At 35.4% G+C, this 119,279-nt stretch overlaps 7 protein-coding genes and 1 non-coding gene across 8 annotated transcripts; all 8 read right to left on the bottom strand.

Annotated features, from left to right (window-relative positions):
* Positions 1–20,111: 20,111 nt before the first annotated feature.
* LOC127802968 (small nucleolar RNA R71) lies at positions 20,112–20,218 on the bottom strand. The gene has a single exon (XR_008023413.1). It is a non-coding gene; the product is annotated as a small nucleolar RNA R71 (small nucleolar RNA).
* A 16,885-nt stretch (positions 20,219–37,103) lies between these two features.
* Positions 37,104–38,107, bottom strand: LOC127802547 (auxin-responsive protein SAUR68-like). Its single transcript, XM_052338399.1, has one exon. It carries the CDS (start codon positions 38,010–38,012, stop codon positions 37,560–37,562), a length of 453 nt encoding a protein of 150 aa, XP_052194359.1. The 5' UTR covers positions 38,013–38,107; the 3' UTR covers positions 37,104–37,559.
* A 1,784-nt stretch (positions 38,108–39,891) lies between these two features.
* Positions 39,892–40,481, bottom strand: LOC127802662 (auxin-responsive protein SAUR68-like). The gene has a single exon (XM_052338601.1). It carries the CDS (start codon positions 40,410–40,412, stop codon positions 39,969–39,971), a length of 444 nt encoding a protein of 147 aa, XP_052194561.1. The 5' UTR covers positions 40,413–40,481; the 3' UTR covers positions 39,892–39,968.
* A 15,824-nt stretch (positions 40,482–56,305) lies between these two features.
* Positions 56,306–56,749, bottom strand: LOC127802208 (auxin-responsive protein SAUR64-like). Its single transcript, XM_052337918.1, has one exon. The coding sequence runs from the start codon at positions 56,747–56,749 to the stop codon at positions 56,306–56,308; it is 444 nt and encodes a 147-aa protein (XP_052193878.1).
* A 2,019-nt stretch (positions 56,750–58,768) lies between these two features.
* On the bottom strand, positions 58,769–59,182 carry LOC127802209 (auxin-responsive protein SAUR64-like). The gene has a single exon (XM_052337919.1). The coding sequence runs from the start codon at positions 59,180–59,182 to the stop codon at positions 58,769–58,771; it is 414 nt and encodes a 137-aa protein (XP_052193879.1).
* Positions 59,183–79,912: 20,730 nt separating this feature from the next.
* LOC127802507 (auxin-responsive protein SAUR68-like) lies at positions 79,913–80,967 on the bottom strand. The gene has a single exon (XM_052338338.1). It carries the CDS (start codon positions 80,885–80,887, stop codon positions 80,432–80,434), a length of 456 nt encoding a protein of 151 aa, XP_052194298.1. The 5' UTR covers positions 80,888–80,967; the 3' UTR covers positions 79,913–80,431.
* Positions 80,968–83,750: 2,783 nt separating this feature from the next.
* Positions 83,751–84,331, bottom strand: LOC127802676 (auxin-responsive protein SAUR68-like). The gene has a single exon (XM_052338633.1). It carries the CDS (start codon positions 84,264–84,266, stop codon positions 83,823–83,825), a length of 444 nt encoding a protein of 147 aa, XP_052194593.1. The 5' UTR covers positions 84,267–84,331; the 3' UTR covers positions 83,751–83,822.
* A 19,918-nt stretch (positions 84,332–104,249) lies between these two features.
* LOC127802210 (auxin-responsive protein SAUR64-like) lies at positions 104,250–104,663 on the bottom strand. The gene has a single exon (XM_052337920.1). It carries the CDS (start codon positions 104,661–104,663, stop codon positions 104,250–104,252), a length of 414 nt encoding a protein of 137 aa, XP_052193880.1.
* Between the last annotated feature and the right edge of the window lie 14,616 nt (positions 104,664–119,279).

The raw sequence follows: 119,279 nt of genomic DNA on the forward strand, positions 1-119,279 counted from the left end.
CATAATTTTATTTTTTTACAATGATGATGTAAATAAAACTAAGTATTGAAGAAAATTGTGAAGTAAAGAAAAAGTATGAAAAAAAATATATTGAAAAAAATAAACAAATTAACAAAGAAAGTATTGAGCAAATTGATGTTGCACAACTTCTTATAGATTTCGGGTTAAGAATTACAATAATGGATTACAATGTTAATTTTAAGGATCAAATTAGAAGAGTCTACTTGCAAATAGGTTTGTGTCAGCCTCGAAATCAAGACGATTCATTCCACCTTAGTTCAATAAATTTAGTAATTTGTTGGAATATAGTATAAATAAAGATGTCGCATTTGGCTTATATTGTTATCTTTTTAAAACAAATAATGGAAAATAAGGAGATAGTGATTCTTTCATGACAGAAGGGTTCAGTAATTTTTTTTTTAAAAAAGATAGACTTTAAGTTCATATTGGAGATGCTAATAGTACACACAATTAAGCTCGAAACAATTATGAAATCTTAACGAATCAAAAACAAAATATTAATATAGTTTTCTTCAGACTGTTAGAACAAATACTGTGTGATTATCAAATTCGTCTAAATGCATCAATTAATTGTGTTCGACTTCTTCTACAGCAATAACTAGCCTTTCATAGTCATGACAAGTCTAAAGATTCAAATAATCAATATAACTTTCTTGAATAATTGCAATTTCTAGTATGAAAAGCTGTAAGAAACAATTGTAAAAAAAAAATTATTTTAATATTATCATTATTATCTTATTTTTAAAATTATATTTTTTGTATTTAAATTCTCCTCCACTCAACCAAAATCCTAGCTCCGCCCCTCGTGGTGGCTACACTCAAGGTTTGGAAACTCTCCAGGCTCCTTTTTAAACCAATTACAAGCAGATAATGGGCTGTCCAGAACCTAGGAAGAAACCAAGGATGACTCTTTTTTTGATTCATTTCTAAGCTAAAAAGAATTGCTCACTTGATATACAATTACCTAGGTATTTAGCTATATAAATGTTACAAACTGATAAAAAAGAGGAGTTAGTGCCATTTGTTTATTTGTTTTCAAGTTCTTTAATCATAGAACAATAGGCCTCATTACCTATTCTCTATATCAGACCAGTTGACAAATGTAGAAGGAGAGATGGAGTCAAGAGTTGAATTTTGAGAGCTAAGTTCTTTCTCTTTCTGTGTGAACCTCAGGGAAGATTTAAATAAATAAATCACCGTCTCTTGGTGTTTTAGCCTAACGAGTTCATATTGCACAAGGAATAGGAATTGAGAAGTTGATGATATAAACACACATTTACTTGTACAGAAAACAAAGATACCATAGACAGCAACAAGTTTGCAGTAATCTATGCATGGTTGAGAATTTTTCTATGCTAGGATCGAATCACACATATCGAATACAAAAATCAAAACAAAAGAGAAAACATAAGTTCAACATGGATTGTTGATTGTTGTTCTCAACAGACCCATGTCCACAATAACACAACAATGGGAAAAATCCACTTAACCAATAAGTGATACAAATTTTATACAAACAAAAGCTATAAACCCCCACTATTCATTACAACACAAATAGGTTTTAGGGGATCTTCCTCAATGAGATATCATAAGCTTTTGGTTTTAGGACTGTCTTCTCTTGTCATTTAAGTTATGACACTCACTATCTTCAAAAATTTCCTTATTATCAACGAAAATTTCGGCATTATCTTCAAATGATTCTGCAAGCATAATATAATTTCCTGGATAAAAACAAGATATAATCAAATGAGAATACAATGTTAACTATATAATTTGCATTATCCACATAAAATTTGTTTTTCTTGTTTTATATCAATAATTTTCTAATAAATTAAGCAAACCACATTTGAATAAGACATTACCAATACAATACATTCTGTATACTTTCTTTGTGACCTACAACAATAGCAATGTCATATTTCATATGCTGTGATATTATGCTTACATATATGTAAGGCATTACCTCTTAAAAGAATTACCCTTCACAAAATACATCACTTGGAAATACATTAAGAACAATAGTAACTTATTGTCAACATAAAACATCTTAGACTTAATTTAACACATCACATTTCAATTATAGTTTGGTCTTATGCTATTTATATATATACTTCTTTCCATAAATCTGTTTCTGCGAGTAAGCTCATCAAAATCAAATAGTAAGCTATTTTTTGAGATATTTCTATTCCTTATTGTCCATCCAAATATGTGACAAGCTCTATAGAATATGATAACTTTCTGTTGCCAACATATTGATGACCTTGTTTCATTAAAAAAACGTCCAAATGATTTACCCAATTTGCTGTGCAAAACCCGACATTAACACAAACTGAAACTTTGGTTTAGTTTTTTTTTTTTTTTTTTTCTTTTAATACAAACTAAAACTTAAATGTAAATGTCTGAGGAAGCTATAACAGATTTGGGGAAAAAATTCATACCTAATTCACTCATTATTAAGGGTTTATGTTACGTTTACAAGTGTTCTTTGAGTGAACATGTACTTCTTAAGACAGGGAAGGGTGAAGAAATTCAAGAGATAATTCCATTGCCCACCAACTAAAGTCCTATATCTTTTAAATACAAGAACAAAGTTGAAACAGAAATGAAACAAACAGGACTATGAAAATAGAAATAAAATACATGGTTTAATCCTCCTAATTATCCGCAGCTCCATTACGCTCCTCAATCACACCACGAACCCATCCAGCCAAGTGGGTGCTCGACAGGTTCTTCGGGATTGCTCCTGGTATTTCGGTAGCTCAGCTTCAAGGCCGTTATCCTTAACGGATTGATCATGGGTTGACCTATCCTGCATGGCTATTCAGAATAATGTCCCTGGCCCTGCGTGCATCCTGGCTAGGAAACCATGTCTGATAATGGCACGTACGTAACAGTTTCCTTCGTCTTCGAGCTCATCGGTGATATAGGTGGTTTTTTCGTCTTCAACCTCATCGCCGACGTAGACGATGATCGGAGGAGGTACCGGAGAGAGAAAGAGGACCAAGGGACCCTACAGGTGTAGGAGATGCACTGTCAGTAGGTCACGCACTGCTCAACGAAGGACCGGACAGCCGCAAGCAAGAACGAGAGAGAGAGAGTACATCGGAGACGTTAGATCCAAACCAAATGCCACCGGAATCTGGCCAGAAAGACGATGTCGCACTCGCCCGGATCTGGCTAGAGATGTCGTAGTGAGAGAGAAAGCAAGAAAGACGCGCATGCACGTGGAGTAGACCAGATACATACGTAGAAGACGCATGTAGCTTATAAAAGCCGATTCTAGATTCCAATAGCTCCTGGGTCAATGAGAATAAGGAAGAAAGTAGTAATGATGGGGAGAGAGAGAGATAAAAAGAAGAAGTGGATGGGATTTCAAAATATTGACAAGGGTAGATCTGCAATTATGGTAGGGATAGTTGTGTAATAACCTGAGTTGTCAACCAAATTGTCACCCAAATTGTTTGTGTAGCATTATCCTTAAACAAACTTGTGTGTAATAAAATATAAATTGCAAGGTGTTAGTGAAATATATAAAAAAAAAATTAGAGGACATATGCATAGTAAATAGAAAATAATAGGTCTCTGTGCAATAACTTAAACTTTTGAGGGTAAAATGTCACCATAGAAACTTGAAAAGTTTTCAAAAATTGCTTCTGCCTCCCCTTTTTTTCTCCGTCAACCTTGTTGCTACTGGTGATGTTCTACCCAACCTTCACCACTACTATCGTTACCAGAAGCCATCATTAGTCACGCTTGGACTGTTGTCGACCACTGCTGTCGTTCCTCGCCATTAGGAAGGACCAGAAAACCACCAAAACTGCATGCCTTTTTTCTTTTCTCTATTGACCCAATTCATCAGGATGGCTTTTAGGTTGACCAAAGATCTCAATCTTCTCCCATTTGTTCCTTTTTTTTCACACTCTTTCTCACTTCTACTTTAAAATCGAAGGCAACCATCAGTATTTATAGGCAAGAATCTCTTATTTCGTCCCCATCAATGTCGTTTCCACCATTGTGCCCACAGGAAAACAACTTGATCGTCATCGTCGATCACCTCTACTAGCTGTCGGGCCGTTGCATCATCTACCTCCATTAGTGATGCAAATCCAGCCTTCGTCATCTTCTTGTTGAAATGGTTTATTCATTTTTTGTTTAATTTCTTTGGGTTTTTTTCAAGATTTCTTCCTCATTTCGAATCTCCACGCCATTGCGATTAAATCTAAGAAAATTTTCAAATGGAATTTGGTTGATCCTTGAATTTGCTTAATGGATTGGTCAATGGTTTCCTTTGGATTTCTTTGCTTTATTCTGTCAATTTCTAACTTCAATATCTTGCTTGCCTTGGGTTTTGGATAAATATGATGTCTATGGGTATAGTAATCAATCAATTCACCTCACAAAATAAATAATATTCAAGGTAAAATTTCCTTTCATTTCTTTTCTGATATGCCCAGTGCTCTTGTATAGTTTCTTTGTTCTTAATACATTTACTTTTCTACCAAGAAAAAAAAATATTCAAGGTAAAATTAATCTTGTTAGATACTTTAAAATATTGTTAGAATTTTTTATTTTATTTTATGGATCTATTATAAATTCTTTGTCATCTTTATATACTTGCTCATTACCTATTTAAGTTAGTCATAGAAATTTCATATACCCGTTGTACAAATATCAATCACAAGATAGAATATAATACAATGCATTTTGATATATGTCAAATTTAGTGTTTTTTATTTTTATTTTTTTATAAGTGAGAAATTCATAGAACAAAAATCAATGCCGAAATGGCTACAAACTAAGGCCAAGGCATACCCCAGACTGACCAAAAAACCAAGGGCATGAACACAACAACGATCACCCTCTGGACCAAAATATGAAAATAATAAACTAAAAATAAGAAAAACATAGGAAGAAACAAAATAAAAGACATTATATACAAAAAATAAACAAAAGCCTGGGTGTGATCGAAAGCAACAATCCATCTCAGAAGAACAAACCTGTTGTACTAATCACGAGTAGGAAAACTGAAAACGAAACAAGCCCCAACTAGAGAGGTTGCATCGAACACAAGGCATCGGAGGGACTAGTGTTGAACAAGAGACTTCAGGATCACAGAAGCCAGCCTCCAATAGCAAGCAAGCAACAACTCAATGGGGAGGGAAAATCTAGTCCCTCGGAAGCTGCCAAACATGACGAAAAGCATAACTTTGAATAGACAGTATGAATCAGAGAGTCGTCAAACGGGCTCACACAGCGCACTAAATCTAATGAGCCAACTAAGAGGCAAATCTCTCCTGATCACGGAAGCACCTGTTATTGCGCTCCCTCCAGATGAAATACACCAAAGCATGAAGCACCAATTTGTTCGCACCAATTTGAAGCACCACTCCATCTCACAGCAACCCAAAGCACACCAGTATCCTATTGACGCTAAGGCCAGTTGAATTTCTTTGATCTGTGAAAGAATGTTAGCACATCTCTAAAATAAGGACACTCGAAGAAAATGTGACTATGCCTCTCTGCATTCATCCTGCAAAGGAAACATTTATTCAAAAAAGACAAAAAAATGTTAATACGGTCAAGTGTAGAAAGACGCTCCCAAATTGCTAACCAAAAAATAAAAGAATGAGTTGGAATACACTCCGACGATCACACAAGCCTATGCCAAGGAACCCGGGGACGCTGTTCTTGGAAGCCCTAAAAAGCAGCCCTAACCGAAAAAACACCGTTCGCAATTGGGAGCCAAAAATTCTCATCCCGGCACTGAAAGGGGGGAAGGCTAGGAAGATGATTCCTAATAAGATTGTAAGTCGGATAGGGGAAAAGGTCAGACCAATTCCAAGAGCCATTCTCAAGGAAATCAGAGACCTTGGCCAAGGTATGGATACCTAATTGTTGAGGCAATTGGAGAAAGAAACGATCAATAAGCACACCCAAAGGGTGCCATTGATCATGCCAAAGAAACACGCTACGACCGTCTCTAATTTTCCACCTCACTCTAGCTTGCACAACTCCCCTGAGGCAGAGCAGCTTTCTCCAGTACCATGGACAAGCATATGACACTTTAAGGAGCCAGAAGCACTCCCTTTTAACTTGATAAGCATGCAACTAGAACAACTCCCTAGTGCTTAAGAGTAAGCGCCAAACTAGCTTAACGACAAGGGCTTGATTCCAAACATAGAAAGGCTTGAGATGCAAACCCCCTTACACCTTGGGGCAACAAATCTCCCACCAGACCACTTTTGCTTTATGGGGGTCAGCGTCATCACTACTCCATAAGAAATTACAAATTGATTTCTCAATCTCATGGACCACCGGTTTCGGCAAAATAAACACAAAGGCCCAGTACACATAGATAGTGGAAAGAACAAACTAAGCTAACTAGATACAGCCCCCAAAGGAGAGCAACCTACACCGCCAAGAGCAAATCTTATTCTTAACCTTATCAATAATAGGCCAATAATCTCCATATGATAACTTGGTGGAAAGAAGAGGCATTCCCAAGTACCACATAGGCAACACGCCTCTTTGGAAACCCGCAACAGTTAAAATATTCTCTTTCAGGGACTCATTTCTACAAGAGACGAAGCAATCACATTTTAAGGCATTGGGCCTAAGGCCAGACAAACCAGAGAATCTCTCCAAGCAAGATTTCAAGATATCCACTGAAGCAAGATCACCATGGGATAACAAAAGGGAATCATCTATAAACATGAACATTACTAGCCGAGTCTGCTCACATTTTCAATGAAACTAAAAATTTGGAGACCTCATCTAATAGCTAACAATGTCTTGCAAGATCTGCATCATAAAGACGAAGAGATAAGGAAAGAGAGGGTCCCATTTCCTAAGGCCCCGACCACCAAGGAAGAATCCATCTAATTTCCCGTTAATTTTAATGGAATAACGAGAAGTAGTGGCACAATCGCAAATCTAGCTACAAAACTGCGCAGGGAAATTCATAAGATGAAAGACAGTCAAGAGAAAGTCCCACTCCATAGTGTCATAAGCTTTCACTAGGTCCAATTTCATCGCACATCGAGGAGGCTCTTTGTTAAGGTGATATTGGAACACGAGCTCCTGGGCGAGCAAGACGTTATCCCCAATCGAGCGCCCAGGCATGAATGTTGCTAGAGCCTCATTCGCAAGACCATAAAGCATGGGTTTGATTCTATTAGCCAAAATCTTGGTGATGACTTTATACAAGACGTTACAACAAGAAATAGGCCTAAACTGGGATGATGACTCGGGGTAAGAGACCTTAGGAACCAAACTAATGAGAGTTGCATTCATCTGCCCTAAAAGACGACCTGAGGAGAAGAAACTCTTGACAACCTCCACCACATCAGGCCTCACAATCCCCCAAGCCCTCTTGAAGAATTTAATAGTAAATTCATCCGGCCCAGGGGCTTTATCATCCCCCATGCTAAACAAAGCTTCCTAAATTTCCTTCGCTGAGACCTCAGTAATAACCCTTCCCACTGATCCCACGACAAGCATTTGTCGATAAAAAGGGCAATCTCTTCAGGGGTCATAGGGGCTAAACAGGCACTATGACCAAAGAGGTTCTAGAAGTAGGAAACCATACAGCTTACCATTTCCTCTTTAGAATCCAAAACAAATCCTTTTTCTTTCTGGAGAATATGGATATGGTGATTATTCTACCAAGCTAACATAGACCGGAAGAAAAGGTGGGAACACCGATCCCCCTCCGCAAATCACCTTTTCCGTGGTCTGAGGAGAAAATAATCAGACTCTTGCACCAGAGCCACCATATAATCCCTATTAAGATCAAGCTCTCACTGGTGAAGATTAGGATCATGAGGGTTATCCTACATCTCTGGCTGAATTCTATGCAGACTATCTCGAAGAGACAAAACAGGATCAGAGACATGGACACTCGACTTATTAAGAGTCTTCATAGCTCCTTCAACCACCCTGAGTTTCTAGACAACCCGAAACATAGGGACCCCGGGAACCCACCTGCTCCATCTGCCAGCCACTTTATCAAGAAAAAGATGATGGTCAACAGGGTGGTTGAGGAACCTAAAAAAGCTACCATTATTATGAGAAGTACCATATAAGAAAACCACGGTGGGGTTGTGATCAAAGATTCCTGGTTGAAGGAAAAGAACCTCACTCTCTGGGTAACTAGCAAGCCACCCATCATTCACTAGGACTTTGTCTAGTTTTCAAAAAATGCACTCCGCACCAAACCTCTTATTGTTCCACATCATCTTTGGACCACTAAAGGCCAGATCCTGAAGAGAAACCAAGGAAAGAAACCCATTAAATCTATGCATACAGATAGAAAGGTGTTTCCACCTCTCGTCTTAGAACTATTATGACAGACATTAAAATCACCGAGGATGATCCAAGGGTCGTTAACCATCAACAACCCCACATCTCTTAGAGAGTTCCATAAGTGAGCTTGGTTGTAATACCCGGGAATAATTTGAGGATAAAAATAATATTTGATAAAGGGCATAAATGAAATTTTGAGAAAAATAAGGCTATAGGGTATACTAACGCAGCTTTGGATGACCGAATTAGTTAGAGGGAGTACCCCGGGAGTTAGATGTCTAAATAAAATGGTACATCAGTATCAAGTGTCCCGAGAAAAGAATTATGGCATCAAAAGAAATGAGATCGGGAACAGTTTTCGGTACAGCGAAAATACACACTACAAAAAAAATCAGTTTTAGTGACGGAAAAATCCGTCACTAAAAACATAAAATCCGTCACTAAATTTTTCTGTGACGGGTTTAGTGACGGGATAAAATCTGTCACTAAAGGGGGCGTGACAGAATTTTAGTGACGGGGTGAGTGCTACCCGTCGCAGATCTGTGACGGGATAGCAATTCCGTCACAGATCTATGACAGGGCAGTAGTACCTGTCACAGATCTGTGACGGGACAGTTCCACCTGTCACAGATCTGTGACGGGGGAAGTGCTGCCCGTCACAAATCTGTGACGGGGAAATAGTGCCCGTCACAGATTTGTGACGGGGATTCCCGTCACAAATCTGTGACGGGGAACTGTCCGTCACAAATCTGTGACGGATATGACAAGCCGTCACAGATCTGTGACGGGAAGTACTGCCCCATCACAGATTTGTGACGGGAAGTACTACCCCGTCACAGATTTGTGACGGGCGCTACCCGTCACAAACACTCTTAAAATAAAAAAAATAATTAAAACAAACAATCTGTGACGGGTAGTACCCCCGTCACAGATCTGCGACGGGGGTACCCGTCACAAATATTCTTAAATATAAAAAAAATAATATTAAATAAATAACTTTATTTAAAAATAATAAAATTAATATGATCAATCTGCAACGGGACAACCATCGCAGATATTTTTTAAATAAAAAATAATAATTTTGAAAAAAATATTAAATTAATATTAATATTTTAAATCAATAATATATTTTTATGAAATTAATATATTTTTAATTTCAAAAAATATATTTTTAATTTTTAAATTTATAAAATTAAAATTTATATTTATTAAAATTAATATTTTCTTTTATAAGAATAAAAAAATTTAAAATAACAAGAATTTTTTAAAAATTTTAAATAAAATATTAAAAATAACATTAAATAAAATTAATATTACCCACATTCACATTAAAAATAAAAAAATTTAACATTAATTTTTTAAATAGAATTATCTAATTTATTTCATATGTTAGTTTTAAAATTTTTAATTAAAATTTTATTTATTATTTATTATTTTTTATATTTTAAATATAATTCTTTTATATTTTTAATAGAATTTTTTTAATTTTTTAATGTATACACATAAATATTTTCTTATGACAATAAGAAAATATTAAGTTTATTTTTAGAATATAAACTTAAAATATTTTATTAAGTTTATTTTTAGTATATATTTTTAGTATATAAACTTAAAATATTAAGAAAATATTTTTAGTATATAAACTTAATATTTTTAGAAAATATTAAGTTTCTTAAAATATATGCTTTCTTAAATAGTAAGTTTATTTTTAGTATATAATTTTTTACGTATTTTATTTAAAATTACAATATTTTCATTAAAAATATATCTAAACTTAAAAATAAAAAAATAAACATTATTTACACATGCACGAGTTTCCTAGTCCAATTATTACATATCAAAATAACTAAATAATTAATTAGTTGTAGTTTAATTATTTAATTAAGCATTACAAATAATATAAATAATTAAACTAAAACTAAACTAATTAATATAAAAATAAACTGCTAAACTAACACAAAAATAATAACTACAAATAAACTAACACAAAAATAAAATAACTACAACTAAACTAACACAAATAAATTATAATTAAACTAACATAATATAATTAAAACTAAAACAAAATAAAAAACATAAAATACTTAGCTTGAGAGCACCGAAGATAACTGAAGAAGAAGAAGAACCAAGAAGACTGTGAAGAACCAAGGAGACGAAGAGACTGTGAAGAAGAAGAAGAACCAAGGAAACTGTGAAGAAGAAGAAAAATTGAGACAGTGAGAGAAAGGGAGGGGGGCCGTTCAAAGGTGTGGAGGAAGAGTGGGAGAGAAAGGGGGGCGGGGGTTATTTTAAAGGAACGATTGTGACGGGACGTCAGTCCCCGTCACAGAACTGTGACGGGGTGTCAGTCCCGTCGCAAAACTGTGACGGGACTGACAAGTCCCGTCGCAGTTCTGCGACAGGGCGTCAGTCCCCGTCACAAAATTGTGACGGGGCGTCAGTCCTGTCGCAGAACTGTGACGGGGCGTCAGTCCCCGTCGCAGAACTGCGACGGGATTGACATGTCCCGTTGCAATTCTGTGACGGGGCGTCAGTCCCGTTGCAGAACTGCGACAGAACATCAGTCCCGTCGCAGTTCTGCGACGGGAAACCTCGCTCCCGTCGCTGATTTGCGACGGGAGATTATTTTTCGTCACTATTTTGTGACGGGATACACTATCCCGTCACTGATTTGTGACGGAAATAGATATCCCGTCACAATTTTGTGACGGTAATTTCAGACTGTCACTAAACCACTTTAGTGACGGCTTTCCATCACTAAACCCGTCACAAATTAGTGACGGGAGCATCCCCGTCACAAAACCCGTCACTAAAACTGATTTTTCTTGTAGTGACAGTTGCCAATTAGGTCGTATTACCGAATTGTTATAGACGATGTCCGAAAAATCAACAGAGTGTGTATAGGACTAATATTTGATGTATAGAACAACCCTTAAGTGGTTTCAGGTTGAATCGAGTGGATTTGAGGTCAAATCGATCAATCGGGCCTAAGTATAATTTTCTAAAATTACCCGAGGGAGGTCAAAACGGTAATTTTTTGAAAGTTTCAAGGGAGAAATGAGAAGTACTAATCCTGAGGGTCTTAGTGATGGTGCTAGAAAGATCTGGGGCTTGAGGATAAGGGCCAAAATGTAAAAGAAAATTTCAAGAGGGCCAAACTGTAATTTTCGAAAAAGCTTCACGCGTATGGCAGATCTGGCCGAGATTTTGGCCTGAAAATCCGGAGATTTGTGCAGAAAATCTCGTCAAGGCATGGCCAAAGACAGTCCTGGTGGCGTGTAGAAGAAGATTTGGCCAGAAATCGGCCATGTGTGGGTTAGATTTAGCCTATAAATACCAAGGGTTTTTAGCTGAATTTGGAGCATCAAATTGCTCGGTTTTGAGGGCGAATCGAGGGAAACCAATAAGGGGCTTTTGATCCTTGAGGCAAGATGAGCATTTCTGGAGAATTTCGTGAGTAAGAAGGAGGTTAGATCGTCAGTGGACCACCACTAAGGTGGGAGGAATTTAGCAGCAAGTTTAGGGGATGGTTCATCCCTAAGGATGTGAGGAAGGGAAAGGCTCGAGAGTTCAAAGAATTGAAGCAGACACCCGAGCACTTGCCTTTCTTGCCTTTCTCATAGCTTCAGGGAACTTCTTGTTAAATTCCTCCCACCTTAGTAGTGGCGCACCAGGCGGTCTAGTTGTCTTCATATGCTCTTACCATGTATAAGCTAGGCCTTCCAATCAAAAGGCAGTACACTTTACAATCCTCTGTTGGCTACACCCTAGTGCCTCGCAATTCTTTTTACAGTTTCTTAAGAACTGCTCCAGCTCTACTTTGTCATTAATCTCGTCAAACCAAGGTGGATTATATCACATGAATTCTGTCAAGTGAACGTCCACCCTATGATCCAGCTTGAATACATATCATAGTCGAGTAAGGATCATACTTAGTTAAGTAATACTAGTTTATACTCGAGTAATACTTCACAAATTTTGAATTTTATAATTGTTACTCAAAGATGACAATTTTGACTATTTGAGCTTTATTTCATTATTTTAAGAAGTTTAATTATGTTCTCTTATAACAAAATGATAAATATGCTTATGTATAGTGTGCAAAATATTTTTATTGACTAATTTGACTGTTATTAGTTAAATCAGAAGAAACTGTGAGTATGTGTAGATAACATGTGCTAAATTGAAGTCTTAAAGATTCTATAAAAGGTCTAAGTACTACACGAGATCAAGTGTTGTTGTCCAGTGCGCATAAGACAATGTCGAGCTAACCTAAACTCAAACACAGCCAAGATGAATTTGTTTTCAGGCCAAACCTTGTTGCTTGAGTGACAACCCTTCATGCTCATATTCCTTCACTTCAAGCTATTATTTGGTTAAGTCTCATGTAGATTTTCTTGAACTAGAAATGTGTTTTATTATTCATATTCTTCTCACTTCTCTTATCCATTCCCTCTTGTGTTGTATTTCTTATTCTTTGAAGGTCATTTTTGTTGTGAGCTTAACTTTTATCTCATCTTTCAACAAGTGTTTGTAAGGATTCTAACTTAACTCATACAAGGTATGTATTCGAGTTTCTTTGTTCTTATAAGCAAAGGTTACTGCTTAGCCTACAAAAGCGATGGTTAAAACTGCTCCTATAAAAGTTGGGGTTCCTATTTGGGCCATAAAAATTGAAGGTTTCAGTTAAACTTAAAAAAAATTGTGTATGGGTTGTAGTTGATCTCTTTTTAGCAAAATCCCTTAGTGGATGCTTTAAAATCTTTAGTGAGAAGATAAGGTGGCGGACTAGGCTTGTTGGTTGAACCACTCTAAATTGTTATGTCTTGTGGTTTGCTTCTTATGTTTTGATAATATTACTTTTCACATGCTAATGCAATGTTTACATATTTATTTTTAACTCATAAGTTTCGAGCATAACAATTTTCGTATATCTCTTTTCAAATGCACCTACTCTTACATATATATATATATTATATCTCTAAAATATGTTTGTGATAATTTTATGAAAAAGATTTTAATGCGTATAAATTTATATTGAAAACTGAAAAATATCTTTTCAATTAGTCTTAAGGTTATATTTTTTTTAATATTACAAAAATTTTAAAAACACCAAATTCACCCATCTCTTAGGTGATCTTTTAAACCTTTCTTTTTTTCCAACTATACACGATTTTTCTTCCCATATATTCCTGCACAAGTTAGATGCATCGAAGCTGTGCACCAGACATCAAATATATACCCAATCCACTTCATTTAATTCACATGAAGCATAGATATGGCATTTCAGTCTTCTAGGAGCCAATCTCCTTTCATCTCTTACCCAATAAAAATCTGTCCTCTTTCTAGTCTATAAATGAAAAATATATATATATATATATCAGGATCAGTTTTAATATTTGAAAGTCCATCTTGCTCTTTTTTGGTCAGGAAACTTAATTATTGAAATTGTAGATCATGTATTCATGTTCAATAGAAACCAAGTTCTTCTCTAGGAATGATTATTTTTTCTTAGAAACCCATACTTATGCCTTGAATTTCCATAAACTGGATGGCACAAGTAATTGTAGGGAAAGCCAAGTCAAGTAGACAGAGAAATGTCACATAATGTATTGTTATGAAATTAAATCGAATACAAATTATGATTAAATCATCAATCACACACACAAATATAGAGTTTTATGTGAAAAACTCAAATCGGGAAAAAAATTACTGACAAAAATAACAAAATATTATTAAATAAATGTTAATAGTACAAAAGTGATATTGTCATACCAAATTCAATGATATTGGGTACCTATTTATAGAGCTAAAATCATTTATAAATGTACACAAGAAATTATATTCTGATCAGAAAATAATTCATGAAGATATTCTTTTAAATGAGATAAATCTTAACCAAAATTAAATTTGACAACATCCTAATCACAATCAAATTTAAAATCATAATCATGCTCAAATTAGAAAATCCAATAACATATAAGTTAAGATTTTGAGTAATAATTATCATCCCTCTTGTGATGGCAACCTTGATATTGTTCATTTTCTTGTTTGACAAAAACCATTTAAAGGACTTAAGAGATTATCAGCAACAGAATCGACTGCTTTGGCGTCTTCAGTGACAAAGGGCATAGATTAAAGGATTGACAAACTGAATTTTTGTATCCCATCTCAACATATTGAAAGTAAGCATGAAATCGAATTAGAAGAATAAGAAACTGGCAAATTTATGGCAGAAGATCAGTGATTTATGAAATTTGTGGTGACAAATTGATCAAAAAAGAAAGGCTAATGTTGCCCAACCCTCTGAAGTTCCTCTTAGAGGTCAATATCTCTGCTTATGAGTTGTCCTGATATCATAGTGGTGACAGTTTCCAAGTAAATTAAAAAAATTTGACATTTAATATCAAAATTTAGAGGTTTAGCTGGTAGCTTTGCTGACTCGGCCAAATTTGTCTCCAAGCTACTCAGCAGAAGAGGAGATGAGATGTCAGCTATTACTTTTACTTCACATCCTGCTGATTGACCGCAACAAAGAAAGCATTGGAATGGAAAAGGGATAAAACAGGAATCATTTACAGGCATATGGGTATTGAAAAATTCTTTCACCTCTGAAATTATCAGCAATTTCTGACAGTATAACACTAGGTTGATCTCTCCCTAAAGTCTTTAACAGAAGTACAGACGAGTGGCTGCCATTAACATACAAAAGTTCAAAGGAATCTTCAGTGTCCATAGCAATTATCACCTTGGGACTTCTAACTTATGAGCTGCTGCCAGGATTATAATTCTTCAGTATCAAGGATTGGATTTAATATATTCATCATTTTCCATTATCAGGGATCTAATATAAGGATATGGTACATCAAGATTAACTTCAGTCAGAGTCAGACGTAGGAGTAGCATTCTTTATTCATCTGAAATCAGTCTCCTTTTTTCCTTTGTGATGCCTCCCATCCCAATTACACAGTGTAAAGCAGCATGGTCAGCTCATAGATGAAGCTCTTTAAAATGGCAATCAAGTGGCAGAAGGTTGCTTCTACTAGTAGATGGAGAACTGAAAAAGATATGTGAGGCATACAGTTGTATGATCAGGAAACAATTGATAGTCTATGGCTACTGAACCAAATAGGATTGTGGAGTATAGTTATAATCTACATCGACAATGTGATGTAGGACAGAAAACTGGATTTTAAGAATTAGTATTGTTTATTTTTATTTCTTTTGTTTCTTTCCCATTTTCTTTTGCTTCCTAATTTAGTTTGTTTAGTTTTCTTCTGTTAGCTATTAAGTTCCATTAGAATCCTAATTAGATTGGAATTAAGGAATCCTACGTAGGGTAGGTTTTGTTTAGTACTTGCCCATAAATAGTTGTTTAGGTTATAATTGAAGGTAGCTTTTGATTGTTGAAATTGATCATTGAATTGATTTGAATTTTTGAGCCTGTTCTTGCTTTTGGGTTCTGCATTGCAATGCATCCTATATCAATAGAATTGCAAATTTATCTTTTATTTATGAGTTACTTATGTCCATATCCCTATTCATTTTCCTAGAAAAAACATGTGGAATTATTGAAACCTAATCTATTTTCACAGGCTAGAGATGACTATATTTTTCCATTTCATATTGCAATGAGGAAATTTATTTTAGGGTAGTTCATTTGTAGAGACTGTTTTAGAGAGCAGATAACTTTCATTTGTATTGTCTGGTCTGTTTAGGAACTATGAGCCCAAAACAAGAGTGCCAGCTCATGTTTGTTTGGCTGTAGGATAATCAATTCCCCTAATGGATTGGCATATCCTTCCACCAGTTGAGGAATTCCAGGCCTTGATTACTGGGTAAACAAAGAGAACATGGAGGCCGGAAGATTAGATGGCAAAAGTATGATCTGTTTCAAGCAAAACCTCATCTGATACGATTTGTTGTTGCTTTCTGAGATTTTCAAATTAGTACGAAGCACATTGTCTCATGTAAAATCTTCTATTATGTATTTTAGAATGTAGGATTCACGGTAAAGAATGTCCTCGGAGGATGGTAGGTCTGTCAAAAGTGGTGCAAGTTGTAACATTTTGGTATTTTGAAGAAGAATAAAAATTTATTTTTATACTTGAAATGGTTCCTTGATGATTAATTGGCAACCCCCAATCCCCATAAAACCCTTTCTCTTTCTCCCATCTCTTTCTTTATCTTCTCGTTATTGCCCACATGTGCTACCTTCCTTTTGGTCACTGTTCATCGCCATCGCACCCGAGACCGTTCACTTCCGACACAATCGCCTCCACCGCCTCCTCCATCATCATTAGCCACCGTTGAAGCTGCCTCCATCAACGCTTGGTCGTCGTTCACCTCTGTTGCAGCCTCCATCACCGTTCACCTTCGTCGTTCCAACAACTATTGACGCCTCCATCTCCTTTCTCTCTCTCTACTTGGGTCTTCTCGTTCTCGCCCATAGCTTCTCCTTTCCTATCGTCGTTCGCCGCTGCTAACACCTCAATCGTTGTTCCAATTGCCACTCTCAAATAATATATATATATATATGAAGCCAAATATTAAAATTGATTAGTAACTATCCAATAGTAAGTCAGAAATATTTATATTTATTTTTTAGTGTATTACACTTAATATTTTTAAAGTTTTAATGAAAAAGTATGCATTTTTAGCCTATCATAAATGATGAAAACACCGTACTATTAACAGATTGTATGGATTGACCATTTTGTTTCTAATTTTAAAAAACTTAAACTAACACATATATAAATATATAATATATTTACCAAAAATGTATTTGTATATAATTTCGAGTTAAATATACATATTTTCTAAACAAAAGTAAAAACTAAACATATTCTTTCTAAATATAAATATATACAAACTAAGTATATATATATTAAACAAAAAATTTACATATATATAAAAATACCCAAACATGTTTTTTAAATACAACTATAAACTAAAAACATATTATACAAAATCATCTAAACCAAATTAAACCCATTTTGTAACTTTAAAAAATTTTGAGTTGGAACATGTTCATAATTTAGTTTAAATTGTTAAGCTAGACTAAACTAAAATTCAACGTGTTAAAATTTTTAAGAGCATGGTTGGGCTTGCTATTTTTAAAAAATCATTTTTGTAGTTTTATTCCATTTTTTCAGTTGTAAAATGAAAATAAAACTGTAAATCATAATATTATAATATTTATTTTAATAAAAAGATATATTCATATATCCATCACAATATAATTATAATATTTATTTTTATATATTTTGTAATTATCTTATGTATAAATAATTAAATTTATTTTTATGTTATTATTTATTTGTATTGCTTGAATTAAAAGGTCAAAAATTATATATGAAGTTGTACAAAATCATAGTTCAAGACAACTAAATCATAATTTTATTGATAAAATATTTAATTTAATTTAAATAAAGAAAATGGTATTTTATAATTTATTTTTAAATTATAAAATCAAACAGTGGATTTGAATGGCAAGGGAGGCATCGGAGGTGACTGCAACGGTGGAGGCGAACAACAATGGAGGTGTCGGTGGCAACTAGAATGATGGAGGTGAACGACAACTGAGGCATTGACAACGACTGCAACGCGCGAGGAACAATGATAGGAGAGGAGAAGGCTGCAGACGAGAATTAATAAAAGACCCACAATGTAATGCCTAGTTCCCATCTAGGTCGTTTCCCTTTGAAACGTAGCCGTCTCTTTATATTTGCCCTAGCGTGTGAATAGTAAGTTGGTTATTCATGAGTAACACCCGTAGGTGGGAGCCCGCGCGCTGGGCGCGGCTGGCTGCCGCTGGCCGCCCCCCTTGCTGCTGTGATGTTTTTTTTTCTTTTCTTTTTTTATTCTATTTCTTTTTCTGTTTAATTAATTATTTCTGATATTTTGTAAATTTTTGAAATAAAAAATATGTTTAAATAAATAAATAAAGGAGTATTTAAGCCTCTAAATTAATTATTAAATTAATATAAATTTGAGGCAATTGTGGAAAAAATTTCTATATTTTGGGAAATTAAATAATGGAGTATTTTCCTTAAATTTTGAAATTGGATAAGAATGCCTTGAGGTTTGTATTTCAAAAATTAATTTCCTAAGGGTTGGAAAATTATGGTATTTTGAAATAATTAAAGGGAAAAAATCAATGGAGATTTAATGAGGAAAATTTATTTAAATTTTTCTAAAGAAATATTAACCCCAAATATTTTCTAAAGGAAATGAATGTGAGATAAATGGGTTAATGGTAGGGGAAAAGAAAAATTATTTTCTTATAATTGAGGCCTTATGCCATAATTTATATGAAACAAGGGAGTTAGTTTATTTATTTTGATCTTGAGAAGTCATTCTTAGCTCTTCATTAAAGAGCTTGAGAAGGGGTGACACTTTGCAAGGTTTGGGTTTTATCTTCGCGGGGTCGTTTCGATATTTCCCGAATTCTTGAGTAGAGCGAAGGGAGGGCAAAGCCTAGTTTCCATCTAAGTCGTTTCCCATTGAAACGTAGCCGTCTCTTCATCTTTGTCCTAACGTGTGAATAGTAAGATGGATATTCGTGAGTAACACCCGTAAGTGGGAGCGGGGCGTTACACACAGAGAAAGAGAGAATGAGATGGAGGCATCGATTGGAACAACAGAAGCGAAGGGCAATGGAAGCTGCAACAAAGGTGTAATGCCCCTAAATTTTTTATACTCAATGAAGCTAGAACTCACTTCTTTTTTTTCCACATACAGGCATTAAGGAAAGCCTTTGCCAACGAAAGCAAATGATCGAACCTGTAACAAATTAAGTAGGGTTTCCACTAGTATTACTTTCACACAAGTACAAATAAAACCCACAACCATCAATATTCAATAAAATCAGTCTCACCCTTATCAATAGCTTTGATTACAAAAGTTTAGATTACAAGTTAATAAACAGTACAAAGGTTGAGATTCATAATACAGTCTAAGGAAACTAAGCTTCAACCACCTCCTTGCCTTTTTTGTTACTTGTGTTTGGGTGTACCTGGCACGTTTGAATATGTCATTGTAAGATATGAACATTTTAGTGAGTGATTCATGAAAGGAACTTTGTGCATGCAAATGTAGAATGCAAAAATGTCATGAAATCACCCGTCCCATGGTAGTCTGGCACCGTTGCCGGGGATTTGTTTGTTAATAATATTGAGATTTGCAATTTTTACTTTAATCTGGAATCATTTTCTGTTATTTAATTTTATAGTTTTTTTATTTATTTTATTCATTCATTCATTTTTTTTATTTTTTATTTTTTTAGGTGGATCTCATGGATGACCAGTGCTAGAAAATCTGAGTTGATTGATTTTGATCCAGAAATTGAAAGAACGTTTCATAGATTGAATAACCAACAAAGAGAGATATGGAAGCAGAAGATCAAAATATAGAAGCCCGAAGGTCATTGAGGGATTATGCATCACCTTCCGTTAATGGCATTGCCTCGAGTATTCGTAGGCCGGCAGTACAAGCTAACAATTTGAGATCAAGCCGAAAATCATCCAAATGATGCAAGCCACGGTTCAATTTGGTGGCTCCATTAATGATGACCCAAACGCACACATCTCCAACTTCTTGGAGTTTGTGATACTTTCAAGCATAACGGAGTCTTTGATGATGCTATACGCCTAAAATTGTTCCCATTCTCGTTAAGAGACAAGACGAAAGCGTGGTTGAGTTCACTTCCACCAGGTTCTATCACCACATGGAATGCCATGGCCCAGAAGTTTCTAGCCAAGTACTTCCCACCATAAAAAACTGCAAAGATGCGAAATGATATCACTACTTTTGTGCAGTATGAGATGGAGACATTGTATGAAGCCTGGGAGCATTTCAAGGAGTTGTTAAGGAAGTGTCCACACCACCAATTACCAGTTTGGCTTTAGGTACAAACTTTCTATAATGGGTTATCTTCTACTAATCGTTCTATGATTGATGCAGCTGCAGGAGGTACCATTATGAAAAAGACACCTGATGAAGCTTATGAGTTGTTGGATGAAATGGCGTCCAACAGTTATCAATGGCAAGTTGACAGGTTACCAATGAGGAGATTGACTGTGGGACATGAAGTGATCAACATCAGTGCTTTATCCGCTCAGGTGGCTACCCTTAATGCAAAGTTGGACAATTTATGCAACCCATCCATGCCTACCAGGAGCATCACTTGTGACTTATTTGGAGCGGTAGGACATGGTTTAGTAGAGTTCCAAATGGGGAATACTTTTGCAAGTGTGCCAAAATCTACCAACTTTGTAGGGAATTTCCATCGTCAAAAACAGAATCCATACAGCAACACTTACAATCCAAGATGGCGCAACCACCCCAATCTCTCATGGAGCAATCATAATGCCATAAACCATCAACCACCTTCTGGATTCCAGCCACAACAAGAGAAGAAACCAAGCTTGGAGGAGTTGATGACCAAGTTCGTAAATACTGCTGGGACAAGATTCCAAGGTATGGAAACCAAATTTTAGAACCAGGAGGCATCTATTCGAAACTTGGAGGTACAAGTTAAGCAAATTGCCAAGATGCTTTCTTCTAGACCCCAAGGCTCTCTACCAAGCAACACAAAGACCAATCCAAGAGAGAAAGCCAATGCCATCATGCTAAGAAGTGGAAAGGAGTTGTAGGATCCACCCAAAGCAATTGAACCCATGAGTAAGCAAGAGGGTATGATCCAAGGAGAAGTGCTTCCACCAAGGGAATCTTATGAGACTAAACTAAAAGAAGCTGAGACAACATAAACAAGGCCAAACTAGATGGAAGCCAAACGTGAGTATGAGTGGTCACCAAAAATCAAGTTTTCATATCCTAATGTCAAGCTATACATACCACCATTACCTTTCCCTCAAAGACACAAGCAGCACCAAAATGAGCAATCCGCCAAGTTCCTTGAGATGTTAAAGAAGCTGCACATCAATATTCCATTTGTGGATGCAATCACACAAGCCCCTAGCTACGCCAAGTTCTTAAAAGAGATTTTAGCCAACAAGAGGAAGCCAGCAGAATTTGAGACAATCAAGCTAAGTGAAGAGTGCTCTGCCATTGTGCAAAAGCTTAAGGATCCAGGGAGTTTTACTATCTCTTGTATTATTGGTGACATTTATTTGATAAAGTTTTGTGTGATTTAGGAGCTAGTATTAATCTCATGCCTTTAACTATTTTGAGGAAACTAGGTTTGGGAGAACCAAGGCCAACCACAATCACTTTGCAGCTTGCAGATAGATCGATCAAGCATCCAAGAGGTATTGTGGAAGATGTTTTGGTAAAGGTAGACAAATTTATATTCCCAGTTGATTTCATTGTCTTGGATATGATTGAGGACCTTGAGGTTCCCCTTATTTTATGGAGGCCATTTCTAGCTACAGGTAAAGCTTTGATAGATGTCCAACAAGGACAACTTGTGTTGAGGGTCCAAGATGACCAAGTAACATTTAATGTGTTTCAAGCTCTCAAGCATCTAGTAGAAGACCAAACTTGTTATAGACTTGATGTTATTGACTGTGTTGTGCATGATTACTTCCAAGTTAATAGGTTTGAAGACCCTTTGGAGGGTTGTTTAGTAAAGTCGATTACTACGGGTGGAGAGAATGATGCATATGAGGAGATTGTCAAGATGTTGGAGGCAAATTCACCCTCCTACCAAACCTGTACTAAGCAACATGGACCAAGATATGAGAAGCTAGAGAGACCACTGATGAAACTGCCCAAACCATTCATTGAAAAGCCACCTTCACTTGAGCTTAAAACCCTTCCATCATATTTGAAATATGCATTTTTAGAAGGTTTTTCATCCTTACCTGTGATTATTTCATTCCCTTTGACAGGTGACATGGAGACAAGGTTGTTACAAGTGCTCAAGAAGCATAAAAGAGCTTTTGGTTGGACCATATCAAATATTCAAGGAATAAGCCCTTCCATTTACACACACAAGATACTTATGGAAGATAACTACAAACCAACTATGCAGCCACAAAGAAGGCTCAACCCGATGATGCAAGACGTGGTTAAGAAAGAGGTGATCAAGCTTCTTGATGTAGGTACTCACAAGAAATTGCAACTTCATGAGATGGAGGAATGTCGTGAAGCAACATATGAGAATGCACGGATCTACAAGAATAGGACCAAGAGATGGCATGATATGCGTATTAACAAGAAAGAATTCAAGATTGGAGAGAAAGTTCTTCTCTACAATTCTAGGCTCAAGCTCTTCCCGGGCAAATTGAAATCAAGATGGTATGGTCCTTTCACTATCAAGCGGGTACATCCTTATAATGTTGTGGAGATTTTCAAGGACACTGAAGAATCTTTCAAGGTTAATGGACATCGCCTGAAGCACTATGAAGATGGCGGATTCGAGAAGGGCAACTCAGTCCTTCAGCTGCATGAGCCGAATTAAAGTCTCAAAGATAGTCAAGCTAATGACTATAAACAAGCGTTCTTTGGGAGGCAACCCAAGCTCTTTTTCCGTTTTATTTTTATTATTTCATTTTATTTTTTTTAAAAATAAATATGACCAATAATCTATACTTGTGATGTTGTGCAGGTTCAAAAGAAAGAAAAATAAAGCTGATTTAGTTTGGACTGGCGTGGGTATTCGTAATGTTCAATTATGTAGCCAGGGGAGTATTCATTTTTCATTCTCCTTCTTCTTTGTCTTTCACATTGAAGACAATGTGTTAAATAAGTTTGGGGGGTGAAATTATTAATTGTTGATATATGCTATTTGTTTTACTTGGGTGTTTTTTATGTGAAAATCTTTTGCAAAACTTAAATCAGGTGCATATTTGGCCAACCCCTAGACTATAAAATTTTGTGAAAGTTAAAATAAACAGAACCTGTTATTTGGAATCATGATTTGCATTTGGATTCTTTATTTTGTTTAACATTGAGTCTTTGATTTGGAATGGGCAAAATCTTATAAAGCAAGATTAAGTATACTTGGGTTCTAAGATTAAGTATACTTCACATATTCTTTGTGAAGTTGTGTGACTATGCATGAAAGATAAATGTAATGTTTTTCTTGTAATTGTTCCTTCTAAGTTAGGCCTAAACAAGGTTTAAGTAAATAAGGTGAATAATGTTGAGTGAGATGAAGCATAAAATGCACTCGTTCGGTTAAAAAAAAAAATGAGATAGAGCATAAAATGCACTCGTTTAGTTAAAAAAAAAAAGAAGAAGAAAGAAATAAAGAAAAAAAATGAAGAGAAAAAAAGGAACCCTATTTTACTACCTTTGTTTACAGTCGTGAGAATGAATGGTTGCAAGAATAGTTGTTGCATTATTTGATCTTGCGAGGAACATGACAAAGTATGATTGAGTTTAGAATTTTGTATGAATTCTTAACTTCGGAATGTAAGTACGCTTAGTTTTCTTTATTTTTTATTGTTGCATTTTAGATTGAGAATTTAAATGCAGACATAACAAATGATTTAAATGTGATGAATGATTCCGAATATAAGTTGTGTATTTTGAGAATATGATTTTTTTTCTTTGCTTGAAGACAAGCAATAATTCAAGTTTGGGAGTATTTGATGTGAAAATTTATTCACATTTATTGGTCATAATTGAGTAGTGTTTTTAGTATTTTATATGTGTTTTACTTAAAATTATTTAGTATTTCGAGTTACCTTTACAAATATTTAGGATGCGTTCTCTTTACTTTTCAATTTTTAGTTTTGAGTTTTGAATTCATTTTCAGTTTTCTGTTTTAATAATCTGTTTTTAGAAAATTGAAAACACATTCTCTTTGTCATTTTGAAAAACTATTTCTCAAAACAAAAAATTAGAAAACGCGTTCTCTTTGAAATTTTGAAAATAAATTTTTAATGATATTTTATTCAATAAATTTGATTATTTAGTAAATTAAAAATATTTAATGTTTATAAGTTATTAAAAAAAATCTACATTTTAAAGTTAATGAATTTTGTAACATTTTTTTTATTATAATAATAAAATATGAATAAATAAATAAATAAATGTGTTTTGAGTTTTGAGTTTGTTTTGGATGAAAACACTCAAAATAACTTTTTATTGTTTTGAGTTTTCTTTACAATTTTTTTTCTGTTTTCAAAAATTCATTTTTAAAAACAGTAAAGAGAACGTGTTTTCATTATTTTAGAAAATTGAAAATTAAAAATTACTTGAAAACAGTAAAGAGAACGCAACCTTAATTTTTAGTATTTTTTATTATTTTACTGGAATACTGTTTAGTGTTTGGTTTAAAAAAAATAAAATAAAAAAATAAAAATAAAAAGAAAGAAAAAAAATTATAAAGTTAATTTTAAAATTAATACTATAAATTAATATTATAATTTAAATAAAAATAAATATTATAAATAATAAGTATTATAATATAATTAAAGTTAATATAATTAGTAGTATATTAAATATTATATATTATATTATTTATATATATGATATATTATATATTATACTATTTATATTTATATATATATATTATATAAAGTCAGGTGAATGTGGAGTAAGTGAGTGCATTTTAAACTATAATATTATAATAATAAAAATTGAAATTAAGATGTGGATTAGGGCTCTGTGGTTGTGCGTGGAACTTCTAGATATATATATATATATATATATATAATAAATTGAGATGTGAAGCAGGGATTAGAGAGCGACACACGGACTAAAGGAAGCAATTAACAGAGGCTTGCGGCGCAGGAATTCGTGAGAAAGGAGACTTGGATGCGGTGGAACTTCAAGGCTGGCCGACCAAGAGAATTGGAAGCGGCACAAAGCAACCATGGAAATCATTAATTTTGGAGAAAAATTCTGAATTAATTTTTTTGATTGTTAATTCTTTAGTTTTTGAATTAATTCTTGATTTTTAATTATGTTTTTTCTAAGTTTAATTATGATGATTTCTGTTATCATGGTTGGTTGAATTTTTTGTTAACTAAGGTAATGAGATAGCCGCAAGACAATGTTGTGATTGATACTATTTTTGGTTAATTTGATGGATTTATTTTATGTGATATGGTTATTATTGTTTTGACAGTCTGATCACCTGTTAAATGATTTTATGAATATAGATTATACAAATCAAGTAATTCTATGTTAAGCTTTGCATATCACATAACTTAGATTGGATATTGAAACGAACCAAATATGAGTATTCATCTTTGCAGTAAATTGAATTTGCTTGAATTCGTAATTTGAGTTAGTGAATTTCACAAAACTTAATGCATCGTTAATTAATTAATTTTATATGGACTAAGTGTAGAATTAGTGATTAGCGATAGTTTTGTTATACCTGGACCAAAAGATAATAAATAAATTATAAAATTCCGTCGTCATATGTAAGTAAAATCCATTTAATTAATTTATTTGGTAAGAATTACAATATTCTTATAGGTGAATCGAATGCCTTAGCTAATCTTATCTTATCTCTCTGTTTTAACTTGTCCGATTGCTTTTTCTTTTGCTATTTTCGATACGTCATATTCTTCTTGTTTTATTTTATCTTTAGTTGGTGTTATCTCTAATTCAATTTTTCTAGATAAAGAATAGAATTGCTCCGTTTTGATACTTGTTTCAACAGTCCTCGTGGGAACGATACTTTACTCATTCACTTTATCACTTGATCGACTTGTGCACTTAACATTGCATTTTAGGCACGTTATAGTCATGCCAGGATGTTGCAATCATCCCCGCCCATTCATCATGTCCAAACTCCATAGCCCCATCACAAAATGGGCACGTGACCTCAGTCACACATGATGACCCATCAACTAACCACAAAAATGTTGTAATGCATGCCAATATAGAAGATATATGCCTGACCAAGGGAAAAATATATTATGCAAGCCATAAACTTACACACAAATTAAACAAAAATGATCAGGATGAAGCCAAACATGCAAGAACTACTCATCTTTGTTGTTTACCTTTTGGTAGTACTGTTCACAGAGAGCAAGATCAGGTTTTCTATAGAAAACATAAGTTTTTATAAATCAAAACTCAAATATTTTTACTTAGGATTGCTCTAAATGATTTTAATTAATTTTTTGAAAACTTGCAAGGAAAAATGATGTTGCATGCACCCTCATGCGCTAGGAGAAGAGGCTTCATGCGCTGCCACACGCAACCTGTTTCAACGCGTGTTCTGCACGCCCCATCGCCTTCTCTAGCAATGACAAACTTGTAGCTCATTTTTTTTTTTTCTCACACATCTTAACTCCGATTTAATCTCCATTTTTTTCCTATAACTCCCTCACTCTCTCTCCTCTACAAGAATATAAATTTAAACAGGACTTACCTCATAGTTTTTTAATTGTTTTGACATGAATTTCAGTGCAACTCCAAAGTTCCCGGCTAAGTTGTTTCTCCTTCGTTTTCACTAGAACTTTTCCTTTTTTGTTTTTCAAAATATTTCCCTCCTCAATCCTCACCTCCTATTTTCTCAAGTGGCTCAAGAATACATGACAACACCTCCTCAAAGGTTTATTTATAGACTTTCTCGGCAAATTATCTTTCGCCCATATTGCCTCAAAATTTGGACCCAATCATGACCATGCCATTTGTGCGCTTTGTTATGTGTGCCTCATCATGACTCCTAACTTCTTGTTCACCCAGTTCGTTACTCCACCAATTCAATTACGAGTTTTAAAAAATTATGCTTTTGGCCCATAGCTTCCTTCATTTACACTTCAACCCCTTATTATTTAGTTCTTTGATTATTCTTAAATCTCCTTAACACCCTTAGATAAGACTTATATTACGTCTACTTCCAAGATTTTCTGGTTAATTACACATTCTCCCATAATTTTTTTCAAAAACTACACTTTCACCCCAATACAGTTCATAGTTTCAGAAATAATCCAAGTACACATATATTTTTATAAAATCTCGGGTATTACATCGCAAATAACGACTAGAAACATTGATGGTGACGGCTTCAACTGCAGCAAATTGCAATGAAGGCGGCTGTGTCGGAGGCCAATGGAGGCGAACGGTGACAAGAAAAAGAGTAGCACACGCCGACGATAATAAGAAGAGAGAAAGTGGGGGAATGAGAAAGGGTTTTATGCGGATTTACTACAAAAAAATCCAGCATTTAGTGATGAAAAAGTCTGTTGCCAAAGCTTCAAATTTTTTCGCTAAATAATTTAGCAACAGACTTAGCGACAAACTAAAATTGATCTCTAAAGTTAGCGTCGCTAAATTTTAGCGACGGAGCAATTTTGTGACAAAATCAACAACGAAGAAAATTTCGTCGCTGTTTACCGACGAAAATGTTTCCGTCACTAAACAGCAATAGAATTACATTCTATCGTTGAATTAGCAACGAGAAAACAATAAAAAGCAAGCCCGCGCGCCCACCGAGTGGCCTAGCCTCTTCTCACCACTTGGCGAGCCCACCCTACCAACAGCCCAACTTCATTCTTGCCATTTCCAAGGATTAATCCTTGGACCTCTCAGATTCCCTCTGCATGCGCGACCAACTGATCTAAATGCCTCCTTGTTCTATTATGCACATAAAATATATTTATAGTATTTTTGTTTAAACTTTTCACAATTACATTTGTAGCCCAAAATTTTTTAAATTTATTTTCAAAATATTCCATTACAATTTAATTTGTAATTCAATTTGAATTTAATTTTTTTTAATTATTTAGCAACGAAATATTTCGTTGCTAAATAATTTTAATTTTAGTTTAATTTTTTTAATTATTTAGCAACAGAATCATTTCGTCACTAAATAATTTTAATTTTATTTTAATTTTTTTAAAATTATTTAGTGATGGAATGATTCCGTTGCTAAATAATTTTAATTTTAGTTTAATGTTTTTAATTATTTAGCTACGAAATGATTCCGTTGCTAAATAAATTTAATTTTATTCATTATTTAATTTTGTCACTAACTAATTATAATTTTATTTTATTTCTTTTAATTATTTAGCGACGGAATCATTTCGTTGCTAAATATGAATAATTTTAATTTTATTTTATTCATTATTTAGCGACAAAATATTCCGTCGCTAAATTTAAAATTTAATAAAAAATATTAAAAATTATTTAGTTATGGAATATTTAGTTACTAAATTTAAAAAAAATTAAAAAAATTTGGCAACATATTATCCGTTGCTGAGCCATCTCTAATTAGTGACAGAAAAATTCTGTCGCTAAAGCCGTCACTAAATTACAAATTTTTTGTAGTAATTGGGGGTAGTAACATTTGGAAACTTCTCATTGGCAATTATGTACAATCAACATGTGACTTTTACTATTGGCCACATCAATGCCACGTCACCAACTCAATAAGTTACATGCTAGAAAATCTTAAATGTGATCACATTGCAAAATATTTTAAATTTTTGTGATCACATTACAAGAAATTGAAGTTTAGTGACCACATTGCAATAGACACCAAAGTTTTGTGACATTTGGTGTGATTTACCTTACCTTACTTATTATATTGTTATGCATCTTTTGTGCATAAATAAATAAAGCATATAAAATATATACATAAACTCATAGAAATCCTAAGCTTATAATAAGTCTAGGCAGCGAGTGGGAGGAAGCACCTTGACTTTTCGATAGTCACTACTGAAATTTCGAGTTGTTTCTCAACTTAGTCCACCACTACAATGCCTTTAGCATCCTTGGACGCCCCAATCCACTCAGCATCTGTGGATGCCTAAATCCACCTTGTATCTGCTACTTAGTCCACCAATAGAATGCCTTTAGCATCCTTGGACGCCTCAATCTACTCTGCATCTGTGGATGCTTAAATCCACCTCGTATCTGACATTCTAGATCTAATGTTATGTATGGCTCCAACATATTCGAGGTCCTATAACCCTCTAGATTGGACCAGATCATCCTCTTTGCCAACCTATAACTAAAGCTTTATCACATAATCTCTACTTGGGGAACTGTAACGGCCCGTCTCCCGGAGCCCCTACTAGTATAGAGGATCCGTGAGAGGGTCATTACTTGAGTGATATAGAACAATAACACAAATTAAAAGCTCAGACACCACCCTTATTGAAACCATAATCTCTTTATCATATAACAACTCGTAATCATTTTTACATAACCATTCACCACTTGGGCCCACCTGGGCTTACATAACATACATTTGACTAGAAATATAAAGGCATTCCTCTGACTTAGACACACGACACCCAGGATCTAGTTTCAGGAGAGCTCTACACTTGCTATCATGACTCGACTATCTGGACCCAACTCCGCCGTACGCACATGCAGTCTCGGGATACTCTTACCTGGAATGATGGAAAACAAAGATGAGTCACGAGACTCAGCAAGCTCATGAAAGAAAGACAACTGGTTATGGATAGGACTCTTCCCAACATCCCATGCAATTCATGCCAGTGCAACTACACTATGTCATGATCCATACGTGCCTTACTTCTAAATGCATAACATAAAATCAACTGCACATAAAGGGTCCTTGGGGCCCACATAAGCCATACAATGGCACCCAAGTCCCGCATACAAACCTATTGGCAGCCTTTTATAGGCTACCATATCACCTCTATTCCAAACATGCTCTCTTATGTCATCATATCGTCTTATCATGTCGTTGCCGTGGGACTTTAACCCCCGGTCTTGTTGTTGCCGTGAGACTCTAACCCCCGGTCTTTCCATGGTCCACGCCGCTGTGGGTCTTACTCCCAAGGTCTTACCATGGCCATGCCCACTGCACATACTCATAACTTAAAACCGCACATTCTCACTATGTAATACAACAATTAGGAGATGAAACGGCTTATGTAGCATAAATGTGATGATAAGGCCCCCATAAACCAAGCATCAGGCCATGCTATGCCCACATAGGGATACACACATACGAAATGCTCTAAATGCACTAGCTCACCTAAAGAACCCAAGTTAACTCTTAGACCAATTGGGTCATGCAGATGTTCACGCATCCAACACACATAAAGGATGTCCCCAAGTGAATGCAACTTAAGCCCTATGCAACACACACATCATGATATGCACAAGCTAATGCGGGACTCTGGCAGTACTAGCTCTTCTAGCCCATCTAGCGCTTATCGTAACAGCCGATGACTAGCACTCATACATCCAGCCATCAATTGCCACGACCTACGGTCGACAGTCAGTGGCTTTGTACCCCATACCCTTAGACACACATAGATAACATTAAATTCAGTCACTTAAGCTCATCATTTCGCACACTTTAACCATAAGAACATAGCCACCATTATGTCATTTACATTCTCATCTCTTCTCATACACAAAAAACCATCTCCACATTCATAATAATTTATTAACATAACCCCATAACCCTGACCATAGCCACTTTCTAAGAACTTAGCCCCAACGGGTTCGGCATCATTTCCAAGGAAAGCGAAGCGATACGAAGCTCCGTGATGGTCGAAATGAAAGACACCATGACATCCTTACTTAGCTCATTTCATTAACAATAAACTCATTAATAAAATATAAATCATAGGGTGGTTGCCACGCGGATTATAATTATTAATGCGTGGAATTGAGTCACAGTGAAGAAGAGAATAAAATACAAAAAATGACGGAGACTTTCACGGGAAATAAAGAACATGAGAAGAGGGTTAGGAGATTGTCTGAAAACGGTTGATTCTTGACTTTTACGCACTCCCGCTGTGAAGAAATACAATTAGAATAGATAATGAATTCTCGGGCCCCAATTAATTAATTTCGACCGTATAAGATTAATATCTTTATGTGTGTAATATTCTAATAATTTATTTAACTTACCTGGATACTTAAAACGCGAATTAAACCAAATTTTTTCCACTTTTTCTTCAATTTTTTTCACCCCCGCGAGCTACTAGCCGATCCCTTCTTTCTCCTTCTCAATCCCTTAATTTCACTTTGCTGGCTTGCTTCACTCCAATTTGTATGTTTTAAACACACTGCTTGCTACCCAAGATTTGTCCTTTTTATACACAATTCAAGTGGCTTTTAAGCCACAAAAAGAAATGGCCAAGGATGTGGCCACACACACATACAAATATATATATATATATTAATTAATTAATTAATTAAATTCAATTTGATTAACTCTTTTATTATTATTATTATTATTATTATTATTATTATTATTATTATTTCTATTATTATTGTTATTATTTTTACTATATTTTATTATATTATTTTCATAAATACTTCCAATTAATTTAATTAATCACCTTAATTTCCTATTTCTTCAAAATATCATAGATAAGTATTTTCTCAAAAATCTCCAAATTTTTTGGATGGTACAAGAACAATCCCCCGAACTGCTTTCTTTCCAAAAAGCTACGAACCAAGCAAAATCCATGCTTGAGACAACCCATAATATATTCTTGCTCTTGCTCAAAACAATCTCAAGCGACTTTGTACTCCTCAACAACCCTCTTGTACATCGCATTTACATCTCCAACTTTGGCTTGGCATTCTCTACTTTCGCTTATAACTACTAGAGCCCGTCGTTGGCTTACTCCAGTTAATCATTCCTTGGATGATTCTTTTGAACCTCCAGAATCGATTTAACACTTGAAATTAGGCTTGTCTTCATTATTCGTTGCGCCTTCTTCTCCCTTTTTGTGCAACTCATCAAGCTAGCGCTTTATTCACTCGCATCTACTGTTGAAGCATGACTTTTTATTCTTATCTAGTTTAGAATTAAAACCTTGCTGCAAAATATCAACTCGGAGAGCGATTCCCTAAGGCACATTTCCCTAAGACTTGCAGATCAGGTGTTATCCACACCTAGCATGACCCGTCTCGACTCTCGTTTCCATTCAAAGCAATTCCTTAAGGGGACCACATTTCTTAATGTCCCCCCAGTGCATCTTATTCACATTCATCAACTCTGACTTGACACTCTTTGCCTTTACTTGCAAGTACTAAAGCTATCTGCGAGTCTGCCCTAACTCATCTATTAGTATTTAAGTTCCTTTTGTTCCATCACTGTAATACTCAAAAAATTCTTAAGGTTATAAATGGGATTTTACAAAGGGTATAAGTGAAATTTTTAAAAGAATGAGGCTATAGAGTACACTATCACAAGTTTTAAGTGACTGAATCAACTGCGAGGAGTGTCTTGGACCTTAGATGTCAAAGGAAAATGGAATACTATAGATAAGTGATTCAGGGCATGATTTTAAGCGTCAAAAGAAATTGGATCGGGAATGATTTTCATTATAGCCATGAATCAGGTTGAAAAATCGAATCATTGTAGGAGACTTTCAGAAAGTCAACGGAACCCTGAGAGAGTTTCGATTTTGCATAAGAATAAACCCTGAAATGGTTTCGGGATGAAACAAGGGTCCCGTGAGGGCCCGGAGGGCGAAATTGTCCTTATCAAATAAGTTTTAAGTTATTAATTTTGAAATTTCAGTATTTTAATCCAAATGAAATTGATATCCAATGATATAATTGCAATAATGTAATGCCTAAAGTGGGATTAAGAATTTAACTAAGATATATATATATAATTGTTATAATATATAATATAATAAATTATATATGCCAAGTGATAGTTATAATATATATATATATATACATATGCTTGAGGATAGAAGTGAGCAGCATGAGATACATATTATATGTATTTGTGAAAACTTGATATTTGTGTGTGCGTGAAGGCCAAGTTCCTTTATAATATATATATATATATATATATATTATATTATGCATGTATGTCTGAGGGGCAAGAAACTAGAATCTGAGGAAGCAATCTGTGGGCTCAAATTGGAAGCACATTGAATTTGGGAGCAGTAGCTTGCACGCAAGCTTTGATATATTATAATATATATATATATATATAATATTATAAATAGGTGCTTGGTGTCTAAGCATCCAACTAGTATATAATATAGGCTTGGGCGCAATGAGCAAAGGTGGGGAAAGAAAAAGGAGAAGAGAAGAAGGAAGTGGATGAGAAGGAGATAAAAGAAGAAGAAGAGAAAGAAAAGAAAGGAAAAATATGAAAAAATTTTAGAAAATTTTAAGAATTAATTTGGGGCTAGATGAGCATACTTGGAGCGAGGAAAATTGATCAGGCACGCATTTAGAGGTCAGAGCACGCATATCGAGAAAGTTTGAGAGGCTAAGTTAAGGTGAGTAAAATTTTTAGAAAATTTCAGAAAAATTAGGAAAGTTATTTTATGAATTATTATAGAGAAATATTTTAGGAATATTTAGTTTTGAATTTTTAAGGAGAAAATTATGAAAAATTGAGAAAAATAGATATTGATATTCTTTTGAATAAATACATTCTCTAGGGATCTTTGAGGCTCAAGTTTGAGCATTAGTTTGATTACTTGAAGTTTGGCACAAAAATTGAGGTTGTGCACGCTAATCAAGGCATTCTGAAATTTGTCAAAGATGAATGTTTGCCCCAAAACTTGTTTATTGAGAATTGTTCTTACCCAACAAACTTGGTATTTATTCTATCTAAATGAGTCGTGATGTCATGCAAAATGGTTTTATTGCATGCAAACACTAACCGGTAATGGTTCGCTTCATGTGGAAGGTTTGTCCTCAAAACGTTTTATACACGTGCTTTGTGTTCTATGCAATAAACGATGTTCATAAAATGTTGTTTATATGATGCTTTGAATTGTGATATGTGGCATTGTCATGCATTTGTATTGTTCATATAGGATATCAGTTTGGAATGTTGTCTAGATAGTGTAATCGTAATTCCCCAAGGGTGTTGCCGGAATAATGTATAGGGGTATCTTATGTTGGTGTGCATGCCGAGATACCCGCCTAGGTTTTTGTGCCGAGCCATATAGCCAAGGAAGTTGCACTATGACGACTGGTGGTTCATGTGGGATATGAGTTGGGATTGGGTAATGGTTCTTGAATGTTTTTGAATGGGAACGCAATTCCTGACGTAATTGTGGTGAGCTGGGTTCCTGCGTTGATGTGACTCTCCTGGGCCGGGAATGGTAATGATTGTTCCCAAGATGTTGGGAAGATGCGTTGACCTTGCCCCTCTTAAGGTAGGACCGTGTTGTGTCAGTGTGTCGGTGTGGTGACGTGGCCTTTAGAGAGATTGCTCTTTTCCCGTGGTTGGGTTAAGCCTTGTGTGGGATTCTCTTGGGCTAGGGCTTGTCAAGATTGTGTTGGTTTATTCCATGTCTTGCATTCATTCATGGAAACGTGTTTTGAACTCTCATTTAGATAATTCATCATCTAATATGGACTTTGTCCCTGGAATATTCAAACATTCCAGGTGAAGGCAGCGGTGCGAAAGAAAAAGGGATTGTTGAGGAGTGATGGCAGTCAATGGATAGTTTATAGTATGTCATTTCAATTATGTTGTTTATTTTGATGACGTCGTGTAAAACATTGGTTCGGCTTTATGTTATGAATAAAGTGGTTTAGGTTATGTTCTATTGAGGTTTCGATCTAGTTTCGGCATTTGAGGTGATTTACCTATCTCAGTTTATTAATGATTCTAAGTTGATATACTGAGAAGATGTAACGGGATCTTCGGTGATTGATTTATGTGTTGGGTTTCTGTTGAAAAAAATATATATATATCCCTAAAATCTTACGTTATCTAACGCCGTAACAATAATGACACTTGTTGCAATAATGACACTCGTTACACAACCATATGCAACTTTATTGTGTCTTATCTAGTGCTCTTCTTTAACCCTTGTTAGCCTTGCGTGGAGGTAGGCATTACTAATTGTCTATCACTAAATGCCTTGCAATCATAAACAATAAGATGTTAAGATCAGACAAATCTTAACCTCTCATCTTAGCAACCAAGAACCTGTGAACATACCTTGACTGAGCATTGTTCACCAATATGAATACTTTAAAAAATCCTTCCCATGGATCCTTGCTCACCTCGTGGTGACATAGTTAAATACGTTGGCCTCGCCCCAACCTACGACTTGGCCACACTATTAGCATCAAATAAGTGCGAACAATCCCAAATTATCCTCACGCCTTGATCATCCATGCCATCCCCTTGGCTCAATCCTCTTCGCCATGTACATGAACCTTCATCTTCATGCAAGCGTTCTTCTGCTCACCCAACTTGGTTCGAAATTCCTCAACGTATCTAATAGAGTTGCGCAACCGGAGCAAGTTCCAACTTCTCCCTTGTATTTTTATATACTCTACCCTTTGACTTTTAGTCAAAGACAAGAATGAGAGGCCGTTATTGTAGCTTAACCCCCGGGACAGTTTCCCCTGAAGAATTCCTTAGGAAGATATCCTCGAGAAATGTGTAAAAAGCCAAATCGAAAGCCAAAATTAATAATAGTAATCAAAAGGAACCTTGCCTTATAAGTAAAGTAGGGGTAAACTACCTTGCTACAACCTTTTTTTAGTCGTGCAAGCACCCATGCAGGCACTCAAAGTCTTCCACGGGCCTTTGGACCCTGAATACCAGTTCACCAGCTCTAGCCCTAATGCCCCAAAGACCCAGCCGTGCCTACTGCCTTGGCCATGCTTGTCCAACCATGCCCATCCACCATGATATGCACCCTGCACACTTAGCTGAGTCCTATGCGTGCCCAAGCGCGCCTCACACATACCTCTTTACCTATGCAACCACTTGCGACCTGGCCTTCCGCACCCACTCATGCCCTCTTACCACACACCGTTTGATTAAAGCACCCGAGTGCCTTCTCACGTTGTGCCGAGTTTCTCCTTCACAAGCACCCATGGATGACCCTCTCAGGCATCTGCGCAAGCACTCATTCAAGTCTTTGGTGACCTACCGGGTCACCCAGAGACCCCAAGATCTCACCACTTGTCACCTTGTCGTGATAAGGCTTATCTCTTAAGCCTCAATTTCCCTTTGGGACCCTTTCCCCAAGGGAGGGGGGGAAGGGGGTGTTTCTTACTTAGGACCCTCCATGCATGCCTAACCCCAGGACCACTAGATGTAGCAGGAGAGCCATGCAGTCCCTACACTTGCGTATCACATGCTGATCACACGTCCCAGTTATGACTCTGTAAATGCCTGTCGCTTCCATGGCTTCAGTCAATCCACTCCAATCATATAATCTCTCTCTCTCTCTCTCTCTCTCTCTCTCTCTCTCTCCTTATGTGTTACTCACCCGAAGGGTCCACATGCATAATTCGCTCATATTGCTTACCCATGCAACTCCTCATAGGGTGCCCACAAACTCAATTCGTGCATTGCACTCGAGCATATTGCATCATGCTAGATCTCTATTTCTTCATAACTTGTACTTACTTAAGTATCAGAGGGCCTGCGTAGGAGAAATCCCTGCGTGCCTTCTAACTGCCTTTTGTCTTGCAGATGATCCAGAATACTTTCTTATAGATTGTACAAGCATCCTCTAAAAAGACCAATCCGAGGCACCCTTACCTCTTTGGTGCTCGTTCCTCCTGCTCTTTTGGTGCTCTACCCTTTTGCTCCTCGGGATAGCGAGTCGAACCTTTAGTTGTCGATTTCCTTTAACCCCTTGCTCTTCCATCTGGTTAGGCCCTGTTGATGGTTTGTTGAGATTTCTAGGCAAATAAATTCAATTGTTGTATTTTTTACAACAACACTAAGTGCATAGCACATAAAACTTGCTGATTTCAATGGTCAAGACAACCTAGGTATTGGAGTTGACATCACTCGAAAAATAAAATCCAACATAGTTTGCATTCATTTTTTCCAAATGAAAAGGAAATTTGAAAATGACGATAATATTTAGACACACACAAAATAACTCTATAATTGTCCACATTATTTTAAACGTGTTAGGCTTCTTTGGGATGACCGTCTTTGCGCGGTCCCTGAAGCTTATACCCTCGATTACGTCAAGGGAGGTAAATCGTAGGTTGGGCTTTTGGCTCTTGCGCAAGACGATAATCGAACTCGTAATCCATCAAATTAATACTGATATATTGCTCTTCTGATCGCTCGACCTATACTCTTAAGGTAACGTGTTATGCTTTTTTTAACTCTATACTATCCGCCAACCCATTGAACACTTTTACCTCCTTCTAACCCTATGAACAAACCTCCAATCAAGGGTTATTCTTGAAGGACAAGATCTGGCCCAACAATGATGAACAATTTCTTTTCGTTTGGATTGAACGGAAGAAAATTTCAGTTCTGTCTCATGGCAGAGGGAAAGCAAAATTCAAAATGTTGTCTGCATATATTGGGAATCAATCAAACAATACTTTCGACGGGAGTATCTACAAAATTTGAGCGACGGGGTACGATCTTCTTCCGCCTAGCAGCTGCAGAGTAGTGATTGCTGGGAGGGTTTTTGTTGATGATGAAGAAGAGAGCTATACATTGAACATCTTCCATTATTTGCAATGGACACCAGCAGAGCTTTCTGCATTTCTTTGGATGTGCGGCGTGGGATTAAAGAAACCACATACTCCATGAATGCCGAATCGCATGGCAGCGTAATGGGTCCATCGCTTGGTAGTCCGAACTCTTCCTCGGACAACTCAAGGAGCCCTCTGATAATCTCATGGTTAAGATACGCGATTGGAAAAGCGTAGCGTCTTTGATCCGCCGTGTAGACAACAAAATGACCCCTATCGGCCACTGATGATGAGCTGCAACCACTACTGACATCTCCTTCGGCTCTTGGTATTGGAATTCTTCTTCTTCTGATGGCGGCCACCCGTTGCCATTTCCTTGACATCTTGATGAGTTTCTTGGTGCTGATCATATTGTCTTGGTTTATTATATTATGATCGAGGAGAAGAGAAGAGAAGAGGTTGGTATCTCCGAATGATGAATTGGTTTGCGGTGCTAATCTGAAGGAGGTAGATAGCTGTATATAGCCAGAGGCACTGCCATTGAACGTGGCTTTCTATGGGTAGGGTCCATGGCTGCAAGATCATGTGCTATTTAATGCAGAAGAGGACTGGGCAGTGGCCAATGGCCATGTTTTGTTCTTTCTCAACATGAAAAACCGTGGTCCTTCTGTGTGTGAAGTGGTTAGATGACACATCGGGCCCGAAGCCAGTGGTTTTTGTGATTCCATGCCTTAAGAACCACAAGAAAAGGGCCCGATTGGTCTGGTAGCTGGGCTATATTTCTATCCCATGTTAACGTGCCAACTACTTCCATGAATATGCATATCAATGAAAGAATAGGTTGCGCTTGCCATTGAGCGAGAGTTTAAATTTTTGAGGCAGCGAGTATTTTCAGAACAATAGAGAACGTCAAACCTAACATGTGGGAATAAACCATGAGACAAGAACGAACTATGTTATGCTGTCCGTATGAAGGGATATCAAGACCTTCACGTTATCTTAATTTGCAATTTGGAGGCCCCAGCGACATTTAGGTGCTTCCCACTAAATGTGTGGGATATAATGCTTCTTAAAGAATTATTTTGCTCCCATTTTCTAACTTTACTGCATTAACCAGATTTAGTTGAATTAGTTTATCGAATTTAAGCATGTTATTAGTATTTGGGGGCACATTTTCTTGAGATGGAGAAGAGATTGTTGCCCCATTTACCGTTTTGGACCAAAAGCAGAGGCTATTTGATTCATTTGAAATTTCCCTTCGTAATTCCCTATCTTCTTATTCTCTTTTCTTACACTTTTCTGGGGGGTTTTAACTTCTAAAATGCTCCTCGACAACAGCAATGGTTTATATGCTGCTGTGTTTACTTTGACATGGCTTGCTGACATTAGTTTCACCAGCTTCTTGGTGTCACCAATTCCCTTTACATGTATTTCTAACAAATCAATCATCAATTAATGATTTTGTAACAATGAATTATATAGATGCTTACTGTATTTTATGAAATCAATCATCAATTAACTGCTTTTTACATTCCTTGACAGCTGCTTGTTCCAGATTCAACAGAAATTCTGGTACTCAAGATTTCCTAGAGGAATAACTTGCTTCTTTCTGGGAAAGATAGGATATGCCAGATCATTCTGCTCTCATATGTACTTGTATCATCAAATCAGCGTGTTAGTTTCCTAAAAATATGGACTTGCACTGCCACCACCAATTACTTTTTTCTATCCTTTTTCTTCTTGAAAGGAAGATTACTAAGAAGAGTGAACTGCTAAGCGTTGCCAATTTCCACTGGGTTTCATGTGCTTCTCCAATCCGAGTGGATACAATCTCAATGCTTGTGAGTTGGAGGGTAAGTGTCTAGCCCCCGACACCTAGTACTACAAGAATTTCTTTTGAGTTGGTTGTAAGCGCTTAGACAATGACACCAGCACCATATTAAGAATGCATTAGAACTTTTTGTGGGATTTTTGAGGTGTAACTTGGTTTGGGATTCACATGATTGCCTATGAAAACCAACTTGTAGTGTAGAGCTTCAGGACATAAGTTAATAGACTTAGTCTCACAATAGAAGTCTATTTATTTATACAGGTGAAACCCAAGCTTTTGCTGACCATATTGACAGTGAGAACTACTACTGTCAGAAAAGAGACTATCATTCACAGGAATATACTATAGTAGTTTTTAATCATTAATTTAATTTTCCAAAGGCATAAACTCAAATTCACCTGCACCCCCCCCCCCCCCCCCCAAAAAAAAAAAAAAAAAAAAGAAATCGAATGTGGAACTGAACCTTTGAATTTTTGATAATATGCAATAAGCAAAAGCCTCACTGATCATTTACAAGGCTGAAGTAAGGTTAATTTCAGTATACAAGTATTTGCTGATTTGTCTTTCCTTGGTGGAAAGACGATAATGAAGATGAGCAGAGACTAGTAGAAACTGACAGGTGCAAAACTTTCTCTAGATCTTTAGCTACACCATGCTGAATCAATGACAATATGTACTCCATGAAAATAGAATCACACGGCAACGTGATTGGCCCACTGCTTGGAAGCCCGAACTCCTCTTCAGACAACTTGAAGAGCTCTCTGAGGATCTCATGGTTGAGATAAACTAGGGGAATCATGAAGCGCTTCTGATCAGCTGTGTAGATAACAAAATGTCCTTTATTAGCCACTGATGAAGTACTGCAGCTACCTGCATCCACATCTCTGTTCTTGCTTGAAAATGAAAGTCTCTTTGTCTTCATGGCAGCATATTTCTGCCATTTCCTTGCCATTTTGATGAGTTTTCTTGGGCTGACCATGCTGCTGTATTTAGAAACTGAAGATCTAGAATACAACTAATTGTAAATAGGATTGTCAAGAGACTGAAGTGCTAAAGCTGCACTGATCCAAATGAAACTGGAAATGGCTTATATAAGACCATGCCTGAGACCATAATGAAGTTCTTTTTTTTGTTTTGTTAGGATAAATGGGATGCAAGGCCATGCTTTGGTGGGTCATGAGGGACCATTGGGGGTGGATGTGGTTGGTTTTGTCCGAAATGAAAATGTACATGTGGGCTATCCATTCAAATATATACATGGTTTTGTCTTCCAAGAATGCAGAGTTGTTAGGAAACCTCATTGGCCAATCTGTCTTCTGTCAGTTCAAATAAATCACAGAACTAGAATGGTGGATATTAATTTCTCCATCTGAATGATCTTACCAAAAGAATATGTGGTTTCGGTGAGGCACATAATAAAATCAAACAAGAGTGCTAATTTTAGTGTAGTATAGACTAGCCAGAAACACCACTTGATGCAGCCTGTGGTGTGTAGGGACATGATGAGCAAACCATGAGAATTAGTTATGGTGTAGAGTGAATATGTTCCTGGGCGTGTTTGTTCCTTGCCTGCAATCTATGTGTCACTGGGAAGGAAAATAGGGCATTGTTTGAGTGCCACAAATATGTTAGTTTTATGGACAGTGTGGCTCCAATAGATTCTGGAGGTAATATTCGAATAAAAAAAAAAACTATATATACTGTGGTAGATCAGGTATTATCCCAAAAGGTTACCTAAGCTTCTGAGGAAATATTTCAAGCTTGTTTATCAAGTTACTGGTACTGCTGATAATGTGATTGACAAAGAATCGCCTGGCAGAGGTAGTACTAGTTTGCAGTATCATTGAAGTCCCACTGGGTCATATTCTAAGATCTTTTGAAGGTTGAAGATGTTTCTCTTATGTTGAAGTACCTTGTAACTATTTGCCCAGTGTTCACTGAAATTGCTTCCTCTACCAAAAACTTGAAGGTCTCTCGGAGGATTAATTGGGTCTAAGAAGCAAATTTATAGGGAAAGAATCATTTCAAGTAGAAACTCCTAGAAGAGTGTACCAGTTGGGTTTCATATTGGGCCTTCAGTCATCCTTTGACAGTTCAGTACCAATGTACCATTGCCGGGCGTTTTAGAAGCACTTATCTTGGTTTGGATGTATCTGATCGGAATACCTTGAATAATGATCAGATCTAAACCTGATTTTCTCCTAATTTTCCTTGAGCCTTTTTTCTTTACTTTATAAGCTTCCTTTACTAGTTTTGAATAATGTTCAGATGTTTTAACAATTTGTAATTAAGATATTCTCCCTCCCCAGCATCTTCACCCAATCTGAGACACTAAACTGGATTTCATGGTTGGTCTACAAACTTTTGTGTTTTTTTGTCATCCCACAGAAGTTTGTGTGCTTGAAAAGTCTTCATGCTGTTGTAGCTGTCTCTGTAGGAGAAAGGAATAAGCAAATGAAGGATAATGTCAATAGAAGTCCTCTGGTCTCCCAAACAATTTCTTCAAATAAACTATGGTGAAGTTATAGCCATCATCACCAGCTATGAATTGCCTTTTTCTTCAATACTCAACTGTTTGTTTCTTAAGAGAAGGAAGGGAGAGGTATGATGTAGTTGACACACACACACACATATAAAATAAAATTTACTGTTAAATATTTACTTGCGATATACTTTCAACTTATGCATTACCAGGATCCAAGAACCACCACATAGAGTTTCAGTGGCCATAGACTAACAATTGTTGCTTCCTTTCTTCTTGGTGGGGAGAAACTAATGAGTACCCACTTTTATAGATTGAGACAAGCAAAGCTTTCTCTAAATCTTTTGTCAAACCTTATTATTTCCAGTACTTAAATGCCTGCATGTCTCATACTTGACTGACACTTTGTTTTTGTTACCAAACCTTTCTTTGTTATAGGTACTTGCTTTGAACCATTTATCTCCTTTGTCCCTAGAATTGCACCAACATCTTTGGCACACATTCAAATGATGTGAATTTGTTGGGATTCCCTATAATCAGCCAATACACAACACACACAAGAACCTCGATTGTACCAAGGATTGCCAAGATATTGAAGCGGAAAACGAAATAGAACACAACCAACGCGCACACGCAAAGAGATAATGTTTACGTGTTCGGATCAAAATGATCCTACTCACGATAGGGGTTTCGCCCCTAGTCAATCTACTAAGAAATCAAGGGATTACAATACAAAAATTATAAGGTACACGAAAGACAGCAAGATAAACAAGATTAACTTACAATATGAAGAACATAGATTATACCAGAATATAGGCTATATACAAGTTGTTACAACACTCATAACAATCCCGATTACCTTTCTCTCTTATCAGATTTCATCATTGACAAAGAAAGAACAACGATTAGGGATTAGGGTTCTTGTAACTTTCTGAGAGAGTTTGCGAGATGCGTCGAGTGAGAGAATGACGATTTCAATTCCATCACAACCCTTTATATAAGGGGGAGAATAGTTGGCAGGGTTTCTCAGAGATCAACGGCCCACAAGCATCCAGCCTGTTAACACATATATAAAGCCAAATGCAATGAAAATGAACATGAAATGCAAATCCAAATTAGACATATAAGAACTTGGGCTTGGGTTGCATACACCAATGGCCGGCCCAACCCAATTTATTTATTTATTTGACATATATATTTGACCCAATCAATTTTGAGTCACAAATATAACAGAATTCTACATTATAAAATAGAAAATAGAAGATGTAACCTGAGACACTGTGCTGCACACTAATTTGAAATATTTGAGAAAGCAACAGACTATGAGATGAGCCTTTTCCTGAAACATGTAGTTTTTCCATCTAATGTTTCAGCCTCTAGGTGCTTTTTGTTTACCCAATAATCAAGGTCTGGAATGCCTCAACTAATGTAAGATTGTTCCAATCCATGAGGGGAAATTATTATATTACAGCCGAAAAAACAGGAGCTGGCTCTGTGGTTTTGGGCACATAGTTTCTAACACCAAAAAAATGCCAATACAAATGGAAGTTCCTTGCTCTCTAAAACATTCTGTTCAAATTGACTGTCCTCATTGCAATATGAACTACATAAATGTAGTAACCTGTACAATAGTAAGTTTCAATACTTCAACATATTTGTTTTTTAGGAAAACGAATAGGAAAAGGGAGATCGGATGTAAATAACATGCATATAAAATCCTAGCATAAAAACAAAAAAAATATTCATATAAAAGAATTTACAACTCAATATTTATATTTTCCATATGGATTCTAACCAGAATAAAAAATCCTATATAGTTAATTCAGTGTCCATAACCTATCAATTGTTCTCTCATATCTTCTTGAAGGATGGAAAATAATGAGCAGCAGAGTTGTACTAAATGATACAAGCAACGCATCCTTGAGATCTTAACATACATCCTGCTGGATGGGTGTGGTAACATAGCTCGTGAAGACTGCATCACATGGCAATGTGATTGGACCATCTCGTGGCAGTCCAAATGCATCTTCAGACATCTTGAGGTGCTCTCTGAAGAGACTATTTCAAGATATGTAGTGGCTTTCTAGGCAATTTTTTATCAGTGGTGTAGAAACAAACTGGCTTTTATTTTCCACTAAGAGTTCCTACAACTGTCTGCATTCACATTCACATCCACAACTACAACAATTCTTGGCAAAGAAATTCTTCTCCATCCAGTGGAGGTGACATTCTGCCACTTCATTATCAAAAGAGCTTCTTTGAGCTGATTGTGCTTCTTTACACTTTGTCCAATTGGAATGTAAAAGGTTCAAAAAGGAAGAGGATTTCAGATGAACAGAATGCTACTTCTGTGTCCAACTGAAGTTAATCGAAGTGTGTTATATCCTTATATATGTACACACACCATAGAAGCTTGTACCTCTCCAGTAAATGGACTTCCCTTGTATGTGAGCCATGTAAAGACAAGCATATGCCAAAAAGCTAATGTAGCTTTCCTGGTTATGCAGCCATTAGCAGTTGTACTGTTAGAATTGCAGTTACATTGGGATAAGTTCCCTAATGATAAGATAAGTATTTAGAATTTGAATTTAGTTCAAAAAGGAGGATGATTTCAGATGGAAGACCGCCTTGCACTTTTGGAAAGGGACAAAATTCATCCTAGTGGTGTAACATTTGGAGTTACTGCTATTTTCCATGTGCAATACATGTTTCCTGATGCCGTTAGGACTCATATTGGTAATGGAGAAATTGTAGTTTGATTATTTATAGAGTTGAGCTCAAATGTGCGGACTAAAATGGAATAATGTTTTCAAATATTTGAACTATGCATGTCCTCTATCATGGAAACTTGTGTTGGTCTCATTAAATATAACTATATGTAGAAAAACGTATTACAAGAAATATAGACAGTTAGGCAAAATATAGAGACTGTTTTCCTTCATTATATAGTTATTTATTTCCTAAGTGGCAGTTTTCTCTGTGTATAATTGCCTTCATATGAGCAATTATCATTTGTGTATAAATGTGTCTAATCCGAATAATAAAGTGAGAAGTTTAAAAGTTCAAACTTCTTCATGGTATCAGAGCAGTGAGATAGAGAGGGAGAGAGAGAGCGCGAAGAAGATGGTCACAGAATGGAGCCACGAACACAGATTGACCATTGCCCATCTCCTTTATCTTCATCCAATATCATCGTAGCCACAACCACAACCGTCTCTCTAGTCTCGCAAAAAAGAAGAGACACATCAAATCAAATCCTAATCAGCCTTTGAGGGGTTGTTGGTCATATCTCCAGAGGAATTGAAGGATGATGCTAGTAAAATAAATGTACTGTCAATGAAGACACAAGAAGTCGGAGTAAATGCATTCTCCACGAGACGGCACAAGAAATCTGGCATGCCGCAGAGGAGAAGTATTGTGACACTAAAGACGCAGCATAGGCGTTGTCAAGGAGACCTCTCACACATCTAATATTTTAGTCGTCTAACTAAAATATTGGCGACAACTCAACATGTTCAAAGTGATCTAAATAGACAGACACTTCATAAAAAGAAAAATTAAGGTGGATTTCCTACATACCAAGGATCTATCGAGACTACCCACTGAAGACTCAATTTGAAAATGTGAAGATCCAACATAGGCTTCCTTAATATTTACAGCCTAGTTTGAGGGAGTGTGAAGAAAAACATGTACTAGAAATATAGACAGTTAGGTGGTTAGGCAAAATGTAGAGGTAATTTTCTATTCATTATACAGTTATTTATTTCCTACATGGTAGTTTTTTTTGTGTAATTGCTTCCATATGAGTAGTTATCATTTGTGTATAATGTGTCCAAATCAACTAAAAAAGTGAGAAGTTTAAAAGTTCATACTTCTTCACTATCATATGTTAAGTTAAACATTACTAAAGGAACAAAAACCAAGATGCAGAATTGATTTTTGAAATTTTATTAATTCTATCAAACAATGAGTTTCTGCTTCAGAAGGATAAAAAGTGATAATGATTCTTAGAAGGCTAAAATTATATTCTTGAGTCGGATGAAAGCAATGCAATTGTATCATATATGTACACACACACACACACTTGTAACTTCCAAGTTCATGAACTTTTCTTCTAATTGGCGTCATGTAAAAGGCAAGCATGCTTAGTTTGAAATGCAGCTTTTGTTGTATATGCTGCTATGTGAAAAAGCCATGTACATGATTATACCAGATATTGTAGTTAATATTTTATTAAAAACAAGGAAATCAAAGAGTATATTAGGTCTCATCCTTGTTACTGAATGGTTATAATTCTGGTAGCAGCTGAAATATAAACTTAGAAATTAGACCCAGAAATGTCTTAATTTCATACTAAAGAATGTGTACAACATCCTCTTTTAAGGAGAGGATTATTAGCAAAGAAGGAAGTAAATAAATGACAGCATCCTACTATTATTAACTTTCTATATTGACATATTATTTACATAAAATACTGATCCTAGAATATTCTAGGATCAAGATTAAATCAGCATAATTCCAGCACTCCCCCTCAAGCTGGTTTGTAGATGTCTTCCATAGCCAGCTTGCCAATAAGTTTATCAAACTGCTTCTTGTGTAGACCTTAGTTAGAATATTAGCAATTTGTTCGGTGGTTGGAAGGTATGGCATGCATATTATTCCAGCATCGATCTTTTCCTTGATGAAATGTTTGTCCACCTCTGTATGTTTTGTATGGTCATGCAATACTAGATTATGAGCTATAGAGATGGCAGCCTTGTTGTCACAATAGACTTTTATAGGTACTAAATGAGAAAACTTCAGCTCTTCAAGTATTCGTTTGATCCACATTACCTCACAAATTCCATGGGCGACAGCTCTAAACTCTGCTTTTGCACTACTTCTAGCCACCACATTTTGTTTTTTGCTTCGCCAAGTGACTAGGTTTCCCCCAACAAAAGAACAGTAGCCCGAAGTAGATCTCCTATCGTCAATACTTCCTGCCCAATCTGCATCAATGTAGATCTCAACTTGCAGGTGACTGTTTCTTGAACATTAATCTTTTGCCAGATATCCCTTTAAGATATCTTAGGATTCTGTAGACCACCTCAAAATGCTCTGGCCCTGGTGAGTGCATAAATTGGCTTGTCATACTAACTGCAAAAGCAATATCAGGCTACGTATGAGACAAGTAGATTAACCTGCCCACAAGTCTCTAATATTGTTCCCTGTTCTTCACTTCTTCAGCTTTGGCAGCCTGTAATTTCACATTAGGCTCAATGGGAGTCTTCGACACCCTGCAACCGAGTAAACCTGTTTCTCCAAGAAGATCAAGTACATATTTTCTCTGATTGACGAAAATACCTTCTTTGGATCTTGCAAACTCCATTCCAAGAAAGTATTTTAGAATTCCCAAGTCCTTAATTTGGAACTCCTTTGCAAGTTTCTTCTTGAGGGCTGCTAACTCTGTCTCATCATCACCAGTTAAAATAATATCATCAACATAAACAATCAAAATTGCAACTTTACCATCTTTTGAGTGTTTATAAAATATAGTGTGATCTACCTGACTTTGAAGGAAGCCATAACTGGTAACTGCCTTTCCAACGCGTTCAAACCATGCTCTCAGTGATTGTTTGAGACCGTACAGGGATTTCTTGAGTTTACATACTTTGTCGCTCCCAAATTTCTTTCTGAATCCCGAGGCAAACTCATGAAAACCTCTTCTTCAAGATCACCATTAAGAAATGCATTTTTGACATCAAGCTAGTATAGAGGCCAATGTGAATTTACTGCAAGAGACAACAGAACTCTAATAGAATTTATTTTAGCAAATAGGAGCAAAGGTCTCCTGATAATCAATCCCATAAGTCTTGATGAAACCTTTAGCCACCAATATGGCTTTGTACCTATCAACATTCCCATCAGCCTTACACTTTATTATAAACACCCATTTACACCCTACTATTTTCTTGTCGTTGGGCAGGCAAACTATCTCCCAAGTGCCACTTCACCTTAGAGCATTCATCTCCTCTATGATTGCTAATTTCCAATTCGGATCATTCAAAGCTTCCTGTATATTCCTTGGAACAAACAAATGTGAAATCCTAGATGTGAAAGCTTTATGAGTTTTTGATAGTCTGTGGTAAGAGATATATTTAGCAATAGGATGTTTAGTACAACTTTTGACACCTTTCCTAATTGCTATAGGAACATCAAGATCAGGAATAGTAGGAGAATAATTGATAATAGTTGAAGAATCAACTGGGGAACTATTAGGTACAATTGAAGGAAGTAAATTAGACGTTGAAATGAGATTTCTTGAACTTACAGTGCCATTGCTCGAGTTTTTAGACTCGTTTTGTGCAGAGTTGACATTCAGGTGTTTGTTCCTTTGATGAGATCTCTGCCTAGTATAAATCTGAAGCTCAGAATTTAGATCGTGATAATTGATTTGTAGTACTTCTCCCCCTGCACGAGAAACTCCTTTACTTGGCACCAAAGAACCAGAATCTCCCAAGTGACCATTATCAGAAACATGTGGTTCTTGAGTAGGACATATTGCATTTGGAAGTGGGACAAAAACATCCCAAAAATTTTCTTCAACTTCATGTGTCTCCCTTTGAAGAGAATTTTGGGTAAAATAGGGTTGTTTTTCAAAAAACGAAACATCCATACTGATATGGATTTTGTTTGTGAGAGGATCATAACACTTATAACCTTTTTTTATGTGAGGCATAACCCAAAAAAACACATTTGTAGCCCTAGGATCAAGTTTGGAACGAAATTGAATAAGGATATGAACATACACAATACACCCAAACACTTTGATAGGAAGATCCGAATGTAACCGTGTGTTGGGAAAAACTTCTTTCAGGCACTCAAGAGGTGTTTTGTACTTTAACACTTTAGTGGGCATCTTGTTTATCAAATAGGATGCCGTCAAAACAGCTTCGCCCCATAAATATTTTGGAATATGCATAGAAAACATTATGGCACATGCGACTTCGAGTAAATGCTTGTTTTTACTTTCAGCAATACTATTCTGTTGAGGAGTATTCCGACAAGTAGATGTATGGTGAATACCTTTTTCTTTCAAAAAAACCCCCCAAGTGCCCATTAAAATACTCGGTGTCATTATCAGAGTGTAAAATATCAATTTTGGTTTGAAATTGATTTTCAACCATAGTGTAAAATTTTTGAATAAGTATTCTACTTTAGATTTTTTGTGCATTAAATAAATCCAACACAAATGTGTATGATCATCAATAAAGGTAACATACCACCGTTTGCCAGAGAAAGTAGAAATTTTAGATGGTCCCCAAACATCACCATGAATGATATAAAAAGGTTTAGATGCTTGGTAGGGTTTTGGTATATATGTAGAACGATGATTTTTTGCCAAGATGCAACTATCACATTGAAAAAGTGAATAATCCATTCCTTTAAACAATTCAAGAAATAAACGTTTCAAATAGGCAAAAGTAGGATGGCCTAGTCTAAGATGCCATAGCATAATTGTGTTTGGAACAAGAATTGAACTAGTACTACTAAAGCCCTGAGTTTTTTTTATTATCGATAGAGATATCATCAAAATAGTAAAGACCTTCAATCATCCTAGCACACCCAATTGTCGTCCCCAAACTCTGGTCCTGAAATTCACAATGAGAGTCAAAGAAAGTAGCACGACAGTTAGAATCTTTGTATAGTTTACTAACTGACAAAAAATTGCAGGCTAAGTTAGGAACATGAAGGATAGAAGTGAGTTTAATATTCTCAGTTAATTTAATAAGTCATTTGCCTGCAATAGGTGAAAGACTACCATCGGCGATTCTGATTTTTTCATTTCCGAAGCAAGGAGTATAGGTATTAAAGAAATGAGAAGAACTAGTCATATGATCGGAGTCTCTGGAAACTATAACCCATGGAGAGAAATGAAGACAAGAAAGGGCGTTAGGTTTTCTACTTGTGTGTGCCAAGGAAACACTAGGAATACTAGTTGAGGAATTGGATTTTAACATGTGCAAAAGTTGATCAATTTGTGCTTGGTTGAAGGGACCGGTATCAACCCCATTGGTAGTAGGGACCCCACGGTGGCTCTTTTTCTCCTTGCTTACTACTTTTCCAATTGGCAAGTTTGCCATGAATTTTCCAACAAGTCTCGCGAGTATGGTGTGGCTTGTTGCAATGGTCACACCAGACTCGAGGTCACTCATCGCTTTTACGCTGGTAATTTGCAGCCTTGTAGGCAATAGCATTAGCAATTAAAACAGAATTTTCAAGTGACTTACCAGTGGTCTTTTTTCCTAGCATGACACTCATTCAGCTTTTTTCTCTTCTAACTTTGGCAAATACATCACCAATAGGAGGAAAGGGAGACCGGCCAATGATCCGTCCTCGCACTTCATCGAACTCTATATTAAGACCAGTAAGGAACTTGTAAATACAGCTATCTTCAACAAGTTTCTTGTGGTGTTTGCAATCATCTGTAGATTTTCACTCATATGTGTTGAAGAGATCAAGATCTTGCCACAATCGCTTCAAAGAATGGAAGTACTTAGTTACTGAATCATCTCCTTGTCGGACCTCTCCCAATTTCAGAGTCAATTCAAAGACTTGTGATTAGTTTCCCAGGTCAGAGTACATCTGATTTACATTATCTCACAATTCCTTTGCAGTAGGATAGCACATATAATTGGAGTTGATATCTTCATCCATGGAGTTGACCAGACATGCTATTACCGTGGAGTTTTCAGCATCCCAAATGGAATGGGATGGGTCATCCGCTACAAGTTCCTTCTTGTCCCCGGTAAGGTAGCTAATTTTCCCTTGCCCACGAATATACATCCGGACTGATTGAGACCAGCGAATAAAATTATCACCATTTAAGCAGATAGTGGTGATTTGGACAGAATGGGTTGGCTAGGTCGCTAGCAATTTGGTTGGGACAGCAGTGGCAGAGGGTACAGTGGTTCCCAAGGTGACTTTGGACATGGATCAGGAAGAAGAAACTGGTTGACGCTGGGAGGTGGTGAATCAGAGAAGTGGCTGCAGTGACGCTGGGAGATGGCAGCCAGCGGCTGATGGCGAATGGCAATCACGGCACAAAGACCGCGAGCTATTGGTGGCGTTTGGGAATGCGGTTGGCAGTGTTTGGGGATGGCGCCAGTAGATCTGAGATCGAAAATACAGTCCGATACAGCAGCAAGCAGGTCTGTGGCATCTTCGTTGACGACGACAGTTGTTCCAACAGCTGTCTCCGATGGCTGTTCGTCTTCCTTAGTCGACGACAATATCTGGTCTCCAACTTCTGCAGAGGGACGACAGCTGATTGAGAGGCAGAGATGGCCAACAGATCTTGGGTCAATGACTGGGATTGATGGGCAGTCTAGGGTTTTACAGTGAACGGCTATGATTCAATTCCTAAATTACTGCTCTAATACCAACTTATAAATTAGACTCAGAAATGTCTTAATTTCATACTAAATAATGTGTACAACATCCTCTTTTAAGGAGAGGATTATTAGCAAAGAATGAAAGAAATAAATGACAGCGTCCTACTATTATTAATTTTATATATTTATATATTATTTACATAAAACACTGATTCTATAATATTCTAGAATCAAGATTATATCAGCATAATTCCATCATATAACAAGTTTCACAACGATAATTGCTATGGATGCTGAAAATCCCTGTGATTTTTGTATGGTTATTCTTAACACCAGACATCCAATCCTAGTATTGTACGACCTGAATTTGCTGACAATTTCCATGTGACAGATTTTGTGTTTCCTGATGCATTTAGGAATCATGTTACGAGTTCTAAGTTTTTCAATACCGACAGGCTTAGGCTTCGAAATGATTCCTCTATTTGTTACGACCAAAATTTTCATAAAATATTAGAATTTTTAATTTACTTGGAAATTGTCACCACAATTATACTGACCATCCATAAGGAACAGAGATATTGACCTCTAAGAGAACTTCAGATGGTTTGTGCACTGTTATCCCTTTTCCTTCTTTTTTTTTTTTTTATTTATCTTTTTTCTGTTCAGCCATCTACATAGTGGGATTGAGTCTTGACGTATTGTTATTCTATTTCGTGCTCATTTCCACAAATTTCATAATTCACTGATCTTTTACCCCATAAATATTTCTGGTTTCATTATGTTGGTTTCCTATTCTTCTAGATAGTCTTAATTTTACTTCAACTAAATTATCTACCATTGATTTCCTGCTTCCTTCTGATAGGTTGTTAAGATGGGATGTGACAGATCAGTTTGTGATCCAATGTAGGTATACGAACAAATTAATCTTTTGTTTTTCGTTCAAAGGAAGATGACTGACTAGAGTAGGTTTTTTAATCTATGCCTGTTGTCACTGAAGAAGCCAAAGCAGTCAATTCTGTTGTGGATAATCTCTTAGTCCTCTAAATGGTTTTTGTCAGCAAAAAATGGAAAAAAGTTTCCATCTAAAATGCGATTCACCCATCTCGTGGCAGTGAAACTCGTCGTTAGATATCTTGAAGAGCGCTCTGAAAACAGTATTTTCATGATACAGCAGTGGTATTTCTGGACCTTTTTTTTTTTTTTTTTTTATCACTATTGTAGATAACAAAATGGCTTTTAGTAGCCAGAAAAATATTTTATGCACGTGTCCGCAGTCTCACTGCTGTTGAATACTACTGGCAGAGCACTTATTTTCTTCCCCACAGAAGCAACCTTCCCCTCCTTCCACCTTCTAGCCATTCTAGTGAGCTCCTTTTGGCTGATCATGTTTTCCTACTGTGTGGTAGGCATTTCTAGACACTTTTGATCTCTAGCGTAGACAAGAAAAAAATGGCCAATATTAGCCATTACAAATTTTCTACAATTTTTTGAATTCACTTTGTTGTTAAATCTTTGCCAAGAAGTTCTTTTCCTCTCAACAGAAGTCACCTTCTCACTTCTTGACACTGCCATGCGCTTGTGGGCTGATAGCTATTCAACTCTGTCTCTAGGAGTTTATGCTTCAGAAGGAGAAAAGGTGCTGATGCTTCTTGGAAGACGATAATGGTAATCTAGAGTGCATAGAAGGCAATGCAAGTGTGTCACACACACACACACACACATGTACATAATATAAACACAACATTTTACACACACGCTTGTAACTTTCACATTAATGAACCTTTCTTTACTTGGAGTCATGTAAAGTCGAGCATGCATAGTAGTACAAGCAGCTTTTGTTGTATATGAGAATATATAAAGAGAAGCCATGTACTTAGCTATACCACATTTTACAGTTAGTTAACATTTCAAATACATGAAAAACAAGGAATATAATAATTTCTGGTAGCAACTGAAATGTCAGAAGTCTCACAGTAATAATTCCTTTGTATGCTGAAGATCCCTTTGAATTTTTGTATCCTCATGCTAAAGCCCCTTTTTGTTCTGTTGAGACTTTAGAGAAAAAAAAAAAAAAAAAAAATCTTAGTGTTGTATGGTCGCTGATAATTTCTGCATGAATGAATATGTGTTTACTGATGCCATTAGGAATATGGTCAGAATTAACTGATATCTAAGTTTGTAAATACCCAAATGTGCCAATGCTTTGTTTGTTGTGGTCAACCTCTAAAGCTGCGTTCTTCTTCTTGTTTTCAAGTCATTTTTAATTTTTAATTTTCTAAAATAATGAAAACATGTTCTCTTTACTATTTTTAAAAATGTATTTTTAAAACAAAAAAAAAAATTGTAAAGAAAACTCAAAACAACAAAAAATTGTTTTGAGTGTTTTCATTTAAAACAAAGTCAAAACTCAAAATACATTTATTTATTTATTTATTCATATTTTATTATTATAATAAAAAAATATTACAAATTTATGGAATAATCAAATTTATAAACATTAAATATTTTTAATTTACTGAATAATCAAATTTATTGAATAAAATATCATTAAAAAATTATTTTAAAAATTTCAAAGAGAACGCGTTTTCTAATTTTCTGTTTTGAGAAATAATTTTTCAAAATGACAAAGAGAATACGTTTTTAATTTTTTAAAAATAGACTATCAAAACAGAAAAATAAAAATAAATTCAAAACTCAAAATTGAAAATTGAAAAGCAAAGAGAATACGGCTTAAGATTTTGATATTAAATATCATAATTTTTAATTTACTTGGAAATTATCACTTCTATTATATCATGACAACTGATGTGAAATAGTGATACCTCTAAGAGCACTTCAGAGGGTTAGACACCATCTGTCCAGCAATCATTTGGCCACAACAAATTTCACAGTTCACTAATTAAGTTTTCTTGTTTTTTTTTTTTTTTTCCTTCTAGAATTAATTCTGCAATTATTTTCACTGCCAAGTAAATTATCTTGGTATTCAATTTTAGTTTGCCTCTTCCCAGTTAAGATGAGAGTAAGACATTAGGCTGTGATCGAATATACATATATCAAGAAGTTAATAGTTTAGTATCATAGGAAAAACCTAACTTTTGCAGACCCTTTTGTACTTTGTTAAGACATTAGGGACAAATCGTCCTAATGTTGTACTGTCAGATATTGCTGATAATTTCCATGTGAAAGAATTTCTCAATTCCATGCTATGAAATGATTCTTTTTTATCCCTCTTCCATTCCAATGCATTCTTTGTTGCGGTCAATTGCTAGGATTTGAAGTAATAGCTGACATCTCTTGTCCTCTTCTGCTGAATGGCTTGGAGACAAATTTGGCAGAGTCAGCAAAGCTACCAGCTAAACCTATGAATTTTGATATTAAATGTCAGAATTTTTAATTTACTTGGAAACTGTCTCCACTATGATATCAGGACAACTCATAAGAATTAGAGATATTGACATCTAAGGGAATTTTAGAGGGTTGGGCAACATTAGCCTTTTTTTTTCCTCTACAATCATTTTGTCACCACAAATTTAGTAGATCAGTGATCTACTCCATAAATTTGCTGGGTTTGTATTGTTCTATGTAGCCTTAAATTTACTTCAGCTAAATTATCTGTGCTTGCTTTCAATAAGTTGAGAAAGTGAATCTGTGATCAAATGGTTGTATGCCAACAAATTAATCTTTTATTTTCATTTAGAATGAAGATGATTGACGACAGTCAATCCTTTACTCTATGCCCATTGTCAATGAAGATGCCAAGACAGTTGGTTCTGTTGCTGATAATCTTTTAGTCCTTTAAATGGCTTTTGTGGACAATATCAAGGTTGCCATCATAAGAGCTTGCATGACATTTCTTGTGCTACTTGATGTCAGTTTTTCTACGGTTGAATTGCTAACCACCATCTGATCTAAAAGTTTAAGTTGTTAGATAAAGAGTTAATTTTATCTTTTATACTATTATTTTACTCTCAACACCACCCTCTTATATGTGGTCAGGCTTCATTGATAACTAATCCAACCATGTGCAATAATCTAAATATTGGGTTGGCAGTAAGATTTAAACTTAGGATCTTTGTTTGCTTAAATACAATGTTGAATTGTTAACCACCATCTGATCTGAAAGGTTAAGTTGTTAGCTAAAGGGTTAACTTTATCTTTTATACTATTATTTTACTCTCAACACCTACAATTATTTGTGACCATCCAGTTGATGAAAATTCAGGGCATAAGTATGAGTTTCTAAGTGAAAATCATCATTCACAGAGAAGAACTTGGTTTGCATTGAACATGAATACATGATCTGCAATGCTAATATTTCAGTTTCTTCACCTAAAAAAGAGCAAAATGGATATGTACTGGTTGTACGCATTTAAAAGATATTATTAAATGTACTATTTTTTCCTATTTTTTAAAACTGAATCCTATTTTTTTTTTTTTCCATTCATAAACAAGAAAGAGGGCAGATTTTTATTGGATAAGAGATGAAAGGAGATTTGGCTCTTGGAAGACTGAAATGCCATATCTATGCTTGATATGAATTAATTGAAGTGGACTAGTTGTACGTTCGATGTCCAGTGCACAGCTTCAATGCATTTAATTTCCATGAAATTAGATATTTGCTTTCCTGTCCTTATCTAAGGGTGTTTTCCACTTCCAGAATTAATTCTGCAATTGTTTTCACTATTTAGTAAATTATCTAGGTATCCAGTTCTTGTTTGACTCTTCCCAGTTAAGATTGGGATTAGTTATCAGCCTGTGATCAAATGTACATATACCACGGGGATTGTTGGGAGTCTGCAAAGTTGAAACTGAATTTCAACATGACAATAAATTGGACAGGAATGCAATCATGTGTAGAGTAGCATGAGCATCTATAAATTCCTTACTCTGCTGGATTATCTTAATTACTATTTTTAACAGACAGTTTATCCACAAGTTAATTACACAGGAGGTATCTTGTGTATGTGGACTGTTGCTAGAATCAAGAATATACTTGCTAGAATCAAGAATATAATTTCAGTAGCCACGAACTAGCAGCTGTTGGCTGCTTGCTTCTTGCTGGGAAGAAAGTGATAAACAGAAACTTGTATTGATGGAAAGGAGCAAAGCTTCCTCTAGATCTTTACTTATACCCCGTTGTATGAGTGAGGCAACATACTTCATGAAGACTGCATCGCATGGCAATGTGATTGGCCCACCTCTTGGCAATCCAAACTTATCTTCAGATAGCTTGAGGAGAGCTCTGAAAATTTTATTTTCAAGATACAGTAGTGGCATTTGTAGACGCTTTTGATCACTAGTGTAGATAACAAAATGGCCTTTATTGGCCACTAAACGTTTTCTGCTAGTGTCAGCAGTCACGCTGTTGTTGAATACTGGCAGAGCACTTCTTTTTGTCCCCAAGGAAGCAACTTTCTCCCACTTTCTAGGCATTGTGGTGAGCTTCTTTGGTCTGATCATTTTTTTCCTACCTTGTATATTTGGAAAGTAAGGTTTCTGAAAGCGAACAGGTGATGATGATTCTCAAAATGTAAGAAGGTATTGTTTGAAAGAAATGCAAGTTTGTCATATATTTATAGGCCAAAGCATTCACTCACAAGGCTTGTAACTTTCCAGTTAATGACTTTTCAGTTACCTGGAATCATGTAAAACAAGACATAGCTTTGTAGTTAATGTTAACTTTTGTTGTATATGAAATTTACTTAAAGACAAAACTGTGTGCTTAGTGATATTTAATTCAGTGGTTAGTCAATTGAAGACGGCAGAGACAGGATATATAGTATCCTAGCAGCATTTACACTTTCCAATAATTTTAGTAGTTGCTGACAAACCAGTCGGTGTCTCATTGTCTCAAGATGATACTTGCATAATTGCATTTGATGCTGAAGATCCATTTGATTTTTTGGAAGGTTATATATGAGGAAGACCTATGTATTTGCTAGGAGAAAATGTTCCTAGTGTTGTTCAGGTTGGGTTGTCGATATATCCCACATGAAAGACTAGTGGATGCTGATTCCAGGAGGACTTACAGTAATGAAACAAAGTTCTTTGATTCCTGCAGTCTCATTGCTTGAGACTGATACTAGATCTTCAATACCCATGCCTTTTGTTTTTAAGCCATATAACAGTATCGCACTGAAAGTGGCACTTCTAGACACTTCTGGTCACTGGTATAGATTTTTTTTTTTTTTTTTAAAAAAAAGATTTTATTAGTCATTACAAATTTTCTACAATTTTCTGAATTCGCTTTGTTGTCAAATCTTTGCCGAGAAATTCTAATCCTCTCAACATAAGCCACCTTCTCCCACTTCCTTGACATTGTCACGACCTTCATTTGGGCTGATCGCGCTTTTCTACTTTCTTTGTAGGAGTTTACGCTTCAGAAGGAGAAACGATGGTGATGCTTCTTAGAAGACTAAAATGGTAATCTTGAGTGTATAGAAGGCAATGCAAGCGTTGATAATATATATGTAAACACACAAATATATTTTCACACACTTGTAACCTTCACATTAATGAACCTTTCTTCTACTTGGAGTCAAATAAATACAAGTATGCTTAGTAGTAAAAGAAGCTTTTGTTGTATATGAGACCATATAAAGACAAGTCATGTGCTTAGCTATACTAAATTTTGTAATTAACGTTTTAAAGAAAGGATAAGAAGGACGATATAGATCTCATCCTTGTTGAATATAATAATTAGCTAGCATAATTCTGACAGCAACTGAAATGTCAGGAGTCTCATGATGATAATTTCTTTGGACAATGAAGATTCCTTTGAATTTTGGAATGTTTATGCTAAAGGCCCTATTTTTACTTCTGTTAAGACTTTAGAAATAAATCATTCTGGTGTTGTACGGTCAAAATTTACTAATAATTTCCATGCAAAAGAATGTTTTTCAGGCTGAAGCTTCGAAATGATTCCTATTTTTTTTCTCCTTTTTTGCTAATGCTTTGTTTAGTTGGGGTCAAGCCCTAAAATTTTCATATTAAATGTCAGAATTTTTAATTTACTTGGAAATTGTCACCTCTATGATGTTAGGACAACTTGTAAGAAAAAGTGATATTGACACTTCACTTCAGAGGGTTAGGCTTCTTTTTTCCTTCGCCGTGAGTGATCATTTTGTCACCACAAATTTCACAGCTCTGTGATTAAGGCACCCCCACCCCACCCCTTGTACAGTTAATTCTCCAGTATCTTGGTTTCCAAATCTAGTTTGCCCATACCAGCCTGTGATGAAATGTACATATAGCAAGAAATTAGCGGTTTAGCATCCAAGGGAAAGACTCAATTTTGCTGAAAACCTGGAAAGTAAAAACTCAATTTCGCCAAGACAATAAATTGGATGCGAAGGAAAGCCTGAGTAGCATATACTATTCTTAATGTACAGTTCATGCACAACTTGATTACATGGGATGTATATATTTTCTGTGTGCGGATTGTTGCTGGAATCCATAATACGCGTGCATATGATTTCATTAGCCATAAACTAACAGTTGTTGGCTGCTTGCTTCTTGATGGAAACACACTGACGAGCAGAAACTTGCATTGATGGAAAGAAGCAATGCTTCCTCTAGTTCTCTACTTAGACCCCTTTGGATGAGCGATGCAATATACTTTATGAAGACCGCATCGCATGGCAATATGATTGGTCCATCTCTTGGCAGTCCAAACTCATCTTCTGATATCTTGAGGAGCTCTAGAAAAATTTTATTTTCGAGATACAATACTGGAATTTCTAGACGCTTTTGATCACTAGTGTAGATAACAAAATGGCCTTTATTAGGCATCAAAAATCTTTTGCAAGTGTCAGCAGTCTCATTGTTGTCCAATACTGTCAGAGCACTTCTTTTCTTCCCCATGGAAGCAACCTTCTCCCACTTTCTAGCCATCGTAGTGAGCTTCTTTGGGCTGATCATGTTTCCAACTGTGTGTCTTTAGGAATTTAAGGTTTCTGAAATCGAATAGGTAGTGGTGATTCTCAAAGACTAACAGGGTATCGTTTGAAAGAAGTGCAAGTGGAGCATGTATTTATAGACAAACACACGCTCACAAGGCTTCCACTTAGTGAGCTTTCTAGTTACCAGAATCATGTAAAACAAGGCACATGCTTTGTACTTGATGTAACTTTTGTTGTATATATGAAGCTTATATATTGAGACAAACTGTGTTTAGTTATACTAGATTCAGTAGTTACTTTTTAACATGTTAAAGATGACAGATGCAGATAATTTACTATATTCCATCCTTGCCTAGTTGCATAGTTGGTATTGATGATGCTGAAGTCCATTTGAATTTTTGTACTTTTGTTAAGACAAAATCATCCTAGTTGTCGATATTTCCCACATGAAGGGCTGGTTGTTGCTGATCCTATTATGATGAAACAAAGGTTTTTGATACGTGCAGGCTCATGCTGGAAAGAGATACTAGATCTTCAGTGCCTATACCTCTCATGGCTTTGTTAGGCATATGTTTTCTTAAGCAAGAGACATGATGTTGGGAACGAAATTCTCTTTTGTGCCACTTGCTTTCCATTTTGAAGAGTTTTGTGCGGCTGATCATGATGTTGGTGATTAGAATTTGAGGATTTAGATGTTGATTCAAATGTGATGTAAATAAATGGTTTATGTAACATACCCGGTTGCAAGGCAAAATGTTGATATATCTCTGGGGACATTGATGGTAGATGCAAGTTTTTTGAAATCGAATTTAATTATATTTGTGTGTGTGTATGTTTTTTTTAATAACAAAAGGTTAACTTGGGCCTAGATTGACCCAAACATGGTCAAGAACACCCCAAAAAAACCCTAATAGGTTTTCGTGGCTGCATCATAAGTCCCTTTATCTCTTAGACTTGACTATACGTAGGGTGAGGAACCACATTAACACAATAATGTAACTTCCTACCATCTAAGTTAGCACACGATGGTTGTGTTCTTTTTTGTTTGATTCATATATATTGATTATATGAGTAATTTGTTCTTAATAAGTAAAGATAAAGTAATAGTTGCAATAGTTGGGTTGGGTGTCCAAACCCAATAAGAATTAATTAAGAAGTATTATGGATTTAGATGTTGATTCCAATTTAATTATATTTGAGTTTTTTTTTTTTTTAATAGCAAAGGGTTAACTTAGTCTTAAGTGATCCTAACAAGGTCAAGAACACCCAAAGAAAAACCCTAATAGGAATTTAAAATTGGATTAAGTAATATAGTTTCATAATTGGAAAATAATTATATAACAATATTAGCACAAATTTATGATAAAAATAAAATAAAACTCGACATCAAATATTTAAATTATAGAACAAAAATTAAAAAAAATATCAATATATTAACAAAATGATAGATAATATTCAAATTATAGACCCCAATTCATTTCAAATATCTCAAATTATTATATTTACTTTTGAATATAAAATAAAAAAGGCAAAAACAAGAAAAAAAAACCTTAAAATTAATATTAAGGTGACCATGGTTCTTGCAAAATAAAATGTTTTTCTAACTCATTTTTTTTTTTTTGCCTTGAATTGGATTAGAGTGTTATGAATTTCTCAAAGTTATGGAAAATTATTGTAATTTCCAAAAATATAGAAATACCACACATAATTTCACAAAACCTCAAAGAGGTCGTGTAATTATCCTTTTTATCTAATATTTGCTTGCTGAATGTGTTGCAGTATCACTGTCTTTAAAACTAATATATTTGTGACACTCAAATGGCCCCTTATTTTGCCTACCCATACTGACGCATAGATTGTTAAAAGTAAATAAACCGTAACGTGAGTTAATATACTTAATAAATTATAAATAATTCTTTATAAAATTATAAACACTTTTTTTTAAATAAAATGTTTATAATTCTTAAAAATTAGTTGATAATTTTGTAAAAAACAATATCACTAATTTTTTTTAAATATGTATAAAGTAATGTACAAATTGCATGTATAAATAGCAGTAGCAGTGAATAAACACGCCCAATAACATATTTACCCCGCACCGTAACTAATTCATATGGTTTGCTATTCATGCCCTACACACCAAAAGTTGCATCAATTAAGTGCACTATCCGGTCATTTCATTAAATAAGTGCTTCATCGAAACCACATATTCTTTTGGTAAAGATTCTTTCAGATATATGAGTTGACAGAAGACTAGAGATTGGGGAAATGAGGTTTCCTAACAACTTTGCATCCTTATCCTTAATATCCTTGAATGAATAGATAACCCACATTGTACATTTTTATTTCAGAACAAAAGCAACCACATCCACCACCCTCACTGGTCTCTCATGACCCACCAACACCTGCTTTTGCAACCCATTTTATCCCAATAGAACAAAAGCAAGAGCTAAATAATAACATGCATGATCAGTGCCACAAAACTCATCAAGATGGCAAGGAAATGCCAGAAGTTCACTGCCATGAGGACAATGAGAGATTCATTTCCAAGAAACAAAAGAAACAACAGAGATTCGGATGTAGGTAGCTGCAGTCCAACTTCATCAGTGGCTGATAAAGGACACATTTTGTTATCTACACAGCCAATCAAAAGCGTTTCATGGGGTTATCTTAACAATGAGATCCTGAGGCAGCTCTTGAAGTTGTCTGAATAGGAGTTTGGGCTTCCCAGCAGTGGGGCACTCACATTACCGTGTGATTCAATTTTCATTGATTCAGCATGGTGTAGCTAATGATCTAGAGAAAGTTTTGCTTTTGTCAGCTGCTACCACTCTCTTCTCATCTTCGTTATCATCTTTCCCCAGTGGAAGGACAAATCAGCAATTACTTATATACTGAAATTATCCTCACTACATCCTAGTAAATGATCAATACAGTCTTTCCTAATTACATATTTACAAAAATTCTAAGGTTCAATTTCTGTTGGAGAATTGTAGGAAGAATCCCAAATTAGTGGAATTGATATAACAGTATTTTAGGAAATTATATTCTATTATTATCTTGCCTATTGTATTCTCTTATAGTTTATGAATTATTTTCAGTTTATTGCATCCTAGATTAGGAAATTAATCATGTATATCTTATAATATCCTAAATTAGGAAATTAATTATGTATATATATTTTAGAGAATAATGAGATTTATGCGAGTGTTATTCACCCTAAATTCTTGTCTCATTTCATGATATCAGACCTTGGTTCAACCTAGTTAGCATAACTAGAAAAACCAATCATTATGGCTGACATTAACCTTGACAATGCAATCTAGACAATGGTAGATTCCTCAACCACCTCCAACCCACCATTTGCGATTATCCTATCAAAGGCAAAGGAAGTTTCGATCTATTATCCTTGTAATCAAAGGCAAAGGAAAGTTTGACTATCTCTCTGAAGCAATTTTGACTCCATCCTTGGATACAACAGATTATCAAATGTGCGAGGCTAAAAATTCAATTATCATGCCATGGTTTATTAACTCGATGGAGTACTCAAAAATTGGACTAACCTACATGTTTTACAAGACTGCTAAATAAGTATGGGAGGTAGTACAAGAGATATATTTCGATCTTGAAAATACATCCCAATATTTTGAGATTTGGTCTGTTATTCGCACCACTTGAGAGGGAAAAATCTTAGTGTCGCCAAGTACTACAATGTCTTGATGGAGTTATGGTAAGAGATGGATATTTTTTATGATCCTAGTTGGGAGTTTCCTAGTAATAGTTTGAAATATAGTAAAATGTTAGAGAAGAAAAGGATCTTTGATTTTCTTTAAGGACTCAATGCTGATTTAGATAAAGCATGTGGCTGACTACTAGGCACCAAACCGCTTCCATCCCTCTAGGAAGTGTTTGCTAAAGGTAGAAGAAAAGAGAGCAAAAAACATGTAATGCTCACCTTTTTTGTGGATTCAAGTTCAAGCTCTATGCTTGCTATACATTTAAGGATGAAGAAAATTCTTTCCTTTCCTAAGACAAACAGTTGTGTGACTACTGTAATAAACCCTATCACACAAAGGAAACTTATTGGAAAATACATGGTAAGCCATCAAATTGGAAGCCAAAAAATAAAAGGGAGAAAAAGCGTTTAACATATGCTATTGCTATTGCTCCTAAAACCTAGAAGAGCACTAGTTTGAACCTAACCACCAAACAACTAAAGCTCATTCACAAACTATTGAGCCACACACAATTGACTAAGGGACCAGACACCTTAATCACTAATCCAACAGTCTCCATGGCATAAAAAGATAATCTAAGATATTTCTCATCATCTAGAAAAATGAATGGAAATTGCTAGATAGTAGATACTAGAGCTTCCGATCACAAGATAGGTTTTATGGCTGCAATAAATAAGTTTTATCCCTATGGCAGATGGTGTTATGTCTTCGATTATGGGACAAGGGACAACTTATGTGTCTGGTTTACAACTGAAATCTATATTACATGTCCCAAACTTAAAATGCAATCTTCTCTCTATTAGCAAGATAACTTAAGACATAAACTGTATTGTGACCTTCATCCCTTCTCATTGCATATTTTAGGACTAGTTTTCTAGTAGGATGATTGGCAATGGTGAGGAAAAAGATGGGCCCTATTATGTTTTAGGAGATTATGCTTTCCTGAGACATCAGTCACCAAATAAGATTTCTCTTATAGTTATTTCCAATTTTGATATTATTTTGTGGCACAAACTAGGCCTACAATCGAGCCGAGCCGCTCTGAGCTTCACTAAGCTCAACTCGGCTTTGCAAATCTGACCTCAGGCCCAAGCTCAAGCTCAAGTTCATGCTAAAGTTTAACCTAGAAGTTAGGCTCGAGCTCGAGCTAAGTTAACATAGTTCGAGCTTGAGTTCAGCTTGGGATCGACTTGTGTCAAGCTTACCACCATGCTCGAGCTCAGTTAGTGGCGAGAGTGGAGGATGCGGCAGTTAGTGGCAACTAGAGCAAAGACAGAAGCGAAAGAGGCAAGGCGATAGTGAGATATGTGAGGCGATAGGCTTCAACAATGGGCTCTTCGTCTTTGAAGTTGGCAGCGAGAGGCTTTAGTGGTGACGGGCTTCAGTTGTGAGGGATGACGATGACCGGCAACAATCGAGCTTCACAATTTGACTAAGAATGGATTCTATCGTCGTTCGTTGTTCGCCGCCACTGACGCCTCAATCGTTATTCCAGTCACCACCATCAAATAATATATATATATATATATTGATGTTTTGGTTTTGATGATTCACAAAACTTCACATGTTATGAAAACAAAATCAATTTCAACCCATCTTATCAAAACAAAACAACCATTGAAAACAAAATCAAATTAAAATAAAAAATAAACTTTCATTTAAAACAACTTACTTCTAAACACATTTTTTTAATGGAGATTAGTTGATATTGAAAAATCATCATAACTTGTCTTAAACACATTGGCCAAAATTATTGGAGAAACCAAAGCATATTTTTGAAAATCATGAGACAACCTATCGACCGTTTTGCCTCATGCTGTCGATCGTCCAAAATAGGCTGTCAACCGATTGCAAATCATGCTCTCTGTAGTTTGCTGTCGATCGCCTTTGCATCAGGACCTGCGATAGGTCTTGAGAAGCTATCGACAGCCCTAATCCTTCTATTAATTGGTGTTCAAATGTTTGAATTAACTTGTTAACCAGTTTGTTGCAGACAACCTGTAACGGCTAGTTCCTTCACTCTCTCAAAGTGATCTCTCCACTATCAACGACAAGATTCTCAATCAAGCTTTCAAGACTCTATAAATAGAAGTCAAATAGGTGATCCAAGACTTATATATGATTAATCTACAAGCTCCAAGTGCTCATCATTTATTGTGTTTCATTGGTATTCAAAATTTCTTATTTTCAAGGCTTGTGTTTTAATTATGTAGAAGTATATTTCTAGCCTTGTATTTTTCATTGATTACATTGTAACTAAGAGGCCATACTCTTAGAGAACCATTTCTTGTATCACTAATTGTGTTCCTAGCTCATATAGTTAGAGGACCAACTTGTACCTAAGTAGGAGGTTGTATTTTATCTAGCCTTGCTAGAGGGTTTGCTTGTTTAAACAAAAAGATTGTAATTTCCTAGCTTGATGCTAGAGAGCCTATCTGGTGTGATAGGAGGGTTATAGCGATTTGCTTAAAAATCCTTAGTGAGAAGCTAAAATAGTGGATTAGGCTTGTTTAAGCCGAACCACTACATATCAGTTATGTCACTCAATTGCGTTCATTTTTCATTTAATTTATTGTGATTTGCAATCTTTAAGTCATCTTTAACTAGCATCAAAGTTCTCATTCCTCTTCATAAAGAAAATTTTCTAGTTTCACATCAAAATTTTAAAATAACCCAATTCACCCCCTCTTAGGTATTATTGCCATAGCTATTCAATTATATCATATATATGAACTCAAATATTAACTACATTAAAAGTTAGCCATTGGTGCACCATGTATACATTAAGGTGAGAGTAGGTCCACCCTAATTTGGCGAGAGTGGTTCCATCATCATATTTATATCCACTGAGTGTGGTTCCATCGAAGTGGATCTTATGGGTGAGAGTCGTTCCACCCTAAAAGAATGAAATATGTGAATTTTGGTTCTAAATTGTTTGCTCCTAAAAGTGCATGTTTATTCGTCATCTCCTATAATGTTTTAATTACTACTAGGCATGACATGGAATGATGATTTATCTTTGATGCATTGATTCTATATTTCCCCCATTATAATGCTCTTTACCTCTCACTAAGCTAGTGGTAGGCTTACTCCTTAACATTTTCAGATTTGTAGATTAGCATCAACTCTGACGGTAAGGATCGTGGCAAGCGATCATCCCACATATACCCTAGTCACACTCTAAGCTAAAGCAAGAATGCCTCACTTCACGGGAATTGTGCATAGGGAGGTTTAAGTTTCTTTCTTTTGTAAATTAGTAAATTTTGGATATTGTAACTAGATGATAAATTCAGCCAATAGGCACTTAAATTCTGAAATGAAAGTCATGGTAAATTTTTGTGATAGACTTGAAATGTTGTAATAATAGATGGTATGTGGTTCGTGGGGGTGGCCGTGGTAGAAGACATGCGATTTTTGGGGAACTTGACCGTGGCTTGCCCATACTTACCTAGGATGCCCATGGCATGCGACCACATAGAGACAGTAACGACCAATACCAAGGGAATGGGTGTAGTGACTCTCTCCTAGATAATCCTACTAGCATAGGAAAATCCGAAAGGAGGTCGTCACATAAAAGGATAGAGAAACAATAACCCAAATTTAACACCAAATATATATATATATATATTTTACTTGCTCACTGATCTTTAGGAGCCAAAATAAAGCATTTCCAATGACATTTTAACTTACAAAATTCTATAGGCTCAAAGGCCATACAATCAAAATATAAGGGCAATTATCATGTACAAAATGAATCTCACTCTACATGCCCTCAAAACAAATCACTCCCATAGATCTCTTCGGCTGGGATATCTTTGTACACAACTAGACCCGGGCTCTAGCCTCACTGGACTCGCCCTCAGCAATTGCTTTTCCCTTACTTGGAATGACAAGAATAGACAAGGTGAGCCACAAGGCTCAGCAAATATATATTACAACAAATGGAGCAAAGGAGTTAAGACATAGATAAATCAAAGTGGAATAAACCCAACTTCCCAAGTACGAGTAGCATTTCTTATTAGATCCCATCATTATTATCATTCCCATGCCATTGACATTATGCATTTTATGTCTCATTTCCTTTCTCATGAATACATAAATTTCCATGCATCACATTGGCCCTCAAAGCCTTACATTCACATGCATGCATACATATACATAGAAAAATCATTTAGCCATTCATTTGGCTTGAGCATCGCCTACCGGGTTTTATGGCCACCTCATTCGCGCGAAGCACTCTTTAGGATATCATTTTCTCACCCCGCGGTACATAGCCGCCGCGCAAAATAATAAGTGCGCAAATAATAATACCATGCAATGCTCATGAAGGTTTCAAGTAAACATGTCGAACATGCTTCATTATTAGCAATGTTCTCACCATAATCATTATGCACACTTAGACATTTCAAGATTATATCCTCACATGAGCCAATGATATTTTCATCACATGATTTAACATCATTCATTGAGATCCATTTCCATACCATTTCTCAAGGTCAAACAAGTTGATTACATGAATTCACCATTTAAAAATTCATGATTTTCATTTTCAATTCTCACCATTAATTAACTTCCCCATTTTTTTGGACACCTACATATCCGCGAGATGATTGTGAATCCAACTAAAACATCACAAGAGCTTTGGGGAAGAATTACAAACATTAGAAAAGAACAGGATCAAAAAGAGAGAATTAATGCATTCTGTTAGTTGACGAAATGAAAGAGTTGGTCAACCAACTAGGGACTTAGTCGACCGACGAAGAAGACTTAGTTGACTAAATAGGGATTTGGTCAACCAAGAAAAACACTTAGTCGACTAAAAGAAGCCAAATTACCCACTTGGTCGACTTATTGAAACACTTGGTCAACTAATAGAAACCAAAATACCACTTGGTCAACCGATTGAAACACTTGGTCGATTGATTGAAACACTTGGTCAACTAACAGAAAACAAAACACATACTTGGTCGACTGACAGAAATACATGGTCGACTAACAGAAGGAAAAACACATACTTGGTCGACTAACAGAAGGCAAAACACATACTTGGTCGACCGACAGAAATACTTGGTCGACTAACAGAGATCTAAAACTTAAAAATAGCAACAAAAACCCACAAAACTCAACATTCCAAGCAAGATACACAAAAACCTTGCTTCTCTAAAACTCCTAATCAATCAAGTGTCATTCCTTTGACAATTTAGGATGAGCTAGACCCTAAGGACAACTCTCAAAAAGACCCATCGGTGATAAAAACACAACATTTAAAGAAATGAGAAAGTAATCCACCAATCAATATAGGGTCACGATTAGATCTTCTAAGAAAATAGAAGATTCGAAAACCAAGGAACCGAGAAGGAAACCAACTTGACCCAAGAGAAAAGGAACCAAAGTTTACATTAACAAGGAAAGATCAACATAAACTTGCATTGAAACCACATAGGAGGAACAAGAAATTGCATTTAGGACAAGAACTTGTCTCTAAAAAGAAATAAAGAGGTAAGGGAACTTGCCTTAACGATGCTTAGTCCAAAGAGAAGAACAACCAGCTGCAACTCCCCATTTGAAGCTTCAATGGAGATTATCAACGAAGAAAGAAGATGAAACAAGATGAAGAAGAAATGGTTGCTCGGGAGAATAAGGAAGGAAAAAGAAAATGAGACAAGGAAAAGAAAGAAGCATGGGGGAGAGATGGCCGCCAATCAGCTTTCCAACCACCCCCTTAGCCAAATTACCACTTTGCCCCTCTCCTTTTCACACACACCATAACTCATTAAACTCATTTTGGTCTTTTACCTCTTTTTCTTTTCTTTTTTATTTTCCTTTTTACTCCATAATACACACAAGTTATCTATAATAAATTCCCATTTATGAAATTCTCATTTCACCCTTACTTTTCACACATGCAATGAACCACATCAAGCCCTCATTAGACTTTTCATAATTCATTCATTTTAATTAATTAAAATACACAAGTTTTTTTGTTCATGGGCCCAATACCCATTTCATTAGCCCAACACAATGGCCCCATTATTTCTTCACAACTTCATCTTAAATAAAACACAACCCAATACACTAGGCCTCACCTCAAGTTTTCTTTAAAAACTCAATCCCTTAAATTAGGCAAATCACAATTTTATAGCACTTAATTCTTTAGGTTAATTTATCACATATAATAAATCATAATTCAAGTAAAAGTCTAGGCCCACTAATGGGTCGTTACAATGGGAATCCACTTGTCAACCAAGACACTGGAGGAGCAGGTAGATCCTCTAGCTTACCACAGTCCATTGAGAAAAATTCAAATGGGGGTAAAGGCTACGGTAAGCAAGATACTAAAGAGTTTAGAGATCCCCATGGATGGATCAGGGTCGTAAGGCGGAGGATAGACTATACCAGAGAAGCCAAATCATGGGGTGGACGTTTACTTGACAGAATTCATGTGATATGACCCCCTTTGGTTTGATGAGATTAGCGACAAAGTGGAGCTGGAGCAGTTCTTAAGTAAGTGCAAAAAGATCTGTGAAGCACTAGGGTGCATCCAACAGATGATGGTGGAGTGTATTGTCTTTCGATTGGAAGGCCCAACTTATACATGGTACTGTTGGTTCTAATACTGGCAAATATATCCCAAGAGGGGGTGAATTGGGATTCGTATAAATTTTTGAATAATTAAAACAACGGTTGATGGCAGAATACTATGTTTCGAAATATAGGGTATATGTTTCGAAATAAACTTTTTTGTTTTTCAAGTTTTGAAATCTACTATATATGTTTCGAAATATATCTTACTGCTATAACTTGTTTCAAAATATAGAATGTGTGTTTCGAAATATACTTTTTTGTTTTGCTTAATTCAAAATCTTTTATCCTGTATTTCAAAATAATGATCTTTGCCAAAGATAATTTACATAAGTAAGAGTATACCAAGGGTGTTTGAGATCAAAGATATGCTTATATGAATATGTAAGCTTATGCTCAAGGAAAATATGTTTTAGTCTTTGAAAACAATTCTTTTGAAAGTTTAAGCAATAAAGGATAAGCAAAAACGAAAAAATAACTGCACACGAGATATATAGTGGCTCAGCACCCCGCCTAGTCCACTACTTTCAAGCTTACCCACTTGAAGGATTTTTCAATCCCAATCACTTTTACTAGTGATCAACCACAACAAGGGTTTTACCACGGTTCACCCTAAAACCTTGTACAATGAATTTTTCATCAAGTGACTTTTAAGTTCAACTCAAACCTTCGACACAATGAGTTTTAGGATCAACTCAAACCTTACACCACAATCAACAAGATAAATAAAACTTACACTACAAGAAATATGCTATTTAGTGACGAGACAACATCCGTTACTAATTAGCGACGAACTAGCGACGGATTTTCGTCACTAATTTTTTAAAATATTTTTTTAATTTAGTGACATAATTAGCGAAGTAAATACCCGTCGCTATATTTGGCAACAGAATTAGCGAAGAAAATACCCGTCACTAAATAATTTTTTATATTTTTAATAAATTTAAAAATTTACCCACTGAAAAATTCATCACTAAAAAAAGAAAAAAATAAATAAAAAATTAAAAACTTTAGCAACAGGGATGCATCCGTCGCAAAAAAAAGAAAAAAAAAATTAAATACAAAATTCAGCGACAGGGATTCACACGTCACTAAAACATGGAAAAAAAATAATTTAGAAATTAAAAATTTAGCGACAAGTTGACCCATAGAAAAAAAAAGAAAAAAAAATGTAAAATACAAATTTTAGCGACAAGTGCATTCCCGTCACTAAAAAAGAAAAATATATATATATTTAAAATACAAATTTTAGCGACGAGTGCTCACCTGTTGCTAAAACAAGAAAAAAAATAAATTTAAAATACAAAAGTAGCTAAGAAAAAGGAAATAAAATAAATAAAAAATAACAAGTTTTAGCGACAAAGGTTCACCTGTCGCTAAATCACGAAAAAAAATAATTTAAGAATTAAAAATTTAGCGATGGGGTTACTCGTCGCTAAAAAAATGGAAAAGAAATAATTTTAAAATTAAAAATTTAGCAACGAGTTGAACTCGTCGCAAAAAAAAAAAAATTATAATTATAATTTTAGCGAGGGTACATACCCGTGGCTAAAAAAAAAATAAATTTAAAATTTAGCGATGGGATATGCCCTGAAGACAAAAAAATTAAATTAAAATTTTAATATAAAATTAAAATTGATATTCATCATTCACAAAAATTAATAAAATATGACATTACAAATTAAAATCAAAATAAGAACAAAAGTTTTCACTACTAATATAATAATTTATAAATTTCTATTTAAATTAGTAATGAAATAAAATTAATAAATATTAAAATTAAAATTAATATTTATTTCCCTCTATTAACATTAATATTAAAATTAATATTCATTAAATAAGTTTTGTAAATTTTGAAGTGTAAATATAATTCTTGAAAGTTTGAAAGAAAATGTTATAAATATAATTTATGCACTTTAATAATTAAAGAGTGATTTGGATCGGCTGATTCGCGTGCCCGTATAAAGGTTCTTGGTGCTTGAAGGTTGGCCGTTTGATTCCAAGGTACAACACTTGGAATTATTGCTAAGATTAATATCCAGCGCTTCCAGCGACGCGCGCATGTGAGGGGAGGGCAGAGGCTGGCACGCGTTTAATTTTGGGGCATGCACTGAATTTAGCAATAAAATTCGTCTCTAAAAAATAAAAATAAAAAAGAAAAAAAATTAGCGACGGAATAAATCCGTGTCTAAAAAATATAAAAATTAAGAACTTTGGCAGTGGAATAAATTGTCGCAACAAAAAAGGAAAAATAAGTTAAAAAATTTGTAATTTCAAATCTTAATTTTTACACTTTAAAAAATGTGTAAAACTTTGGAAAAAATTTATAAAATGTGAAATTCAAACTTTAATTTCACATTTTAGTAATTAAATTTATATTTTTGACTCAATTTAATCAAATATATTTTTTTTAATTCTGATAACTGAAACTTTTCGTTATTTTGATTACATCTATGTACTTGTATTTATCTTCTTTTTTTTTTTACACATTAAAGTAAAGTGGTTAAATTAAATTAAAAATACAGATATAAAAATAAATCTTAAACATATAAATAAATAAGTGTAATTAAAAAACAAAAAATTCAAATGATTGTATAAAAAAAAACGTAATAGTACATAAATAAAAATCTAGATGTACCCCATATACTCATATATTTTTTAAAAATATTGATCTTCATTATTAAGTAATATGTTATCCTTTAGAAAATACCTATCTTTTTAAATGAATAATATGCTGATAGAATAAAAATAATATCCACGATGTTCAGATAATACATTTCACTTGTTTTAAATTTCATCATTAACTATATGATGTCACGCTTTATAATTCAGAAACTTAGTAATGTTGTTGAAATTAACCTTTAACAAAATATTAATAAAAATTTAATGTGAAATTCATAAAATATTTAAATTAAATTTAAAAATTGATTTGAAAATGAAAATTTTCATAATTAAATATATAATTTATAAAAATTTCAATTAAATTCAAAATTAGTGAGAGAATATTACGTTCTTAAGTTGTAAATTAATAAAACATGAAATTACAAATTAAATTCAAAATGAGTTTTCAAACATATTTTGAAAATAAGTTTGAAAAATATTGGGGTGCAAATGTAATTCTGAAAATTTTAAACAAAAATACAACAAAAATATTTTATGCGCATAATAAATAAAGGAGACATTCAAATCAGTTGGTCACGCATGCAAGTGTAAATTTTTGGAGGTTGGGAGGTACAGGATTCAATCCTTGGAAAATGCAAAAATGACTTGCTCACTAGGAAAATAATAATTCTCGAGAGTATGTACATATTTTTATTAATTGTGGAGTAAGAAGTGCGCATTAACGGATACATAATTTTAATTATAATATCATATGAACTAAAATTATATATTTAATTAGGTAACTATATTTTTGACTATGCTACACTCCATTTAATTGTATAATTGAGATGAATAATAATTTTTGATAATATTTTCAGTATTTTTAGTGAAAATTATAAAAGCAAGACTACAAAGTCTTTAAATAATATTTTTAGTTTAAATAATATATATAATTTAAAACTAAAATTTAATTAGTCAAATAATTTATATAATTATTATTATTTATAACATAAAACTATTGAACATTTAAGAAATAAAAAATTAATCTTGACTTCCCATTTTAAAATTAAGAATAAACTTACATACTATTAAAAAATATTTTAATTAAAAAATAATTTATTTCATTCTTCAGTCATTGTTCTTCAAGTACTCTTTAGTGTTTTATGTCTATTACTTTTTTTTTCCTTATTCCTTATCTCTTATACTTATTTTTTTAATTAATATAAAGTCGTAAAATCAAATATCTATAAAAGAACTATATTAATTTTATTAGTTAAAAAATATATTAATCTTAAAAAAATTATTATTCAGCGACGAACAATCACCCAACACTAATTCTCCATCTGCGTTGGGCTATCGTTGATGATTGTTGATTTTAATTTCTTCTTCAAAGACTTATCATTTTTAGTTTACAAAATATATGTAATTTAAAATTATAAATTAATTAGTAAAGTATTTTATAAAATTATTATTATTTATAACATAAACATAATTAATTATTTAAAAGTAAAAAATAAATTTTTATCTCTTCTTCTAGAATTAATAATAAATTTATAAATTATTAAAAAATATTTTATTTATTTTTCAGTCATTTTTCTTTAAATACTTTTAATAATTTATTTTTATTAATTTTTTTAATTTTTCTTCTCTCTTGATTGTAAAATTAAATATATATAAATCAATTATATTTTAAAGTAGTTAAAAAATATATATTTATTTTAAAATATTATTATTCAGCGACGAGCACCTGTTCGTCGCTAAATAGTGGGCACTGTCGCCCCTCTGCCCAATGCGTGCATTGGGCAAAAGGCCGACAGGTAGGTGCCCGTCGCTAATGGTGGCGGGTATTAGCCCTCCCGCTTTCCCTCCTCATGACACTTGGCCCCTCCCTCTTCCACAATGCCCCCTCCCCCCACCCAACACTTGGCGCCCCCTTTCTTTAATGTAACGGCTCACCTGCCGGAGCCCTTGCTAGCATAGAGGTTCCGTGAGATGGTCATTATTTGAGTGATATAGAACAATAACATAAACTAAAAACTCAGACACCGCCCTTGTTAAAATCATATTTTTTTTTAATAACATAGCATTCCATAGATGTTCTTGCATAAACATTCAAACCGTGAGCCCACTTGGCTTACATAACATTTATCTAACTCAAAATTATAAAACATTACACAATGACACCCAAGACCTAGGCTCATGAGAGCTCTGCACTTGCTATCATGACTCGACGATCTGGACCCAACTTCGTCGAACGAACCTAGTATGCTGGACAACTCTCTTACCTAGAATGATGGAAAACAAACGTGAGTCACAAGACTCAGCAAGCTCTAAAAAGAAAGGCTGTTGGATATCGACAAAACTCTACCCATAACACCCCATGCAATTCATGCCAATGCAACATCATGTCATGATCCATACGTGCCTTACTTCTAAATGCATAAGATAAAATCAACTGCACATAAAGGGTTCTTGGGGCCCACATAAGCCACACATTGGCACCCAAGTCCCGCATACAAACATGTTGCAGCCTAACATTAGGCTACCATATCATTATCCATAAAGGCTCGCATTTTCCTGACATTAGTCGATTTTTCCTGATACTCGTTACATGCTCTTCCTGATACCTATCATACCCTCATATGCTCTTCTTGTTACCCATCACATTGTTATATCTTTCCGCGATCATGGTCTTCCCTCGGGCCTTCCCCAAGCTAATCTCTAAGCCGAGCTGAAGCTCCCCCGAGTCGGTACTCCCGACACCCAGACTGGCACGGTACTCCTGCCTAGAATAACAGTAACAATAGAACCATGCAATACAATACATAAGAAATGCAATGGCTTCTGTAGCATAAACGTGATGGCAAGGTCCCCATAAACCAAGCATCAGGTCATGCTACGCCCATATAGGAATACACACATGCGGCATGCTCTAAATGCACATGTTCGCCTAGGGTACCCAAATTAGCTCTTAGACCAACCGGGTCATGCAAATGCTCACACATCCCATCGCACACAAAGCATGTTTCCCCAAATAAATGCAACCCAGCCCCCTATAGCACACACATCATGATATGCACAAACCAAGGCGGGAATCTGGCAGTACTAGCTCTTCTGGCCCGTCTAGCGCTTATCGTAACAGTCGATGACTGGCGCCTATACATCCAGCCATCAACTGCCGTGACCTACGGTTGATAGTTAGTGGCTTTGTATCCCATACTCTTAGACACACTTACTAACACTATTAACTTTATATCTTCCCAGCTTAACTTAATATTACACAACATTTCTCCATAACTTTTCATGTACATAACCATATAACATCATGATACCATTCTCATTCCTTCTCATTCACAGAAAACCATCTCAACATACATAATAGACTCTTAACATATTCTCATAATCCTGACCATAACCAATTTTCTAAAAACCTAACCCCAACGGGTTTGGCATCATTCCCAAGGAAAGCAAAGCGATACGAAGCTCCATGATGGTCGAAATGAAAGACACCATGACATCCTTACTTAGCTTATTCCATTAACAATAAATTCATTAATAAAATATAAGTCATAGGGTGGTTATCACGCAGATTATTATTATTATTAATGCATAAAACCAAGTCACGATGAGGGAGAGAATAAAATACGAAAAACCATAGAGACTTTCATGGGAAATAAAGAACACGAGGAGAGGGTTGGAAGCTTGCATGTAGATAGCCGATCTTAGTTTCTCTCATACTCTTGCTGCGAAGTAAAACGTTTAACATAAATAATAAGTTTACAGTGTATATTAATCAAATCTAACCGTATAAAATTCGTGATTTAAACATATAATACTTCTGATAATTTTACCCACTTACCTGACTAATTTAATCGCGAAATAATCTCAAGATTCATGAATTTCTCCCCCAAAATTTCCCACTAGTGCGCCTTCTTCTTCTTTGATTTTCCCTCACTCGTTGCTGCTTCAAAAATGGCCGATTTCACCCTCAAATTGCATCTTAAAATGAGAGAGAAGTAGGCGGCTCAGCGTGTGTCGCGTGGTAGCTACTGGCTCCCCACCGCCTTGCCCAAAACGATGTCGTTTTGGGCAAGGAATGGCTGGAAAAATTCTAGCCAAAATCCTTCATCGCGTGCGCACCCATGGGCTCGAACCCGCGTCACTCCCCTAGTCGCTCGCCCGGTTCTAGCGACTCCCTCATACATATATGTGCTCCAATTAAATTTAAAATGATTTGCGGCCACTTCCGCAAATCACGTTTCAGTACCCACAACTTTCCTTAATTACACATAGACCCGAACTTCCATTTCCCTTTATTACACTTTCACTCTATAATTTCCATAAATTCACCAAATTAATTTATTTTATCATAAATACTCCCAAATAATTTAATTAAATACCTCAATTTCTTATTTCCCCAAAATTACATACATAAACATTTTTCTTAAATCTCCAAATACCCTAATAAATTAATATTTCCTTTTAACCCACAAAAATTCAATAATCACCACGAATACAATAATTAATAATTATTAACCATTTCTAAATAATTTAATTAATTACCTTTAATTTCTTATTTTCCTCAAAGCCACATAAATAAATATTTCCTCTTAAATTCCCAAATATTCAATAATGTCCTCAAACACCAGTTTGCATAATTATTATTTATTTTCAAATTTTGGGATATTACATTTAAAGCCTCCCCTCCCCCTCTGTTCTTCTCTACTCTGAATATTTTTCTCTCTTTTTGCTCCTCATTTCATTCTTCTTCTCACTATTTTGCTCATGTCTCACTTTCACTAAAATCACGGAAGTGATTTTATTTTGCTGTGATTTAGTCTTGATTAAGAAGATACGAATCTCATCAAGAATTGAAGGTATTTTTTATTTTTAGTTGCTAATTATTTGAGATTTAAATTACAATATTGAATGTTTCTTACATAATAGATATTATTTGATTAATTAATTGTTAAGTAGTAAATAGTTGTTTATTACTTGATTATTATATTTGTTCAATGGCTAAATGTTAATCTTAATATTTCTGTTATTTAAATTTATTACATGTTTATTATTGTTTCTTTTATATTTATATTGTTATATATTATTATTATTATATATTCTGTATAAATTATTATTATATATTATGTGATTTAAAAAAAAATTCAAAACAATAAATCTTAATAAAAGATTTGAGTGTTCCGTGGGGGGGGGAGATTTGAGGGTTCATTGGGGGATGGCGGCAGTTCACATCAAAATTATTTATTTAATTTTAATTATAAAAAATAAAAACAAAATTAAGAAAGAGAGGGGACGACCGCTAGGGGGGTCAGAGTGGGGGGTTCACAGTGGGTGGGTGAGGGGTGGGCCTGGCCGACGCGGCCCGCCTCCCTTTTGGCCATCCATTTGGTGGGTCAGACCGAATTTAGCCCTCGAGGAAGAAGAGCCAGACCAAGGCAATAAATGTTGGGGCCCGGCACGACCTTGTGGTCCTTAATAAATGGACCAAGCCGAGGGCGGGGCGGGCCGAGTCGGGCCGTGGGCCTACTGGGATGGGCCATGGGCCTGCTGGGTAGGGCTAGCTCGCAGGCTTGGCTGTCTGGGTCGGCCCATGAGCCATTTATTTATAATTTTTAAACATAATTTTTATGTTTGTAAAATTTTTATAATTTTTTAAAATATGTATAACTTTTATGTTTGTATAATTTTAATTATTATATTTAAAATATGTTTAAATATTTAATAAACATAATTTTTTAAATATTTTTTATTTTTTGGTGAGTCGAACCGTGCCATTTTGGAGGGCCATTTGGTGGGCCGGCCCACGGGCCATTTTGGTGGGTCGGGCCAGATCGGGCTACGAGCCAGATATCCTTGGCTCGGCACGGCCCGCATTTTGCTGGGCGGGTTGGCCCGACCCGTCTGCTATAGTAGGGGGCTGGGCTGGGCCGGGTCGGGCTATGAGGCGGCCCGGCCCATTTCCCATCTCTAGTAAGGGGGTTTAAATGTTAAATTTAAAATTTACATTTAATTTTAATTATAAAAAAATTAAAATTAAATAATAAATGGGGGCGTTTAGGGGGGTTCACAGTGGGTGGTGGGATGGGGAGTGTTTTGCACAAATGAGATTTTTTGATTTGAAATTTAATTAAAATAAATTTTAATCAAATTTGATAATAATATATAATTAAAATTAAATTAATAATAATCACAGTAGGGCTTTTAAATTAATATGTGGGGGTTTTAAATTAATAATCACATTGCGGGTGAGGGGTGGGGGTTTAATTACGGTGGTAGGGGGGTTTAAATGTTAAATTTAAAATTTGAATTTAATTTGAATTATAAAAAATTAAAATTAAATAATAAATGGGGGCCTTTAGGGGGAGGGTTCACAGTGGGTGGTGGGAGGGGGAGTGTTTTGCACAAATGAGATTTTTTGATTTGAAATTTAATTAAAATAAATTTCAATCAAATTTGATAATAATATATAATTAAAATTAAATTAATAATAATTACAATTGGGGTTTTAAATTAATATGTTATTAATATTACTAATATGGTTGTTAAATAATTTTTGTAGGGCCAAATCAACATTTTTGACTATTAAATTAAATATTTTGACTTTAAATTTAATTAAAATAAATATTCACAAAATAAAAAATTGTGTATTAATTTTGTTTTTAAGAATATTTTTTAATTTTTTATTAAATCTCTTATTTGAAATTAAAAGAACTTAATTTTTTAATTTTATTAATTATATATTAAAAATTAAAAATATTAAATATATATTTTCTAAAAGAAATTAAAAGAACTAAATGTTGTTAAGAATACTCGTTTGCCTATACGACCACCAGCTGCCTAGCCTTCGGCCCTCGCTCGCGCCCTCCTGCCACACGTCGGCCGCGTACCCTTCAACCAAAGCACATGCGTGCCTTTTCACACCGTTCTAAGTGCATCCTCATGCCCTACACCATGCCATGAGCTTCTTCTTCACAAGCACCCACGGATGACCCTATCAAGCATCTGCGTAAGCATTTGATCAAGTCTTCGGTGACCTCCCAGGTCACTCGAAGACCCCAAGATCTCACCCTTTGTTGTCTTGTGGTAATAAGGCTCGCCTTTTAAGACTCTCTTTCCCCCTAGGACCTTTCCTTAGGGGAGATGAGGGGTTTCTCACCTAGGAGCCTTCATGCATGCATAACCTTGGGAGCACCAGATAGAGCGGGAGAGCCATGCGTTCCATATAGTTGCGTGTCACGTGCCGATCATGCGTCCCAGTCACAACCAAACTTTATAAATGCCCATCGCCCCCATGGTTTCAGGTAAATCACTCCAGCCATGTAATCTCTCTCTCTTTATCTTGTTGTGTTACTCACCCGAAAGGTCCACATACATAATTCACTCATATTGCTTACCCATGTAACTTCTCACAGGCGCCCACAAACTTTATTCATGCATTGCATCCTAGCATATTGCATCATGCCATATCTCTATTTCTTCATGATTTGTACTTACTTAGATATCAGAGGGCCTACACAAGAGAAATCCCTACTTGCCTTTTGACTGTCTTTTATTTTACAGTCTCCCAAAGACTTTCTTGCAGATTGTACAAGCATCATTCGAAGACCCATCTAAGGCACCCCTACCTCTCTGGTGCTCATTTCTCATGCTCTTTTGGTGCTCCACCCTTTTGTTCCCTCAGACAACGAGTCGAACCCCTAGTTGTCGATTTCCTCTAGCCCCTCGGTAGTTTGTCTCGTTAGGCCCCGTCAATTATTTGCTGAGACTCTCGAATAAATTAATTCAGTTATTGTATTTTGAGGACCACATCAAGTACATAGCACATAAGACTTGTTGATTTTAATGGTGAGGACAACCTAAGTATTGGAGTTGACATCGGTCATGGATTGCCCCTTCCGGGTTGTGGGCTAAAATTTTTGAAACCAGAATGAGTTTTAGACTCATGTCACTTTCTCTATTCCATTCTCAAAATTGTTGCCAAATTTTTGAAATGGAAATTTGGAAATGACGACAATATTTAGATACACACAATTTTTAGGCTTCCTTTCAAATCTAAACTATCCAAAACCCTTTGAACACTTCTACCTCTTTCCAACCCTATGAACAAACCTCCAATCAAGGGTTATTCTTAAAGGACGAGATCTGGCCCGACAATAATGATCAATTTCTTTTCGTTTGGATTGAACGGAAGAAAATTTCAGTTACTGTCTCATGGCAGAGGGAAAGCAAAATTCAAAATGTTGTCTGCATATATTGGGAATCAATCAAACAATACTTTCGACGGGGTATGGATCTTCTTCCGGCTAGCAGCTGCAAAGTAGTGATTGCTGGGAGTGTTTTTGTTGATGACGAAGAAGAGAGCGAGACATTGAACATCTTCCATTATTTGCAATGGACTCCAGCAGAGCTTTCTGCATTTCTTTGGATGTGCGGCGTGGGATTAAAGAGACCACATACTCCATGAATGCCGCATCGCACGGCAGCGTAATGGGTCCATCGCTTGGCAGTCCGAACTCTTCTTCCGACAACTCAAGGAGCCCTCTGATGATCTCATGGTTAAGATACGCAATTGGAAAAGCGAAGCGTCTTTGATCCGCCGTGTACACGACAAAATGACCCCTATCGGCCACTGATGATGATCTGCTCCTACTACTGACATCTCCTTCGGCTCTTGGTATTGAAATCCTTCTTCTTCTTCCGATGGCGGCCACCCGCTGCCATTTCCTTGCCATCTTGATGAGTTTCTTGGTGCTGATCATACTGTCTTGGTTTGTTATACTATGATCGAGGAGAAGAGAAGAGAAGAGGAGAGGTTGGTATCTCTGAATGATGAATTGGTTTGCGGTGCTAATCTGAAGGAGGTAGATAGCTATATATAGCCAGAGGCACTGCCATTGAATGTGGTTTTCTATGGGTAGGGCCCATGGCTGCAAGATCATGGGCTATTTAATGCAGAAGAGGACTGGGCAGTGGCCAATGGCCATGTTTTGTTCTTTCTCAACATGAAAAACCGTGGTCCTTCCTTCTGTGTGCGAAGTGGTTAGACGACACATCGGGCCCGAAGCCAGTGGTTCTTGTGATTCCACGCCTTAAGAACCACAAGAAAAGGGCCCGATTGGTCTGGTAGCTGGGCTATATTTCTATCCCATGTTAACTGGCCAACTACTTCCATGAATATGCATATCAATGAAAGAAAGGTTGCGGTTGCCATTGAGCGAGAGTTTAAACTTTTGAGGCAGCGAGTATTTTCAGAACAATAAAGAACGTCAAACATAACATGTGGGAATAAACCATGAGACAAGAACGTACGAACTATGTTATGCTGTCCGTATGAAGGGATATCAAGACCTTCACGTTATCTTAATTTGCAATTTGGAGGCCCCAGCAACATTTAGGTGCTGCCCACTAAATGTGTGGGATATAATGCTTCTTAAAGAATTATTTTGCTCCCATTTACTAACTTTACTGCATTACTCAGATTTAGTTAAATTAGTTTATATGTAAGCATGTTATTAGTATTTGGGAAATTTGCAAAAATAGGACTGCCGGCGAAGAATTTTTTAAAAATAGGACTCTTAATTTTTTTTTTCAAAACTAGGACTTTTGAGAGTTGAATGGACTAAAATGCCCCCGTTTTAAATCAGCTTACGATCCCCTTCGTCTTCTTCCTCTTGCACGCACATCCCCAATCACCCCGTCGACTAGAACATCTCTCTCACTCGTCCTCTGTTCTAAGCATCTAAGGTTGCTGCTTCTTCGTCGGTCTTCGCCTTCAAAGCCATTGTAGGTAATTTAAGAATATCTGATATTTGTTAAAGATATCTGTTAAGGATATCGGGAACAGATATCTGTTAAGGATATCGGTTACCGATATCTGTTAACTGATATCCTTAACAGAACCGATATTTGTTAACCGATATCTTTAACAGAATCGATATCCTTAACAGATATTTTTAACAAATATCAAATATCCTTAACAAATATCTTTAACACTTATCAGTTAAAGATATCTGTCATGACCACGACAAGAAACTAAAACAGTTGCAGTGAATATATCAGTCACGACCGCAATCAACGATGCCATGGCCCTACTGCAATCGTTTTTCTCATTTTCTTGCACATGGCTGCCATTTGTCTCTTTTCCTCTCCCATCAACACAAATACACACAGTACATGTATAATATATGATACATAATGGAGAGAGAATGAGAGAGACCCATATCTCTTGAATCATAAACAATATATACACATATATTTAGGTTACAGAGAATGGTAAAAAAATAAAAAAATGATAGATGGATATATATATATATGTACCTTATATATATAGAGTAATAGAGAGAGAAGGAAAAAGATCTATTGAAAAAGAAGAAGACGAAAGGGATCGTAAGCTGATTTAAATCGGGGGCATTTTAGTCCATTCAACTCTTAAAAGTCCTAATTTTGCAAAAAAAAATTAAGAGTCCTATTTTTGCAAAGTTCTTTGCCGGCCGTCCTACTTTTGCAAATTTCCCTTAGTATTTTGGGGCACATTTTCTTGAGATGAAGAAGAGATTGTTGCCCCATTCACAGATTTGGACCAAAAGCAGAGGCTATTTGATTCATTTGAAATTTCCCTTCGTAATTCTCTATCTTCTTATTCTCTTTTCTTTCACTTTTCTGGCGGGTATTAAGTTCTAAAATGCTCCTCGACAGCAGCACCGGTTTATATGCTGCTGTGTTTACTTTGACATGGCTTGCTGACATTAGTTTCACCAGCTTCTTGGTGTCACCAATTCCCTTTTCATGTATTTCTAACAAATCAATCATCAATTAACGATTTTGTAACAATGAATTATATAGATGCTTACTGTATTTTATGAAATCAATCATCAATTAATTGCGTTTTCAATTCCTTAACAACTGCTTGTTCCAGATTCAACAGAAATTTCAGATTTAACAGCTGCTTGCTTCTTTCTGGGAAAGATAGGATATGCCAGATCATTCTGCTATCATATGTACTTGTATCATCAAATCAGCATATTAGTTTCCTAAAAATATGGATTTGCACTGTCACCACCAATCACCTTTTTCTATCCTTTTTCTTCTTGAAAGGAAGATTACTAAGAAGAGTGAACTGCTAAGCGTTGCCAATTTCCACTGGGTTTCATGTGCTTCTCCAATCCGTGTGGATACTGTCTCAATGCTTGTGAGTTGGAGGGTAAGTGTCTAGCCGCCGACACCTAGTACTACAAGAATTTCTTTTGAGTTGGTTGTAAGCGCTTAGCCAATGATACTAGCACCATATTAAGAATGCATTAGAACTTTTTGTGGGATTTTTGAGGTGTAACTTGGTTTGGGATTCACATGATTGCCTATGAAAACCAACTTGTAGTGTAGAGCTTCAGGACATAAGTTAATAGATTTAGTCTCACAATAGAAGTCTATTTATTTATACAGGTGAAACCCAAGCTTTTGCTGACCATATTGACAGTTAGAACTACTACTGTCAGAAAAGAGACTGTCATTCACAGGAACATACTATAGTAGTTTTTAATCATTAATTTAATTTTCCAAAGGCATAAACTCAAATTCACCTGTCCCAAAAAAAAAAAAAAAAAGAAATCGAATATGGAACTGAACCTTTGAATTTTTGATAATATGCAATAAGCAAAAGCCTCACTGATCATTTACAAGGCTGAAGTAAGGTTAATTTCAGTATACAAGTATTTGCTGATTTGTCTTTCCTTGGTGGAAAGATGATAATGAAGATGAGCAGAGACTAGTAGAAACTGACAGGTGCAAAATTTTCTCTAGATCTTTAGCTACACCATGCTGAATCAATGACAATATGTACTCCATGAAAATTGAATCACACGGCAATGTGATTGGCCCACTGCTTGGAAGCCCAAACTCCTCTTCAGACAACTTGAAGAGCTCTCTCAGGATCTCATGGTTGAGATAAACTAGGGGAATCATGAAACGCTTCTGATCAGCTGTGTAGATAACAAAATGTCCTTTATTAGCCACAGATGAAGTACTGCAGCTACCTGCATCCACATCTCTGTTCTTGCTTGAAAATGAAAGTCTCTTTGTCTTCATGGCAGCATATTTCTGCCACTTCCTTGCCATTTTGATGAGTTTTCCAGGGCTGACCATGCTGCTGTATTTAGAAACTGGAGATCTAGAATAGAACTAATTGTAAATAGGATTGTCAAGAGACTGAAGCGCTAAAGCTGTACTGATCCAAATGAAACTGGAAATGGCTTATATAAGATCATGCCTGAGACCATCATGAAGTTCTTTCTTCTGTTTTGTTAGGATAAATGGGTTGCAAGGCCATGCTTTGGTGGGTCATGAGGGACCATTGGGGGTGGATGTGGTTGGTTTTGTCCGAAATGAAAGTGTACATGTGGGCTATCCATTCAAATATATACATGGTTTTGTCTTCCAAGAATGCAGAGTTGTTAGGAAACCTCATTGGCCAATCTGTCTTCTGTCAGTTCAAATAAATCACAGAACTGGAATGGTGGATATTAATTTCTCCATCTGAATGATCTTACCAAAAGAATATGTGGTTTCGGTGAGGCACATAATAAAATCAAACAAGAGTGCTAATTTTAGTGTAGTATAGACTAGCCAGAAACACTACTTGATGCGGCCTGTGGTGTGTAGGGACATGATGAGCAAACCATGAGAATTAGTTATGGTGTAGAGTGAAACTGTTCCTGGGCGTGTTTGTTCCTTGCCTGCAATCTATGTGTCACTGGGAAGGAAAATAGGGCATTGTTTGAGTGCCACAAATATATTAGTTTTATGGATAGTGTAGCCCCAATAGATTCTGGAGGTAATATTCGAATAAAAAAAAAAACTATATAGACTGTGGTAGATCAGGTGTTATCCCAAAAGGTTACCTAAGCTTCTGAGGAAATATTTCAAGATTGTTTATCAAGCTACTGGTACTGCTGATAATGTGATTGACAAAGAATCACCTGGCAGAGGTAGGACTGGTTTGCAGTATCATTGAAGTCACACTGGGTCATATTCTAAGATCTTTTAAAGGTTGAAGATGTTTCTCTTATGTTGAAGTACCTTGTAACTATTTGCCCAGTGTTCACTGAAATTGCTTCCTCTACCAAAAACTTGAAGGGCTCTCGGAGGATTAATTGGGTCTAAGAAGCAAACTTATAGGGAAAGAATAATTTCAAGTAGAAACTCCTAGAAGAGTGTACCAGTTGGGTTTCATATTAGGCCTTCAGTCATCTTTTGACAGTTCAGTACCAATGTACCATTGCGGGGCGTTTTAGAAGCACTTATCTTGGTTTGGATGCAGCTGATCAGAATACCTTGAATAATGATCAGATCTAAACCTGATTTTCTCCTAATTTTCCTTGAGCCTTTTTTCTTTACTTTAAAAGCTTCCTTTACTAGTTTTGAATAATGTTCAAATGTTTTAACAATTTGTAATTAAGATATTCTCCCTCCCCAGCATCTTCACCCTATCTGAGACACTAAACTAGATTTCATGGTTGGTCTACAAACTTTTGTGTTTTTTTGTCATCCCACAGAAGTTGATGTGTGCTTGAAAAGTCTTCATGCTGTTGTAGCTGTCTCTGTAGGAGAAAAAAATAAGCAAATGACGGATAATGTCAATGGAAGTCCTCTGGTCTCCCAAACAATTTCTTCAAATAAATTATGGTGAAGTTAGATCCATCATCACCAGCTATGAATTGCCTTTTTCTTCAATACTCAACTATTTGTTTCTTAAGAGAAGGAAGGGAGAGGTATGATGTAGTTGACACACACACACACATATAAAATAAAATTTACAGTTAAATATTTACTTGGGATATACTTTCAACTTATGCATTACCAGGATCCAAGAACCGCATAGAGTTTCAGTGACCATAGACTAACAATTGTTGCTTCCTTTCTTCTTGGTGGGGAGAAACTAATGAGTACCCACTTTTATAGATTGAGACAAGCAAAGCTTTCTCTAAATCTTTTGTCAAACCTTATTATTTCCAGTACTTAAATGCTTGCATGTCTCATACTTGACTGATACTTTGTTTTTGTTACCAAAGCTTTCTTTGTTATAGGTACTTGCTTTGAACCATTTATCGTCTTTGTCCCTGGACTTGCACCAACATCTTTGGCACACATTCAACTGATGTGAATTTGTTGGGATTCCCTGTAATCGGCCAATACACAACACACACAAGAACCTCAACTGTACCAAGGATCGCCAAGATATTGAAGCGGAAAACGAAATAGAACACAACCAACACACACACGCAAATAGATAGTGTTTACGTGTTCGGATCAAAATGATCCTACTCACCATAGGGGTTTCGCCCCTAGTTAATCCACTAAGAAATCAAGGGATTACAATACAAAAATTATAAGGTACACGAAAGACAGCAAGATAAACAAGATTAACTTACAATCTGAAGAACATAGATTATACCAGAGTACAGGCTGTATACAAGCTGTTACAACACTCATAACAATCCCGATTATCTTTTTCTCTTACCAGATTTCATCATTGACAGAGAAAAAACAACGATTAGGGATTGGGGTTTTAGCAGCTTTCTGAGAGAGTTTGCGAGATGCGTCGAGTGAGAGAATGACGATTTCAATTCCATCACAACCTTTTATATAAGGGGAGGGGTAAAATTCATAAACACTCATTGAACTTTAAAGTTATAATTATTTATTCACTGAACTTTAAATTATAACCAGTTACTCACTGAACTTTATTCAACGTCAACCATCCATCACTCGTTATAATTCCGTCAGCTATTACAAACGGAAAATACTAACAAAATCTGACATGGTTAACGAAATCTAACATGGCAAAAATTAATTTAACATACACTCGCTGAATTTTAAAAATGTAACTACTTACTCACTGAACTTTGCTCAACCTCAACTATGCATCACCTCGTTACATCACCGTCTGATCTTGAAACACCAATTACATCACCGTCTGATGTTGAAACATATTAAAAGATTTTTGTATACATTTGAGATCACTTACTTCTCAAATCAAAAGCCAAAAACTAAACTAATGATTCAAATTAAAAAAACTGTTGATGCAAACTAAAAGTAAAAAAAAATGTTTGCTTAGATTTTTTATTTCCATTACGAATAGCGAAATTCAAAAAAAATCTATTTAATAATGAGATCAAGAGCCAAAAACTGATTACAAAAATTGTATTTCTTTTAAGCCAAAAACCAACAATCTTTAATCCATCATCACCTCAAACAAATCACTTACCCATCTAAACAATGTGACTCTATGACCATCGTAAGAAAACAAAAACTTAATCCTAAAAAGTGGTCACCAAGTTCACTCATTACATGTATGCCAATTTGATATAATACATCATTGTGGGTGCAACAATATTCGGTGACTAGCATACCTTCAGTGAGTGACCGAATTGGTCATATCTAGTGACCGGCATACCTTCAGTTTTTGGCTCTTGGTCTCATTATTGAATATGTTGAATTTCATTGTTCGTAATGGAGGTAAAAAAATTTAAGCAAACATTTTTTTTAATTTTGGTTTGCATCAGTAGCTTTTTTAATTTGAATCATTAGTTTAGTTTTTGACTTTTGGTTTGAGAAGTAAGTAATCTCAAATGCATACAAAAATCTTTTAATATGTTTCAAGATCAAACAGTGATGTAACGGGTGTTTCAAGATCATATGGTAATATAACGGGGTGATGGATAGTTGACGTTGAGCAAAGTTTAGTAAGTAAGTAGTTACATTTTTAAAGTTTAGTGAGTGTATGTTAAATTAATTTTTGTCACGTCAGATTCCGTTAGCATTTTTCGTTTGTAATAACTAAAAGAGTTATGATAAGTGATGGATGGTTGATGTTGAGTAAAGTTCAGTGAATAATTGATTACAATTTAAAGTTCAATAAGTAAATAATTATAACTTTAAAGTTCAATGAGTGTTTATTAATTTTACCCATAAGGAGAGAATAGTTGGTAGGGTTTCTCAGAGATCAACGGCCCACAAGCATCCAGCCTCTTACACATATATATATAAAGCCAAATGCAATGAAAATGAACATGAAATGCAAATCCAAATTAAACATATAAGAACTTGGGCTTGGGCTGCATACACCAATGGCTGCCCCAACCCAATTTATTTATTTATTTGACATATATATTTGACCCAATCAATTTTAAGTCACAAATATAACAGAATTCTACATTATAAAATAGAAAATAGAGGATGTAACCTGAGACACTGTGCTGCACACTAATTTGAAATATTTGAGAAAGCAACAGACTGTATCAGATGAGCCTTTTCCTGAAGCATGTTATAGATTTTCCATCTAATGTTTCAGCCTCTAGGTGCTTTTTGTTTACCCAATAATCAAGGTCTGGAATGCCTCAACTAGTGTAAGATTATTCCAATCCATGAGGATAAATTATTATATTACAGCCGAAAAAACAGGAGCCGGCTCTGTGGTTTTGGGCACATAGTTTCTAACACCAAAAAAATGCCAATACAAATGGAAGTTCCTTGCTCTCTAAAACATTCTGTTCAAATTAACTGTCCTCATTGCAATATGAACTACATAAATGTAGTAACCTCTACGATAGTAAGTTTCAATACTTCAACATATTTGCTTTTTAGGAAAACGAACAGGAAAAGGGAGATCGGATGTAAATAACTTGCATATAAAATCCTAGTATAAAAACAAAAAAGATATACATATAAAAGAATTTACAACTCAATATTTATATTTTCCATATGGATTATAACCAGAATAAAAAATCCTATATGGTTAATTCAGTGTCCATAACCTATCAATTGTTCTCTCATATCTTCTTGAAGGATGGAAAATAATGAGCAGCAGAGTTGTACTAAAGGATACAAGCAACGCATCCTTGAGATCTTAACATACATCCTGCTGGATGGGTGTGGTAACATAGCTCGTGAAGACTGCATCACATGGCAATGTGATTGGACCATCTCGTGGCAGTCCAAATGCATCTTCAGACATCTTGAGGTGCTCTCTGAAGAGACTATTTCAAGATATGTAGTGGCTTTCTAGGCAATTTTTTATCAGTGGTGTAGAAACAAACTGGCTTTTATTTTCCACTAAGAGTTCCTACAACTGTTTCCATTCACATTCACATCCACAACTGCAACAATTCTTGGCAAAGAAATTCTCCTTCATCCAGCGGAAGCAACATTCTGCCATTTCATTATCAAAGAGCTTCTTTGAGCTGATTGTGCTGCTTTACACTTTGTCCAATTGGAATGTAAAAGGTTCAAAAATGGGGATGATTTCAGATGAACAGAATGCTACTTCTGTGTCCAACTGAAGTTAATCGAAGTGTGTTATATCCTTACATATGTACACACAACATAGAAGCTTGTACCTCTCCAGTAAATGGACTTCCCTTGTAAGTGGAGCCATGTAAAGACAAGCATATGCCAAAAAGCTAATGTAGCTTTCCTGGTTATGCAGCCATATATAGAGCAGTCGTACTGCAGTTACATTGGGATAAGTTCCTTAATGATAAGATAGTATTTAGAATTTGAATTTGGTTCAAAAAGGAGGATGATTTCAGATGGAAGATGTAACGCCCCACTTTTTCAAATACACAATGATATCAAATATAAGCTAACATCACCTACGGGCGTTATGAAAACCCTTACCAACGGAAACATTGGATCGAACCTGCAAGCTTAACCGAAGCTAAATAAAGGGGTTTCCACTAGATTCTTTTATATGTACAGGAAACGCATACTACTTTTAATAAACCCAAAAGACACAACTCACTACTTGTAGTTATAACTGCAACACATGCCCAAGCTAGCAAATAAACCCTAATCGTGGCAATTTCCCCATACAACATTTGAAGTGCACCAATTGAGATATTATACCAACACAACCCATGCATTTAATACAAGCTCTAGCATCCTAGTTGCTATTACAATACATCACTTGGTTTATAAAGGTACATAATGAAATAAAGGCCAAAGCTAGCTGAGAAACCCAAAGCTAGCCAAGTACCATCTTTCTGCCCTGGCTCGAACTAGAACTTGGAACACCTAGCACTTCTATTAAATTTGGGATGTTGAATGTTCTAGGGGTATGAAACACCTAAGTTAGACAATTACATCTAAGTGAGTGACTCAAAAAAGGAAAGTACATGCGTGCAAATGCAATAATGCCATTATGAAATCCACCCCTGTGGTAGCAATGCCAGGGTGTTGCAATCACCCCCGCGGTCATCATAGTCACCCCTTGGCTCACCGTAAGAGCATGAGTTCTTCCATGATGGCCCAACAACTAGCCACAGTCACCAACACAAACATGATATATGACAAAGCAGAAGGAATATGCATAATCAAAGGAAAATATGACATGTAAGCCACAAAGGCATGATATGCAAGCAACATCCACACACAGATGAAGCAACAAATGCTCAAGGTGTCACAAAACATGCAGGAATCACTCACCTTGATCGTTTCCCTTCGATAGCACGGTTTACAGCCTGATTTCGAGCACTAGGGGCTGTTTCTGCAGAAATCACGGATTTCAATAAACCAAACCTTAAATATTTTTATATAGAGTTGTAGGTAATTAAAACAGGAGAACAACAGTAAAAGTTTCAGGCCAAACGGAGGCCGGACGCGCCTTCACGAGCCCCCGGAAGGTTGGCCACGCACCACCTCCTCACTTGTTACGGATTCTGCAACATAAAATTAAAAATGCTATAACTTGCTTATTTTTGCTCCTATTCGCTCTCTGTTTGAACCTACGGACTCCTCTTTTCATGCTCTACAACCCTATGGAAAGAAATTCGACTTACCTCTTTGATTTTATCACTGTTTTTTCTGCTTTCTGACCAGGTATCTCTATCCTTCCTTCTTTGCTTTTTCTTTGAATTTCTTGCACTTGTTTTCTTTCTCACACTTTAGCTTCACGTGGCCTCTCCTCCTCCCCTTTATATAGCCTCTCAAATCCCAAATCTTCAAGATATCTCTTAGCCCCTAAGTTACTTCATTTTCTACCCTAGCAATCATTACCATCTTTGATTTTTTCCTTCTTTGATTCTATCTTTCAAAGCAAGTCTCCATTTCTTCCAATCCTAAGCCTCCAAATACACCCTCACGTGGCTTTAGGATAAGCACTATTATCTTCTTCTTTTGCAATCCAATCCTAGTCTTCCAAGTTATGTCATCTTAGACTTTTAGGGTAAAATCAATCATTACAACCATTCTTCCTTGAGACTTTAGGGTAAATCCAATCCTATCTCTCCAACTCATGTCTTCTAGGATAAGGAATCATTATTGAAATTATTCCCTTTATTACGTTAATACCCTGAATCAAAATACCATCCATTTTGCTACTATAATTTTCATTACAACATCCAAGCTTTATATCAAATTCTAGGGTATTACAGAAGACCTCCTTGCACTTTTGGAAAGGGACAAAATTCATCCTAGTGGTGTAAGATTTGGAGTTACTGCTATTTTCCATGTACAATACATGTTTCCTGATGCCATTAGGACTCATATTGGTAATGGAGAAATTATAGTTTGATTATTTATAGAGTTGAGCTCAGATGTGCGGACTAAAATGGAATAATGTTTTCAAATATCTAAACTATGCATGTCCTCTATCTTGGAAACTTGTGTTGGTCTCAGTAAATATAACTATCTGTAGAAAAATGTATTACAAGAAATATAGACAGTTAGGAAAAATATAGAGACCGTTTTCCTTTATTATATAGTTATTTATTTTCTAAGTGGTAGTTTTCTTTGTGTATAATTACCTCTATATGAGCAGTTATCATTTGTGTATAAATGTGTCCAACCCGAAATAATAAAGTGAGAAGTTTAAAAGTTCAAACTTCTTCATGGTATCAGAGCAGTGAGACAGAGAGGGAGAGAGAGAGCTCGAAGAAGATGGTCATAGAACGGAGCCACGACCATAGGTCGACCATTGCCCATCTCCTTTATCTTCATCTGGTATCATCGTAGCCACAACCACAACCGTCTCTCTAGTCCTGCAAAAAAGAAGAGACACATTAAATCAAATCCTAATTAGCCTTTGAGGGGTTGTTGGTCATATCTCCAGAGGAACTGAAGGATGATGCTAGAAAAATAATTTACTGTCAATGAAGACACAGCAAGTCAGAGTAAATGCATTATCCACAAGACGACACAAGAAATCAGGCATGTCGCAAAGGAGAAGTATTGCGACACTAAAGACGTAGCATAGATGTTGTCAAGGAGACCTCTCAAACATCTAATATTGTAGTCGTCCAACTAAAATATTGATGGCAATTCAACATGTTCAAAGTGATCTAAATAGACAGACACTTCATAAAAAGAAAAATTAAGGTGGATTTCCTACATACCAAGGATCTATTGAGACTACTCATTGAAGACTCAGTTTAAAAATGTGAAGATCCAACATAGGCTTCCTTAATATTTACAGCCTAGTTTGAGGGGGTATGTAAAAAAACATGTACTAGAAATATAGATAGTTAGGCGGTTAGGCAAAATGTAGAGGTAATTTTCTATTCATTATACAATTATTTATTTCTTACGTGGTTGTTTTTTCTGTGTAACTGCCTCCATATGAGTAGTTATCATTTGTGTATAATGTGTCCAATTCAACTAAAAAAGTGAGAAGTTTAAAAGTTCATACTTCTTCACTATCATATGTTAAGTTAAACATTACTAAAGGAACAAAAACCAAGATGCAGAATTGCTTGTTTGAAATTTTATTAATTCTATCAAACGAGGAGTTTCTGCTTTCAGAAGGACAAAAAGTGATGATGATTCTTAGAAGGCTAAAATTATATTCTTGAGCCGGATGAAAGCAATGCAATTGTGTCATATACGTACACACACACACACTTGTAACTGCCAAGTTCATGAACTTTTCTTCTAATTGGCGTCATGTAAAAGACAAGTATGCTTAGTTTGAAATGCAGCTTTTGTTGTATATGCTGCTATGTGAAAAAGCCATGTACATAGTTATACTAGATATTGTAGTTAATATTTTATTAAAAATAAGGAAATCAAAGAGTATATTAGGTCCCATCCTTGTTACTGAATGGTCATAATTCTGGTAGCAGCTGAAATATAACAAGTTTCACAACGATAATTGCTATGGATGCTGAAAATCTCTCTGATTTTTATATGGTTATGTATGCTCAACACCAGACATCCAATCCTAGTATTGTACGACCTGAATTTGCTGACAATTTCCATGTGACAGATTTTGTGTTTCCTGATGCATTTAGGAATCATGTTACGAGTTCTAAGTTTTTCAATATCGACAGGCTTAGGCTTCGAAATGATTCCTCTATTTGTTACGACCAAAATTTTCATAAAATATTAGAATTTTTAATTTACTTGGAAATTGTCACCACAATTATATTGACCATCCATAAGGAACAGAGATATTGACCTCTAAGAGAACTTCAGATGGTTTGTGCACTGTTAGCCCTTTTCCTTCTTTTTTTTTTTTATTTATCTTTTTTCTGTTCAGCCATCTACATAGTGGGATTGAGTCTTGACGTATTGTTATTCTATTTCGTGCTCATTTCCACAAATTTCATAATTCACTGATCTTTTACCCCATAAATATTTCTGGTTTCATTATGTTGGTTTCCTATTCTTCTAGATAGTCTTAATTTTACTTCAACTAAATTATCTACCATTGATTTCCTGCTTCCTTCTGATAGGTTGTTAAGATGGGATGTGACAGATCAGTTTGTGATCCAATGTAGGTATACGAACAAATTAATCTTTTCTTTTTCGTTCAAAGGAAGATGACTGACTAGAGTAGGTTTTTTAATCTATGCCTGTTGTCACTGAAGAAGCCAAAGCAGTCAATTCTGTTGTGGATAATCTCTTAGTCCTCTAAATGGTTTTTGTCAGCAAAAAATGGAAAAAAGTTTCCATCTAAAATGCGATTCACCCATCTCGTGGCAGTGAAACTCGTCGTTAGATATCTTGAAGAGCGCTCTGAAAACAGTATTTTCATGATACAGCAGTGGTATTTCTAGACCTTTTTTTTTTTTTTTATCACTATTGTAGATAACAAAATGGCTTTTAGTAGCCAGAAAAATATTTTATGCACGTGTCCGCAGTCTCACTGCTGTTGAATACTACTGGCAGAGCACTTATTTTCTTCCCCACAGAAGCAACCTTCCCCTCCTTCCACCTTCTAGCCATTCTAGTGAGCTCCTTTTGGCTGATCATGTTTTCCTACTGTGTGGTAGGCATTTCTAGACACTTTTGATCTCTAGCGTAGACAAGAAAAAAATGGCCAATATTAGCCATTACAAATTTTCTACAATTTTTTGAATTCACTTTGTTGTTAAATCTTTGCCAAGAAGTTCTTTTCCTCTCAACAGAAGTCACCTTCTCACTTCCTGACACTGCCATGCGCTTGTGGGCTGATAGCTATTCAACTCTGTCTCTAGGAGTTTATGCTTCAGAAGGAGAAAAGGTGCTGATGCTTCTTGGAAGACGATAATGGTAATCTAGAGTGCATAGAAGGCAATGCAAGTGTGTCACACACACACACACACATGTACATAATATAAACACAACATTTTACACACACGCTTGTAACTTTCACATTAATGAACCTTTCTTTACTTGGAGTCATGTAAAGTCGAGCATGCATAGTAGTACAAGCAGCTTTCGTTGTATATGAGAATATATAAAGAGAAGCCATGTACTTAGCTATACCACATTTTACAGTTAGTTAACATTTCAAATACAGGAAAAACAAGGAATATAATAATTTCTGGTAGCAACTGAAATGTCAGAAGTCTCACAGTAATAATTTCTTTGTATGCTGAAGATCCCTTTGAATTTTTGTATCCTCATGCTAAAGCCCCTTTTTAGTTCTGTTGAGACTTTAGAGAAAAAAAAAATATCTTAGTGTTGTATGATCGCTGATAATTTCCGCATGAATGAATATGTGTTTACTGATGCCATTAGGAATATGGTCAGAATTAACTGATATCTAAGTTTGTAAATCCCCAACGGCTCAAGCTTGGGACTGATTCTTTTTTTTTTTTTTTCTCTTTATGTGCCAATGCTTTGTTTGTTGTGGTCAACCTCTTAAGATTTTGATATTGAATATCAGAATTTTAAATTTACTTGGAAATTGTCACTTCTATTATATCAGGACAACTGATGTGAAATAGTGATACCTCTAAGAGCACTTCAGAGGGTTAGACACCACCTGTCCAGCAATCATTTGGCCACAACAAATTTCACAGTTCACTAATTAAGTTTTCTTGTTTTTTTTCTTTTTTTTTTTTTCTGTCTAGAATTAATTCTTGAATTATTTTCACTGCCAAGTAAATTATCTTGGTATTCAATTTTAGTTTGCCTCTCAGTTAAGATGAGAGTAAGACATTAGCCTGTGATCAAATATACATATATCAAGAAGTTAATAGTTTAGTATCAAAGGAAAAAACTAACTTTTGCTGACCCTTTTGTACTTTGTTAAGCCATTAGGGACAAATCGTAATAATGTTGTACTGTCAGAAATTGCTGATAATTTCCATATGAAAGAATTTCTCAATTCCATGCTTTGAAATGATTCTTTTTTATCCCACTTCCATTCCAATGCATTCTTAGTTGCGGTCAATTGGTAGGATTTGAAGTAATAGCGGACATCTCTTGTCCTCTTCTGCTGAGTGACTTGGAGACAAATTTGGCAGAGTCAGCAAAGCTACCAGCTAAACCTATGAATTTTGAAATTAAATGTCAGAATTTTTAATTTACTTGGAAACTGTCACCACTATGATATCAGGACAACTCATAAGAATTAGAGATATTGACATCTAAGGGAACTTTGGACGGTTGGGCAACATTAGCCTTTTTTTTTTCCCCTCTACAATCATTTTGTCACCACAAATTTAGTAGATCACTGATCTACTCCATAAATTTGCTGGGTTTGTATTGTTCTATGTAGCCTTAAACTTACTTCAGCTAAATTATCTGTGCTTGCTTTTCAATAAGTTGAGATGGGATATGAAAAGTCAATCTGTGATCAAATGGTTGTATGCCAACAAATTAATCTTTTATTTTCATTTAGAATGAAGATGATTGACGGCAGTCAATCCCTTACTCTATGCCCATTGTCAATGAAGATGCCAAGACAGTTGGTTCTGTTGCTGATAATCTTTTAGTCCTTTAAATGGCTTTTGTGGACAATATCAAGGTTGCCATCATAAGAGCTTGCATGACATTTCTTGTGCTACTTGATGTCAGTTTTTCTATGGTTGAATTGCTAACCATCATCTGATCTAAAAGTTTAAGTTATTAGATAAAGAGTTAATTTTATCTTTTATACTATTATTTTACTCTCAACACCACCCTCTTATATGTGGTCAGGCTTCATTGATAACTAATCCAACCATGTGCAACAATCTAAATATTGAGTTGGCAGTAAGATTTAAACTTAGGATCTTTGTTTGCTTAAATACAATGTTGAATTGTTAACTACCATCTGATCTAAAAGGTAAAGTTGTTAGCTAAAAGGTTAACTTTATCTTTTATACTATTATTTTACTCTCAACACATACAATTATTTGTGACCATCCAATTGATGAAAATTCAGGGCATAAGTATGAGTTTCTAAGTGAAAATCATCATTAACAGAGAAGACCTTGGGCTGCATTGAACATGAATACATGATCTGCAATGCTAATATTTCGGTTTCTTCACCTAAAAAAGGATCAAAATGGATATGTACTGGTTGTACACATTCAGTAGAAATTATTAAAACTGAATCCTATTTTTTTTTTTTTTTTCGTTCATAAACAAGAAAGAGGGCAGATTTTTATTGGATAAGAGATGAAAGGAGATTTGGCTCTTGGAAGACTGAAATGCCATATCTATGCTTGATATGAATTAATTGAAGTGGACTAGTTGTACGTTCGATGTCCAGTGCACAGCTTCAATGCATTTAATTTCCATGAAATTAGATATTTGCTTTCCTTGTCATTATCTAAGGGTGTTCTCCCCTTCCAGAATTAATTCTGCAAATGTTTTCACTATTTAGTGAATTATCTAGGTATCCAGTTCTTGTTTGACTCTTTCCAGTTAAGACTGGAGTTAGATATCAGCCTGTGATCAAATGTACATATACCACGGGGATTGTTGGGTGTCTGCAAAGTTTAAACGCAATTTCAACATGACAATAAATTGGACAGGAATGCAATCATGTGTAGACTAGCATGAGGATCTGTTGAATATTGATTCAAAGTTGCTGATTTAGTGGGTTGATTGGGTCAAAATTCTGTTTACTGATTTAGTGGATTGATTGGGTCAAAATTCTGATTTAGTGGGTTTAGATAATTTCGTTTTTTTAAATTTAAGTTTAACAATAAATTCTATTTTCTTGTTATTTAGTTGACATGTATTACCTATTTAAAGGCATGATAATATGAATAAAAATAATGAGGTTACAGCATTTCACATTCATATTTTTTTTCAGCTTTTGTTCGTTAACTTCATAGCTACCAATGTCTCTAAAATTCTAACAGTGGTATCAGAGCATTCAATGATCTTAAAGGGCCTGTGAAAGAGAACCCATCAACGCCTTCTTTATTTCTATGGCTTTCACCAACACATCATTTCTTTCACCACCAGTTTTTTATGGAGAAAATTATCAAGTATGGGTTGTCAAAACGAAAGCTCATTTGAGATGTCTCAGTTTATGGAAGTGGGTCGAAAGTGAAAGGGAGATACATCCGCTTGGAAACAATCCTACGCTCAATCAAATCAAAGCTCATGAAGAAGTAGAAGCTAAAGCTCCGAGGGCTTTATCTCAAATACACGCTGCTGTCTTCGAATCAATTTTCTCAAGAATCATGGCGTGTGAAATGGCTAAGGAAGCATGGGATGTATTGAAAGAGCTATATCAAGGGAATGCTAGAACGAAGAGAATACAAGTGTTGAATCTCAAAAGAAATTTTGAGATTCTTAGAATGAATGAAAATGATACAATCCAAGAGTTCTCTGAAAAACTAATGACGGTGGTAAATAAAATCAGACTTATGGGAGAAGAGCTACCTGACAGCAGGATCGTAGAGAAAGTCTTGATAAGCCTACTTGAGAGGTTTGAGACAAAAATCTCCTCCTTTGAAGATTCAAGGGACATTAGCCAAATTACATTTGCAGAATTAATCGGAGCCTTGCAAGTTCAGGAGCAAAGAAGGATTATGAGAAATGAAGAAAGTGAAAAGATAGTGGAGGGAGCTTATCTTGCCAAGAGTTCATCGTCAAAGAAGAAAGGAAAAATTCTAGAATGTGACCATTGCAAAAAACTTGGTCATGAAGAGAAAGATTGTTGGCACAAGGGGAAGCCTCAATGCTTCCAGTGTAAAAGATCTGGGCATTTGAAAAAGGATTGCAGATTTAACTTGAAAGAACAAGCAAGTAGAGTGAAGGCGATTGAAGGGGCAATTGAAGAGGAAATGCTCTTTTAGTTGGTGAGAAGTGCACCAAGAAGAATTTTTTGGAGAGAAGTGCTCCATGAAACTGAATTGTTTTTTTTTTTTTTCAACATTTGAAGGAAATGATGATTGTGATGAGAAGTGCATCAAGAAGTGAAGAGAAGTGCTTCACAATTGGGAAGAAATTTGGAGAGAAGTGCTCCATAAAAAGTTGAAGTTTTGCAACTTTGAATCAAGGAGGAATGGTGAATATTGATTCAAAGTTGCTGATTTAGTGGGTTGATTGGGTCAAAATTCTGTTTACTGATTTAGTGGGTTAAGATAATTTCGTTTTTTTAAATTTAAGTCCATCAATAAATTCTATTTTCTTGTTATTCAGTTGACATGTATTGCCTATTTAAAGGCATGATGATATGAATAAAAATAATGAGGTTACAACATTTCACATTCATATTTTTTTTCAACTTTTGTTCGTTAACTTCATAGCTACCAATGTCTCTAAAATTCCAACAGCATCTATAAATTCCTTACTCTGCTGGATTATCTTAATTACTATTCTCAACGGACAGTTTATCCACAACTTAATTACACAGGAGGTATCTTATGTATGTGGATTGTTGCTAGAATCAAGAATATACATGCATTTTGTTTCAGTAGCCACAAACTGGCAGTTGTTGGCTGCTTGCTTCTTGATGGGAAGAAAGTGATAAACAGAAACTTGTATTGATGGAAAGGAGCAAAGCTTCCTCTAGATCTTTACTTATATCCCGTTGTATGAGTGAGGCAACATACATTATGAAGACTGCATCGCATGACAATGTGATTGGCCCATCTCTTGGCAATCCAAACTCATCTTCAGATAGCTTGAGGAGAGCTGTGAAAATTTTATTTTCAAGATGTTGTAGTGGCATTTGTAGATGCTTTTGATTACTAGTGTAGATAACAAAATGGCCTTTATCTGCCACCAAACATTTTCTGCTAGTGTCAGCAGTCACGCTGTTGTTGAATACTGGCAGAGCACTTCTTTTTGTACCCAAGGAAGCAACTTTCTCCCACTTTCTAGGCATTGTAACACCCCGCTTCTCGGGAGCGTTACGTAACGTAAGATTCCGGGGATATAATTTTTTTTTCCAAATAAACAACAGAAATCCAACACAAACACCTTTCCCCGAAGATCCCGTTACACCTTCTCAGTATATCAATTATGAACTATCAATAAACTAAGACAGGTTCACCAATTCAAATGCGGAAGCCAGATCGAAACCTTAACAGGTCATAACCGAAAACCACTTTATTTATAATATAAAGTTGCACCAACGTTTACATGACGTTTTCAAAATAAACAACATAACTAAAAGGACATAATATAAAACATCCTCTATCGCCGTCATCCCTTGTCAATTCCTTTTCCTTTCGCACCGCTGCCTTCACCTGGAACGTTTGAATATTCCAGGGACATAGTCTAAATTAGATGCTGAATCATCTAAGTGAGAGTTTTAAATCACATTTTTCATGAATGAATGCAAGACATGAAATAAACCAATACACCCAATAAGCCCTAGCCCAAGAGAATCCCCAACGCTTAACCCTACCACGGGAAAAGAGCAATATCTCTAAAAGCTATGTCACCATACCGACTCGACGACACGACGCGATTCTAGCTTAAATGGGGCTGCCAATGCATCTCACCAGAATACGTTCCCACCTTAAGCATCCAGGAACCACCATACAATCCCAACTCCAAAATTTCACATGGACCACCTAGTCATCCTAGTGCAACTTCCCTAGCCAAACGGCCTGGCACGAAAATCAATGCGGCTATCCTGACATGCTCACCAGTATCAGATACCCCTATTATTCCGTCACGCCCTTAGAGAATTACGGCTACACTATCCAGACAACATCCTAGGCTGACATCCCACATGAACAACACTGTATGGACCACCTAGTCGTCCTAGTGCAACTTCCCTGACCAAACGGCCTAGCACGGAAACTAAGGTGGCTATCCTGACATACACACTAGCATCGGATACCCTTATTATTCCGTCACGCCCTTGGAGAATTATGGCTACACTATCCAGACAACATCCGAGGCTGACATTCCATACGTACACACAAAACTCAAGACAATGCCATATTTCACAATTCAATGCATCATATAAACAACATTTTATAAAATGCAATGCACCAGTTCAAAACGTTTAGGGATGAACCTCCCTCATAAAAACCAACCGTCACCGGTTACTATTTCAATGCACAAAACCATTTTGTATGAAATCACACACATGTTCAGATAGAACAAGTACAATAAATCAAGTTTTGGGGGCGAACACTCACAACTTAAAACCAAGTTTTCAGGTAGAACACTCACCTTGAACGAAACTCAGAACACTTTGAATCTTGTGCCCAATCTCAATTTTCGTGCAACTCTTCAAGTCTTTTAACCAAACCACCTCCTTACACGTCCTCACGTGCTGCCTAAGTGCTCTGCGCGTGTGATGCTTTGCGTATGCTTAAAAAGCCTTCTATCTACTAAACCCGAAGCACTCTTGTCTAGCACGAACTTCTCACAATTTCGAATGAGAAACCTTTGATTATGAACCCCTATTTATAGGTTTTGGAAACTTAGCCACCAAGAAACATATATTCTGCAATCATTTCAAATCTTCAAAATCTTTTACAATCATTTCAAATCTTCTAAAGATCTTCTACAATCATTGTAAATCTTCCAAAATATTCTATAATCATTACCAAATCTTCTAAGATTCTGTAATCATTCTAAATCTTCTAAAATATTATATAATCATTATCAAATATTCTAAGATATTCTGCAATCATTCTAAATCTTCCAAGATATTATATAATCATTATCAAATATTCTAAGATTTTATGTAATCATTGTTATCCAAATCAAATCTTATTCAAATCAAATCTTTATCCAAATCAAATCATATCCAACAAAATCTTATCAAATCTTATCCTTAAAGTCATCATGAGCCTTCATCTTATCTTTAACGTTATTTATGAGACTTTTCCTGAATTTCTCAAATGCCCATAGTAAAAAGGTTTCAAGAATTACACTTTAGCCCGAACTTTTGGGTAATTGCACTTTGACCCTTTTCAACATGGTCCCCGGACTAATTTTTAATTGCATTTTAAGTTCCTGAAAAATGGACTAATTACGCTAATGCCCCTAATTTTTAGGTAAATTACTCTTTTACCCGAATATCAAAAATTACAAATTTGCCCCTAGCTCAGAAATTAAACTTTTATTTCCAAACATCCATAATCCCTTAAAACATCCTATTTTCTCAACTATTTGAATCTAAAAATCTCGAGTATTACATCCCTTACGATCATTCAGTTTTCTCAACCTGATAGATAGTTGTACCGAAAACTGTTTCCGATCCCATTTCTTTCATCACCAAAAATCATAACTCAAATTACTCGTCAATACTATACGATTTTTCTTGGCTATCTAGGGTCCGGGGTACTCCCTTCGTCTAATTCGGCAATTACTTAACTAAATTCTCAAACTAATTTTCAGTTCTTTAAACTTACTTGACACTTTGCAACATGGGGTATTACAGGCATTGTGGTGAGCTTCTTTGATCTGATCATTTTTTTTTCTACCGTGTATATTTGGAAAGTAAGGTTTCTGAAAGCAAACAGGTGATGATGATTCTCAAAATGTAAGAAGATATTGTTTGAAAGAAATGCCAGTTTATCATATATTTATAGGCCAAAGCATGCACTCATAAGGCTTGTAACTTTCCAGTTAATAACTTTTCAGTTACCTGGAATCATGTAAAACAAGACATAGCTTTGTAATTAATGTAACTTTTGTTGTATATGAAATTTATATAAAGACAAAACTGTGTGCTTAGTAATATTGGATTCAGCGGTTAGTTAATTGAGGATGGCAGAGACAGGATATATAGTATCTTGGCAGCAATTACACTTTCCAATAATTTTAGTAGTTGCTGACAAACCAGTCGGTGTCTCAAGATGATACTTGCATAGTTGCATTTGATGCTGAAGATCCATTTGATTTTCTGGAAGGTTATATATGAGCAAGACCTATGTATTTGCTAGGAGAAAATCTTCCCAGTGTCATACAGGTTGGGTTGTCGATATTTCCCACATGAAAGGCTAGTGGATGCTGATTCCAGGAGGACCTACTGTAATGAAACAAAGTTCTTTGATTCCTGCAGTCTCATTGTTTGAAACTTATACTAGATCTTCAATGCCTATGCCTTTTGTTTTTAAGCCATATAATAGTATCGCACTGAAAGTGGCACTTGTGGACACTTCTGGTCACTGGTATAGATTTTTTTTTTTTTTTGAAAAAAAGAAGCTTTTATTGGTCATTACAAATTTCCTACAATTTTCTGAATTCACTTTGTTGTCAAATCTTTGCCAAGAAATTCTAATCTTCTCAACAGAAGCCACCTTCTCCCACTTCCTTGACATTGTCACAACCTTCATTTGGGCTCATCATGATTTTCTACTTTGTCTGTAAGAGTTTATACTTTAGAAGGAGAAACGATGGTGATGCTTCTTAGAAAACTAAAATGGTAATCTCGACTGTGTAGAAGGCAATGCAAGTGTATATAAAATATATATATATATATATATAAACACATATTTTCACACACTTGTAACCTTCACATTAATGAACCTTTCTTCTACTTAGAGTCACATAAATACAAGTATGCTTAGTAGCAAAAGAAGCTGCTTTTGTTGTATATGAGACCATATAAAGACAAGCCATGTGCTTAGCTATACTATATTCTCTAGTCAACATTTTAAAGACAAGGACAAGAAGGACGATATAGATCTCATCCTTGTTGAATATAATAATTAGTAAACATAATTTTGGTAGCAATTGAAATGTTAAAAGTCTTGTGATGATAATTTCTTTGGACAGTGAAGATTCCTTTGAATTTTTGAATGTTTATGCTAAAGTCCTTATTTTCACTTTTGTTAAGACTTTAGAAATAAATCATCCTGATTTTGTACGGTCAAAATTTACTAATAATTTTCATGTGAAAGAATGTTTTTCAGTACATACAGGCTGAAACTTCGAAATGATTGCTATTTTTTTTCTCCGTTTTTGCTAATGCTTTGTTTAGTTGGGGTCAAGCCCTAAAATTTTCATATTAAATGTCAGAATTTTTAATTTACTTGAAAATTGTCACCTCTATGATGTTAGGACAACTTGTAAGAAAAAGTGATTTTGACCTCTGAAAACACTTTAGAGGGTTAGGCACCATTAGCCTTTTTTTTTTTTTTTTCTTTTTTTCCTTCACTGTGAGCGATCATTTCGTCACCACAGTTAATTCTGCAGTTATTTTCACTACCAGGTAAGTTATCTTGGTTTCCAAATCTAGTTTGCCCATACCAGCCTGTGATGAAATGTACATATAGCAAGAAATTAGCGGTTTAGCATCCAAGGGAAAGACTCAATTTTGCTGAAAACCTGGAAAGTAAAAACTCAATTTCGCCAAGACAATAAATTGGATGCGAAGGAAAGCCTGAGTAGCATATACTATTCTTAATGTACAGTTCATGCACAACTTGATTACATGGGATGTATATATTTTCTGTGTGCGGATTGTTGCTGGAATCCATAATACGCGTGCATATGATTTCATTAGCCATAAACTAACAGTTGTTGGCTGCTTGCTTCTTGATGGAAACACACTGACGAGCAGAAACTTGCATTGATGGAAAGAAGCAATGCTTCCTCTAGTTCTCTACTTAGACCCCTTTGGATGAGCGATGCAATATACTTTATGAAGACCGCATCGCATGGCAATATGATTGGTCCATCTCTTGGCAGTCCAAACTCATCTTCTGATATCTTGAGGAGCTCTAGAAAAATTTTATTTTCGAGATACAATACTGGAATTTCTAGACGCTTTTGATCACTAGTGTAGATAACAAAATGGCCTTTATTAGGCATCAAAAATCTTTTGCAAGTGTCAGCAGTCTCATTGTTGTCCAATACTGTCAGAGCACTTCTTTTCTTCCCCATGGAAGCAACCTTCTCCCACTTTCTAGCCATCGTAGTGAGCTTCTTTGGGCTGATCATGTTTCCAACTGTGTGTCTTTAGGAATTTAAGGTTTCTGAAATCGAATAGGTAGTGGTGATTCTCAAAGACTAACAGGGTATCGTTTGAAAGAAGTGCAAGTGGAGCATGTATTTATAGACAAACACACGCTCACAAGGCTTCCACTTAGTGAGCTTTCTAGTTACCAGAATCATGTAAAACAAGGCACATGCTTTGTACTTGATGTAACTTTTGTTGTATATATGAAGCTTATATATTGAGACAAACTGTGTTTAGTTATACTAGATTCAGTAGTTACTTTTTAACATGTTAAAGATGACAGATGCAGATAATTTACTATATTCCATCCTTGCCTAGTTGCATAGTTGGTATTGATGATGCTGAAGTCCATTTGAATTTTTGTACTTTTGTTAAGACAAAATCATCCTAGTTGTCGATATTTCCCACATGAAGGGCTGGTTGTTGCTGATCCTATTATGATGAAACAAAGGTTTTTGATACGTGCAGGCTCATGCTGGAAAGAGATACTAGATCTTCAGTGCCTATACCTCTCATGGCTTTGTTAGGCATATGTTTTCTTAAGCAAGAGACATGATGTTGGGAACGAAATTCTCTTTTGTGCCACTTGCTTTCCATTTTGAAGAGTTTTGTGCGGCTGATCATGATGTTGGTGATTAGAATTTGAGGATTTAGATGTTGATTCAAATGTGATGTAAATAAATGGTTTATGTAACATACCCGGTTGCAAGGCAAAATGTTGATATATCTCTGGGGACATTGATGGTAGATGCAAGTTTTTTGAAATCGAATTTAATTGTATTTGTGCGCGTGTGTGTGTCTGCTTTTTTCTTTTTTTTTGTTTTATTAACAAAAGGTTAACTTGGGCCTAGATTCACCCTAACAAGGTCAAGAACACCCCCAAAAAAACCCTAATAGGTTTCCATGGCTGCATCATAAGTCCCTTTATCTCTTAGACACGACTATAGGCAGGGTAAGGAACCACATTGGAGCCTAAGTGAAGAAGCAAGGAGGCCTAGGGACTATTAACACAATAATGTAACTTCCTACCATCTAAGTTAGCACCCGATGGTTGTGTTCTCTTTTGTTTGATTCATATGTATTAATGATATGAGTAATTTGTTCTTAATAAGTAAAGGTAAAGTAATAGTTGCAATAGTTGGGTTGGGTGTCCAAACCCAACAAGAATTAATTAAGAAGTTTTATTACAATATTTCTTCTCTTAGTGAAAAATTGAACCTCCAAAATAGATCCAAAATCGAGATTAATTATCGTAACACTAGGTAAGAATTATAGTTGAATAACTATTAAAATTATTAAGGACTTGGTTTAAATACTTTCACTAACATTTAATTTATATTCAAGACAAACAACTATTAAATAAAATTTAGTAAGCCTTTTATTTTAGACCAAAATCTTTTAGATGTTTTTGGGTATTAATTGGATTTTAGACCAAAATTATCAATGTATAATTTTTATTATCGTTGGTATTCTAAGAATGACCAATGTTTAGAAATTGGATTGAGGTATAAGGTTGAAAAGGCATATATTCTTAGTTCAATTGTTAGACGGGAGTTGAACCAATATGTATTTTTATGAAATAAATAAATTTATCAAATAATACTTAATAGATTTAAAATTGGATTAAGTAATATAGTTTCATAATTAGAGAATAATTATATAACAATATTAGCACAAATTTATAATGAAAATAAAATAAAACTCAACATCAAATATTTAAATTACAGATAAAAAATTAAACAAATTATATATATATATATATATTAATAAAATGATAGATAATATTCAAATTATAGATCCCAATTCATTTCAAATATCTCAAATTATTGCCATGAATTGGATTGGTGTGTTATGAATTTTTAAAAATTAAGAAATTTTTTTGTAATTTTCATAAATACAAAAATAGCACATATAATTTCACAAAAACCTCAAGGGGGTCGTGTAATTATCCCTTTTATCTAATATTTGTTCGCTAAATATGTTGAAGTATCACTGTCCTTTATTTTACCTACCATATTGATGCATAGATTGCTAAAAATAAATAAACTATAATCTGAGTAAATATATTCAATAAATTATAAATAATTCTTTATAAAATTATAAACAGTTTTTTTTAAATAAAATGTTTTTAATTCTTAAAAATTAGTTGATAATTTTGTAAAGAAATATCACTAATTTTTTTAAATATGTATAAAGTAATGTACAAATTGCAGTATAAATAGCACTAGTAGTGAATAAACATGCCCAAGAACATATTTACTCTGCACCGTAACTAATTGACATGGTTTTGCTATTCATATCCCTACACACCAAAAGGTGCACTGTCGGGTGATTTCATTAAATAAGTGCTTCATCGAAATCACATATTCTTTTGGTAAAGATCTTTCATATATATGAGTTGACAGAAGACCAGAGATTGAGGAAATGAGACAACTTGCATCCTTATCCTTAATATCGTTCAATGGATAGATAACCCATATTGTACATTTTTATTTCAGATCAAAAGCAACCACATCCACCACCCTCACTGGTCCCTCATGTCCCACCAACACCTGCTCTTACAACTCATTTTTTCCCAACAGAACAAAAGCAAGAGCTAAATAATAACAGCATGCATGATCAGTGCACAAAACTCATCAAGATGGCAAGGAAATGCCAGAAGTTCACTGCCATGAGGACAAATCAACAATTACAGTGATTCAATTTTCATTGATTCAGCATGGTGTAGCTAATGATCTAGAGAAAGTTTTACTTTTGTCAGATGCTACCACTCTCTTCTCATCTTCGTTATCATCTTTCCCCAGTGGAAGGACAAATCAACAATTACTTATATACTGAAATTATCCTCACTACATCCTAGTAAATGATCAATACACTCTTTCCTAATTACATATTTACAAAAATTCTAAGGTTCAATTTCTGTTGGAGAATTGTAGGAAGAATCCCAAATTAGTGGAATTGATATAACAGTATTTTAGGAAATTATATTCTATTATTATCTTGCCTGTTGTATTCTCTTATAGCTTAGGAATTATTTTCATTTTATTGCATCCTAGATTAGGAAATTAATCATGTATATCTTATAATATCCTAAATTAGGAAATTAATTCTGTATATATATTTTAGAGAATAATGAGATTTATGCGAGTGTTATCATCCCAAAACCTTGTCTCATTTCATGATATCAGACATTGGTTAACATAATTAGAAAAACCAATCATTATGCTGACATCAACCTAGAGAATGCAATCTAGACAATGGTAGATTCCTCAACCACCTCCAACACACCATTTGCGATTATCCTATCAAAGGCAAAGGAAGTTTTGATCTATTATTCTTGTAATCAAAGGCAAAGGAAAGTTTGACTATCTCTCTGGAGCAATTTTGACTCCATCCTTGGATACAACGGATTATCAAATGTGCGAGGCTAAAAATTCAATTATTATGCCATGGTTTATTAACTCGATGGAATCGAAAATTGGACTAACCTACATGTTTTACAAGATTGCTAAATAAGTATGGGAGATAGTACAAGAGATATATTTTGTTCTTGAAAATACATCACAATATTTTGAGATTTGGTTTGTTATTCTCACCACTCGAGAGGGAAAAATCTTAGTGTCTTCAAGTACTACAGTGCCTTGATGGAGTTATGGTAAGAGATGGATATTTTTTATGATTCTAGTTGGAAGTTTTCTAGTAATAGTTTGAAATATAGTAAAATGTTGGAGAAGGAAAGGATCTTTGATTTTCTTTAGGGACTCAATGCTGATTTAGATAAAGCATGTGGCTGACTACTAGGCACCAAACTGCTTCCATCCCTCTAGGAAGTGTTTGCTAAAGGTAGAAGAAAAGAGAGCAAAAAACAGGTAATGCTCAACTTTTTTGTGGACTCAAGTTCAAGCTCTGTGCTTGCTATACATTTAAGCATGAAGAAAATTCTTTCATTTCCCAGGACAAACAGTGATGTGACTACTATAATAAACCCTATCACACAAAGGAAACTTATTGAAAAATACATGGTAAGCTATCAAATTAGAAGCCAAAAAAAGAAGGGAGAAAAAACGTTTAGCATATGCTACTACTATTTCTCCTAAAACCAAGAAGGACACTAGCTTGAACCTAACCACCAAACAACTAAAGCTCCTTCACAAACTATTGAGCCACACACAATTGACTAAGGGACCAGACACCTTAATCACTAATCCAATAGTCTCCATGGTATAAAAAGATAATCTGAGATATTTCTCATCATCTAGAAAAATGAATGGGAATTGCTAGATAGTAGGTACTAGAGCTTTCGATCATAGGATAGGTTCTATGGCTCCAATAAATAAGTTCCATCCCTATGGAAGATGGTGCTACGTCTTCGATTATGGGACAAGGGACAACTTATGTGTCTGGTTTACAACTGAAATCTATATTACATGTGCCAAACTTAAAATGCGATCTTCTCTCTATTAGCAAGATAACTTAAGACATGAACTGTATTGTGACCTTTTTCCCTTCTTATTGCATATTTCAGGACAGGTTTTCTAGCAGGATGATTGACAATGGTGAGGAAAAAGAAAGGCCCTATTATGTTTTAAGAGATAATGCTTTCCTGAGATATCAGTCACCAAATAAGATTTCTCTCACAATTATTTCTAATTTTGATATTATTTTGTGGCACAAACTAAGGCTATAATTGAGCTGAGCCTTTCTGAGCTTCGCTAAGCTTGACTCGGCTCCGCAAATCTGACCTTAGGCTCGAGCTCGAGCTCATGCTAAAGTTGCTAGAAGTTGGGCTCAAGCTCGAGCTAAGTTTACATAGTCCGAACTAGAGCTCAGCTTGGGCTCGACTTGTGCTGAGCTTGCCACTATGCTCGAGCTCAGTTGGTGGCGAGAGTGGAGGATGCGACGGTCAGTAGCGACTAGAGTAGAGACAAAAGCGAAAGAGACAAGGCGATAGCGAGAGATGTGAGGCGACAAGCTTCAACAATGGACTCTTCATCTTTGAAGCTGACAACGAGGAGCTTTAGTGATGACGGGCTTCAATTATGAGGGACGGCTACGATGGGCAACGATCGAGCTTCACAATTTGACTGAGAATGGATTCTATTGTCGTTCACTATTCTCCACCGCTAATGCCTCAATCATTGTTCTAGTCTCTGCCATCAAATAATATATATATGTTGATGTTTTGATTTTGATGATTCACAAAACTTCACATGTTATGAAAACAAAATCAATTTCAACCCATCTTATAAAAAAAAAAAACAACCATTGAAAAGAAAATCAAATTAAAATAAAAAATAAACTTTCATTTAAAACAGCTTACTTCTAAATACATTTTCTTAATGGAGATTAGTTGAAATTGAAAAATCATCATAACTTGTCTTAAACACATTGGCCAAAGTTATTGGAGAAAACAAAGCATATTTTTGAAAATCACGAGACAACCTATTGACTGTTTTGCTTCATGCTGTCGACCGTCCAAAATAGGCTGTCAATCGATTGCAAATCACGTTCTCTATAGTTTATTGTCGACCGCCTTTACATCAGGACCTGTTGACAAGTCTGAAGAAGCTGTCGACAACCCTAATCCTCTTGTCGATCGGTGTTCAAATGTTTGAACTAATCTGTTGACCAGTTTGTCGCAAATAGCCTGTAACGGCTAGTTCCTCTACTATCTCAAAGTGATCTCTCCACTATCAACGACAAGATTCTCAATCAAGCTTTCAAGAATATAAGTCAAATGGGTGATCCAAGACTTATATATGATCAATCTACAAGCTCCAAGTGCTCATCATTTATTGTGCTTCATTGGTATTCAAAATTTCTTATTTTCAAGGCTTGTGTTTTAATTGTGTAGAAGTATATTTCTAGCCTTGGATTTGTCATTGATTACACTATAACTAAGAGGGCATACTCTTAGAGAACTATTTCTTGTATCATTATTTGTGTTCCTAGCTCATATAGTTAAAGGACCAACTTGTACCTAAGTAAGAGGTTATATTTTACCTAGCCTTGCTAGATGGCTTGCTTATTTAAGTAAGAGGATTGTAATTTCCTAGCTTGATGCTAGAAGGCTTATCCGGTGTGAGAGGAGGGTTATAATTATTTGCTTGAAAATCCTTAGTGAAGAGCTAAGGTAGTGGATTAGGCTTGTTTAAGCCAAACCACTATATATCGCTTGTGTCACTCAATTGCGTTTATTTTTCATTTAATTTATTGCGATTTGCAATATTTAAATCATCTTTAACTAGCATCAAAGTTCTCATTCCTCTTTATAAAGAAAATTTTCAAGTTTCACATCAAAATTTTAAAATAACCCAATTCACCCCCTCTTGGGTATTATTGCCATAGCTATTCAATTCTATCATATATATGAACTTAAATATTAACTACATTAAAAGTTAGCCATTGGTGCACTACGTATACATTAAGGTGAGAGTAGGTCCACCCTAATATGGCTAGAGTGGTTCCACCATCATGTTTATATTCGCCGAGAGTGGTTCCATCGAAGTGGATCTTGTGGGTGAGAGTCATTCCACCCTAAGAGAATAAAATATGTGAATTCTGGTTCTAAATTGTTTACTTCTAAAAGTGCATGTTTATTCGTCATCTCCTATAATGTTTTAATTACTACTGGGATGATTGGAATGATGATTTATCTTTGATACATTAATTCTATATTTCCCCCTTTATAATGCTCTTTACCTCTCACTAAGCCAATGGTAGGCTTACTCCTTAAAATTTTTAGATTTGTAGGTTGGCATCAACTCTGACGGTAAGGATCGTGGTAAGCAATCATACTACATATACCTTAGTGACACTCCGGGCTACAGCAAGAACGCCTCACTTCACGGGAATTGTGTATAGGGAGGTTTAAGTTTCTTTCTTCTATAAATTAGTAAATTTTGGATATTATAACTGTAATACCCCAAGAGCCCAGAGAAGTTAGTATAGATCGAGGATAGTGTAAGGAAGGAAATAACACCAGCTGGATACCTTTTGGGCTGAATGTTGGTAAAGAATTCCCAAGTTAAGCGTGCTTGACCTGGGGTAATCCAGGGATGGGTGACCCCCCTGGGAAGTTCGTGTAGGCCCATCAGGGTAAGTTGTTCCGGTTCTTCCTATCGCTCGATGTGGGATGTTACAGGTGGTATCAGAGCCGACCCCCGAGCCTCTGAGCGCGATGGTGGGGCAAACCTCAGTGATGACGCTGAGTCCCCGAGGGGGGGTGCGTGTAGACACCTTAGGCGAATCCCACATCGGTCATGCATCGGGGGGAGATCTGGGACCGGTTGTAAGGTCACATGACGAGGACGTCATGTGCTCAAGGGGGGGGGGGAGAATGCAATACCCCAAGAGCCCAGAGAAGTTAGTATATATCAAGGATAGTGTAAGGAAGGAAACAACACCAGCTGGATACTTTTTGGGCTGAATGTTGGCAAAGAACTCCCAAGTTAAGCGTGATTGACCTGGGGTAATCCAGGGATGGGTGACCCCCCTGGGAAGTTCGTGTAGGCCCATCAGGGTAAGTTGTTCCGGTTCTTCCTATCGCTCGATGTGGGATGTTACAGACCAGAAGATAAATTCAGCCAGTGGGTACTTAAATTCTGAAATGAAAGTTATGGTAAATTTTTGTGATAGACTTGAAATGTTGGAATAATAGATGCTATATGGTTCGTGAGGATGGTCGTGGCTGTGGTTGTGGTAGAAGACATGCGATTTCTAGGGAAGTTGACTGTGGCTTGCCCATACTTACCTAGGGTGCCCATGGCAGGCTACCACATAGAGATAATGACGACCAACACTAAGGGGATGGGAATCCACTTGTCAACCAAGACACTGGAGGAGCAGGTGGATCCTCTAGCTTACCACATTCCATCGAGGACAAAATTCAAATGGGGGGTAAAGGCTATGGTAAGCAAGATATTAAAGAGTTTGGAGATCCCCAGGGATGGATCAGGGTCGCAAGGCGGAGGATGGACTATACTAGACAAGCCAAATCATGGGGTGGACGTTTACTTGACAAAATTCATGTGATATGACCCTCCTTGGTTTGATGAGATTAGCTACAAAGTGGAGCCGGAGCAATTCTTGAGTAAGTACAAAAAGATCTGTGAGGCACTAGGGTGTTGGGACTATATAGATCTTATCATATGTGCAACGGAATTAAAATTTTACTTTGCAAGTATCCCATTTTTCAAAAAATATGGTTTAAGAAATTGAAAGCAAAAACGAAAGGTTACCTCTTTGATGAAATCCGATTTCACGGTTAGGTTTCCTTCTATATAATCCTCTAAGTGTAGGATGCCAAGTGGGTCCACTCGAAATCACTTCTATCCAAGAATATTAAGAGAAATGGAAGTGGAAGAAATTTTTCTCAAAAATTTCTAACTCACTTCCTTGGATTCACACACAATTCCTTAAAACTCTCTCAACATTCAAAATGTTTCAAGTGTTCTAAATGAAGAGTTAAGAGAGCTTTTATATAGGGTTTCATTAACCCTATTCATTAAATGGATTGGGCTTCTCAAGCCTATTCCATTTTTATGCAATTGGGCTAAACCCAATCCAATGGTGTTAAATTGAATCCAATAGTGCCATTGAGCCAAGCCTAATGTGCTAGCAAAAGGCCCAGCCCAATTAATGATTAAATAATTACATTCACAATATAATTATTTAATTATTCTTATTTATCTAATAAATAAATACACTATAATTAATAATTATAAAATTACTAATTTATCCATCTTTTCTTTGAAAGTGATTTTTTTTGGATGAGACTTTCTGGGTTCATAAATAAATTGATAACGAGAATAATTAACGATTAATTCTTGTAAATCATAAGTGACATTTAGCAATATGTCATGATTAATCAATTTATTGTGAAGTAGGTATTGCGAACCTTTTACTACATTACCATGTAATACGGTCCTTTTATCATTCTATATCCTGACAAGATATGAGATCATGGTCAGTAGGCCGAATCTCTTAATCTCGTCATATGACCAAATCCAAAATCAATCTTGACTAATTATGACACAACCCTTATGGAACAAATTCTATCGTTATATTACCTCGACCAAGGATTTGTCGTCAAGTGATTATTAGATTGCATAGGATATCTTCCTCATAAATCTCGAGGTGATAGATTCCATGTCGGATGTATACATACCTCATGTATAATTGAATTAGGCACATAGATACGTATGATTATTCTTGATTAGAACAACCATATAATATTACTGATATCCTATTCCACCAATACATAGACATTCATGTCATCTCAGGTCTAAGGACCAGTTGTACATTCGCAGCTAATATTGAATCATTGACCCGTAAAAAAAAAAAAACCATGTGATTCAACGTTAACAGTCCTGTTCAGTGAATTCGTTCTTGTAACGAGCACCTACTCATCTTCTTTCTATTTCTCATACAAAATAACACAAGACTCACTAACTTTATCTTTCAGTATCTCACACTGAATAAGAAAGAAGATGATGTGCTGGCCTTTACGAGTTGCTATTATCTAGATTAGGAATTTTACGGCCATGAACTTGTTTATAGTATAACGAATTGTGGATTATCCGTAACTCGTATTCTTAACTCTTAAGAATGGTATCAACTCCTTATTATACTAATGGATATATGTTTTATTATTTAAATCATATTATAATTTAAATAAAAATATAAACTTGCCATTCAAATAATATTTAAAGAATTACAAGATCGAGTCCCTTTATATCACTAGAATCGGTCTTTAGGCCTCATATCTAACAATCTCCCACTATCACTAAGACCATTCTACGTGGTATCTCATACCCCACCTATCTAGATGAAAATCTAATTGTTTCTGATTCATGGCCTTAGTCAGTGGATCTGCTGCATTCTCTGATGTATCTATTCTCTGCACATTAACATCTTATCTACCAATGATATCTCTAATGAGATGGAAGCGTCTTTCAATATGTTTGCACTTTTGGTGAGACCTCAGTTCCTTAGCTTGCGCTATGGCTCCATTGTTGTCGCAAAACAAGGGCATGGTAGACTTTATAGAAGGAACCACTCCAAGTTCTGTCACAAACTTTTTTACCCAAACTGCTTCCTTTGCAGCATTCGATGCTACAATATACTCAGCTTCTATAGTAGAATCAGCAGTCGTATCCTGTTTGGAACTCTTCCAACTGAATACTCATCCATTACAAGTAAACACATATCCAGATATAGATTTTCTATCATTAACATCTGATTGAAAATCAGAATCTGTGTAACATTCCACTTTAAGTTCTCCTTCACCATAAGTAAGGATCAAATCCTTAGTTCTTTTCATGTACTTAAGGATATTCTTAATGGGCAATCTAGTGTTGCTCACCTGGATTAAACTGATATCTGCTTGTAACACTTACACCATAAGCAATATCAGGCCTAGTACATAGCATCGCATATATTAGGCTTTTTATTATTGAAGCATAAGGAATCCTATCCATGCGTTCTCTCTCATCTTGTGACTTAGGGCACATATCACGAGAGAGGTGGATTCCATGTCTAAAGGGCAACAATCATCTTTTGGAATCCTCTATGTTGAACCTCTTCAACACTCTTTCTATGTACTTATTTTGGGAAAGTCTTATCAATCTCTTGGTTCTATCTCTATAGATCTATATATCGAGAATCTAGGCTGTTTCTCCCAAATCTTTTATGGAGAATTTTCTTGATAACCAGACCTTTATCGTTGACAACAATCTTACATCATTTCCAATGAGTAAGATATCATTTACATATAAGACCAAAAATGCTATTGCACTCCCACTAACCATTTTATAAACACAGGGTTCATCAACGTTTTGAATGAAACCAAATGATTTGACTTCATCATCAAAACGAATGTTTCAACTTCTGGATGCTTGCTTAAGACCATAAATGGATCTCTTAAGCTTGCATACCTTTCCTGCATTATCTTTGGGTGTGAAGCCTTCAGGTTGCTCTATATAGATATCCTGATCTATATAACCATTCAAGAAGGTTGTCTTCATATCCATCTGCCAAATCTCATAGTCATAATGAGCAACAATGGCTAGTAAAATTTTGATGGATTTAAGCATGATGACTGGGGAAAAGGTTTTCTCATAGTCAATGCCTTGCCTTTGACGATAACCTTTTGCCACAAGTCTTGCTTTATAGGTCTCTACCTTTCCATCTGAACCTATCTTCTTCTTGAAGACCCATTTACATCCAATAGGTACTATACCTTTTGGTGCATCTACAAGAATCCAAACTTGGTTCTCATACATGGAATCCATTTAAGATTTCATAGCTTCTAGCCATCTTTTAGAGTCGATATCTAATATCGCCTCTTGGTAAATGATAGGATCATCTGATTGATCATTGTCTCTTATAAGGAACAACTCTTATTCAGTTAGAAAACCATATCTCTCAGGTTGATGAGGTATCCTCTCATTTCTCTTAATGGGAGGTGAAACACTTAACCCTAGTTCCTTAATTGGTACTTGGACATCTCGTGGCATAGCTTTGGGTTCGGTGAACACTTCGCCCAGTTATATTTTTCTTTCATTACCACCTTCTTGAATAAACTCCTTTTCAAGAAAAATGACATTCCTACTAACAACTACTTGTTGCAGTTCAAGAATGTAGAACTCATATCCTAAGGAATCCTTAGGATAACCTACGAAACTACCCTTCAAAGATCATGTCTCAAGTTTTTCTGATTTAAGCTTTTTCACAAAAGTTGTACATCCCCAAATCTTAACATGTTTAACAATGGGTTTCCTATCAAACCATATCTCATGTGGTGTTGTAGGAACTGACTTGTAAGGAACTCTATTTAGGATATATATTGCAGTAAGAAGGGCGTGTCCCCACAGAAATAAAGGTAAGTCTGTACAACTTAACATATTTCGGACCATATATAATAAAGTCCGATTTCTCCTCTCTGAAACTCCATTCAGTTGAGGCATTCCTAGTGGAGTCTGTTGTGAAATAATACTTGAGACCTTAAGAAAATCTTCAAACTCATTACTAAGATATTCGCCTTCACGATCTGATCATAAGGCCTTTATCTTTTTACCAGTTTGATTTTCTACTTTAGCTTTAAAATCTTTAAACATTTCAAAAGATTCAGATTTATGTCTTATGAGATAAACATATCCATATCTAGACTTCCAGGTGCACCACTAGTAAGGTGGGAGGAATTTAGTCGTCTTCATATGGTTTTAGAGATGACAAAAAATTTATTATACAAAAGTATCTAGACCAAATTAAACCCATTTTGTAACTTTTAAAAATTTTGGTTTGGAACATGTCCATAATTTAGTTTAAATTGTTAAGCTAGACTAAACTAAAACTCATCTTGTTGAAACTTTTAAGAGCATAGTTTGGCTTGTTATTTTTAAAAAATCATTCTGTAGTTGTGATCCATTTTTTAAATTGTAAAATGAAAATCAAACTTTAAACCATAATATAATATTTATTTTTAATGAAAAGATATATTCATATATCCATCACAATATAATTATATTTCTTCTCTTTATCATTCATACAAAACATAAAATTTTATGTATTTTGTAATTATCTTATGTATAAATAATTAAATATATTTTTAGATTATTATTTATTTGTATTGCTTGAATTAAAATGTCAAAAATTGTATATAAAGTTGTATAAAACCATAGTTCAACCCAACTAAATCATAATTTTATTATTTAATTTAATTTAAATAATGAATATGGTATTTTATAATTTATTTTTAAATTGTAAAATCAAACGATGGAGGCGACGGTGACTGGAACGACGATTGAGGTGTCAATAGCGGCGGCAACGACAGGAAATGGTGAATGACGATAGGAAAGGAGAAGCTGCAAGCGAGAACAAGAAGACCCACAGAGAGAGAGAGAGAGAGAGAGAGAAGAAGATGGAGGTGTTGACAGCGGCCGGAACAATGAAGGCGAACGACGATGAAGGCTATAATAGAGGCGAACAACGACTAAAAGTGTCGATGGTAGCGGCTTCAATGGCGATGGATGTGGCAACAGAGGCGGTTGCGTTGGAGGTGAACAGAGGTGAGTGTAATGGCAACAAATGGTGACTAGAAGAAGGGTAGCACACGCCGACAATAACGAGAAAAGAGAGAGGGGGAAGGAGAAAGGGTTTTATGTGGATTGGGGCAGTGACACGTGGCGGCTTCTCATTGACAATTATTGTACAATCAACATGATACTTTTACTATTTGCCACATTAGCACCACGTCACCAACTTTGGTGAAGGGTATGTCGAAAAGTCTTAAATGTGACCACATTACAAAATATTTTAAACTTTTGTGATCACATTACAAGGAATTGAAGTTTAGTGACCACATTACAAAATATTTTAAACTTTTGTGATCACATTATAAGGAATTGAAGTTTAGTGATCACCTTACCAAAGACACTAAAGTTTTGTGACATTTGGTGTGATTTACCCTACCTTGCTTATTGTATTATTATGCAGCTTTCATGCATACATAAATAAAACATATAAAATATATGCATAAACACATAAATCCTAAGCTTACAAGTCTAGGCCACAAGTGGCTGAGGAAGTGCCTTGACTGTTCAACAGTCGCTATTGAAATTTTGAGCTGTTTCCTGACTTAGTCCACCACTAGAATGCCTTTAGCATTCGTGGATGCCTCAATCCACACCGCATTTGTGGATGCCTAAATCTACCCCGAATTCGACATTCCAGAACTAACGTTATGTTTGGCTCCAACATATTCGAGGTCTTATATATACCGTTTGCAATTTGTTTAAAAGTTCTTCATTCAAAGTCAAAATTAAATTATTTATAATTTTATTTTTTATAAAATCAAAACTCAATTGAGTCTATGGGGTGAAGTCAAGTCAAGCCCTTAGGTTGCCAAGTAAAAAATGTTGTATTAACCCAATTGTTTATAAATGGCAAGTCAAGCCAAGCTCGGCTCACTACAATAACAAGTAAAATTAGGTCTATGGGGCATCTGACACATTTGAAATCTCTACCTATATGAGTACTATAAGGCAAACCTAGTTTATGTTCCACTATCAATCTCCCTGAGGTTTTTCCCACATGTTCCCCTACGAAACTTGATTTATAATATGGTGGATTTGATTAAGGATAGACAAGAAATGACCAAACGAGGTCAGGTGTTAGATCGACTGCTGAAACCAGTCGCAAGATCTGATCGGCTAACTTGCAGTCAGTAGAATGGAGGTTGAGGTCAAGCATGAGTACAGATGACCAAGAGAAGCCGACTGCCACTTGTATAGCATCTAAGGACAAGGCATTTAAGGCATAGAAATAACTTTCAAAAGCAAAGCTCCAATTATCTTTGATATGTAACTTTTGTTAATCATCAAAATAACTATTTAGGGATCAACTCCCTTCAACTAATAATAAAATTATACTGAACTGTTTTAGCTGTTCAGTTCACATGCATTATTAGAAATACTCTACCAACGGGTAGTTAGCTATTTTTATTTCTATTTCTATTATATATAACTTTTAAATGGACTGACAGTGACAGGTACATTAATTACTAAGAA

This window comes from Diospyros lotus, chromosome 5 (assembly GCF_014633365.1).
Source record: "Diospyros lotus cultivar Yz01 chromosome 5, ASM1463336v1, whole genome shotgun sequence".
In the NCBI taxonomy this organism is placed as follows: domain Eukaryota; kingdom Viridiplantae; phylum Streptophyta; class Magnoliopsida; order Ericales; family Ebenaceae; genus Diospyros; species Diospyros lotus.

Excerpts from the sequence above, each read along its gene's own strand:
- LOC127802547 (XM_052338399.1), bottom strand. The coding sequence starts at position 38,012 with ATGATCAGCACCAAGAAACTCATCAAGATGTCAAGGAAATGGCAACGG.
- LOC127802662 (XM_052338601.1), bottom strand. The coding sequence starts at position 40,412 with ATGGTCAGCCCAAGAAAACTCATCAAAATGGCAAGGAAATGGCAGAAA.
- LOC127802208 (XM_052337918.1), bottom strand. The coding sequence starts at position 56,749 with ATGATCAGACCAAAGAAGCTCACCACAATGCCTAGAAAGTGGGAGAAA.
- LOC127802209 (XM_052337919.1), bottom strand. The coding sequence starts at position 59,182 with ATGGCTAGAAAGTGGGAGAAGGTTGCTTCCATGGGGAAGAAAAGAAGT.
- LOC127802507 (XM_052338338.1), bottom strand. The coding sequence starts at position 80,887 with ATGATCAGCACCAAGAAACTCATCAAGATGGCAAGGAAATGGCAGCGG.
- LOC127802676 (XM_052338633.1), bottom strand. The coding sequence starts at position 84,266 with ATGGTCAGCCCTGGAAAACTCATCAAAATGGCAAGGAAGTGGCAGAAA.
- LOC127802210 (XM_052337920.1), bottom strand. The coding sequence starts at position 104,663 with ATGGCTAGAAAGTGGGAGAAGGTTGCTTCCATGGGGAAGAAAAGAAGT.